The sequence below is a fragment of the Triticum urartu genome, chromosome 4A, assembly GCF_056163025.1.
Source record: "Triticum urartu cultivar PI428250 chromosome 4A, HENAU_Tu73, whole genome shotgun sequence".
NCBI lineage: Eukaryota > Viridiplantae > Streptophyta > Magnoliopsida > Poales > Poaceae > Triticum > Triticum urartu.
This window is the reverse complement of record NC_141876.1, coordinates 568,317,403-568,461,581: the sequence shown is the minus strand read 5'-3', so window position 1 is coordinate 568,461,581 and position 144,179 is coordinate 568,317,403. Positions and strand designations below refer to the sequence as shown.

The 144,179-nt window shown below is 46.5% G+C and overlaps 1 protein-coding gene across 2 annotated transcripts; it reads right to left on the bottom strand.

The window, feature by feature from the left end:
• Positions 1–80,582: 80,582 nt before the first annotated feature.
• LOC125531499 (putative flavin-containing monooxygenase 1) lies at positions 80,583–84,326 on the bottom strand. Of its 2 annotated transcripts, XM_087518974.1 has the most exons (5): positions 83,664–84,324; positions 83,307–83,547; positions 81,690–81,868; positions 81,210–81,562; positions 80,583–81,128 (listed from the first exon to the last, which is right to left on the bottom strand). In XM_087518974.1, the coding sequence occupies exons 1-5, from the start codon at positions 84,309–84,311 to the stop codon at positions 80,798–80,800; spliced, it is 1,752 nt and encodes a 583-aa protein (XP_087375100.1). In that variant the 5' UTR covers positions 84,312–84,324; the 3' UTR covers positions 80,583–80,797. The 2 variants fall into 2 exon arrangements, with proteins under 2 accessions (XP_087375100.1, XP_087375101.1); XM_087518975.1 differs by lacking the exon at positions 81,690–81,868 and having other exon boundaries at positions 83,664–84,326.
• Positions 84,327–144,179: the final 59,853 nt, after the last annotated feature.

Sequence of the window (144,179 nt, the reverse complement as noted above, 5' to 3'; positions counted from 1 at the left end):
AAGTTATTCCACATGAGTCCACTATACCTTCCTATATGCGGTATCTACCTGCCGTTTCAAGTAAATTTGTATGTGCCAAACTCTAAACCTTCAAATAATCATCCTGTTTTGTATGCTCGAATAGCTCATGTATCAACTAGGGTTGTATGTATCTTCCATGTTAGGCGGGTTATTCTCAAGAGGAGTGGACTCCGCTCCTCACTCACGAGATAAATGGCTGGTCACCGGGATGCCCAGTCCCATGCTTTATGCAAACTAAATCAAAATAATTGCAAACAGAACTCCCCCTGCGACTTGATGTATGTTGGAGGCACTTGTTGTTTCGAGCAAGTGAAAGTGCGTTATATCGACTAGAGGGGGGTGAATAGGCAATTTTTATGAAATTCTTCACTGAGGAATTAGTCGGTGAGGAAATTCCTTAGTGAAGAACTACTAGCAGCGGAATAAGTACTCAAAAGTAAACATAACAGAATACAAGCATAGTCATCATGATGAAATGAAGACAGGCACAGAGTACAGGAAGCGCAATCACAGGATAACACAGGATGAAGACAAATAGACTCAAGAAATTGAACTGAGGAAATTGAGAAGGTCTTCAGTCAAAGTCTTCAAACACAGATATGAACAAACACACAACACAGTTATGAGGAAATGAAAGAGTTGAGGGAATAGAACCAGTAAGCTTGGTGAAGACAATGATTTGGTAGACCTGTTCCAACTGATGTCTCAGTTGTACGTCTGGTTGGAGCGGCTGAGTATTTAAACTCGAGGACACACAGTCCCGGACACCCAGTCCTGAACACGCAGCTCAGGACACCCAGTCCTCACCGTATTCTCCTTGAACTAAGGTCACACAGACCTCGTCCAATCACTCATGGTAAGTCTTCAGGCGACTTCCAAACCTTCACAAACTTGGTCACCCGATGATCCACAATTCCTCTTGGATGTTCTAGACCATGACGCCTAACCGTCCGGAAGAAGCACAATCTTCAAAGGTAACAAGCGTCGGATCCACTCAGGATCAATCTCTTCAGTGATGCTCAATCACTTGGGGTTTGTAGGTGTTTGGGTTTTGGGTTTTTGGTTTTTCCTCACTTGATGATTTTCGCTCAAAGTCCTCAGAGGATGGGTTGCTCTCAAATGACAAGTGTCAGTTTCTCTCGGAGCAGCCAACCAGCTAGTGGCTGTAGGGGGCGGCTATTTATAGCCTAGGGAGCAGCCCGACATGATAAGACATAAATGCCCTTCAATGATATGACCGTTAGGTGGATAGATATTTTGGGATAGCTGGCGCATAGCACAACAATGGTCGGAATTTTGAGTAGCAAAATCCTCAGGGCTATCATGTTCCTCACTGTGTAGGCAATCCGCACTGGCGAATTCCTAACTCCTCAGTCAGGAAAAATTCCTCAGAGACCAGAAGAACTTCGTCTCTGTCACTGAAGAAATTGACTGAATTGTGTGAGATTTCCAATGGCTTCACTCGAAGGGATTGGTAGGTGTAGGATTTTGAGTTGAGCATCACATGGAAAATTTTCCTTAGTATTTCCTCGACCCCCTTTAATAGTACGGTGTTTCCTATGACTCAAGAAAGAGAAAATGAAACTATGAAAACAAAAGTCTTCACGCTTCATGTTCCTCGCAAGAATATCAAGTCTTCACGGACACACCAATTTCTTCACTTTCAAAGTCTTCATGAAAGTCTTCAGAAATACCAAAATCTTCAGTCGAAGATATTTATTTTTAGGGGTCGACTTTTCCTGTGAATATCAAACTCCTCATAGACTTATAGACCTGTGTACACTTACAAACGCATTGGTCCCTTAACCTATAAGTCTTCAATACACCAAAATCACTAAGGGGCACTAGATGCACTTACAATCTCCCCCTTGTTGGTGATTGATGACAATATAGGTTAAGTTTTCAATGGGGATAAACATATGAAGTGTAACTACTGATATTGAGGAATTTGATTGCAAGATATAGAAGAACCCCCCCTGAAGATGTGCATAGTGAGGAATTTGCTTTTGAAGCAATGCACACTTGAAGAGTTGAATCATGGAGATCTCCCCCTATATCTTGTAATTCATACACGCATTTAACATATAATATGAAGAATTTGAAATGCATGATGAAATATGGTGCCTGATGAAATTCAGCATGCGTGCAATAATATTAACGAGGAATAAGCATGCAAAATAGTGCATCAAAAGTATCAGAGCACAGTGCATCAGAAGTATCAGAGCACCATCGGGTTTAAGATTACAACTCGATCCAATAAAGTTTCAGAAGAACGAGAGTTGTAACTTAGCAAAAAAACGCCCATATAGTAGACCCGCTTGAATACTAACTGATATTTATCCCCCTTTGTCATCGAATGACCAAAAGGATCGAAAATGAGGACTAACGCCCCTGAAGATAATCAAGTTGATGAAGGAGCACCAACGTTGTTGGGGTCGTTTGTTGATGTAGGGCCTTCCGCAGTGTCGTCCAAATCTTCATGTTCATCAGTGTCGCGCGATGAAGAATATGAGCTGGACACCAGAGAAGGAACCTGGACCTTCTTGAATTTCTTCGGTGGAGGTGCAGGCCAGTCAAAATCTTCTTTGAGACCCATGTTCTTCAGATCTTCTTCACCATACAGATGTGACAGGATTGCCCAGGTGCGACCGAAGACTTGATGGAGGTAGTAGTGGTTTTTCTTCACTGCATTGTGTGTGGCAATCATGTTGTGAAGAAGTGAACCAAACTGACGCTTAACCCATTTGTGATTTCGATCCACCTTCTGGCGAAGACTAAGCAGAAGTTCACGGTCAGTCATCACGCGCAGAGCAGTGGCTTGAGGAGTGGACTTGGGTGCACTGGCAGAGTCATGTGTGGCAGAGTCATCATTGGTGGAATAAGATGCAGCTTTGCGAAACTGACCATCCAATGAACGAATGCCTTCATCTATTACAGCTGGTGCCTTGCCCTTTCCATCAACTGAGGAATATGTCTGCTTGAGGACTTCAATTGGGGGCAAGTAGCTGAGGTGATTCTGGAAATCAGCTTTGTAGTTGAGTGAAGACCTTGTCCCGAGGAATCTCATAATCCAAGGTGCATAAGGCTTCAGCTCAAACGGAGACAGTGCAACATTGGCCATAGTCCTCATGAAGAAATCGTGATAATTGACAGGAATGCCATGAACGATGTTGAATACCAGATTCTTCATGATGCCGACAATTTCCTCATCAGATGAGTCGTGGCCTTTGATAGGACTGATTGTCCTCGTAAGAATACGATAGACAGTTCTGGGCACGTACAACAATTCCTTCACGAGGAATTTGGTTCTTGGTTCCTGACCTGGCTTCAAAGGTTACATCAGCACCTGCATGTAATGATGTGTGAGCTCAGGTTCACTGTAGATGCAACGAGCTTCTTCAAGGGGAGGACTGAGTGGTAGAGCATGAAGCAATTTAGAGGCTGGTGCAGTGTAGTGAGTGTTTTCAGACATCCAGTCCAGCACCCATGAATTCACATCTTCAGCATCTCCGGTGATGTGCAGCGTTGCATAGAATTGAAGAATCAGTTCTTCATTCCAATCGCAGATGTCAGAGCAAAAGTTGAGCAGCCCAGCGTCATGAAGAACACTGAGGACTGGTGCGAAGCACGACAGAGATTCCATATCCACGTGAGGAATATGCTCATGGTAGAAGATATTCTCCTTGTTGAACAGCACTGAGGAATAGAAATTGGCTTGACTAGCAGTCCAGAAATGCCTCTTCCTAATGCGAGCAGAGTCATATGGGTTGTAATCTTCGAAGAATACGTGCTCGCCGAAGAAATCATCAGCCTTGAACTTTTGCTTGCGTGAGAATGGATCCTTTGGCTTCGGCAGAGGAGTGTCAGTGAGTTGCATCACGACCTCAGGAATCTCAATCGCAGGTTCTTCAGGCTGAGGAATTTCTGGTTCCTCCTCAGTGGCAGTCTGTGTCGTTGGTTGTTCAGCAGCAGTAGTTTCTTCAGCGCTATTGGCTGAAATTTCCTCATGAACAGATGCAGTGGGATGAGTTTCTTCAGAGCCCATGTGAACAGTTTGTGTGGGGGACTGAGGAATTTGCTGTAGAGGGGTGAACATTGGTGAGTTTGGATGCTGACTTTCCCAGAATTCATCACTGATTACGGGTGTGGAGCAGCCAATGTCCACATCTTCATCTTCCATTTCTTCAATGCCAGCCTCTTCAGCTGTGAACTGAGGCATAGGCGAGGAGATGATAGGTGTTGAAGGGATCGCATCCAATTCAATTTCTTCATCCAACGATTCAGACGAAGTAGCAGAATGTGTTTCTTCATCAGATCCACTGGGGATCACATATTCTTCATCAAAAGGAACAAGGTCCTTTGATGGCCTGGTTGAGATGGGAACAACATCAATCGGGTTTGCAAATGAACTTGTCATAGGCTTCATTTTCTTTGGAGCTAAAGAATCTGAAGCAGCTGATGCTTTCCTTTTCTTCACTGCAGCATGCTCTACAGCCTTGGTCTTCTTCACATCTGATGCAGATGGAAGGATTGGAGTTGAAGTTGGTGCAGGAGCAGCTGAGGAATCTGTTTGATTTTCTTCAGGCACAACTGATGCAGTTGCCCTGAGTTCTTCAGTTTCTTCAGGCACACCACTAGTGGGTGCCCTAGCAATTTCTTCAGCGGCTGGAATGCAGTCATCAGCCCTGGAACTCACATTATCTTCAGCAGTCTGATTGTCATGAGCAGTGCTGGCATTTTCTTCAGTAGGCTGAGCAGATGCTTCAGCCCGAGGAATTTCCTATTGCGTTGGGGGTGCAACGTTGGAAGTGAAGTTACCCGCAAGTTTGACAAAACGAACTTTGGCTCCAAGCCAATCAACGCAATATGCGTCAAATTCATCACTGAGTTTCTTAATCTCAGTCTGAATAGTGACAAGTTCTTCAGTTGTCATAGAGACAACATTTTTCTTCAGATAGCGCTCTTTCTTGTACTGCACTTTCTTGATCTGCCTGGCCTTCTCAAATTTCCACTTTTCTTCTTGAATGAAGTGGGTCAGCATGTGACTTTGGCCATGAGTCAGCTTGAAGTCAGGCAAGGGAGTGTTGGGGTCCTTGTGCCAATCATCAATGTAGTCGAGGATCAGCTTTGGATCCAAAAGCAGTGGCACCTCTGATCCTTTGGCTCTAGCGGCCCTGACTTGCCTGTCTCTGATGATTTCTACAAGTTCATCATCATCAGCTTCGTCTTCATCAGACGACACTTGGAAAGCGACTTGCTTCTTTCGAGGACTTGGGCGAGGACCTCGTCCAGTAGTGGCCTTTGTCTTCAGCAGTGAGGGGACAGCTGAGGAACTTGGTGCAGCTGAGGAACTAGCTGAGACACCTGAGGCAATGGAGATGCCGGCAGTCCTTTGGCATGAGGCAAGATGCACAGGTGCTGAGGATTTAGTCGGAACAGCTGAAGGCTTTGGCGGAGGAGCTGAGGACTTTGGAGGAATAGGAGCAGCATGAGGAATTGGCCGTGAGGGCTTTGATGATTCTGGCCCTGAGGGCATTGCTGAGGAACTTGGCCTGCGCGCAGGCTCTTAGACATAGCCTTCTTTGGCTTGACAGCAGAGGCCTCAGCAGAGGCAGCAGCAGCAGCAGAGTCTTCATTGAATTTCCTCACTGCTTCTCTGGCTTGCTTAGCCAGCTTGGCTTGGTGCTTGGCCCATTCATCAGGATAGTCCTCACCGCGCTTGAGGCTGGTGGGATCTGCTATTTGGCCAGGTGCCAATGGAGCTCTTGGGCATGGAGGATTGAGTGCGAATTTCTTCATGTACTTAGGAGTGACATATCTGTACTCCCTCCATTCTCTTGCCCATCTCCTCTCTATCCTCTGTTTGCGCACTTTGCGCTCATTCTTGGTTTCCTCAGTAGGTGTGCAGTACCCAGCATATATGTCATCAGGGATCTCAAACGCTGTATTTACCTCAGGCCTCTTTCCTCCTTTCTGTGGCTTCTTACCATCAGCCATTTTCTTCAGTTGAGGAATTTGAACAATTGAATTCTCTGAAGAAGTATGCAACTTTTATTCGAGGAACGCTGCAAATGAGTTAAGTTGATGAGAACCTAGTGATTCAGCAGCTGACATGTGTACCTGTGAACAGAGTATAGTTGCAAGGAATTTGGAGAGGTCATATGCATTCTCAGAAGGTTTTTCAAAAAGAACAAGCTTGAGGAATTTGACCAGATGAGTCTTGAAGATTTTCACTAAGCGTTCTTCGTCTTAGGTTCCAGAGTTGTATAGATCGAATATCCACACAATTGAGGAATCTTGAAGAAAAATGATGCTTAGAGAAACGAATCAAGAACAGATGACTTGTGAGGTGTTCAGTGTGTGAAGATATGAAGAAAAACACTTTTGAAGATTTTTTAGATAATCATTCAAATCAAACGAGGGCAGTAAAATTAACTTTTAATTACCCTGGACGAAGAACACGACGAACAGTGAAGTGGAGAGGTGAAGTTCGTCTGTGTAGATCTTCCACGCCCTAACTCGACGAAGGAAGACGGCTACAGCAACGCCGGAGTGAAGATTTCCGCGGTCGGCGCGAGTACGTCGGCGACGAGGTCGAGGCAGTGAAGCTCTTCCTCACCGGCGGCGATGAAGTAGCGGCGGAGCTAGGGTTTGAGAAGCTCGAGCTGGAGAGAGAGGTCGAGTGGAGTAAAAGAAGTGAGGAAGGGAAGGAGGGGTATTTATAGCCACGGTGAAAACTGCTCGCCCGAAGAAATTGGACGAACGTGCCCCTGACCCTTCTCATTCGCATGACATGTGTCACCCACGTAGTGAGAGGTGGAGATCGTGTTAGATCGTGGGTGAGTGGATAAGTGTATCGTGGGATGCGGAACGGTTTGAGCGGCAAAGCCGAAAATTTTGATAAGATAGGTTTTAAAGTTCCGTTCGCAATTTCTTCCGCTGACAAGGACACAGTGAAGATTTTGAACGAGTTTCAAATAGAACGCACATGAAGAATTTGTGAACAGATTGGGTTGAGTATAGCATAGAGGGGAAGGGTCCGATCACATTCACTTAGCAGAAAACCAACTTGAAGAAATAGCAATAAGTGAATGCTGTAGAGGACATAAACTCATATATATATATATATATAGCCAATGAAGAAAAACTACGGGACAAGTGAAGACAATGCAAAGTTGAAGAATATGAATAATTGAGGAATTTCAACTTTTGGTGGTGGCGTGATCCACCGTATAAGAATGATGATTTCAGAAACCGCGTACAATTATCGTAGGGTTCTGAGAATCAAATTCTTCGTTAATTTCTTCACACTAAGAGTGTTATTCTTCATTGATTGAAGAAAAACGTTTCTTCATGTGTTGCACATCTAAGTTATCAATTTTGCATAAGTGTTAGGATGAGTGTCCTTTTCAAAGAACATTCGAAGATTCTAGGATATTTAGCTCACACCACAACTTGCTAAATCTCTTCTCATCCAAGGGCTTTGTGAAGATATCGGCTAGCTGTTCTTCAGTCTTCACATGCTCAATAGAAATGTCGCCCTTCAACACATGATCACGAAGAAAATGATGACGAATCTGAATGTGCTTTGTCTTCGAGTGCTGAACTGGATTGTGAGCAATCTTGATGGCACTCTCATTGTCACAGAAGAGAGGCACATTCTTCATGTTGACGCCGTAGTCCTTGAGAGTTTGCTTCATCCATAGCAATTGAGCACAACAAGAACCAGCGGCAATGTACTCAGCTTCAGCAGTAGATAGTGATACGCAGTTCTGTTTCTTCGAGGACCAACAGACCAAAGATCGTCCGAGGAAATGACATGTACCAGATGTTGACTTGTGGTCCACACGATCACCAACATAGTCAGAGTCAGAATATCCAACAAGATCAAAAGCCGAGCCCTTGGGGTACCATAATCCAAGTGTTGGTGTGTGAGCTAGATATCGAAGAATATGCTTCACAGCCTTATGGTGTGATTCCTTCGGTGTAGCTTGAAGTCGGGCACACATGCAAACACTAAGCATTATATCTGGCCTAGATGCACATAATTACAATAAGGAACCTATCATGGAGCGGTATACCTTATGATCGAAGTCAATACCATTTTCATCAGTGCATAGATGACCATTTGTGGGCATAGGAATTTTGACGCCTTTACAATCTTGCATGCCGAATTTCCTCAGTACATCCTTGAGGTATTTCTCCTGAGATATGAATATGCCATTGTGTTGTTGACGAATTTGAAGACCTAAGAAGAATTTCAACTCTCCCCTCCTAGACATTTGATATTCTTCACTCATCATATATGCAAATCCATCACTATAACGTTGGTCAGTACAGCCAAAGATAATATCATCAACATATATTTGGCACACAAACAATTCACCACCATAAGATTTAGTGAAAAGAGTAGGGTCGAGTGAACCGGGTTTGAAGCCTTTCTTCATTAAGAGTTCCTTCAAGGTATCATACCAAGCCCATGGGGCCTGCTTGAGGCCATAGAGGGCCTTGTTGAGTCTGAAGACTTTGTCAGGATTCTTTGGATCTTCAAAACCTGGGGGTTGAGCAACATATACTTCTTCCTCAAGCTTATCATTGAGGAATGCACTTTTCACATCCATTTGATATAAAGTGATATCATGATGGTTAGCATAAGTAAGTAATATGCGAATAGCCTCAAGTCTAGCAACAGGTGCAAAAGTTTCATCGAAATCAATTCCTTCAACCTGTGCGTGGCCTTGAGCTACAAGCCGTGCCTTATTCCTCACAACAAGGCCATTTTCATCTTGCTTGTTGCGGTAGATCCACTTTGTGCTGATGATATTGTGCTTGCGAGGATCTGGACGTTTGACCAGTTCCCAGACATTGTTGAGCTCGAACTGATGTAATTCCTCTTGCATGGCCTGAATCCACTCAGGCTCCAGAAATGCTTCATCTACCTTAGTGGGCTCTGCAATAGAGACAAAAGCATACTGCCCACAAAAGTTAGAAAAATGTGAAGCTTTTGAGCGTGTGAGAGGACCTGGCACTTTGATGTCATTGATGATCTTTTCAACTTGCACTTCTTTTGCAATGCGAGGATGAGCTGATTGTCGTTGAAGACTTTGATCAGTGTTTTCTTCAGCACCATTTTCTTCAGGTGCATTAGCTCGACGTTCTTCATGTTCTGGAATGAATTCTTCAGCAGATTCTTCAGTAGGAATGACATCCTCAGGAGCCTTGAACTTGATAGTTTCCCCAGGTGTTGGTTCATCTATCACAGTAGGTAGGTGCTCTCTTTGCGAGCCATTAGTTTCATCGAACCGCACATCTACAGTTTCAACAACTTTGTGAAGAACATTGTTGAAGACTCTGTAGGTGTGCGAGTCCTTTCCGTAACCAAGCATAAAACCTTCATGTGCTTTCGGTGCAAATTTTGAGTTGTGATGAGGACCTCTAATCTAACATTTAGCACCGAAGACTTTGAAATAACTTACATTGGGTTTCTTATCAGTGAAGAGTTCATAGGCAGTCTTTTTGAAGAATTTGTGAAGATATACTCTGTTGATGATGTGGCACGTGAAGGAAATATGCCCTAGAGGCAATAATAAAGGTATTATTTATTTCCTTATATCATGATAAATGTTTATTATTCATGCTAGAATTGTATTAACCGGAAACATAGTGCATGTGTGAATACATAGACAAACATAGTGTCACTAGTATGCCTCTACTTGACTAGCTCGTTGATCGAAGATGGTTATGTTTCCTAACCATAGACATGAGTTGTCATTTGATTAACGAGATCACATCATTAGGAGAATGATGTGATTGACTTGACCCATTTCGTTAGCTTAGCACTTGATGGTTTAGTTTGTTGCTATTGCTTTCTTCATGACTTATACATGTTCCTATGACTATGAGATTATGCAACTCCCGTTTACCGGAGGAACACTTTGTGTGCTACCAAACGTCACAACGTAACTGGGTGATTATAAAGGTGCTCTACAGGTGTCTCCGAAGGTACTTGTTGGGTTGGCGTATTTCGAGATTAGGATTTGTCACTTCGATTGTCGGAGAGGTATCTCTGGGCCCTCTCGGTAATGCACATCACATAAGCCTTGCAAGCATTGCAACTAATAAGTTAGTTGCGGGATGATGTATTACGGAACGAGTAAAGAGACTTGCCGGTAACGAGATTGAACTAGGTATTGAGATACCGACGATCAAATCTCGGGCAAGTAACATACCGATGACAAAGGGAACAACGTATGTTGTTATGCGGTCTGACCGATAAAAGATCTTCGTAGAATATGTAGGAGCTAATATGAGCATCCAGGTTCCGCTATTGGTTATTGACCGGACACGTGTCTCGGTCATGTCTACATTGTTCTCGAACCCGTAGGGTCCGCATGCTTAACATTACGATGACAGTTTCATTATGAGTTTATATATTTTGATGTACCAAAGGTTGTTCGGAGTCCTGGATGTGATCACGGACATAACGAGGAGTCTTGAAATAGTTGAGACATAAATATTGATATATTGGACGACTATATTCAGACACACGAATGGTTCCGGGAGTTATCGGATATAAAACGGAGTACCGGGGGTTAAGGGGCGGCCAGGGCAGGCTGCGCACCCCCTTCCCCTCTAGTCCGAATTGGACAAGGAGGGAGGGGCGGCGCCCCCCCTTTCCTTTCTCTTCTCTCTCCCTTCCTTCCCTCTCTCCTAGTTGGACAAGGAAAGGAGGGAGTCCTACTCCCGGTAGGAGTAGGACTCCTCCCTGGCGCGCCTCCTCCTGGCCGGCCACCCCTCCCCCTTGCTCCTTTATATATGGGGGCAGGAGGGAACCTCTAGACACAACAATTGATACTTGAGATCTATTAGTCGTGTGCGGTGCCCTCCTCCACCATAATCCTCGATAATATTGTAGCGGTGCTTAGGCGAAGCCCTGCGACGGTAGAACATCAAGATCGTCACCACGCCGTCGTGCTAACGGAACTCTTCCCCGACATTCTGCTGGATCGGAGTCCGGGGATCATCATCGAGCTGAACGTGTGCTAGAACTCGGAGGTGCCGTAGTTTCGGTGCTTGATCGGTCGGGCCGTGAAGACGTACGACTACATCAACCGCGTTGTGCTAATGCTTCCGCTTCCGGTCTACGAGGGTACATAGACAACACTCTCCCTCTCATTGTTATGCATCACCATGATCTTGCGTGTGCGTAGGAATTTTTTTGAAATTACTATGTTCCCCAACAGTGGCATCCGAGCCTAGGTTTTATGCGTTGATGTTGTGCACGAGTAGAACACAAGTGAGTTGTGGGCGATATAAGTCATACTGCTTACCAGCATGTCATACTTTGTTTCGGCGGTATTGTTGGATGAAGCGGCCCGGACCGACATTACGCGTACGCTTACGCGAGACTGGTTCTACCGACGTGCTTTGCACACAGGTGGCTGGCGGGTGTCAGTTTCTCCAACTTTAGTTGAACCAAGTGTGGCTACGCCCGGTCCTTGCGAAGGTTAAAACAACACCAACTTGACAAACTATCGTTGTGGTTTTGATGCGTAGGTAAGAACGGTTCTTGCTAAGCCCGTAGCAGCCACGTAAAACTTGCAACAACAAAGTAGAGGACGTCTAACTTGTTTTTGCAGGGCATGTTGTGATGTGATATGGTCAATACATGATGCTAAATTTTATTGTATGAGATGATCATGTTTTGTAACCGAGTTATCGGCAACTGGCAGGAGCCATATGGTTGTCGCTTTATTGTATGCAATGCAATTGTGCTGTAATGCTTTACTTTATCACTAAGCGGTAGCGATAGTCGTGGAAGCATAAGATTGGCGAGACGACAACGATGCTACGATGGTGATCAAGGTGTCGCGCCGGTGACGATGGTGATCATGACGGTGCTTCGATGATGGAGATCACAAGCACAAGATGATGATGGCCATATCATATCACTTATATTGATTGCATGCGATGTTTATCTTTTTTGCATCTTATCTTGCTTTGATTGACGGTAGCATTATAAGATGATCCCTCACTAAATTATCAATGTATAAGTGTTCTCCCTGAGTATGCATCGTTGCGAAAGTTCTTCGTGCTGAGACACCACGTGATGATCGGGTGTGATAGGCTCTACGTTCAAATACAACGGGTGCAAAATAGTTGCACACTCGGAATACTCAGGTTTAACTTGATGAGCCTAGCATATAAGAGATATGGCCTCGGAACACGGAGACCGAAAGGTCGAGCGTGAATCATATAGTAGATATGATCAACATATTGATGTTCACCATTGATACTACTCCATCTCACGTGATGATCGGACATGGTTTAGTTGATTTGGATCACGTGATCACTTAGAGGATTAGAGGGATATCTTTCTAAGTGGGAGTTCTTAAGTAATATGATTAATTGAACTTAAATTTATCATGAACTTAGTACCTGATAGTATCTTGCTTGTCTATGTTTGATTGTAGATAGATGGCTCGTGCTGTTGTTCCGTTGAATTTTAATGCGTTCCTTGAGAAAGCAAAGTTGAAAGATGATGGTAGCAATTACACAAACTGGGTCCGTAACTTGAGGATTATCCTCATTGCTGCACAGAAGAATTACATCCTAGAAGCACCGCTAAGTGCCAAGCCTGCTGCAGGAGCAACACCACATGTTATGAACGTCTGGCAGAGCAGAGCCGATGACTACTCGATAGTTCAGTGTGCCATGGTTTACGGCTTAGAACCGGGTCTTCAACGACGTTTTGAACGTCATGGAGCATATGAGATGTTCCAGGAGTTGAAGTTAATATTTCAAGCAAATGCCCGGATTGAGAGATATGAAGTCTCCAATAAGTTCTATAGCTGCAAGATGGAGGAGAATAGTTCTGTCAGTGAACATATACTCAAAATGTCTGGGTATCATAATCACTTGACTCAACTGGGGGTTAATCTTCCTGTTGATAGTGTCATTGATAGAGTTCTTCAATCACTGCCACCAAGCTACAAAAGCTTTGTGATGAACTATAATATGCAAGGGATGAGTAAGACTATTCCTGAGCTCTTTGCAATGCAAAAAGCCGCGGAGGTAGAAATCAAGAAGGAGCATCAAGTGTTGATGGTCAATAAGACCACCAGTTTCAAGAAAAAGGGCAAAGGGAAGAACAAAGGGAACTTCAAGAAGAACAACAAACAAGTTGCTGCTCAGGAGAAGAAACCCAAGTCTGGACCTAAGCCTGAGACTGAGTGCTTCTACTACAAGCAGACTGGTCACTGGAAGCGGAACTGCCCCAAGTATTTGGCGGATAAGAAGGATGGCAAAGTGAACAAAGGTATATGTGATATAGATGTTATTGATGTGTACCTTACTAATGCTCGCAATAGCACCTGGGTATTTGATACTGGTTCTGTTGCTAACATTTGCAACTCGAAACAGGGGCTACGGATTAAGCGAAGATTGGCTAAGGACGAGGTGACAATGCGCGTGGGAAATGGTTCCAAAGTCGATGTGATTGCGGTCGGCATGCTACCTCTACATCTACCTTCGGGATTAGTATTAGACCTAAATAATTGTTATTTGGTGCCAGCGTTGAGCATGAACATTATATCTGGATCTTGTTTGATGCGAGACGGTTATTCATTTAAATCAGAGAATAATGGTTGTTCTATTTATATGAGTAATATCTTTTATGGTCATGCGCCCTTGAAGAGGGGTCTATTTTTGATGAATCTCGATAGTAGTGATACACATATTCATAATATTGAAATCAAAAGATGCAGAGTTGATAATGATAGTGCAACTTATTTGTGGCACCACCGTTTAGGTCATATCGGTGTAAAGCGCATGAAGAAACTCCATACTGATGGACTTTTGGAACCACTTGATTATGAATCACTTGGTACTTGCGAACCGTGCCTCATGGGTAAGATGACTAAAACGCCGTTCTCCGGTACTATGGAGAGAGCAACGGATTTGTTGGAAATCATACATACAGATGTATGTGGTCCAATGAATGTTGAGGCTCGTGGCGGATATCGTTATTTTCTCACCTTCACAGATGATTTAAGCAGATATGGGTATATCTACTTAATGAAACATAAGTCTGAAACATTTGAAAAGTTCAAAGAATTTCAGAGTGAAGTTGAAAATCATCGTAACAAGAAAATAAAGTTTCTACGATCTGATCGTGGAGGAGAATATTTGAGTTACGAGTTTGGTCTACATTTGAAACAATGCGGAATAGTTTCGCAACTCATGCCACCCGGAACACCACAGCATAATGGTGTGTCCGAACGTCGTAATCGTACTTTATTAGATATGGTGCGATCTATGATGTATCTTACTGATTTACCGTTATCGTTTTGGGGTTATGCTTTAGAGACGGCTGCATTCGCGTTAAATAGGACACCATCGAAATCCGTTGAGACGATGCCTTATGAACTGTGGTTTGGCAAGAAACCAAAGTTGTCGTTTCTGAAAGTTTGGGGCTGCGATGCTTATGTGAAAAAGCTTCAACCTGATAAGCTCGAACCCAAATCGGAGAAATGTGTCTTCATAGGATACCCAAAGGAGACTGTTGGGTACACCTTCTATCACAGATCCGAAGGCAAGACTTTTGTTGCTAAATTCGAAGTTTTTCTAGAGAAGGAGTTTCTCTCGAAAGAAGTGAGTGGGAGAAAAGTAGAACTTGATGAGGTAACTATACCTACTCCCTTATTGGAAAGTAGTACATCACAGAAACCGGTTTATGTGACACCTACACCAATTAGTTAGGAAGCTAATGATAATGATCATGAAACTTCAGATCAAGTTACTACCGAACCTCGTAGATCAACCAGAGTAAGATCCACACCAGAGTGGTATGGTAATCCTGTTCTGGAAGTCATGCTACTAGATCATGATGAACCTACGAACTATGAAGAAGCGATGGTGAGCCCAGATTCCGCAAAATGGCTAGAAGCCATGAAATCTGAGATAGGATCCATGTATGAGAACAAAGTGTGGACTTTGGTTGACTTGCCCGTTGATGGGCAAGCAACTGAGAATAAATGGATCTTCAAGAAGAAGACTGACGCTGACAGTAATGTTACTGTCTATAAAGCTCGACTTGTTGCAAAAGGTTTTCGACAAGTTCAAGGGATTGACTACGATGAGACCTTCTCACCCGTAGCGATGCTTAAGTCTGTCCGAATCATGTTAGCAATTGCCGCATTTCATGATTATGAAATTTGGCAAATGGATGTCAAAACTGCATTCCTGAATGGATTTCTGGAAGAAGAGTTGTATATGATGCAACCAGAAGGTTTTGTCGATCCAAAGGGAGCTAACAAAGTGTGCAAGCTCCAGCGATCCATTTATGGACTGGTGCAAGCCTCTCGGAGTTGGAATAAACGCTTTGATAGTGTGATCAAAGCATTTGGTTTTGTACAGACTTTTGGAGAAGCCTGTATTTACAAGAAAGTGAGTGGGAGCTCTGAAGCATTTCTGATATTATATGTGGATGACATATTATTGATTGGAAATGATATAGAATTTCTGGATAGCATAAAGGGATACTTGAATAAGAGTTTTTCAATGAAAGACCTCGGTGAAGCTGCTTACATATTGGGCATTAAGATCTATAGAGATAGATTAAGACGCTTAATTGGACTTTCACAAAGCACATACCTTGACAAGGTTTTGAAGAAGTTCAAAATGGATCAAGCAAAGAAAGGGTTCTTGCCTGTGTTACAAGGTGTGAAGTTGAGTAAGACTCAATGTCCGACCACCGTAGAAGATAGAGAGAAAATGAAAGATGTTCCCTATGCTTCAGCCATAGGCTCTATCATGTATGCAATGCTGTGTACCAGACCTGATGTGTGCCTTGCTATAAGTCTAGCAGGGAGGTACCAAAGTAATCCAGGAGTGGATCACTAGACAGCGGTCAAGAACATCCTGAAATACCTGAAAAGGACTAAGGATATGTTTCTTGTATATGGAGGTGACAAAGAGCTCATCGTAAATGGTTACGTTGATGCAAGCTTTGACACTGATCCGGACGATTCTAAATCGCAAACCGGACACGTATTATTACTGAACGGTGGAGCTGTCAGTTGGTGCAGTTCTAAACAAAGCGTCGTGGTGGGATCTACATGTGAAGTAGAGTACATAGCTGCTTCGGAAGCAGCAAATGAAGGAGTCTGGATGAAGGAGTTCATATCCGATCTAGGTGTCATACCTAGTGCATCGGGTCCAATGAAAATCTTTTGTGACAATATTGGTGCAATTGCCTTGGCAAAGGAATCCAGATTTCACAAGAGAACCAAGCACATCAAGAGACGCTTCAATTCCATTCGGGATTTAGTCCAAGTGGGAGACATAGAAATTTGCAAGATACATACGGATCTGAATGTTGCAGACCCGCTGACTAAGCCTCTTCCACGAGCAAAACATGATCAGCACCAAGGCTCCATGGGTGTTAGAATCATTACTGTGTAATCTAGATTATTGACTCTAGTGCAAGTGGGAGACTGAAGGAAATATGCCCTAGAGGCAATAATAAAGATATTATTTATTTCCTTATATCATGATAAATGTGTATTATTCATGCTAGAATTGTATTAACCAGAAACATAATACATGTGTGAATACATAGACAAACATAGTGTCACTAGTATGCCTCTACTTGACTAGCTCGTTGATCGAAGATGGTTATGTTTCCTAACCATAGACATGAGTTGTCATTTGATTAACGGGATCACATAATTAGGAGAATGATGTGATTGACTTGACCCATTTCGTTAGCTTAGCACTTGATCGTTTAGTTTGTTGCTATTGCTTTCTTCATGACTTATACATGTTCCTATGACTATGAGATTATGCAACTCCCATTTACCGGAGGAACACTTTGTGTGCTACCAAACATCACAACATAACTGGGTGATTATAAAGGTGCTCTACAGGTGTCTCCGAAGGTACTTGTTGGGTTGGCGTATTTTGAGATTAGGATTTGTCACTCCAATTGTCGGAGAGGTATCTCTGGGCCCTCTCGGTAATGCACACCACATAAGCCTTGCAAGCATTGCAACTAATAAGTTAGTTGCGAGATGATGTATTACGGAATGAGTAAAGAGACTTGCCGGTAACAAGATTGAACTAGGTATTGAGATACCGACGATCAAATCTCGGGCAAGTAACATACCGATGACAAAGGGAACAACGTATGTTGTTATGCGATCTGACCGATAAAAGATCTTCGTAGAATATGTAGGAGCCAATATGAGCATCCAGGTTCCGCTATTGGTTATTGACCGGAGACGTGTCTCGGTCATGTCTACATTGTTCTCGAACCCGTAGGGTCCGCACGCTTAACATTATGATGACAGTTTCATTATGAGTTTATATATTTTGATGTATCGAAGGTTGTTCGGAGTCCCGGATGTGATCACGGACATAACGAGGAGTCTCGAAATAGTCGAGACATAAAGATTGATATATTGGACGACTATATTCGGACACAGGAATGGTTCCGGGAGTTATCGGATATAAAACGGAGTACCGGGGGTTACCGGACCCCCCCCCCCCCCCCGCCCCCCGGGGTTAATGGGCCTCATGGGCCCAAAGTGGAGCAGAGGAGGGGCGGCCAGGGCAGGCTGCGCGCCCCCTCCCCCTCTAGTCCGAATTGGACAAGGAGGGAGGGGCGGCGCCCCCCCTTTCCTTTCTCTTCTCTCTCCCTTCCTTCCCCCTCTCCTAGTTGGACAAGGAAAGGAGGGAGTCCTACTCCCGGTAGGAGTAGGACTCCTCCCTGGCGCACCTCCTCCTGGCCGGCCGCCCCTCCCCCTTGCTCCTTTATATATGGGGGCAGGGGGGCACCTCTAGACACAACAATTGATCCTTGAGATCTATTAGCCGTGTGCGGTGCCCTCCTCCACCATAATCCTCGATAATATTGTAGCGGTGCTTAGGCGAAGCCCTGCGACGGTAGAACATCAAGATTGTCACCACGCCGTCATGCTAATGGAACTCTTCCCCGACATTCTGCTGGATCGGAGTCCGGGGATCGTCATCGAGCTGAACGTGTGCTAGAACTCGGAGGTGCCGTAGTTTCGGTGCTTGATCGGTCGGGACGTGAAGACGTACGACTACATCAACCGCGTTGTGCTAACGCTTCCGCTTCTGGTCTACGGGGGTACATAGACAACACTCTCCCTCTCGTTGCTATGCATCACCATGATCTTGCGTGTGCATAGGATTTTTTTTGAAATTACTACGTTCCCCAACAGCACGCAGTATCAATTGCCTCAGTCCAGAAATGACGAGGTGTTTTGTATTCATCAAGCATAGTGCGAGCCATCTCAGCAAGAGTCTTGTTCTTGCGCTCCACGATGCCATTTTGCTGAGGAGTGTAAGGAGCAGATAACTCATGAGTAATACCAAGTTCATCAAGATAGTCATCGAGACCAGAATTCTTGAACTCAGTGCCATTGTCACTTCTGATGTGCTTGATCTTCACACCAAAGTTGGTTGAAGCCCTCGAGGAAAATCGTTTGAAGACTTCCTACACTTCATGTTTGTAAGTAACAAGGTGTACCCATGTGTAGCGAGAATAATCATCAACAATAACAAAGCCATATTGAGATGCTTCATTTGAAATAGCAGAATAATGATTAGGACCAAAGAGATCCATGTGAAGCAATTCAAATGGGTGAGTGGTGGTCATGATAGTCTTCGCTGGATGCTTGGCCTTCGTCATCTTCCCAGCTTCACAGGCTCCGCATAGGTGATCTTTGAGGAATTTGACATTCTCGATGCCAATGACATGCTTCTTCTTCGCAAGTGTGTGCAAATTCCTCATGCCTGCATGACCAAGTCGTCGATGCCAGAGCTAGCCTTCTGAAGCTTTTGCAAGTAAGCACACGGCTGATTGTGGTCCTATAGAGAAATCAACAATATACAGGTCTCCTCTCCTAAAGCCTTCGAAGACTTTGGAATTGTCAGCTTCCATAACCACAACACAACGGTACTTGCCAAAGACAACAACCATATCAAGATCACAAAGCATTGAGACAGACATAAGGTTGTATCCTAAGGACTCAACAAGCATGACTTTGTCCATGTGTCGATCCTTTGTGATCGCAACCTTACCTAGACCCAATACCTGACTTTTGCCTTTGTCAGCAAAGATGATATGCTTCAGATGCGACGGAGATAATGGAGCATCCATCAATAGATTCTTGTCACCAGTCATGTGGTTTGTACATCCACTATCGAGGACCCACTCAGTGGATTTGGGTTGATCATCCTGCAGATGAATTAGTGCAGCTTACAAACTCATATACTTCATCAGTGAAGAATATGAAATCAATTCATCAGATCAGTTTCATCAAGCAAAAGAACAGATAAAGCAATATGAGGACGTGAGAAATGAAAGTTCATTTCTTCATGATTAGCCTGCGTCCTATCAGGCAATGCTCAGGTCTCTAGAAAATTCTTTAGACGATTATGTGCGTCTGGAGACCTGACCCTGCAGAAGAGATTAGTTCTTTTTCTTCACCACCCACATATGAAGGGGTGGCAAGGAGTTCATTATTCTGCGAGCTCCATACGAGAAGGATGGCATAGAAGCCAGTCCATTTCGTTTCACATAAGAGGGGTTAGAGTAAGCATAAGAGTATGCAGAGAAATTCTTCGAGGACTTATGGACATAATGATTTGAAGAATAATGCACATATCCATAATCCTTAGATCTTCCCTGCGAAACAGACGGGTTAGCACGATGATGTTCATATGAGGACTTGGATCCATATGAGGAATTTGATCTGGGGTTCCTATTCTTCACAGGTGGCGTCATGATGACATTCACCTGAAGATTTTCAAGGCATCTTTTGGGAACCCAGATTTTCTTCATCGAGGAGCCGTTCCTGCAGTTAGTGCCAACATATCTAGCAAATACTTCACCATTCTGATTTTTGAACAGCTTATAGTTGGAGTCAATTGACTCATCTTCAGAATGAGGAGATTCACATGCAAATACAGATAAGTTAGATGGATCAACTGGAGGTCCCTTTGCAGCAACCCATGTAGTTTTGGGGTACTGCTCAGGCTTCCAATATGTACCATCAGCATTGAGTTTCCTCTCAAAGGCGATACCCTCTTTCCTAGGGTTCCTGTTGAGGATCTGCTTTTTAAGCACATCACAAAGAGCTTGATGCCCTTTGAGGCTTTTGTACATGCCTGTCGTGTACAATTCCTTCAGCCCTGCATCGTCAGTGATACTAGCAATGTCCTCAGATGAGGAATTAGTGATAGCAGAGGCATGTGAGGAATTTGAAACATTAACAGCATTTGAACATTCAGGTGAAGAATTAGCAGATTCACGTTCAATGCACTTCAAGCATGGAGGAACAAATTCTTCCTGAGATGCGTTGATTTGTTGAGCAAGTAATGAATCGCGCTCCTTCTGAAGATCTTCATAACTCACTCTTAGCTTCTCAAGGTCTTGCTTTCTTTGAATAAATTCATAAGAAAGCTTCTCATGATCCGATAAGAGAGTGTTATTATGACTTTGAAGTTTGTCAAGCTTGGACTGAAGTCTCTGAAGATTTTCAGTCAAAGTTTCAGTGCGATCCATTTCTTCACCCAACATATCATCACTTTTATTTAGCATGTTTTGAACATTTTGTAAAGCCCTTTGTTGTTTTATAGCAATCTTAGCAAGTTTAGAATAGCTGGGCTTAAGGTTTTCATCAGATTCATTCTCACTTGATTCAGAGGAGGTATATTTGAGTACCTTGGCACCCTTTGCCATGAAGCAATAGGTGGGAGCATAGTCATCATCGCCTTCATCAGCCTTGTTGATGAGGTCATTTTCTTCAGTGTTGAAGATAGACTTGCTGACGAATGCAGTAGCGAGAGCAAGGCTCGCCACTCCGGATTCGGACTCCTCAGATGACTCCTCTTCCTCATTTTCTTCAGATTCAGCCTCAGAGTCCATTTCCTTGCCAATGAATGCCCTGGCCTTCTTGGAGATGCTCTTCTTGTGATATGAAGGCTTTGAGGATTTTGATGAGGAGGATTTTGTGGATTTCTTTTTTTTCTTCGCATCATCAGAACTGTAATCCTTGTATTTCTTATTCTTTGATTCCTTTTCCCACTAAGGACAATCTTGAATAAAATGTCCAGGTTTCTTGCATTTGTGATAGAGCCTCTTCTTGTAGTCACTGGATGAGGAATCATTGCTCCTTGAGGATCTTCCAAGGCGACCACGTCTTGAGAACTTTTGGAACTTCTTCACGAGCAGAGCCAGATCATGGCTCAGTTCTTCAGGATCACCAAGGCTGCTACCAGAGTCTTCATCTTCGGACTCAGATACTGCCTTGGACTTCAGTGCACGTGTTCTACCATAGCTTGAACCATAGAGATCTCTCTTTTCAGCAAGTTGGAACTCATGAGTATTTAGCCTCTCGAGAATATCAGCGGGATCAAGTGACTTGTAATCAGCACGTTCTTGTATCATCAATGCCAGAGTGTCAAATGAGGAATCAAGCGATCTCAGCAATTTCTTCACCACCTCATGGTCGGTGATTTCGGTGGCACCAAGTGCTTGAAGCTCATTTGAGATGTCAGTGAGGCAATCGAAGGTTTGTTGAACATTTTCATTGTCGAGTCTTTTGAAGCGGTTGAAGAGATTGCGAAGAACATCAACTCGAGAGTCACGCTGAGTTGAGACTCCTTCATTCACTTTGGACAACCTGTCCCAGATAAGCTTCGATGTCTCCAAAGCACTCACTCTGCCATACTGTCCTTTGCTCAGATGGCCACATATGATATTCTTCGCTTGAGAGTCGAGTTGCTTGAATCTCTTCACATCAGCAGCATTCAGAGAAGGTGTGACTGAGGGAACACCATTTTCCACAACATACCAGAGATCGTTATCAATTGCTTCAAGATGCATTCGCATCTTATTCTTCCAGTAGGGGTAGTCCGTCCCATCGAAGGTAGGACACCCAGCAGAGACCTTGATCATACCTGCGGTCGACATAACTAAAACTCCAGGCGGTTAAACCAAAATCACACAGAACAAGGGAGTACCTTGCTCTGATACCAATTGAAAGTGCGTTATATCGACTAGAGGGGGGTGAATAGGCAATCTTTATGAAATTCTTCACTGAGGAATTAGTCGATGAGGAAATTCCTTAGCGAAGAACTACTAGCAGCGAAATAAGTACTCAAAAGTAAACATAACAGAATACAAGCATAGTCATCATGATGAAATGAAGACAGGCACAGAGTACAGGAAGCGCAATCACAGGATAACACAGGATGAAGACAAACAGACTGAAGAAATTGAACTGAGGAAATTGAGAAGGTCTTCAGTCAAAGTCTTCAAACACAGATATGAACAAACACACGACACAGTTATGAGGAAATGAAAGAGTTGAGGGAATAGAACCAGTAAGCTTGGTGAAGACAATGATTTGGTAGACCAGTTCCAACTGCTGTCTCAGTTGTACGTCTGGTTGGAGCGGCTGAGTATTTAAACTCGAGGACACATAGTCCCGGACACCCAGTCCTGAACACGCAGCTCAGGACACCCAGTCCTCACCGTATTCTCCTTGAACTAAGGTCACACATACCTCATCCAATCACTCGTGGTAAGTCTTCAGGCGACTTCCAAACCTTCACAAACTTGGTCACCTGACGATCCACAATTCCTCTTGGATGCTCTAGACCATGACGCCTAACTGTCTGGAAGAAGCACAGTCTTCAAAGGTAACAAGCGTCGGATCCACTCAGGATCAATCTCTTCAGTGATGCTCAATCACTTGGGGTTTGTAGGTGTTTGGGTTTTTGGTTTTTCCTCACTTGATGATTTTCGCTCAAAGTCCTCAGAGGATGGGTTGCTCTCAAATGACAAGTGTCAGATTCTCTCGGAGCAGCCAACCAGCTAGTGGTTGTAGGGGGCGGCTATTTATAGCCTAGGGAGCAGCCCGACATGATAAGACATAAATGCCCTTCAATGATATGACCGTTAGGTGGATAGATATTTTGGGACAGCTTGCGCATAGCACAGCAACGGTCGGAATTTTGAGTAGAAAAATCCTCAGGGCTATCATGTTCCTCACTGTGTCGGCAATCTGCACTGGCGAATTCCTAACTCCTCAGTCAGGAAAAATTCCTCAGAGACCAGAAGAACTTCGTCTCTGTCACTGAAGAAATTGACTGAACTGTGTGAGATTTCCAATGGCTTCACTCGAAGGGATTGGTAGGTGTAGGATTTTGAGTTGAGCATCACATGGAAAATTTTTCCTTAGTATTTCCTCGACCCCCTTTAACAGTACGGTGTTTCCTATGACTCAAGAAAGAGAAAATGAAACTATGAAAACAAAAGTCTTCACGCTTCATGTTCCTCGCAAGAATATCAAGTCTTCACGGACACACCAATTTCTTCACTTTCAAAGTCTTCATGAAAGTCTTCAGAAATACCAAAATCTTCAGTCGAAGATATTTATTTTTAGGGGTCGACTTTTCCTATGAATATCAAACTCCTCATAGACTTATAGACCTGTGTACACTTACAAACGCATTAGTCCCTTAACCTATAAGTCTTCAATACACCAAAATCACTAAGGGGCACTAGATGCACTTACAGCAAGCCATGGATTGGTGTTTGTTAGTGGAGGGGGAGTATAAACTTTACCATTCTGTTTGGGAACCGCCTATAATGCGTGTAGCATGGAAGATATCGCCATCTCTTGGTTGTTATGTTGACAATGAAAGTATACCGCTCAAAATGTTATTCACCTCTATTTCAAAACCGAGCTCTGGCACCTCTACAAATCCCTGCTTCCCTCTGCGAAGGGCCTATCTATTTACTTTTATGTTGAGTCATCGCCCTCTTATTAAAAAGCACAAGTTGGAGAGCACTGCTGTCATTTGCATTCATTATTGTTAGTTTACATTGGGTGTGACTATGATTGGATCTCTTTTACCATGAATTACAATGTCTAGTCAGGCCTTGATCTTTAAAGGTGCTTTGCATTTATGTTTTGCGGTCTCAGAAAGGGCTAGCGAGATACCATCTTGTTATATCATATTATGATTGTTTTGAGAAAGTGTTGTCATCCGAGATTTATTATTATGGCTTGCTAGTTGATTATGTTATTGATATGGGTAATCATGAGACCTGAGAATTATTGCAAATGTGGTTAGTTATAACCTTTGCTAAAAACTTGAATGCTAGCTTGACATATTTACAACAACAAGAGCAAACAGAGTTTGTAAAAGTTTTTCTTTATTTCTTTCAGTTTGTCAACTGAATTGCTTGAGGACAAGCAAGGGTTTAAGCTTGGGGGAGTTGATATGTCTCCGTCGTATCTACTTTTCCAAACACTTTTGCCCTTGTTTTGGACTCTAACTTGTATGATTTGAATGGAACTAACCCGGACGCTGTTTTCAGCAGAATTGCCATGATATTGTTTTATGTGCAGAAAACAAAAGTTCTCGGAATGACCTGAAACTCCACGGAATACCTTACAATAAAGAATAAAAAAACCTCGCCAAAGATGAAGACCAGGGGGCCCACACCCTTGCCACGAGGGTGGGGGGCGCGCCCCCTCCCCCCTAGGGCACGCCCCCTACCTCGTGGGCCCCCTGGAGACCCCCGACTCCAACTCCAACTCTATATAACTGCTTTCGGGGAGAAAAAAAATAGGGAAGAAATCATCGCGTTTTACAATACGGAGCCGCCGCCAAGCCCTAAAACCTCTCGGGAGGGCTGATCTGGAGTCCGTTCGGAGCTCCAGAGAGGCGGATTCGTCGCCGTCGTCATCATCAACCATCCTCCATCACCAATTTCATGATGCTCACCGCCGTGCGTGAGTAATTCCATCGTAGGCTTGCTAGACGGTGATGGGTTGGATTAGATTTACCATGTAATCGAGTTAGTTTTGTTAGTGTTTGATCCCTAGTATCCACTATGTTCTGAGATTGATGTTGCTATGACTTTGCTATGCTTAATGCTTGTCACTAGTGCCCGAGTGCCATGATTTCAGATCTGAACCTATTATGTTTTCATCAATATATGAGAGTTCTTGATCCTATCTTGCAAGTCTATAGTCACCTATTATGTGTTATGATCCGTTAACCCCGAAGTGACAATAATCGGGATACTTACCGGTGATGACCGTAGTTTGAGGAGTTCATGTATGCACTATGTGCTAATGCTTTGTTCCGGTTCTCTATTAAAAGGAGGCCTTAATATCCCTTAGTTTCCATTAGGACCCCGCTGCCACGGGAGGGTAGGACAAAAGATGTCATTCAAGTTCTTTTCCATAAGCACGTATGACTATATTCGGAATACATGCCTACATTACATTGACGAATTAGAGCTAGTTCTGTGTCACCCTATATTATGACTGTTAGATGATGAACCGCAACCGGCATAATTATCCATCATTGATCCAATGTGTTAGGGAACGTAGTAATTTCAAAAAAAAAATCCTACGCACACGCAAGATCATGGTGATGCATAGCAACGAGGGGGTAGGGTGTTGTCTACGTACCCTCGTAGACCGACAGCGGAAGCGTTATGACAACGCGGTTGATGTAGTCGTACGTCTTCACGGTCCGACCGATCAAGCACCGAAACTACGGCACCTCCGAGTTTTAGCACACGTTCAGCTCGATGACGATCCCCGGACTCCGATCCAGCAAAGTGTCGGGGAAGAGTTCTGTCAGAACGACGGCATGGTGACGATCTTGATGTTCTACCGTCGCAGGGCTTCGCCTAAGCACCGCTACAATATTATCGAGGAGTATGGTGGAAGGGGGCACCGTGCACGGCTAAGAAAATGATCACGAGGATCAACTTGTGTGTCTAGAGGTGCCCCCCTGCCCCCGTATATAAAGGAGCAAGGGGGAGGCCAGTCGGCCCTTGGGCGCGCCAAGGAGGAGGAGTCCTCCTCCTAGTAGGAGTAGGACTCCCCTCTTTCCTACTCCTACTAGGAGGGGGAAAGGAAGGGGGAGAGGGAGAAGGAAAGGGGGGCGCCGCCCCCCTCTCCTAGTCCAATTCGGACCAGAGGGGGATAGGGCGCGTGGCCCACCCAGGCCGCCCCTCTCTCTCTCTCTCCACTAGGGCCCATAAGGCCCATTACTTCTCCCCGGGGGGTTCCGGTAACCCTCCGGCACTCCGGTTTTCTCCGAAATCACCCAGAACACTTCCGGTGTCCGAATATAGCCGTCCAATATATCAATCTTTATGTCTCGACCATTTCGAGACTCCTTGTCATGTCCGTGATCATATTCGGGACTCCGAACAAACTTCGGTACATCAAAATATATAAACTCATAATGAAACTATCATCATAACGTTAAGCGTGCGGACCCTACGGGTTCGAGAACAATGTAGACATGACCGAGACATGTCTCCGGTCAATAACCAATAGCGGAACCTGGATGCTCATATTGGCTCCCACATATTCTACGAAGATCTTTATCGGTCAGACCGCATAACAACATGCTTTGTTCCCTTTGTCATCGGTATGTTACTTGCCCGAGATTCGATCGTCGGTATCTCAATACCTAGTTCAATCTCGTTATCGGCAAGTCTCTTTACTCATTTCGTAATACATCATCTCACAACTAACTCATTAGTTGCAATGCTTGCAAGGCTTATGTGATGTGCATTAGAGAGAGGGCCCAGAGATACCTCTCCGACAATTGGAGTGACAAATCCTAATCTCGAAATACGCCAACCCAACATGTACCTTTGGAGACACCTGTAGAGCTCCTTTATAATCACCCAGTTACGTTGTGACGTTTGGTAGCACACAAAGTGTTCCTCCGATAAACGGGAGTTGCATAATCTCATATTCATAGGAACATGTATAAGTCATGAAGAAAGCTATAGCAACATACTAAACGATCGGGTGCTAAGCTAATGGAATGGGTCATGTCAATCACATCATTCTCCTAATGATGTGATCCCGTTAATCAAATGACAACTCATGTCTATGGTTAGGAAACATAACCATCTTTGATCAACGAGCTAGTCAAGTAGAGGCATACTAGTGACACTCTGTTTGTCTATGTATTCACACATGTATTATGTTTCCGGTTAATACAATTCTAGCATGAATAATAAACATTTATCATGATATAAGGAAATAAATAATAACTTTATTATTGCCTCTAGGGCATATTTCCTTCACAATGCCTACGAGCTTTCCATATACTGCTTTACGCTTATTTACTTTCCTGTTGCTATTGTTACAATCACTACAAAATACCAAAAACACTACTTTGCTTTTGTTACCGTTACCATCACTATCATATTACTTTGCTACTAAACACTTTGTTGCAGATACTAAGTTTCCAGGTGTGGTTGAATTGACAACTCAGCTGCTAATACTTGAGAATATTCTTTGGCTCCCCTTGTGTCGAATCAATAAATTTGGGTTGAATACTTTACCCTCGAAAGCTGTTGCGATCCCTTATACTTGTGGGTTATCAATCTCCATCTTCAGGCGCCATGATCATCATCGTCACCGGCATGACACCATGATCATCATTGTCACTGACATGACACCATGATCTCCATCATCGTGTCTTCATGAAGTTGCCTCGCCAACTATTACTTCTACTACTATGGCCAACAGTTAGAAATAAAGTAAAGTAATTACAGGGCGTTTTCATTGACACGCAGGTCATATAATAAATAAGACAACTCCTATGGCTCCTGCCGGTTGTCATACTCATCGACATGCAAGTCGTGATTCCTATTACAAGAACATGATCAATCTCATACATCACATATATCATTCATCACATCCTTTTGGCCATATCACATCACACGACATATGCTGCAAGAACAAGTTAGACGTCCTCTAATTGTTGTTGCAAGTTTTTACGTGGCTGCTATAGGTTTCTAGCAAGAACGTTTCTTACCTATGTCAAAACCACAATGTGATATGCCAATTTATATTTACCCTTCATAAGGACCCTTTTCATCGAATCCGATCCGACTAAAGTGGGAGAGACAGACACCCGCTAGCCACCTTATGCAACCAGTGCATGTTAGTCAGTGGAACCAGTCTCACGTAAGCGTACGTGTAAGGTCGGTCCAGGCCGCTTCATCCCACGATGCCGCGGAATCAAGATAAGACTAGTAACGGCAAGTAAATTGACAAAATCGACGCCCACAACATCTTGTGTTCTACTCGTGCATAGAAACTACGCATAGACCTAGCTCATGATGCCACTGTTGGGGATCGTTGCAGAAATTAAAAAAATTCTACGCATCACCAAGATCAATCTATGGAGAGACAAGCAACGAGAGAGAGGGAGTGTATCTTCGTACCCTTGAAGATCGCGAAACGGAAGCGTTACAAGAACGCGGATGAAGGAGTCATACTCGCATCGATTTAGATCGCGGTTGATTCCGATCAAAGCGCCGAACAACGGCGCCTCCGTGTTCAACACACGTACAGCCCGGAGACGTCTCCTCCTTCTTGATCCAGCAAGGGGGAAGGAGAAGTTGCCAAAGAACTCTGGCAGAACGACGGCGTGGTGGTGGACTTTGCAGTTCTCCGGCAGGGCTTCGCCAAGCTCAACTACGGAGGAGAAGGTGTTGGGGAGGGAGGGGGCCGCGCCAGGGGAAGGGTGCGGCAGCCCTCCCACCTCCCCTCTATTTATAGGGGCAAGGGAGAGGGGGCCGGCCCCCTCCAGATGGATCTAGAGGGGGCGGCGGCCAAGGGGAGGTGGCTTGCCCCCCAAGCCAAGGGGGCGCCCCCCCTTTAGGGTTTCCCCTTAAACCCTAGGCGCATGGGCCCTAGGGGATGGCTCCCAGCCCACCTAGGGGCTGGTTCCCCTCCATATTCAGCCCATAAGACCCTCCGGGGCAGGTGGACCCTCCCGGTGGACCCCCGGAACCCTTTCGGTGGTCCCGGTACAATACCGATAAACCCCTGAACACTTCCGGCGACCGAATAAGGACTTCCCATATATAAACCTTTATCTCCAGACCATTCCAGAACTCCTCGTGATGTCCGGGATCTCATCCGGGACTCCGAACAACATTCGGTAACCGCATACTAATTCCCATAACAACTCTAGCGTCACCTAACCTTAAGTGTGTAGACCCTACGGGTTCGGGAACCATGCAGACATGACCGAGACATCTCTCCGGCCAATAACCAATAGCGGATTTGGATACCCATGTTGGCTCCCACATGTTCCACGATGATCTCATCGGATGAACCATGATGTCGAGGATTCAATCAATCCCGTATACAATTCCCTTTGTCAATCGGTATGTTACTTGCTCGAGATTCGATCGTCGGTATCCCAGTACCTCGTTAAATCTCGTTACCGGCAAGTCACTTTACTCGTTCCGCAATGCATGATCCCGTGACTAACTTCTTAGACACAGTGAGCTCATTATGATGATGCATTACCGAGTGGGCCCAGAGATACCTCTCCATCATATGGAGTGACAAATCCCGGTCTCGATTCGTACCAACCCAACAGACACTTTCGGAGATACCCGTAGTGCACCTTTATAGCCACCCAGTTACGTTGTGACGTTTGGCACACCCAAAGCATCCCTACGGTATCCGGGAGTTACACAATATCATGGTCTAAGGAAATGATACTTGACATTAGAAAAGGTTTAGTAGAAGAACTACACGATCTTGTGCTACGCTTAGGATTGGGTCTTGTCCGTCACATCATTCTCCTAATGATTTGATCCCGTTATCAATGACATCCAATGTCCATGGCCAGGAAACCGTAACCATCTATTGATCAACGAGCTAGTCAACTGGAGGCTCACTAGTGACATGTTGTGGTCTATGTATTCACACATGTATTATGATTTCCGGATAACACAATTATAGCATGAACAATAGACAATTGTCATGAACAAGGAAATATAATAATAACCATTTTATTATTGCCTCTAGGGCATATTTCCAACATGTCAACCCTCTGTCTCAACAGTTTTAAAAAAAGAAGGATGACCCCCGGCCTCTGCATCTGGGAGATGCATGCGGCCATTTTATTGATTATTCTTGAGGACCTTACAAAGTAGAACAACAAAATGCCCGAATCCATCATCTTGGCAACATCTACCGCTACTCCTATCCAAATGATGAAGGGGTTCAAGCTAGGCCACATACCAAGACCTCTCACCTAAGCCTAACATCTAAAGCCAAAGGCCCTGACCGAGCCATCTGCCGGGTCCGGGGCTCAATCCAGTCTGACGCACTCACATGTGTCGTCGCCGCCATCTTCCACTGGTCCATCTTCAGAGCAGATTGAGGTAACAACCTTGGCAGGTCCTCCGTCATCGACGCCACTGATGTCTACTACGCAACTTTATTCTTGTAGACTCGTGTTGGGCCTCCAAGCGCAGAGTTTTGTAGGATAGTAGCAATTTTCCCTCAAGTAGATAACCTAAGGTTTATCAATCCATGGGAGGCGTAGGATGAAGATGGTCTCTCTCCAACAACTCTGCAACCAAATATAAGAAATCTCTTGTGTCCCCAACACACCCAATACAATGACAAATTGTATAGGTGAACTAGTTCGGCGAAGAGATGGTGATAAAAGTGTAATATTGATGGTAGAAATATATTTTTATAATCTGAATAAATAAAAACAGCAAGGTAGCAAATAGTAAACGGGCACAAAAACGGTATTGCAATACTTAAAAACAAGGCATAGGGTTCGTACTTTTGCTAGTGCAATCTCTCAACAATGCTAATATAATTGGATCATATAACCACCCCCTCAACGTGCTATGAATAATCACTCCAAAGTTCCTATCTAGCGGAGAACATAAGACGGAATTGTTTGTAGGGTACGAAACCACCTCAAAGCTATTCTTTCCGATCAATCTATCCTAGAGTTCGTACTAAAATAACACAAAGCTATTCTTTCCGATCGATCTAACCAAGAGTTTGTACTAAAATAACACCAAAGAAAATTCAGATTCATAATATTCAATCCAACACAAAGAACTTCAAAGAGTGCCCAAGATTTCTACCGGAGAAACAAAGACAAGAACGTGTATCAACCCCTATGCATAGATTACCCCAATGTCACCTCGGGAATCCGCGAGTTGAGTGCCAAAACATATATCAAGTGAAACAATACGATGACAATGATCAACAAGAGAAAAATCTTCGTCCTGTACATCCTCGTGTTGCAAATGAAGTACAGATTGAGAGAATAATTGATAGCATCAATGCACCAGGTCCACTCACTCGTTCAAGGGCAACACAGCTAGCAAATTTCGGTGGGCACTTCGCATTCGTCTCAATATCTGAACCCAAGAAAGTTGAAGAAGCCTTCATGGAACCTGAATGGATTCAAGCTATGCAAGAAGAGCTTCAACAGTTTGAGCTGAATAATGTATGGGAACTGGTTAAGCGTCCTGATCCTCGCAAGCACAATATAATAGGCACCAAATGGATATATCGCAATAAGCAAGATGAGCATGGTCAAGTTGTCAGAAACAAAGCTCGTCTCGTTGCTCAAGGATACACTGAAGTTGAAGGGATTGACTTCGATGAAACATTTGCTCCTGTGGCTAGACTTGAAGCCATACGCATACTGCTGGCCTATGCAAATCATCATAACATACTTCTATATCAAATGGATGTGAAGAGCGCTTTTCTCAATGGCATGATTGAAGAAGAAGTGTATGTTGCACAACCGCCTGGCTTTGAAGATCCAAAACATCCTGACATGGTGTACAAGCTCAACAAGGCACTGTATGGCCTCAAACAAGCCCCTCGGGCTTGGTATGACACACTCAAAGACTTCTTGAAGAGCAAAGGCTTCAAATCTGGTTCCCTCGACCCCACTCTCTTCACGAAGACATATGATGGTGAACTGTTTGTGTGCCAAATATATATGGATGACATTATCTTCGGCTGCACCAATCAGAAATACAGTGAAGAGTTTGGATATATGATGCAAGAGCAATATCAGATGTCCATGATGGGTGAGCTGAAGTTCTTCCTTGGTCTTCAAATACGTCAGCAACGCAACGGCATCTTCATATCTCAAGAGAAGTACCTCAAAGATTGCCTGAAGAAATTTGGGATGCAAGACTGCAAAGGCTTCACGACGCCAATGCCAGCCAAACATCATCTGGGTCCTGACGACAATGGTAAAGAGTTCGATCAAAAGGTATACCGCTCCATGATTGGTTCTTTACTGTATCTATGTGCATCTAGGCCGGATATTATGCTTAGTGTTTGCATGTGTGCTTGATTCCAAGCGGCACCAAAGGAATCGCATCACTTAGCCGTGAAGCGAATTCTTCGATATTTGGCTTACACCCCAACACTAGGATTATGGTATCCAAAGGGCTCAGAGTTTGATCTGGTTAGATTCTCGGATGCTGATTATGCTGGTGACAAGGTGGATCGCAAGTCTACATCAGGCACATGTCATTTTCTGGGACGATCACTTGTATGTTGGTCTTCAAAGAAGAAGAACTGTGTATCTCTCTCCACTGCTGAATCTGAATACATTGCTGCTGGATCTTGCTGCGCTCAGCTTCTGTGGATGAAGCAAACACTCAAAGACTATGGCATTCATCTGAAGCAAGTGCCACTCTACTGCGACAACGAAAGCGCCATCAAGATTGCCAACAACCCAGTTCAGCACTCGAAGACAAAGCACATTGAAATTCGTCATCACTTTCTCAGAGATCATGTTGTGAAGGAAGATATTGATATCATACACGTCAACACTGAAGAGCAATTGGCAGATATCTTCACCAAGCCCTTGGATGAGAAGAGATTTTGCAAGTTACGGTGTGAGCTAAATATCTTGGAATCCTCAAATGTCCTGTGATCAGGCACTCATCCTAATACTTATGCATATTGATGATTTAGATGTGCAACACACGAAGTAAAGTATATCTTCAATCAATGAAGACATACATTCTAAGGGTGAATACATTAATGTGGAATTTGACTTCAGAGCACCACAATAATTGTGCGCTGTATCTGGGTCTAATACTTCCTATACGGTGGGTAACGCCACCACCAAATTCTTCTGTTTGAAGTGTTTCACCCATGCGTTACATTTTCTATGTCTTCACATTTTGTTTGTCTTCATTCTCAACTTGTCTTCATGATTATCTTCACTATGTTGGTTTGATTGTCTTCTTCACATATATATATACTAGTGTTCTGTCCTCTACAGCATTCACTTATAGCTATGTCTTCTTGTTGAATCTTTTGAACTAAGTGAATGTGATCGGACCCTAACCTCTCTATGCTTTCTATCTCAAACTCTATCTCTCCAAATCATATGCATTCTCTTGAAACTGTCGAATGTCTTCTCTACGTCCTTGTCAGCAGAAGATACAGAGACAAACATTAAGTCCGCTTTCAATGCTAACTCCTTCACCTGAAACCCGGAGAAGTGGGAACGACCACCCGACAATCCAGGCGTGCGTGGGAACGTGGAACAACCTCCGATATGTTGCATGATGGCCACGTGTCCTTCAGATGTGAATCGCCAGGGGCACCTGTGTAATAACACTGTGCCGTCCCTGTCCCTATAAATACACGCCTCACCACAGTCATTATCCTTTCTTCCACTCTCGCACAAACCCTAGCGCCACTGCTAGCCCTCGACGACGCCGGCGACGAAAGCGCTTAGCTGCCACGACCTCTCCGACGCCGTCTTCACGCCGGCCGCGGACATCGTCTTCTCCGCCGTTGCCGTAGGTGTCCTCCGTCGCCAAGTTAGGGCACGGACAATCGAACTGCTCGGCCTCATCTCCCTCTCCGTCTAGCAGTTCTTCGTGTGGTAAATAAAACTTCCTTTTTACGGCCCCCTTGATCCTATAGATTCATCACTTTCTACCACAAGCAGTTTCTGTTCACACAAGTTGGATCTATTTCATACTGCATCTCATAATATGCCTAGTATGTTCACTTATTCTTCACAAAGTAGTTAGATTCCTCACTTGTACTTATTCATGGATTCGTACAAATATGGAACCAACTCTCTATCTATGAGTGAATGTCTTCGCACTATGAGGTCAATGTCCTCTAAACTGATTTATCTTCAAAATCTTCTGAGAATGCATATGACCTCTTCCCCTTCCCTCGCACCTTAATGCTGTCACAGGTACATGTCCGTGGGAGAATCCCTTGGTTCTCATAGTCTGCATTCATTTGCAGAATTCTTACAGCATCATATAAATTCTCCCGAAGCCAGTTCCTGTTTGTCCAGCAAGCGAAAGCCTTTGAAGCCTTTGAACGTGTTGAAGCCATTCAGTTTGAAGTTCATGGCTGCAGATAAATCAGTAAGGAAGGGTGGCAGACAGCATCGTGGGGGAACGTCAAGAGATTTGCCTGATGACCTCTCAGAGCTTTACAAGACAGATCCTGAAGAGGATTACAATCAGCGCAAGACCCGAATCCAATGGATTCGAAGATATTGGGCAGAACAATGGTTCAAGTACAGGTTTGTGACCCAGGAATATGCTGAGAAAAATGCCATCAAACGACCATGGGGAGACATCCTATACAGAAATCTTCAACCCAGGTCCAGAGATGAAGCCATTGAACAAGGCTTCTATCCCTGCATGGTCCGTGGACCACAGCTTGCGGATGCACAACCATCGTCATTGCTGTGGTGTCATGACGACAATCTATTCAAGCGCAACTTCCAGTTTGCCAAGAATTCGGCCAAGCTAAACAAGAAGTCATGGGGACTTGACTTCAACCCTGGCCCTTCTGCTCCCCGTGCCGATGGCACCCGCGAAGCTGAACCCAATCTTGTTGGGCCCTTCTACAACCTGGAAGGTCTCATCACTCATATCATGGTTCAAGGGACAACCGTGGATGAGCCTGCAGATGACACTGAATCTGATGAAGCGCCTGCATCGCCGAAGACAAAGAAACTGAAGAAGTCTAAAGCTTCAAAGCCTACCTCAGCACGAAAAATCTCACGGGCGAAGCCACTGGCTACTGCACCTCCTGAAGACAGTGTGCAGTCTGAAGATTTGTCACGCATCTCCAAGCCCTCGAGAGTAAAGATGCCTTTGCAACACACCAGCCAAGAACTGACTGCTGCTGCTATTCTGCGCAACGACGCCATTGATCTGTCCAGCGATGAAGATCTTGTAGATGACGCTCTTGATCAACTGATCAAGAGCAAAGAAGAAGCAGAAATCTTCAATGATTTGCCTCTCTTTGACGTGGCAATCATCCACAACTTCATTGATGAGTGGTTTGACACGCCCAACCTCAGCTTTGAAGATCTGCAACTTCAATTGGCCTCAGTGTCGCCTTCCATGGCGCCATTGCTTTAGAGCTAGCTCTAGCTCAGCGCATCGTTGAACTGAAGCAAAATACCAACTTTGAGAAAGCTCAGTTCAAGAAGCACATGGCCAAGCTCAGCGTGCAAGAGGTGAAAAACTTCAAGATTATGCTGCACGAGCTCAAGGAAGCCTTTCTCAAGAAGCGTGAAGAAGCTCAAGGTTCTCGCGAGCGCATGAAAAGCCTGGCTGACAAGTGTGTGCAAGCCTACAATGAGGCTGAGAAGCGCAAGGCTCTTGGTCATCCTGGCATCGATCCCAGGATGGCTGCAAAGAAGAAGAAGAAGCCAGCTGTGGCCGAACCCGAAGCACCAAGGCAGGAAGCACATCCCATTGTCTTCCCAGCCAGCATGACTGGCTCGAAGCCAAAGGTCAGGTCAACCGCTTCAGAACTGAAGAAGATGAGGAATGCTGAGGCTGAAGCGAGAAAGAGGAAACATCCTGAAGCCTCAGATGCTGCTCCCTCCAAGAAGAAGCGCAAGACCAAGAAGGATCGGGCTGCTCCCACAGAGCCCTTAGTTGTTGAACCTATCTCAATGGTTCGCCCTGCATCTGAACATCAAGAGCGCCAACTGATTGTCCATGAGCCTGCTTCCACAGAGGCTCATGAAGCTGAAGACGTTCCAACAGTTGATCCCACTGCTGCTGAAGACATTGGTCACCATGACAATGTTGAAGATGATGTAGTTCTTCCTCAGATCGAGCACCAACTGGTATCATCGCCTGTGCTTACGCACATCGAACTCATCAGCATTGGTCGTCCTCTGACGCCAATTGCTCAGGATGCACCATAGGATGATCACCCACAACAACAAGTCACACCACCCCGGCAAGAAGAAGAAGATGACTTTGAGGCCCAGCCAACTCCATATCCAGAGGCGTCGCTAGCGTTACGCAGGCTTCGCAAAGGACCAAGGTCTCAAGTCCCTCTTTCGAGCGTTCCAGAAGGAGAAGTGCCCCACCAATCTGTTGCACGTCAAGTGTTTCCAGATGCCACTCCTACTGTGGATGTCTCCGAGTCTGAGGCTAAAGCTGCTGAAGACATTCCGGCTGCATCAGCCGACAACACACAAGAAGAAGAATGTGTCCCTACTCCCCCCATTACTGAAGAAGCTGTTCTCGAGGAGAACGTGTCTGTGCCCGACCCTCCAGCTCATCAAGTGGAGGTTGAGAATCTTGAGGCTGCCACCACCAACACAAATGAAGCCAATGACTTAGTCATGGCTGAAGCAAATGTGGAGCTTGCACCAACCAATGTGCCAGAAGTCAATGAAGCCAATGATGCAACTGCTCCTGTTCCTGCGCCTGCTGCTGGTCCTCAGTTTGACTATCACGTTAAGCACAGGCCTCAGGTACAGAAGCCAATGCCAAGGTTGCCCAGGTTTCCAGGTCCTGCATCGGCACCCGGATCTTTTAATGTCAACGGTTCAAAGCAGACAACACCTTCTTCAATAGCGCCAAGAACCCCTACTCCAGGGAAAGAATATCTTCTGATCGGTTCTGGAGCTATCCGCAGCGAAGTTATTACTCATGCATTCTGTACAATCAAGGTCGCATTTTCCCTCATATGCGTCTTGACACTGAAGCCATAACTGGTTTGCCTTGCTTGGAAGAAGCTCTGGATTGCTTCAAAGAGTCTGGATTGTTGCCGTTCGTCACCGACAAAGAGCACTGGAATGAGGAATTGCTGCTCCAATTCTATGCCACTCTTCATATTCGTGGCTACAACAGAGATCCGAAGATTTGGGTCCTTGAGTGGATGACCGGCAATGTTCATCATGAAGCCAAAGCCTTTGATATCATTGAGCTCACTGGTCTGCCCACTCCTGGAGATCTTTATGAACCTGGTTGTTAGCTTCACAGTGCAGCTATGGAGAGCATCTTTCAGAAGCCTGAACCAAACATGAGTCAGATGCTTAGCATGATGAAGCCTTTGCCTCCAGATGCTGCATATCCTAAGGAGTTCTTTGTTGAAGACCTTGAGTATCTGCCACGCACTATCTATCACATTATAAGGCGAACTCTCTGGCCCATCAAAGGACATTCTCCACATGCAAAGCTGGAAGGTGCAATGAAGACTTTGGTCTTTTATATTCTTCACGGCAAATGCTTCAATGCACAAGACTTCTTCATTCGCCAACTTGTTGCATCAGGATCTGATCTTTTTGGCTTTAAGTTTTATGCTCCATGGATAATGCGGCTGATCAAACTACACTCAGTTGTCTCATATCAGCCCTCTGCTCGCAATCATCGGATCTTTCTGCCTGACGTTGATATGTCCGTTGAAGCCATCTATCCAGAGCCTGCCAAGGAGCCTCTTAGCCTTCAGAATGCTGAGCATCAAAGCTTCTCTCAAAACATTGAAGGTGTTGAAGCAGTCACTCGTGTTTATCCTCTGGCTGGTACTACACGTGCACCTCATCATGCCCTCACTGAAGCCACTGAAAGCACCATTGCCCAACGGCCCAAGAAGCGATCTCGTGTTCTCAATGACCGAGAGCTTCTGGTTGCCCTTCATCATAAACATGATAGGCATCATGACTGGCTGAAGCGCCAAATGCAAAGCCTCTTGGTGGACGTAAACAGGATTCGCAATCTTGCCACCAAGAATGCCTTTGTTGCCCATGAAACCTGTCGGCGTACATGGAAAGGACTGACGCTTATGTGCTCTGAGGATGATCTTCAAGAGGATGGCTTCTCTGAACGCTTCAAGTTTGACTCCACACCTCCAAGAAGGACTGTGCTGCGACAAACTCTGTCTCTTGAAGACTCTGAGTTCTCTTCCTCCGCGGCAACTGTGAATGCCAGAGTGATCGATGACGAAGACGATGCCACTTCACCGCCCCCTACTTCTGCATGCATCGACACTGCCCCGAGTTCGTCTGCACCGCCGAACAACACGGACGACCTTGTTGCTTCACCTACTCCTCATGGGAACGAGTAGATGCTCTATGTCTTCAAACCTTTTTGGTCCTTACTGACAAAAGGGGGAGAAGCATATGAGTTTGATAGTCTTCAAGCGGGTCCATATGGGCGGTTGCTTTATATTTTGCCTAGTGTTTACAACTCTCGTTTTGATACATTTGGTTCTTTGAGTTGTAACACTTAAACTCGATGGTCGTCTGCTACTTATTTGCTATTATGTGATGCGATGATAAATTCCGCATGTGCGACGATAAATTCGGCACATAGATCATTTTGCAGACGTCCATATTTCATTATGCATGTCATTATCTTCACATACTTTTCATGCATGATGAATTGTCATCATAAGTTGAAGAGGATCTCCACAAGTACAACCTGCCATGTGCATTTGCATTCCAAAAGCAAATTACTTATATGCACATCTTCAGGGGGAGCCCTTACAACTTATGAAGACAATCCCCTATCCTTTACAATTTCACATATTATATTCCTCGTTGAATACTTCAACTAGTTTGTCATCAATCACCAAAAAGGGGGATATTGTAAGTGCATCTAGTGCCACCCCTAGTTGGTTTTGGAGTATTAACGACAGACCTAGTTGAGGGACTAATGTGTTTGTGAGAATTGCAGGATAACACAGGTAGAAGTCCCTCATTGATTCGGTTTTCCTACCAGAGATGACCCCTAAAAATGTATGAAGACATTGAAGTCAAAGGTGGTATGTGAAGACATTCACATTGAAGACTATGACAAGAGAAGACATCGCATGAAGACTATGGAGCGCGAAGACTTAGCGGTTTCGTCGTTCTGTGTTTTTCTTTGTTGAGTCATAGGAACCACCGTACTGTTAAGTGGGGTCCAAGAGAACTAGTCAGAATGACTGAAGTGATGCTTAACCAAAATCCAATGTCTTCGAGTGAAGACTATGAGAGCAAATCTTGTCCAGAGTTGGATAAGTCAGCCTTGCTTGTAGCCCAAGTAAAGTTTTTGTGTGTGTTTGAAATCTGACCGTTGGAACACGTGTCAGTTCCTTAGTGACCCAGGGTCATTTCGGACAAATCAGGTCGGGTTGCCTAGTGGCTATAAATAGCCCACCCCCTACAACCATAAACGGTTGGCTGCTCAGAGTTAAAGCACGGCTTTTGTCGTTTGAGAGCAACCCACCTCGAAGCCTTTGAGAGAGAATTCCTTGCGAGGATAAAGCCCTAACCACCCAGAGCCAAAGAGTGTTAGGCATCACTTAAGTCTTCCTGTTTGTGTGATCTGAAGACTTATTACACTTGAGGACTATGAATCCTCCAGCCGGTTAGGCATCACGTTCTGAGCATCCAAGAGTCATTGTGGATCGCCGGTGAACGAAGTCTGTGAAGGTTTGGAAGTCTACCTTGAAGACTTACCAGAGTGATTGGGCGAGGATTGGGTGTCCTTAGCTCAAGGGGAATAAGGTGAAGACGAGGTCTTCTGAGTTGAATCTCTGCCTCCCTAACCAGACGTACAGTTGTCACAGCAACTGGAACTGGTCCAACAAATCATTGTCTTCAACGAGTCACTGGTTTCATCCTTCCCTTCCCTTTACTTACTGTTGGTCCTTGTGAAGTCATTGTACGATTGCATCACCATTTAGCTTCACTGAGTGATTACTTGTTCTGATTGGCTTCACAATATCTTCCTACCTAATCCTTACTGCCTAGCTGCTATTAGTCATTGTGCTTTCACTTCATTGAATACTTGACTATGGTTTGCCTAGTGTAGTCTACCTTCCGCTGCATGGTAATAGGTTTATTTCTATCGTTTGTCTTTGAAACTCACATGTTTTGAAGACTTTCATAAAAATCGCCTATTCACCCCCCTCTAGTCGATCACTAGCACTTTCAATTGGTATCAGAGCAAGGTACTCCCTTGTTCTGTGTGATTCGGTTTAACCACCTGGAGTTTTAGCTATGTCGACCGCAGGGATAATTAAAGTCTCCGCTGCGTGCCCCGTCTTTGATGGAACTGAATATCCCTACTGGAAGAATAATATGCGCATGCATCTTGAAGCCATTGATGTCGACCTATGCTATGTCGTCAAGAACAGCGTTCCCAAGGCTGGAGAAGATGTCACTGCTGCTGATGTCAAGAAGTTCGTTCAACTGGACTCTACTGCCAAGAATATCATCTGTGGTCATCTGACCAAAGGACATTATGGCCGCGTGAGTGCTTTGGAAACATCTAAGCTAGTCTGGGACTGGCTCTCCAAGGTCAACGAAGGCGTCTCAACCCAGAGAGATCAGAGAATCAGTGTCCTTAGCAACCTCTTCAACCGCTTCAAGAGAAATGACAATGAGAATGTCCAGCTCATGTTTGATCGACTCACTGACATCACAAATGAGCTTCAAGCCCTTGGCGCTACTGAGATCACCAAGCATGAAGTCGTCAAGACACTCCTGAGATCACTTGACAGTTCGTTTGACACCCTAGCCCTGATGATTCAAGAACGTCCTGATTTCAAGACACTCGATCCGTCTGACATACTTGAGAGGCTCAACACACACGAGTTTCAGCTTTCTGAGAAAAGAGACATCTGCGGTCCCAACTATGGGCGAACTCGTGCCTTGAAGGCAAAAGCTGTCTCCTCATCTGAAGAAGAATCTGACAGCAGTTTTGATGATCCTGAACACATTGGAAAGGAGCTTGCTATGCTTGTGAAGAAGTTCCAAAAAATCACCAAGAAGAAAGGCTTCAGAAAGTCTTCATGATCAAGCTCAAGGAATGATGAAGCTTCTGCTCATGACTACAAGAAGAGAACATGTCACAAGTGCAAGAAACCTGGCCACTACATCTCTGAGTGTCCACAGTGGGACAATGAGAACAAGAAGAAGAAGAAGAAGAAGAAGAAGAAGAAGAAGAAGAAGAAGAGCAAGGAGTATGACTCTGACGACAAGAAGAAGAAGAGCGAGGAGTATGACTCTGACGACAAGAAGAAGAAATACTCAAAGTCTTCTTCCAAGTCTTCCTCAAAGTCTTCATCACACAAGAAGAGCTCATCTGGCAAGGCACGTGCATTTGTTGGCAAGGAAATGGATTCTGAGGAGGAGTCCGCTTCTGAGGAGGCGGAGGTGGAGTCTGAGGAGGAGTCCGATTCTGGCGTTGCGAGTCTGGCTACAGCATACGTTGCCAAGTCCATCTTCAACACTGAAGACAATGACTTCATCACCGACACCGATGCAAATGACAAGGACTACTCCGCTCCTTCCTACTGCTTCATGGCACGTGGTGCCAAGGTAAACACACGCACTACTCACTATCAAACATCTAGTGACGATGACTCTAATTGTGGTTCCAAACCCAGCTACAAAACACTTGCTAAAATTGCAACTGAACAACAAAAAGCTATGGAACACATTTAAAAACTGTTAGACAAAAGCGATGATCTGTTAGACGCTGAAATGACTCGATCTCAGTCCTTAATTGAAGACATAAAAAATCTTCATGTTAAGTATGAGGAACTTGAAAGTCGTCATGAAATGCTCTCAACAACTCATGAAAGGCTTTCCTATGATTATCTTCAAAGGAAGCAAGATCTTGAGAAATTGAGAGCGGCTCTTGAAGATCTTCAAAAGGAAAACGAGTTACTTCGCGCCGAACAGATCAGTTCAGCTCAGGAAGGATTTGAACCACCATGTCTTAAATGCATTGAGCGTGATAACGCTACTTCTGTTGCTGAATGTTCTACTGCTGCTACTATTGCAATATCTTCAACTGTTGATGTGGTAACTAACCCCTCTGCTGAGGATACCACTGCTATTGCTGATGAGAATGCTAGGTTGAAGACACTGCTTGAAACAGGGATGTACAAAAGTCTCAAAGGGCATCAGACACTATGTGATGTCTACAAAAGGCAGATCCTGAACCGAAACCCTAGGAAAGAGGGTGTTGGGTTCGAAAGGAAAATGAATGCTGATGGCTCTTACTGGAAACCTGAGCAGTACCCCAAAACCACATGGGTTGCTGCAAAGGAACCTTCAGCGGATCCATCCACCCTATCTGGCTTCACTTGTGCTAATCCCATTGTTATTGATGAATCCTTTGATGCAAACTATAAACTGTTTAAGAATCAGAATGGTGAAGTGTTTGCCAGGTATATTGTTACTAACTGTAGGAATGGGCTGCCTATGAAGAAGGTTTGGGTGCCGAAAAGGTGTTTGAAGAATCTTCCTATGAATGTCGTCATGACACCACAAGTGAAGAAGACAAATCCCAGACCACAGGCTTCATACGGCCCAAAGGCTTCATATAGACAAAGGACTCACCTAAGTCGCACTAATGCAAATGTTTTGTAGGGAAGCCATACTCAGGCCTATGAATATGAGTGCGGTTCATCAAACCGCCATGTTCATAAGACCAAGAACTATTCTGCTTATTCTTATGAGTACTATTGTCCACCTGCAAGACTTTTTGCTAGGGCTCCAAAGCCAAAGTTCTCAGATGCTGCACTTAGACTCATTGCTTTGAAGCCACCCTTGAAGATGTGGGTGGCTAAGAAAGCTTAACTCTCTTTTGCAGGGAAAGGTCTCCAGACGAAAACCAAAATCGTCTGACGCTATAGCTGGGGACCTTACACATCTTGTAGGGCGCAAGATCAAATGCCCAAATGGTCTTATTATGTACTTTGTTCCTGAGTCGCTTGCTACTTGCCTTATCAGTCCTAATATCGATCTAAGCTTTAATAATCCACTGGTTCGTCAAATGTTTTTGCTTCACAATTCTCTTCGTGAAGCCTATCCCCCTAACTGCACTGTAGGGTACGACACCAGCAGCTTCAGAATGGATTATTGATAGTGGGTGTACCAATCACATGACTGGCAAGCGAAGCCTTCTCATGGACTCAACCTTACGTCCATCTGACAAAAGTCACATCACATTTGCTGACACTGGTAAAAGCAAGGTATTGGGTCTAGGTAGAGTTGCAATCTCAAAGGATCAACACATGGATAAAGTCATGCTTGTTGAATCCCTTGGTTTCAACTTAATGTCTGTCTCAATGCTTTGCGATTTAAACATGATTGTGATATTTGGAAAATATCGTTGCCTTGTTCTAATGGAATCTGACAAGTCTCTAGTGTTTGAAGGGTATCGGAAAGATGATTTGTACGTGGTAGATTTCTCAGCAGGACCACAACTTGCCGTATGTCTTCTAGCAAAAGCTTCTGAATGCTGGCTCTGGCATCGGAGGCTAGGGCATGCTGGCATGAGGAACCTCCACACCCTTGCAAGGAAGAAGCATGTCATAGGCATTGAGGGCGTCAAGTTCAAGAAGGATCACTTATGCGGTGCCTGTGAAGCAGGAAAGATGACGAGGGCCAAGCATCCCTCGAAGACAATCATGACAACGACTCAACCCTTCGAACTGCTTCACATGGATCTTTTCAGTCCCACTCATTACTCAACTCTTACTACTACTGCTTGTCTCTATGGCTTTGTCATTGTTGATGATTATTCAAGATATACTTGGGTGCATATAATCCTCTACAAGACTGAAGTGCAGGATGTCTTCAGACACTTCGCCAATCGAGCAATGAACAACTATGGCGCCAAGATAAAGCGCATCAGAAGTGACAATGGCACTGAATTCAAGAACACTGGCGTAGATACATATCTTGATACCTTAGGCATCACACATGAATTCTCAGCTCCGTACACGCCACAGCAGAATGGCGTCGTCGAACGCAAGAACAGAACACTTATTGAGATGGCCCGGACGATGCTTGATGAATACAAGACTCCAAGAAAATTCTGGCCGGAAGCCATTGATACTGCATGCCATATCATCAACCGTGTTTATCTTCACAAGCTTCTGAACAAGACATCCTATGAGCTCCTTACTGGAAAGAAGCCAAATGTCAGTTACTTCAGAGTATTTGGCGCCAGGTGCTGGATCAAGGGTCCACATCACACTTCAAAATTTGCACCAAAAGCACATGAGGGTTTTATGCTTGGATATGGAAAGGATTCGCACTCCTACAGAGTCTTCAACCTTTTTCATTATAAAGTGGTTGAAACAGTGGATGTGCGGTTCGATGAGACTAACGGCTCACAAAGAGAGCACCTGCCAAATGTGCTAGATGAAGTTCCATCTAGTGAATCAATCAAACTTATGGGAACTGGAGAAATCATACCATCTGAAGCTCATCCTGAAGAGGAACTTATCATCTCTGCACCTGATCAACCTGAAGACAATGCTCATCCTGAAGACAATCCCTCTAACGATGACAATGATCAGCAAGAGCAAAACCTTCATCCTGTACATCCTCGTGTTGCAAATGAAGTACAGATTGAGAGAATAATTGATAGCATCAATGCACCAGGTCCACTCACTCGTTCAAGGGCAACACAGCTAGCAAATTTCGGTGGGCACTTCACATTCGTCTCAATATCTGAACCCAAGAAAGTTGAAGAAGCCTTCATGGAACCTGAATGGATTCAAGCTATGCAAGAAGAGCTTCAACAGTTTGAGCTGAATAATGTATGGGAACTGGTTAAGCGTCCTGATCCTCGCAAGCACAATATAATAGGCACCAAATGGATATATCGCAACAAGCAAGATGAGCATGGTCAAGTTGTCAGAAACAAAGCTCGTCTCATTGCTCAAGGATACACTGAAGTTGAAGGGATTGACTTCGATGAAACATTTGCTCCTGTGGCTAGACTTGAAGCCATACGCATACTGCTGGCCTATGCAAATCATCATAACATACTTCTATATCAAATGGATGTGAAGAGCGCTTTTCTCAATGGCATGATTGAAGAAGAAGTGTATGTTGCACAACCGCCTGGCTTTGAAGATCCAAAACATCCTGACATGGTGTACAAGCTCAACAAGGCACTGTATGGCCTCAAACAAGCCCCTCGGGCTTGGTATGACACACTCAAAGACTTCCTGAAGAGCAAAGGCTTCAAATCTGGTTCCCTCGACCCCACTCTCTTCACGAAGACATATGATGGTGAACTGTTTGTGTGCCAAATATATATGGATGACATTATCTTCGGCTGCACCAATCAGAAATACAGTGAAGAGTTTGGATATATGATGCAAGAGCAATATCAGATGTCCATGATGGGTGAGCTGAAGTTCTTCCTTGGTCTTCAAATACGTCAGCAACGCAACGGCATCTTCATATCTCAAGAGAAGTACCTCAAAGATTGCCTGAAGAAATTTGGGATGCAAGACTGCAAAGGCTTCACGACGCCAATGCCAGCCAAACATCATCTGGGTCCTGACGACAATGGTAAAGAGTTCGATCAAAAGGTATACCGCTCCATGATTGGTTCTTTACTGTATCTATGTGCATCTAGGCCGGATATTATGCTTAGTGTTTGCATGTGTGCTTGATTCCAAGCGGCACCAAAGGAATCGCATCACTTAGCCGTGAAGCGAATTCTTCGATATTTGGCTTACACCCCAACACTAGGATTATGGTATCCAAAGGGCTCAGAGTTTGATCTGGTTAGATTCTCGGATGCTGATTATGCTGGTGACAAGGTGGATCGCAAGTCTACATCAGGCACATGTCATTTTCTGGGACGATCACTTGTATGTTGGTCTTCAAAGAAGAAGAACTGTGTATCTCTCTCCACTGCTGAATCTGAATACATTGCTGCTGGATCTTGCTGCGCTCAGCTTCTGTGGATGAAGCAAACACTCAAAGACTATGGCATTCATCTGAAGCAAGTGCCACTCTACTGCGACAACGAAAGCGCCATCAAGATTGCCAACAACCCAGTTCAGCACTCGAAGACAAAGCACATTGAAATTCGTCATCACTTTCTCAGAGATCATGTTGTGAAGGAAGATATTGATATCATACACGTCAACACTGAAGAGCAATTGGCAGATATCTTCACCAAGCCCTTGGATGAGAAGAGATTTTGCAAGTTACGGTGTGAGCTAAATATCTTGGAATCCTCAAATGTCCTGTGATCAGGCACTCATCCTAACACTTATGCATATTGATGATTTAGATGTGCAACACACGAAGTAAAGTATATCTTCAATGAATGAAGACATGCATTCTAAGGGTGAATACATTAATGTGGAATTTGACTTCAGAGCACCACAATAATTGTGCGCCGTATCTGGGTCTAATACTTCCTATACGGTGGGTAACGCCACCACCAAATTCTTCTGTTTGAAGTGTTTCACCCATGCGTTACATTTTCTATGTCTTCACATTTTGTTTGTCTTCATTCTCAACTTGTCTTCATGATTATCTTCACTATGTTGGTTTGATTGTCTTTCTCACATATATATACTAGTGTTCTGTCCTCTACAGCAATCACTTATAGCTATGTCTTCTTGTTGAATCTTTTGAACTAAGTGAATGTGATCGGACCCTAACCTCTTTATGCTTTCTATCTCAAACTCTATCTCTCCAAATCATATGCATTCTCTTGAAACTGTCGAATGTCTTCTCTACGTCCTTGTCAGCAGAAGATACAGAGACAAACATTAAGTCCGCTTTCAATGCTAACTCCTTCACCTGAAACCCGGAGAAGTGGGAACGACCACCCGACAATCCAGGCATGCGTGGGAACGTGGAACAACCTCCGATATGTTGCATGATGGCCACGTGTCCTTCAGATGTGAATCGCCAGGGGCACCTGTGTAATAACACTGTGCCGTCCCTGTCCCTATAAATACACGCCTCACCACAGTCATTATCCTTTCTTCCACTCTCACACAAACCCTAGCGCCACCGCTAGCCCTCGACGACGCCGGCAACGAAGCGCTTAGCTGCCGCGACCTCTCCGACGTCGTCTTCACGCCGGCCGCGGACATCGTCTTCTCCGCCGTCGCCGTAGGTGTCCTCCGTCGCCAAGTTAGGGCACGAACGATCGAACTGCTCGGCCTCATCTCCCTCTCCGTCTAGCAGTTCTTTGTGTGGTAAATAAAACTTCCTTTTTACGGCCCCCTTGATCCTATAGATTCATCACTTTCTACCACAAGCAGTTTCTGTTCACACAAGTTGGATCTATTTCATACTGCATCTCATAATATGCCTAGTATGTTCACTTATGCTTCACAGAGTAGTTAGATTCCTCACTTGTACTTATTCGTGGATTCGTACAAATATGGAACCAACTCTCTATCTATGAGTGAATGTCTTCGCACTATGAGGTCAATGTCCTCTAAACTGATTTATCTTCAAAATCTTCTGAGAATGCATATGACCTCTTCCCCTTCCCTCGCACCTTAATGCTGTCACAGGTACATGTCCATGGGAGAATCCCTTGGTTCTCATAGTCTGCATTCATTTGCAGAATTCTTACAGCATCATATAAATTCTCCCGAAGCCAGTTCCTGTTTGTCCAGCAAGCGAAAGCCTTTGAAGCCTTTGAACGTGTTGAAGCCATTCAGTTTGAAGTTCATGGCTGCAGAGAAATCAGTAGGGAAGGGTGGCAGACAGCGTCGTGGGGGAACGTCAAGAGATTTTCCTGATGACCTCTCACAGCTTTACAAGACAGATCCTGAAGAGGATTACAATCAGCGCAAGACCCGAATCCAATGGATTTGAAGATATTGGGCAGAACAATGGTTCAAGTACAGGTTTGTGACCCAGGAATATGCTGAGAAAAATGCCATCAAACGACCATGGGGAGACATCCTATACAGAAATCTTCAACCCAGGTCCAGAGATGAAGCCATTGAACAAGGCTTGTATCCCTGCATGGTCTGTGGACCACAGCCTGCGGATGCACACCCATCGTCATTGCTATGGTGTCATGACGACAATCTGTTCAAGCGCAACTTCCAGTTTGCCAAGAATTCGGCCAAGCTAAACAAGAAGTCATGGGGACTTGACTTCAACCCTGGTCGTTCTGCTCCCCGTGCCGATGGCACCCACGAAGCTGAACCCAATCTTGTTGGGCCCTTCTACAACCTGGAAGGTCTCATCACTCATATCATGGTTCAAGGGACAGCCGTGGATGAGCCTGCAGATGACGCTGAATCTGATGAAGCGCCTGCATCGCCGAAGACAAAGAAACTGAAGAAGTCTAAAGCTTCAAAGCCTACCTCAGCACCAAAAATCTCACGGGCGAAGCCACTGGCTACTGCACCTCCTGAAGACAGTGTGCAGTCTGAAGATTTGTCATGCATCTCCAAGCCCTCGAGAGTAAAGATGCCTTTGCAACACACCAGCCAAGAACTGACTGCTGCTGCTATTCTGCGCAACGACGCCATTGATCTGTCCAGCGATGAAGATCTTGTAGATGACGCTCTTGATCAACTGATCAAGAGCAAAGAAGAAGCAGAAATCTTCAATGATTTGCCTCTCTTTGACGTGGCAATCATCCACAACTTCATTGATGAGTGGTTTGACACGCCCAACCTCAGCTTTGAAGATCTGCAACTTCCAATTGGCCTCAGTGTCGCCTTCCATGGCGCCATTGCTTTAGAGCTAGCTCTAGCTCAGCGCATCATTGAACTGAAGCAAAAGATCGACTTTGAGAAAGCTCAGTTCAAGAAGCACATGGCTAAGCTCAGCGTGCAAGAGGTGAAAAACTTCAAGATTATGCTGCACGAGCTCAAGGAAGCCTTTCTCAAGAAGCGTGAAGAAGCTCAAGGTTCTCGTGAGTGCATGAAAAGCCTGGCTGACAAGTGTGTGCAAGCCTACAATGAGGCTGAGAAGCGCAAGGCTCTTGGTCGTCCTGGCATCAATCCCAGGATGGCTGCAAAGAAGTAGAAGAAGCCAGCTGTGGCCGAACCCGAAGCACCAAGGCAGGAAGCACATCCCATTGTCTTCCCAGCCAGCATGACTGGCTCAAAGCCAAAGGTTAGGTCAACCGCTTCAGAACTGAAGAAGACGAGGAATGCTGAGGCTGAAGCGAGAAAGAGGAAACATCCTGAAGCCTCTGATGCTGCTCCCTCCAAGAAGAAGCGCAAGACCAAGAAGGATCGGGCTGCTCCCACAGAGCCCTTAGTTGTTGAACCTATCTCAATGGTTCGCCCTGCATCTGAACATCAAGAGCGCCAACTGATTGTCCATGAGCCTGCTTCCACAGAGGCTCATGAAGCTGAAGACGTTCCAGCAGTTGATCCCACCGCTGCTGAAGACATTGGTCACCATGACAATGTTGAAGATGATGTAGTTCTTCCTCAGATCGAGCACCAACTGGTATCATCGCCTGTGCTTACGCACATCGAACTCATCAGCATTGGTCGTCCTCTGACGCCAATTGCTCAGGATGCACCATAGGATGATCACCCACAACAACAAGTCACACCACCCCGGCAAGAAGAAGAAGATGACTTTGAGGCCCAGCCAACTCCATATCCAGAGGCGTCGCTAGCGTTACGCAGGCTTCGCAAAGGACCAAGGTCTCAAGTCCCTCTTTCGAGCGTTCCAGAAGGAGAAGTGCCCCACCAATCTGTTGCACGTCAAGTGTTTCCAGATGCCACTCCTACTGTGGATGTCTCCGAGTCTGAGGCTAAAGCTGCTGAAGACATTCCGGCTGCATCAGCCGACAACACACAAGAAGAAGAATGTGTCCCTACTCCCCCCATTACTGAAGAAGCTGTTCTCGAGGAGAACGTGTCTGTGCCCGACCCTCCAGCTCATCAAGTGGAGGTTGAGAATCTTGAGGCTGCCACCACCAACACAAATGAAGCCAATGACTTAGTCATGGCTGAAGCAAATGTGGAGCTTGCACCAACCAATGTGCCAGAAGTCAATGAAGCCAATGATGCAACTGCTCCTGTTCCTGCGCCTGCTGCTGGTCCTCAGTTTGACTATCACGTTAAGCACAGGCCTCAGGTACAGAAGCCAATGCCAAGGTTGCCCAGGTTTCCAGGTCCTGCATCGGCACCCGGATCTTTTAATGTCAACGGTTCAAAGCAGACAACACCTTCTTCAATAGCGCCAAGAACCCCTACTCCAGGGAAAGAATATCTTCTGATCGGTTCTGGAGCTATCCGCAGCGAAGTTATTACTCATGCATTCTGTACAATCAAGGTCGCATTTTCCCTCATATGCGTCTTGACACTGAAGCCATAACTGGTCTGCCTTGATTGGAAGAAGCTCTGGATTGCTTCAAAGAGTCTGGATTGTTGCCGTTCGTCACCGACAAAGAGCACTGGAATGAGGAATTGCTGCTCCAATTCTATGCCACTCTTCATATTCGTGGCTACAACAGAGATCCGAAGACTTGGGTCCTTGAGTGGATGACCGGCAATGTTCATCATGAAGCCAAAGCCTTTGATATCATTGAGCTCACTGGTCTGCCCACTCCTGGAGATCTTTATGAACCTGGTTGTCAGTTTCACAGTGCAGCTATGGAGAGCATCTTTCAGAAGCCTGAACCAAACATGAGTCAGATGCTTAGCATGATGAAGCCTTTGCCTCCAGATGCTGCATATCCTAAGGAGTTCTTTGTTGAAGACCTTGAGTATCTGCCACGCACTATCTATCACATTATAAGGCGAACTCTCTGGCCCATCAAAGGACATTCTCCACATGCAAAGCTGGAAGGTGCAATGAAGACTTTGGTCTTTTATATTCTTCATGGCAAATGCTTCAATGCACAAGACTTCTTCATTCGCCAACTTGCTGCATCAGGATCTGATCTTTTTGGCTTGAAGTTTTATGCTCCATGGATAATGCGGCTGATCAAACTACACTCAGCTGTCTCATATCAGCCCTCTGCTCGCAATCATTGGATCTTTCTGCCTGATGTTGATATGTCCGTTGAAGCCATCTATCCAGAGCCTGCCAAGGAGCCTCTTAGCCTTCAGAATGCTGAGCATCAAAGCTTCTCTTAAAACATTGAGGAGTTGAAGCAGTCACTCGTGTTTATCCTTTGGCTGGTACTACATGTGCACCTCATCGTGCCCTCACTTTAGCCACTGAAAGCACCATTGCCCAATGGCCCAAGAAGCTATCTCGTGTTCTCAATGACCAAGAGCTTCTGGTTGCCCTTCATCAGAAACATGATAGGCATCATGACTGGCTGAAGCGCCAAATGCAAAGCCTCTTGGTGGACGTAAACAAGATTCGCAATCTTGCCACCAAGAATGCCTTTGTTGCCCATGAAACCTGTCGGCGTACATGGAAAGGACTGACGCTTATGTGCTCTGAGGATGATCCTCAAGAGGATGGCTTCTCTGAACGCTTCAAGTTTGACTCCACACCTCCAAGAAGGACTGTGCTGCGACAAACTCCGTCTCTTGAAGACTCTGAGTTCTCTTCCTCCGCGGCAACTGTGAATGCCAGAGTGATCGATGACGAAGACGATGCCACTTCACCGCCCCCTACTTCTGCACGCATCGACACTGCCCCGAGTTCGTCTGCACCGCCGAACAACATCGACGACCTTGCTGCTTCACCTACTCCTCATGGGAACGAGTAGATGCTCTATGCCTTCAAACCTTTTTGGTCCTTACTGACAAAAGGGGGAGAAGCATATGAGTTTGATAGTCTTCAAGCGGGTCCATATGGGCGGTTGCTTTATATTTTGCCCAGTGTTTACAACTCTTGTTTTGATACATTTGGTTCGTTGAGTTGTAACACTTAAACTCGATGGTCGTCTGCTACTTATTTGTTATTATGTGATGCGATGATAAATTCCACATGTGCGACGATAAATTCCGCACTTAGATCATTTTGCGGACGTCCATCTTTCATTATGCATGTCATTATCTTCACATACTTTTCATGCATGATGAATTGTCATCATAAGTTGAAGAGGATCTCCACAAGTACAACCTGCCATGTGCATTTGCATTCCAAAAGCAAATTACTTATATGCACATCTTCAGGGGGAGCCCTTACAACTTATGAAGACAATCCCCTATCCTTTACAATTTCACATATTATATTCCCCGTTGAAAACTTCAACTAGTTTGTCATCAATCACCAAAAAGGGGGAGATTGTAAGTGCATCTAGTGCCACCCCTAGTTGGTTTTGCAGTATTGATGACAGACCTAGTTGAGGGACTAATGTGTTTGTGAGAATTGCAGGATAACACAGGTAGAAGTCCCTCATTGATTCGGTTTTTCTACCAGAGATGACCCCTAAAAATGTATGAAGACATTGAAGTCAAAGGTGGTATGTGAAGACATTCACATTGAAGACTATGACAAGAGAAGACATCGCATGAAGACTATGGAGCGCGAAGACTTAGCAGTTTCGTCGTTCTGTGTTTTTCTTTGTTGAGTCATAGGAACCACCGTACTGTTAAGTGGGGTCCAAGAGAACCAGTCAGAATGACTGAAGTGATGCTTAACCAAAATCCAATGTCTTCGAGTGAAGACTATGAGAGCAAATCTTGTCCAGAGTTGGATAAGTCAGCCTTGCTTGTAGCCCAAGTAAAGTTTTTGTGTGTGTTTGAAATCTGACCGTTGGAACATGTGTCAGTTCCTTAGTGACCCAGGGTCATTTCGGACAAATCAGGTCGGGTTGCCTAGTGGCTATAAATAGCCCACCCCCTACAACCATAAATGGTTGGCTGCTCAGAGTTGAAGCACGGCTTTTGTCGTTTGAGAGCAACCCACCTCGAAGCCTTTGAGAGAGAATTCCTTGCGAGGATAAAGCCCTAACCACCCAGAGCCAAAGAGTGTTAGGCATCACTTAAGTCTTCCTGTTTGTGTGATCTGAAGACTTATTACACTTGAGGACTGTGAATCCTCCAGCCAGTTAGGCGTCACGTTCTGAGCATCCAAGAGTCATTGTGGATCGCCGGTGAACGAAGTCTGTGAAGGTTTGGAAGTCTACCTTGAAGACTTACCAGAGTGATTGGGCGAGGACTGGGTGTCCTTAGCTCAAGGGGAATAAGGTGAAGACGAGGTCTTCTCAGTTGAATCTTAGCCACCCTAACCAGACGTACAATTGTCACAGCAACTGGAACTGGTCCAACAAATCATTGTCTTCAACGAGTCACTGGTTTCATCCTTCCCTTCCCTTTACTTACTGTTGGTCCTTGTGAAGTCATTGTACGATTGCATCACCATTTGGCTTCACTGAGTGATTACTTGTTCTGATTGGCTTCACAATATCTTCCTACCTGATCCTTACTGCCTAGCTGCTATTAGTCATTGTGCTTTCACTTCATTGAATACTTGACTATGGTTTGCCTAGTGTAGTCTACCTTCCGCTGCATGGTAATAGGTTTATTTCTATCGTTTTTCTTTGAAACTCACATGTTTTGAAGACTTTCATAAAAATCGCCTATTCACCCCCCCTCTAGTCGATCACTAGCACTTTCAGGAGTAGTTTCAATGGTGAACATCACTATGTTGATCATATCTACTATATGATTCACGCTCGACCTTTCGGTCTCCGTGTTCTGAGGCCATATCTGTATATGCTTGGCTCGTCAAGTATAACCTGAGTATTCCGCGTGTGCAACTATTTTGTACCCGTTGTATTTGAACGTAGAGCCTATCACACCCGATCATCATGTGGTGTCTCAGAACGAAGAACTTTCGCAACGGTGCATACTCAGGGAGAACACTTCTTGATAATTAGCGAGAGATCATCTTAAAATGCTACCGTCAATCAAAGCAAGATAAGATGCATAAAAGATAAACATCACATGCAATCAATATAAGTGATATGATATGGCCATCATCATCTTGTGCCTGTGATCTCCATCTCCGAAGCACCGTCATGATCACCATTGTCACCGGCGCGACACCTTGATCTCCATCGTAGCATCGTTGTCGTCTCGCCAATCTTATGCTTCTACGACTATCACTACCGCTTAGTAATAAATTAAAGCATTACATCGCGATTGCATTGCATACAATAAAGCGACAACCATATGGCTCCTGCCAGTTGCCGATAACTTGGTTACAAAACATGATCATCTCATACAATAAAATTTAGCATCATGTATTGACCATATCACATCACAACATGCCCTGCAAAAACAAGTTAGACGTCCTCTACTTTGTTGTTGCAAGTTTTACGTGGCTGCTACGAGCTTTAAGCAAGAACCAATCTTACCTACGTATCAAAAACCACAACGATAGTTTGTCAAGTTGGTGTTGTTTTAACCTTCACAAGGACCGGGCGTAGCCACACTCGGTTCAACTAAAGTTGGAGAAACTGACACCCGCCAGCCACCTGTGTGCAAAGCACGTCGGTAGAACCAGTCTCGCGTAAGCGTACGCGTAATGTCGGTCTGGGCCGCTTCATCCAACAATACCGCCGAACCAAAGTATGACATGCTGGTAAGCAGTATGACTTATATCGCCCACAACTCACTTGTGTTCTACTCGTGCACAACATCAACGCATAAAACCTAGGCTCGGATGCCACTGTGGGGAATATAGTAATTTCAAAAAAATTCCTACGCACACGCAAGATCATGGTGATGCATAGCAACGAGAGGGTAGAGTGTTGTCTACGTACCCTCTTAGACCGACAGCGGAAGCGTTATGACAACGCGGTTGATGTAGTCGTACGTCTTCACGGTCCGACCGATCAAGCACCGAAACTACGGCACCTCCGAGTTTTAGCACACGTTCAGCTCGATGACGATCCCCGGACTCCGATCCAGCAAAGTGTCGGGGAAGAGTTCTGTCAGAACGACGGCATGGTGACGATCTTGATGTTCTACCGTCGCAGGGCTTCGCCTAAGCACCGCTACAATATTATCGAGGAGTATGGTGGAAGGGGGCACCGTGCACGGCTAAGAAAATGATCACGAGGATCAACTTGTGTGTCTAGAGGTGCCCCCCTGCCCCCGTATATAAAGGAGCAAGGGGGAGGCCGGTCGGCCCTTGGGCGCGCCAAGGAGGAGGAGTCCTCCTCCTAGTAGGAGTAGGACTCCCCTCTTTCCTACTCGTACTAGGAGGGGGAAAGGAAGGGGGAGAGGCAGAAGGAAAGGGGGCGCTCCCCCCCCTCTCCTAGTCCAATTCGGACCAGAGGGGGATGGGGCGTGCGGCCCACCCTGGCCGCCCCTCTCTCTCTCTCTCCACTAGGGCCCATAAGGCCCATTACTTCTCCCGGGGGGGTTCCGGTAACCCTCCGGCACTCCGGTTTTCTCCGAAATCACCCGGAACACTTCCGGTGTCCGAATATAGCCGTCCAATATATCAATCTTTTTGTCTCGACCATTTCGAGACTCCTCGTCATGTCCGTGATCATATCCGGGACTCCGAACAAACTTCGGTACATCAAAATATATAAACTCATAATGAAACTGTCATCGTAACGTTAAGCGTGCGGACCCTACGGGTTCGAGAACAATGTAGACATGACCGAGACATGTCTCCGGTCAATAACCAATAGCGGAACCTGGATGCTCATATTGGCTCCCACATATTCTACGAAGATCTTTATCGGTCAGACCGCATAACAACATACTTTGTTCCCTTTGTCATCGGTATGTTACTTGCCCGAGATTCGATCGTCGGTATCTCAATACCTAGTTCAATCTCGTTACCGGCAAGTCTCTTTACTCGTTTCGTAATACATCATCTCGCAACTAACTCATTAGTTGCAATGCTTGCAAGGCTTATGTGATGTGCATTACCGAGAGGGCCCAGAGATACCTCTCCGACAATCGGAGTGACAAATCCTAATCTCGAAATACGCCAACCCAACATGTACCTTTGGAGACACCTGTAGAGCTCCTTTATAATCACCCAGTTACGTTGTGATGTTTGGTAGCACACAAAGTGTTCCTCCGGCAAACGGGAGTTGCATAATCTCATAGTCATAGGAACATGTATAAGTCATGAAGAAAGCAATAGCAACATACTAAACGATCGGGTGCTAAGCTAATGGAATGGGTCATGTCAATCACATCATTCTCCTAATAATGTGATCCCGTTAATCAAATGACAACTCATGTTTATGGTTAGGAAACATAACCATCTTTGATCAACGAGCTAGTCTTATAGAGGCATACTAGTGACACTCTGTTTGTCTATGTATTCACACATGTATTATGTTTCCGGTTAATACAATTCTAACATGAATAATAAACATTTATCATGATATAAGGAAATAAATAATAACTTTATTATTGCCTCTAGGGCATATTTCCTTCACAATGCCTACGAGCTTTCCATATACTGCTTTACGCTTATTTACTTTCCTGTTGCTATTGTTACAATCACTACAAAATACCAAAAACACTACTTTGCTTTCGTTACTCTTTTGGTACCGTTACCATCACTATCATATTACTTTGCTACTAAACACTTTGTTACAGATACTAAGTTTCCAGGTGTGGTTGAATTGACAACTCAGCTGCTAATACTTGAGAATATTCTTTGGCTCCCCTTGTGTCGAATCAATAAATTTGGGTTGAATACTTTACCCTCAAAAGCTGTTGCGATCCCTTATACTTGTGGGTTATCAATCTCCATCTTCGGGCGCCATGATCATCATCGTCACTGGCATGACACCATGATCATCATCATCACTGACATGACACCATGATCATCATCATCACTGACATGACACCATGATCTCCATCATCGTGTCTTCATGAAGTTGCCTCGCCAACTATTACTTCTACTACTATGGCCAACAGTTAGAAATAAAGTAAAGTAATTACATGGCGTTTTCATTGACACGCAGGTCATATAATAAATTAAGACAACTCCTATGGCTCCTGCCGGTTGTCATACTCATCAACATGCAAGTCGTGATTCCTATTACAAGAACATGATCAATCTCATACATCACATATATCATTCATCACATCCTTTTGGCCATATCACATCACACGACATATGATGCAAGAACAAGTTAGACGTCCTCTAATTGTTGTTGCAAGTTTTTACGTGGCTGCTATAGGTTTCTAGCAAGAACGTTTCTTACCTATGCCAAAACCACAACGTGATATGCCAATTTATATTTACCCTTCATAAGGACCCTTTTCATCGAATCTGATCCGACTAAAGTGGGAGAGACAGACACCCGCTAGCCACCTTATGCAACTAGTGCATGTCAGTCGGTGGAACCAGTCTCACGTAAGCATACGTGTAAGGTCGGTCCAGGCCGCTTCATCCCACGATGCCGCAGAATCAAGATAAGACTAGTAACGGCAAGTAAATTGACAAAATCGACGCCCACAACATCTTGTGTTCTACTCGTGCATAGAAACTACGCATAGACCTAGCTCATGATGCCATTGTTGGGGATCGTTGTAGAAATTAAAAAAATTCTACGCATCACCAAGATCAATCTATGGAGAGACAAGCAACGAGAGAGAGGGAGTGTATCTTCGTACCCTTGAAGATCGCGAAACGGAAGCGTTACAAGAATGCGGATGAAGGAGTCGTACTCGCATCGATTCAGATCGCGGTTGATTCCGATCAAAGCGCCGAACAACGGCGCCTCTGTGTTCAACACACGTACAGCCCGGGGACGTCTCCTCCTTCTTGATCCAGCAAGGGGGGAGGAGAAGTTGCGGAAGAACTCCGGCAGAACGACGGCGTGGTGGTGGAGTTTGCAGTTCTCCGGCAGGGCTTTGCCAAGCTCAACTACGGAGGAGAAGGTGTTGGGGAGGGAGAGGGCCGCGCCAGGGGAAGGGTGCGGCAGCCCTCCCACCTCCCCTCTATTTATAGGGGCAAGGGAGAGGGGTCCGGCCCCCTCCAGATGGATCTAGAGGGGGGGCGGCGGCCAAGGGGAGGTGGCTTGCCCCCTAAGCCAAGGGGGCGCCCCCCTTTAGGGTTTCCCCTTAAACCCTAGGCGCATGGGCCCTAGGGGATGGCGCCCAGCCCACCTAGGGGCTGGTTCCCCTCCATATTCAGCCCATAAGACCCTCCGGGGCAGGTGGACCCCCGGAACCCTTTCGGTGGTCCCGGTACAATACCGATAAACCCCTGAACACTTCCAGCGACCGAATAAGGACTTCCCATATATAAACCTTTATCTCCAGACCATTCCGGAACTCCTCGTGATGTCCGGGATCTCATCCGGGACTCCGAACAACATTCGGTAACCGCATACTAATTCTCATAACAACTCTAGCGTCACCTAACCTTAAGTGTGTAGACCCTACGGGTTCGGGAACCATGCAGACATGACCGAGACATCTCTCCGGCCAATAACCAACAGCAGGATCTGGATACCCATGTTGGCTCCCACATGTTCCATGATGATCTCATCAGATGAACCATGATGTCGAGGATTCAATCAATCTCGTATACAATTCCCTTTGTCAATCGGTACGTTACTTGCCCGAGATTCGATCGTCGGTATCCCAATACCTCGTTAAATCTCGTTACCGGCAAGTCACTTTACTCGTTCCGCAATGCATGATCCCGTGACTAACTTCTTAGACACAGTGAGCTCATTATGATGATGCATTACCGAGTGGGCCCAGAGATACCTCTCCATCATATGGAGTGACAAATCCCGGTCTCGATTCGTACCAACCCAACAGACACTTTCGGAGATACCCGTAGTGCACCTTTATAGCCACCCAGTTACGTTGTGACGTTTGGCACACCCAAAGCATCCCTATGGTATCCGGGAGTTACACAATCTCATGGTCTAAGGAAATGATACTTGACATTAGAAAAGGTTTAGCAGACGAACTACACGATCTTGTGCTACGCTTAGGATTGGGTCTTGTCCGTCACATCATTCTCCTAATGATTTGATCCCATTATCAATGACATCCAATGTCCATGGCCAGGAAACCGTAACCATCTATTGATCAATGAGCTAGTCAACTGGAGGCTCACTAGTGATATGTTGTGGTCTATGTATTCACACATGTACTACGATTTCTGGATAACACAATTATAGCATGAACAATAGACAATTATAATGAACAAGGAAATATAATAATAACAATTTTATTATTGCCTCTAGGGCATATTTCCAACATGTCAACCCTCTGTCTCAACAGTTTAAAAAAAAGAAGGATGACCCCCGGCCTCTGCATCTGGGAGATGCATGCGACCATTTTATTGATTATTCTCGAGGACCTTACAAAGTAGAACAACAAAATGCCTGAATCCATCATCTTGGCAACATCTACCGCTACTCCTATCCAAATGATGAAGGGGTGCAAGCTGGGCCACATACCAAGACCTCTCACCTAAGCCTAACATCTAAAGCCAAAGGCCCTGACCGAGCCATCTGCCGGGTCCGGGGCTCAATCCGGTCTGACGCACTCACATGTGTCGTCGCCGCCATCTTCCACTGGTCCATCTTCAGAGCAGATTGAGGTAACAACCTTGGCAGGTCCTCCGCCATCGACGCCACTGATGTCTACTACGCAACTTTATTCTTGTAGACTTGTGTTGGGCCTCCAAGCGCAGAGTTTTGTAGGATATTAGCAATTTTCCCTCAAGTAGATAACCTAAGGTTTATCAATCCATGGGAGGCGTAGGATGAAGATGGTCTCTCTCCAACAACTCTGCAACCAAATATAAGAAATCTCTTGTGTCCCCAACACACCCAATACAATGACAAATTGTATAGGTGCACTAGTTCCGAAGAGATGGTGTTAAAAGTGTAATATTGATGGTAGAAATATATTTTTATAATCTGAATAAATAAAAACAACAAGGTAGCAAATAGTAAACGGGCACAAAAACGGTATTGCAATACTTAAAAACAAGGCATAGGGTTCGTACTTTCGCTAGTGCAATCTCTCAACAATGCTAATATAATTGGATCATATAACCACCCCTCAACATGCTATGAATAATCACTCCAAAGTTCCTATCTAGCGGAGAACATAAGATGGAATTGTTTGTAGGGTACGAAACCACCTCAAAGCTATTCTTTCCGATCAATCTATCCTAGAGTTCGTACTAAAATAACACAAAGCTATTCTTTCTGATCGATCTAACCAAGAGTTTGTACTAAAATAACACCAAAGCAAATTCAGATTCATAATATTCAATCCAACACAAAGAACTTCAAAGAGTGCCCAAGATTTCTACCGGAGAAACAAAGACAAGAACGTGTATCAACCCCTATGCATAGATTACCCCAATGTCACCTCGGGAATCTGCGAGTTGAGTGCCAAAACATATATCAAGTGAAACAATACGATACCCCATTGTTACCACGAGTATACAATTACAAGACATATATCAAGTGTTCTCAAATCCATAAAAGTATTCGATCCGATAATAACGAAATCTCAAAGGGAAAAACTCAATTCATCATAACAAGATAGAAAGGGGAAACACCATATGATCCGACTGTATTAACAAAGCCTGCGACACATCAAGATCGTGACATCTCAAGAACACGAGAGAGAGAGAGAGAGAGAGATTAAACACATAGCTACTGGTACAAACCCTCAGCCCCGAGGGTTGACTACTCCCTCCTCATCGTGGTGGCCGTCGGGATGATGGAGATAGCCACCGAAGATGATTCCCCCCTCCGGCAGGGTGCCGGAAAGGATCTAGATTGGTTTTCGGTGGCTACAGAGGCCTGCGGCGACGGAACTTATGATCTAAGGTAACCCCCGAGGGTTTTTGGAATATTTGGGAATTTATAGGGTAAAGAGGGGGTGCGGGAGGCCACCGAGGTGGGCACAACCCACCTGGGCGCGCCTGGGCCCCCAGGCACGCCCTGGTGGCTTGTGCCCCCCTCGGGACACCCCCGGGTGCTTCTCTGGCCCACTGGTGGTCTTCTGGTCCATCAAAAAATCACAAAAAGTTTCGCGGTGTTTGGACTCCGTTTGATATTGATTTCCTGTGATGTAAAAAACAGCAACTGGCACTTGGCACTATGTCAATAGGTTAACCCCCAAAAATGATATTAAATGATTATAAAACATCCAAGAATGATAATATAACAACATGGAACAATAAAAAATTATAGATACGTTGGAGACGTATCAGCCACCACGACACCAAACGACGACCTCCACCTACGCGAGCCTTGGCAGGTCCTCCGCCATTGACGCCACCTCGATGTCAGGCGACGACCTCCACCTACGCGAATCCATCTCCAAGCAACATACGTAAATCCATGCTAGGATAGGGCCGCACCACCGCCGTCTCCCACCACCCACAAGCGCCACCCAACCCCAAGGTTCCCAAAGCGGCGCCTTCAAGAAGGGAACAGCGCCATGAGCGCCGCCGCCGCCCAACAAAGTTATGACTTTCACCCGGGAGACCTAGACGAAGGTGAAGTGAGGAGATCGGTCCATACTGACGCCTCCAATGAGGGGAACCGTGCCCTCAGGCATCGCCGTCGGCGCGGCCGGTCATGGCCGGCCAGGGATTTCGCCCGAACTAGATCCCCGCCACCAGCAACACCTCCTGTACAGAACCGGCGACCAAGAGGAAGCGCGGCCCGACCAGGCTGGCCCGCACGCCGAACAGGAGAGAAGGGGAGGAGCCAAATCGCGCGCACCGACCGCCGCAGAAGCCGCTGCCAGTCGCCAACGACCACCGGATCCCGCCGGCTGCGCGGCCGGGACACCAGATCCACAGCCCGCACGGCTGCTAGCCGGTCGTGCCTTGCCAATGAAGCCGCCGCTCTAGATCCGGGGTTCCCCACGCAGGAGCAGGGCAACTGAGACCCCGCCGTCACCATGCTTGGCGCCTCGGGCTTGCCCGGCGGCTGCCTCAGGCGGCGGCGAGGAAGGAAAGAGGGGGTGTGAGGAGGAGGGGCAGGTAGGGTTGGGAGGGGAGGGGAGGGGGGGGGGGTTGGGGAGGTAAGAGGAGGTCAAACGTGCAGTACTTTGGGCGCCGGCTAGTCTCAGAAACCACGTGAGAATTAGGCGTGGTACAGATCTATCCTGAGATTTATTCTCTACCTAGCTATGTTTGCCAAGGAAGATTTAGTTTGATCAAGTCACATGCATTCGGGAATATCCCACTGAAGCAACGCACATCCAGCGCGCTGGCCACGGCCAGCCGAGCTGGCACGACGACGACCGGCCGATGCGATTGCCCGTTCCGTCGGGCCGTCGCCTCGCCGAACCCGTGGGGAGATCCACACGGCTCCGGCGACCAATACCCCACCAAAATTCCACGTCGGAGCTAACCGTTTCCTGGACGCAACCCGCGTGGCACTGGCAGTGCGTCGCTCCGTCATCAGCGTCAGCTTCCCCGGGCCGCCGGGGATTAGGCCTGATCGCCACCGGTTTAACGCTTAACCTAATCGGCCCCGCGTTTGTCCCGTCCGATGATGGGTGAGTCAGCCAGTCACATAGAATAATGGCGCGCGGCCAGTTAGAGGACGCGACGACGACGCGCACCGGCCGGTTCCTTCCTTCTCCGGTCCAGCACTCCAACCGGCGGAGGGGACGACGGGTTCTGAGGGGTGGAATGCTGACTTGGCGTGGGGCGGGCGGGCCAACGGGGAGGCGCCAGAGGGGCCGCGCTTGATCGCGGCGATCAAGTTGACGGCGAGTACGTGCCCACATGTGCTTGATTGATTACGTAATACGATTAGATGTTTACATTAGACTATATATCGACGATCGTTTCCCATGGGCGCGATTGCGATGCTCTCCCGGGATTGTTTTTGTACGTACGGAACTTATCTCCAAGATCGTGTTGCTTACAGTTGTCATTAGCTGCCGCCTGCCAGCGAGCTAAGTAATCATATTCTACTAGCATGGGTTATGCATGTGTTCTAGAACAAAAGAAGAAGCGGGCATCTGCCCGCTGCAAAAAGAACAGTAGTGGAGTGCGTACGGAAGCATGTGTCCCAAATGCATGTCTGTCAGTGTACGATTGGGAATGGTTAATGGTTAATAAGAATGGTTAATGTGTTCAAAATTGATCAGTTGACATGCATGATATTGCTTCATATGATACTCCTACTACTGCCATCCTAACTCGATCGTTGCACCACCTCAAATTTATTTACTCCAGCAGGTACTCCCTTCTTTTCTTTTTAGTCTACGTATAAAATTCGTCTTAAATCAAACGTAGTAAACTTTGACTAAGATTGTAGGGGAAAAAAATCACATTCACAATATAAAATTGATATCATTAGATGCATCATTGAATAAACTTCCATATTGTAAATCTCTAGTATTGTAGATATTGATAATTTTGTATATAAATTTAGTCAAACTTTATGAAGTTTGATTTAAGACAAATCTTATATGCGAAGTAAAAAGAAAGAGGGAGTACATGGGACCGTGTTGAAATGTAGACTAGAGGATCTAGTAATTTCTAACAATGACGTGCTGTACTCACTCGAAAAGAAAAAAAAGGTTACATTCGCCGGAATGCGTACAGCATCGTGAAATCTAGAGATATATCTACGAGAGGGACGCACGCCGGGTCTGCAATAAATGATCCGATAAGCAACGTCATTACTGCCTCCCATGCAGCTCAAAATCTCGAGCAGATCTAAGGATATGCTCCACATGCTGCGTGGAATTTACGTATAGTTGGATCGATCGATCGATCGGGATTTTGACTGTTCACGTGGACGAGCGAGGCGACCAGGTGCACCCACGCTGATGGATGCGTCTTATCTTACTCCTACGTCGCATAAAACATTTGGACGTACGTATAGACGTGATCATATCAAGAGCGGGCGGCCTCAGTCACCGACGTGAGTCGCGCGCGGCGGCCTGTCCGGTTGTGCCCGGCGCCGGTCACGTCCGGGTTTCGCTTACCTCAAGATCGGACCTCACCTCAGGACGAGTCAGCACGCCTGGTTATTATCCATCCGGTGTGACAGCTTTGGGGAGATCGATCGAAAAGGAGGATAACGATGAACAAAGGGAGCTGTCCCTTTTCGCTGCGGTTGCAGTCGCCCGGACGGCCGGACCAGTCGTTTTGGGGTGAGGCGCGAGAGCTCGCACGTAGGGGTGGATTAAGAAGTTACTCGGCTCGTTAAACTTGTGCTTGTTAAGGTTCAACTCATTAAGCTTAACGAGTAAATAGAAATGACTGACTCCGTTCGTTTATACTTGTTAACCTCGTGAGCGCTTGTAAGTAGTACCCCCTTCGTTTTTTTTACTTCGCATATTAACATTGATTAAAGTCAAACTTTATAAAGTTTGACAAAGTTTATAGACAGAAATATTAACATGTATAATAACAAATCAATACCATTAGGTTCATTATTGAATGCACTTTCACATCATATAGATCTGTTATTGTAAATGTTTATATTTTTTTTCTATAAACTTGGTCAAACTTTATAACGTTTGACTTCAGTCAAATCTAATATACAATATGCATAGTAAATAAAAACAGAGTGAGTATTGAATTACATGCATTATACCTTTTGATTCAGCTATGAAGTGTTTTTCCTCAAGGAAGACTACGCTAATTGTTGTCTTCTATGGAATAAGTTGAGTCGATTAGATGGAATACAATGATTGACGTGCCACAAATATTCTTATTTCACATAATAATAAGTGTTGTGTTATGTTAGCAGGTTGCTAGTTAAGTTTAACAAGTTGAAACCAATGATTGACTTTTTCATTAAGAAGCAAGTTACAAGCTTAACGAGCTGAGCTACCAAGCATCCATGAAGCCGGCGATCTATGAGCTTTTGGTGCTCCCCTACTCACACGGCCCTTGCGAAACCACTGAGACAAAAGGGATATGCCTCAGCTTGGCCCAAGTCGAGGTGTGTCGTGGATATGGGAAAGGGCCCAATAAAAGCCTGTTTCATCCCCATGGAAGGGCGGTCTGACCTAGGGGCACTGCTATATATCACTTCTAGCGAGCAACTCATATTCTCTTATGGTGATAAGTGATGCATTATATATGTCATTTGTTACAATCTTGGAGTTTTTGAAGGGTATCACTTTCAGTGCGCAGGGATGAACGAGTTTTTTTTAGGTCCTTAGAAAAAATTAAAATATCTCTTGAGTCATGTGTTCATATTATGAATTATTTGGACCGTTGCATTTCTCACGTCAATATTTTTGGAACGAAAACCCATTTTGATAAATTTTGAAAAAAAAACTATTTTAGGCATATATGTGCTCCCGACTGGTACTAACTTGTGTTTTCGGTATGAACTAACCTGTGCTCCTAACTAGCAGTAACACACATACGCACCCAAGCGTACTAGCTTGTGCTCCCGCAGGATGAAGCACATGAAGTGTACTTGTGCCCCATATGGGACCACACATGTGTTTTGCTCAATGCGGGAACACACCTGTCACCGACGGATGAAAAACGAAAAAAAAACCAAAGGAAATCGAAAAAATAAGAAACCCTGGAAAACTGAAAAAAGAAGAACAACAAACCCCGAGGAAAACAAAACCAAAAAATCAGAGAAATGAAAACATCGAGGAAAACAAAAGGAGAAGGGGATAAAAACTGATAGTATATGACATTTGGCTTACTCTGTTGGCACGCTAGTGAGCTCCACGTGGCAGACGTCTAGGCATCAAGGCCCTTCCACCGTGCCCCCGCAGGAGGGATCCGGCTTGCCTGCTCCCTTCTCATGCTCCCATCCGTGCTCCCACTTCATCCTACGGCTGTCTTTTTTCCCTTTTTCTTTCTAATATAATCATCTCCGCCCTGATTTTAAGGGGGTGGGACCGGGCCTTATTTTGTTTCAATCAAATTAAGCCATGTATGCGGGAGCACGGATGAGAGCCTGGGAAGGGAGCAGGCAAGTCTCGTCCCCGCGGGAGTACCACCCATGGACTAGTCACTTCCATGTATAGATTCTAGCGAGCACTACCTTTGGGTTTTTCCTATTTGCGCTCGAGGCGGTGATTTGTCGACCAATCCCACATGACAGAAGTGACCGAGCAGGAGATGGGCTAGCCAAATTAGATATATTAAGGTTTTCGGAACATTCAAACACCGATTTTCCCGGTTTTAGTAACCTTCTAGAAGGTTTTGGACTTATTTATTTTCGTTTTTACTTTTGTTTCTTTATCATGTTTCTGCCCTTTTTTATTTTCATTTTCATGTTTATTTTTCTAAATTTCTTTGAAATTAAAAAATCAAGATCCTGGATTTTCTTCGCAAATTCAAACAATGTAAGTGTTTTCAAAAAATGACAGGCAATTGTAAAAATGTTCACGTTTTTAAAATGTACTATCTCTGCTCATTTTTGTCAGACGTTTTAGGCATTCAGACACTATTCAAAACAGTGCAAAGCAAGCTGTTTGAAACGTCTTATCAAAACAAAATGGAGGGAGTAGTTCATAATTTGACAAAACTGTTCCCATTTTCAAAAACTTATTCAAAAAATCAATAAATGTTCATATTTTGAAATAAAATTTTCAAAATAAATTTCCTCAAATATAAAAATTGATCGAGTTCTTAAAGAAATGTCCGAATTTTCACAATACGAAAACATGTTTACGTTTTCCAAAAAAATAGGGAAATTTCAAACTTGGTAGCGTTTTAAAGAAAAACATGTTATTAAAAAATGTTTCGAAATTTTTAAGAATAGATACTTTGATTTTTTGTTTGAAAATTAGAAACTGTTCAGAGTTTTACAAATTGTTGGGCATTTCAAAAACAATAAAAAATATAAAAATTTGATCAATTTCAAAAACTTATTAATAAAAGTCTGCAAAAAATAAAATTTATCGCCACAGTATTTTTTGAGGCATTGAACGCTACAGTGAAACAGTAACAGCCAGCAACAGTGAATCTCTGATGGGGGCGCGCCTATGAGGTCACAGTCCAATTCCTCTTTTTTTCTCTGTTTCTTCCACATTTGTTATTTTTATTTTATCCTTTTAAATTAATAGTCTATATATATATATAACACTTTACATAGAATATTTTTGAAAAACGTTAATCAAGCGTATGGGAAATGTTAAATTTATATAGTGAAAATGTTTCTCTACGAAAAATGCATACAAAAAAAATATACAATGTGTTTAATATTTTTGATTATGTCCCCTGCCAAAAAAATTATTTTTCATTATGTATTAAAAATGTTAATCAAGCAATTGAGAAATGCCAAATGTGTATAGAAAAAATATTGTCATGTAAACAAAAACTACAATGTGCATGAAAAATGTTGATCATGTATTTAAAAAATGTTCCTAGTGTATGCAAAAAATGTAAAATCTACAATAATTAACGGGACATCAAAACATATATTTTTTGAAAAGTTGATCATCTATTTGATTTTTTAAACATGTATATTAACATGTTCCTGATGAATTGGGAAAATGTTCGTTGTGTGTGAAAGAAATCTTTATTGCCATTAAAAAATGCTCACCACAGTGTATTGAAAAGTATTGAACATATGTTAAAAGAAAATTAAACTTCCATTATAAAATCTAGTAGATATATGCAAAAAATGTTCAATGTGTATGAAAAAGTAGGCAGAAATTTATGATTTCAAAAAATCTTTATCATTTATTTAAAAACGGTAAACATGTATACAAAAAATGTTTCTGTTGTAACAGAAAAGGTTGACATGTTCAAGAAGAAACAAACCAATTAAAATTGACAAAGAAACAAAAAATCCAAAATTAAAAGGAAAAAATTAAAAAAAATCGAACATAAGAGAACCAATGCAAAGAACGGAAACCGACAAAACCGAGAAAGACACAAAGATAAAAGGAAAACAAATGAAAACCTACAAAGAAACAAAAATAAATGAAGGAAATTAAAAAAGAAATGGAAGCAAAAAAGACCAGTGCAAATCGAGAAAGAAACAAAGAAAAAAGAAGGAAAAAAGAAACTAGTGAAAACCATGAAAGAAAAGAAGAAAACCGATGAAAAACAAAGAAAAACAGAAAACCGACGAAAACAGGTGAAGAACTAGAGAAAACCAAAAGGAAAAAAAATAAAACGACCAAGCAAAGCCAACCCAGGCAGCTACCTCGAGCAATCGAAAACCACACAAAAATTGGCCGGGCTGTTAATGTTGCATGCAGAGCAAAGCTTTAGGCGAGAGGGCATATTTTTTTTTGAGGGGTAGGCAAGACGGGAGAGCAACTAGTTAACGATCGCCCTTCGGGAGCCTCCCAATGATCACTTGGGGGTTGGCTGAATGCGCGCCACATGCTGTATTCTCGGCCGCTGCCACATGTCGCGCTCCAGGCGTTTTCTTTGGATTATTATTTTCTGCTTGCTTTTTCGGCTTTTCTTGACGGTTTTTTTTCTTTTTGGTTTTTTCACCGGTCTTTCTTAGCTCTTGGATGACATGCGTTTTTTTACGAGAAAAAAAAATCATTTTTTGGCTTCCGTGAGAGGCACAATTTTGCCTCCGCGAGAGGCACGGCCGTGCCTCTCGAATACTAAAAATATGTGTTTTCTTTTTTGCTTTTGCGAGAGTCATGACCGTACCTCTCGAAAACGGAAAAAACTTGTTTTCTTTTCTTTTCATGAGAGACACGATTTTGGTTTCCCGAGTGCCTCTTGGAAACGACAAAAATGTTTATTTTGCTTTCCGCGAAAGACACGGTTTTGCTTCCGCGAGAAGCCCGATTTTGCTTTTGCGAGCGTGCCTCTCGGGAAGAAAAAAAATGTAAATTTTTTCTTTTGCGAGAGGCTTGGTTTTGCTTTAGCAAGAGGTACGATATTGCTTTCGTGAGAGGCACGATCGTGGCTCTTTCGAAAAAAAAGTGCTCCTGGTTCAGTTTTTTCGTCCGTTTTTTTGTGAAAAAAGGTTCGCCAAAACCTATCAACATAGCATCTAATTTTGAATATCTCGACACGAGGAATCCAATGATGAAAACGGTTTGAGTTTGAACGCATGATTTAAGAGATAAAACGTTTTGAATAAACAGATCTACGGAAAAAGAGGGGATTGACAGTGATCTTTGGAAGGACTACTCAATTAGTGGTTCCGGCGAGATAGTAGGATAGTATAGTTCGTGTGCCATGTCGTTGCTCACAAACCAGGGCACTAGTCTAATTGGGCCGACAACCTAGTAGCCGTCTGTCTTGTTTGTAGAGATTTTTTTTTGGTTATTTCCGTTTTTAAACCGGTTCATGAGAAAAATCACAGACTTTTAAAAGTTGAAAAATATTTAAAAATGTTGATGAATTTTTGAAAAATATTTGTTACTATTCTAAAAATTGCAGGTATTCATAAAATGTTTGCAAATTTTTGGAAACTCAAGTTTTATAAAACTGATCATGTGTTTTTTATTTATTTTAGGATATCAAATTTTGTTTTCCTGAATTTCAAAAAATGTTCGTGAATCAAAGAAATGTTCACAAATTTCAACAAATGTTCATGAATCTCAAAAATTGTTTGCAAAATTTAAAAATATTAAAGAACTTGAAAGAAGACCTGACTCTATTTTTTTCATGGAAACCAAAACCGTTCATTTTTAGAAAATCAAAAAAGGAAAAAGTGTGTGAATTTGGATAAAGTTCATTTTCTAAAATTATTCATGATTTTTTTAAATAGTGGATTTGAAAAGGGGCTCGTGAAATGAAAAAATGTTCCAAATTTAGAAATTTTTCATTAATTGGAATAAATATTTATGAATTCTAAAACTGATTATGAATAAAAAATGCTCACAAATTTTATGCAGTGTTCACGATTGGAAATCATTTATAAATTTGAAAATACCCTAGATTTGAATAGTGCTCATGAATTTGGAAAGGTGTTCAAGAATTTGAAAACTGTTCATGAAACTATCAAAATGTTATAATGTGCATGAATGTACAGAAGTGTTCAAGATTTGAAAAGATCATGAATTGAAAAAAAAATCATGAAATTCAAAAAATATACTCCCTCCCTTCATTACAAAATATTGTTGTGGTTTTAGTTCAACCATTCCAAAATACTTGTCGTAAAACCATGCAAATATTTTGTAATGGTTGAACTAAAACCACAACTCAAATTTTGGAAAATGTTCATGTATTGAATTATATTCACTAAACAAAATAGTCATGAATTTTATAAAGAAAAAGGTAGAAAAACATAAATGAAAACTAATATGGAAAAGAAAAGAAAATGAAGGAAAATGAAAATGGAAAAGAAGATACAATACCGAAAAACAAAAAATGAGATTGCTTACAACAAAAATCCAAGAGAGAAATAGAATGAGAAGATGCCAAAATCTTAATCCTCCGCTAGAACCAATGGTTCCCAATAGCCAATGGTTCCAAAGCTGTCAGGTTCGAAAGCCTTGACCAGATGATTGACGAAGATCGCAGGACTTGATCATCCTGATAGACAACTGCAACGCTCCCCTGTGGGCCATAGCGTGCTGGTCTGACATCGCGACGGTGTTCGGGCGCGTCCGGACCTCCCCATATTCGTCTCACATATGGACATGGATATGATGGTTGGCAGACAGTCCAAGGATAGGCTAGGTGTGGGGAGCCCGGTTGGGTGGCCATTTCTCGTTTGGACACATACCGGGCAGCCAGCTCGGACGGCTGGGGCAAAAATGGGAGGTCCAGTTGTAGATGCTTTTACTTACTTGGTATTGCCTCTATATCAAAATATAAGATATTTTTTATACAACCTTTATATAAACGGAATTGCTAAGTAGCATCTAGATGTTTTTTAAAAATGTCACATTTAAGTTGATAACCATTGGATCTATTTCACTTTGTAAATCTAAATCTAGTGCAGAATTGATTCCCACCGTCCTTCGTCGCTAAGTCGTGCACGTTGCTGTCGCTCGGCGTTGCTTCTTTTTTTCCTTTGTTGGTGCAGCCTCTCGTTGCATGGGCTGGCTGTTTATTTATTTTTTTGTCTTTTATAGGCTGTGTTGTAAGAATTGAAGACGCTATCTGTTTTAGGGCTCATAGGATTAAACTTGTTACAAGATTGAAGCAACTGTAGCATTTTTTCTTTTTTGAGAAGAGGTGCAATTGTAGCTCTCTTTTTTCGAACTGGTGCAATTGTAGCTCGTACACATACGCGCCGCTGAGCTGCGTTTTTGTTCGTCTCAAAAACAAAAAAAGCTGCATTTTTGTTCCCCGACTGTCTGCGTTACCTCGTCTTACCTTAGTCAGGCTGGCCCAACAGTGATGTCTTTGCGCTTGTATCCACTGTTTTTTTAGTTGTTGTATTTTCAAAGCAATGCACGAGAATGGCAAGATGCAAGTTACATGTCTGTGCAACACTAGGCTTGTATGTGTATTTTAAAAAAACTATTGAATGGCTGCATGTCATTTTTTTTCCGTGATTTCCCCTTGGGTTTTCTTTGTTTTCGTTTTCTCTGTTTCCTTTTTCCTTTTTTTAATTCATTTTTTTAAAATGTATGTTATATATTTTTATTTTCTCCTATTCCATTTTCCTTTTTCTATTTCTCTTTATTTCTTAACAAATATATAGCAATGTCTTATCTACGTTTCTGACTGTTTAACTTGTTCACTTTAAATATTTGTGCAAATCTTGATTGTGGGTTATTTTGTCACACGTGTCCCATGTCTTGTCATATGTTCAGTGTCCACTTGTCAGTCGTCGTTTTCGTCTGAGTTGCAACCCCAACCCCAACATGCAACTGGGCCCATTTTTTTCCTAGTTGCAGGTCCATCCTTGATATGCAACCGAGGGCTGACCCATTTTTTTCACCGGTGTAACTCCACCTCCGACATGCAATTTCGGGGTCCCAATTGCAAGTCCACCGTCGATATGCAAGTGGGGCTCGGCCCATGTTTGTCCTAGTTGCAAGCACACTCTAGACATGCAACTGGGGTCCCGGACCCTTTTTTCCCCAGTTGCAAGTCCACAAATGATACGTAAGTAAGGGTCGGCCCATTTTTCTCACCGGTTGCAACTCCACCTCCGACATGCAATTTGGGGGTCCTAATTGCAAGTCCACCCTCGATATGCAAGTGGGGCTCGGCCCATGTTTGTCCTAGTTGCAAGCACACTCTAGACATGCAACTGGGGTCCCGGGCCCTTTTTTCCCTAGTTGCAAGTCCACAAATGATATGTAAGTAAGGGTCGGCCCATTTTTGTCACAGGTTGCAACTCCACCTCCAACATGCAATTTGGGGGTCCCAGTTGCAAGTCCACCCTCGATATGCAAGTGGGGCTCGGCCCATGTTTGTCCTAGTTGCAAGCACACTCTTGAGATGCAACTGGGGCCCCGAACCTTTTTTTTCCTAGTTGCAAGTCCATCCATGATATGCAAGTAAGGGCCGACCCATTTTTGTCACCTGTTGCAACTCCACCTCCGACATGCAATTTGGGGGTCCCAATTGCAAGTCCACCCTCGATATGCAAGTGGGGCTCGGCCCATGTTTGTCCTAGTTGCAAGCACACTCTAGACATGCAACCGGGGTCCCGGACCCTCTTTTCCCTAGTTGCAAGTCCACAAATGATATGTAAGTAAGGGTCGGCCCATTTTTGTCACAGGTTGCAACTCCACCTCCAACATGCAATTTGGGGGTCCCAGTTGCAAGTCCACCCTCGATATGCAAATGGGGCTCGACCCATGTTTGTCCTAGTTGCAAGCACACTCTTGACATGCAACTGAGGCCCCAAACCCTTTTCTTCCTAGTTGCAACTCCACCCATGATATGCAAGTAAGGGCCGACCCATTTTTGTCACCGGTTGCAACTCCACCTCCGACATGCAATTTGGGGGTCCCAGTTGCAAGTCCACCCTCGATATGCAAGTGGGGCTCGACCCATTTTTGTCCTAGTTGCAAGCACGCCCTAGACATGCAACTTGGGGGGAGTGGGGCTTTTGTCCTAGTTGCATGTCCACCCTTGATGTGCAACTCAGGGCTGACCCAGTTTTGTCACCGATTGCAACTCCACCACCGACATGCAATTTGGGGGTCTTAATTGCAAGTCCAACCTCAATATGAAAGTGGGGCTCGATCCATTTTTTTTCCTAGTTGCAAGCACAACCTTGGCATGCAACGGGGGGGGGGGGGGCTTTTTTCCTAGTTGCAAATCCACCCTTGATATGCAACTGAGGGCCGACCCATTTTTTGTCACCGGTTGCAACTCCACCTCCGACATGCAAGTTGGGGATCCCAGTTGCAGGTCCACCCTCGATATGCAAGTGGGGCTCCACCCATTTTTGTCCTAGTTGCAAGCAGACCCATGAAATGCAACTGGGAGGGCCCACCCTCGACTTGGAGCATGGCACATAGCCTTAGTTGTTCTAGTTTGCAAGTCAGTCATTGACTCGCACCCGGGCCCATGGTATGGAGGTGTCCCAATTACAAGTTAACCCTCGATTCACAACTGGGCCAGTAGTTGAAGTTATCTCAGTTGCTAGTCCAAGTTCGACTCGCAACTTGCTAATAGTTGTTTTGTTGTCTGAGGTGCCACTCAACCCCCGACTCACAAACGGGCATGTAGTTGTTTGCCTTCTTAGTTGCAAGTCCATCCTATACTAGCAACTACGACCATAGTTTGTTATGCTCCCAATTGCGAGCCCACCCTCGACTCACAACTCGGGTCCAGTAGTTTTGTTTACTTGTCCCGGTTGTAAGTCCACCATCGACTCGCAACTGGAATTGTAGTTGTAGATGCCCCAATTGCAAGTCCATCCCCCGAGTCATAACCGAGATTGTGTTGTAGGTCTCCCAGTCGCAAGTACACCCTCTACTAGCAACTACGTCATGGAGTTATAGTTGCCCAAGTTGCAAGTCCACCCTTTGACTCACAAATCTGCAATTTGTTCTCATCTTAGTTGCAAGCACACTCTTGACATGCAACTCAGGGCTCCGACCCTGGTTTTTCCTAGTTGCAAGTCCACCGATGATATGCAACTTAGAGCCGACCCATTTTTGTAACTGGTTGCAACTCCACCTCCGACATGCAATTTGGGGGTCCTAGTTGCAAGTCCACCCTCGATATGCAAGTGGGGCTCAACCCATTTTTGTCCTATTGCAAGCACACCCTTGACATGCAACTTGGGGGGGGGGCTTTTTTCCTAGTTGCAAGTCCACCCTTGATGTGCAACTGAGGGCCGACCCATTTTTGTCATCGACTGCAACTCCACCACCGACATGCAATTTGGGGGTCCCAATTGCAAGTCCATCCTTGATATGAATGTGTGACTCAACCCATTTTTTGTCCTAGTTGCAAGCACACCCTTGGCACACAACTGAGGGGGAGGGGCTTTTTTTCCTAGTTGCAAGTCCACCCTTGATATGCATCTGAGGGACGGCCCATTTTTTATCACTGGTTGCAACTACAACTCCGAAATGCATGTTGGGGATCCCAGTTGCAAGTGCACCCTCGATATGCAAATGGGGCTCCACCCATTTTTGTCCTAGTTGCAAGCACACCCATGAAATGCAACTAGGAGGGTCCACCTTCGACTTGCAACATGGCCCGTAGTTGTAGTTGTTCGTGTTTGCAATTTTGTCACCGACTCGGACCCGGGCCCGTGGTTTGTAGTTGTCCCAATTACAAGTTCACCCTCGATTCACAACCGGGCCCGTAGTTGAAGTTGTCTCAGTTGCTAGTATATGTTTGACTCGCAACTCGCCCATAGTTTTTTTGTCAAAGGTGCCACTCAACCTCTGACTCACTATGGGCTCGTAGTTGTTTGACTTGTTAGTTACAAGTCCATTCTCTACTAGCAACTACGATCGTAGTTTGTTATCCCCCCAACTGCGAATCCACCCTCGACTCGCAAGTAGGGTCCCGTAGTTTTGTTTACTTGTCCCGGTTGTAAGCCCACCCTCGACTCGCAACTGGGATTGTAGTTGTAGATACCCCAACTGCAAGTCCACCCTTGAGTCATAACTGGGATTGTGTTGTTGGTGTCCCAGTCGTAAGTATGCCCTCTACTCGCAACTAGGTCATGTAGTTGTAGTTACCCATGTTGCAAGTCCACCCTTTGACTCGCAAATCTGTAATTTATCCTCATCCTAGTTGCAAGCCCACCATCGACTCGCAATTGGGCACATATTTGTTGTTTCCACGGTTGCAAGTCCACCTCCCACTCACAACTTGCCCCATAGTTTATAGGTGTCCCAGTTGCAAGTCCAAGTTCGACTCGCAACTAGCACCATAGTTTTCTTGTCGTCCAATTTACAATTCAACCCCCGACTCGCAACTAGGCCATGTGTTTTTTTGTCGTCATAGTTGCAAGTCCACCATCGGCTTGTAACTGGAACCTGTTTGTTCTCCTCCTAGTTGCAAGTCCAACCTTGACTTGCAACTAGGGTCTCATAGTATTTGTCCCAGTTGCAAGTCCACTCCCAACTCACAACTAGGATTGTAGTTATTGGTGCTCTAGTTGCAAGTCCACCCTCGACTCACAACTAGGCTTGTACTTGCAGGTTCCCAGTTGCAAGTCCAGACTTGACTCGCAACTGAGGCTTGTACTTGTAGTTGCCCGAGCTCCAAGTCCATCCTTGACTTGGAATCGATCCCGTAATTATTCTCATACTAGCTGCAAGCACACCTTCAACTCATAATCGACCATGTAGATGTAGGTGTACCAGTTGCAAGTCCACGTTCGATGCGCAATTGTCACCTTAGTTTTTTTGTCATCTCATCTGCAACTCATTCCCCGAATCTCAACTGGCCCCCATAGTTGTTTGTTGTCATAGTTGCAATTCCACCGTCGACTCGCAACTGGAACCGTAGTTTGTTCTTCTCCCAGTTGCGAGTCGACTCACAACTGGGTCTCGTAGTATTTGTCCCAGTTATAAGTTCACCCTCGACTCGCAGTTAAGATTGTAGTTGTAAGTGCCTCAGTTGCAAGTCCACCATCGATATGCAACTAAGCCTGTAGTTTGTTTTCATCCTAGTTGCAAGCACACCATCGACTCGTAACTAGGCCTATAGTGCATTTGTCACCCCGGTTGCAACTCCACCTGCGACTTGGAACCAGGCCCGTAGTTTGTTCCCAATAGCAAGCCCACGATCAGATCACAACTGGCCTTGTAGTTGTTCTTTCCTTAGTTGTAAGCCTACCCTCGACTCGCAATTTGTGGCTGACCTTTGTTTGTTTCCCTTCTTTGCCCAAATGGGGGACATTTTTATTCGAGTTGCAACTTCAGTTCCGACATGAAATTGGGGGGCTCCCATTTTTTCTTTTCCCAGGTGCAAGTCCGCAATCGACATAACTAGCGCCCGACCCATTTTTTTGTCCTAGTTGTAAGTCCAACTACACCATTTAAGTGCAACTGGGGCCACTTTTTTGTCCCAGTTGTATATCCATCCTTAGTATGCAATGGGGGGCCAACCCATTTTTGTCCTAGTCGCAACCCCATCCATGATGCGCAACTAGGGGCTCAACCCATTTTTGTTCCAGTTGCAAGTCCACTTAGTTCTAGCCCAGTTGTCGGCCCGCTCGATTCAGGTTTGCTTTTGTAAAACCCATGTATTTTATCTCGGCCTTCATTTGTGTTTTGCTGGTCATTTTTCATGGGCTTTTCTTTCTGTGTTTCTTGTTACATGCTCTTTTGTAAAGGAGGAAGGGGCAAGCGTTGTGTTTTTTTGTTTGTTAGTAGTAGTACTCTTATGTCTTAAACCGTTAGGCAAGATCAACAAGTACACATGGAGGAACCTGGGCCAGGCCAGCCCAATGCAAGTATTTTTTTTCTTTGTACCATCGGGGAATCCTATTCCTTGCGTACCATAAGGAATTGCAAGCACTCACGCATCTTGGACACGAGCGGTCGAGCACCTGCGATAACGAGTCGATCCATTATAGGTTACTTCCCCACCGGTTTTGGGATGTTCCTAGAACCTTCCGTGAAATGTTTTTCTGAGTTATTTTCTTTTTCCTATTTTTCTGTTTGCCTTTATTTTTCTATTTTTATTACCATATTCCTTTTTCAAATCCGTGAATTCTTTAGATCCGTGGGCATTATAGAAAATCATAAACATTGTTTTGAAATTTGTGAACTATTTTCATGACTTTATTTGAAATACGGGACAATTTACAAATTCGAGAACAATTTTTGCAGATACATGAACAATCTTTGAAATACGGGAACAATTTTGAAATTCAAGAACAATTTTTAAACTATAGGAAAAAAATCCAAAACCTTGAACAATTTTTTAAAACTTTTGGAGAACTTATAGAAATACTATAACACTTTTAGAAATATGGGAACAATTTACAAATCCATGAACATGTTTTGAAATAAAGAGAAGATTTTTTGAATTCATTCACATTCTTTAAATCTTTGAACATTTTACAAAATCATGAATATTTTTTAAATTTTGACATTTTTTAGAATCATGCACACTTTTTGAATTTATGTATTTTTTCAAAAAAAATTATAAACAATTTATCAACTTGTGAACATTTTTCAAATTTGCGAACATTTCTTGAATTCACAAATAATTTTGTAAATTCATGAACATTTTTTGAATAACATTTACTCATAATCACGAACAATTCTTGAAATCTTAGACGTTTTTTAATTCATGAACATTTTTCAAATTAAGTTAGTTCTTGCGTTGTTTAATCGTAACCTGCTAATTGGAAGGCACGTAACTAGCTTCTTTTCCCGAGGCAAGGGAACGTAACTAGTTTTTCAAGGTGGGAAATAACTAGCTAATCAGAGCTGTTATAGTTTGGTGCTTTTTTGCTAGGAGCCACGGAATGCTTAAGTAGTTTGTACGCACGTCCCGCGATAGCAGGATAGCTTTCTGTCGGGCTGGAGCGACTAATCAACACAACAAAAAAAATACAGGCTAGGGACAAACAAACAAACAAGAGGGCCACAAACAATGATGATGTCATACTTAGATGTGACATAGTTATGTCACATCTAGATAAGGCCTAGACACACCATTATATAAAACCGTCTTGTATTTTGATAAGGAGGAAGTACCAAATATCGACTATTCTTTTCAAGTTTAACTTGATCTGGTTCAACATTTAGGCTTCCATTTTGAAACCTCCGACTTGTCTTTCGAACGATGAATGTTTTTAACACGTAAAAGCTCTTTTCAGTGAAGTAGCCAATTTTCAATATGTTGAACTTAACGACGCATGCAGGAAGCAAACAACCGTCAACCGGAGTGTAAGTTGCTGCCCAACATTAAACGATATGATGAATTCCATTGCATGCTCATAAAACCACTACAGTTACACTGATCAAAGAAACACTACAGGGGACGTACAGGATAACGCAACGACCTACAATAGCCTACGTGCTCCGGCATCCACATCGTCCCGATCCAGCTGAAATATTCCTCTGAGATCGATCGACCATAACGGAACGCTTCCTTGGTTCACACACGACACTTGACTCGAAATAATGAAATATTCCTCTGAGATCGATCGACCATAACGGAACGCTTCCTTGGTTCACACACGACACTTGACTCGAAATAATGGTTGTGCATGACCTGGTACTTGATTATTATTCACCATCTTGCCTATTTTTCTTGACAAAGCGTGGATTTTATTGGTTTAAAATGAAATATCAAGATGATACATAATACGATAAGCACACATCGTGCCTCAGCATAGGTAGGATACACACAGCCAACACGCACTCACAAATGCGAAAATGTATACGACAACTCGCAAAGTCATATAAGACCAATGCTATGCGTAGGCGAGATATTTTTTCCCAAAACTATCAGATCTGCGATCGGCAAACTATAATAATAATCATATTCGCACCAACTATCTCATGACACCACATGAACGATGAGATTTTTCAACAACAACACTTTTAGGAACGAAGCGACACTCAAGTGCCGCCGTCACCGGATCCAACCACAAGGCCATAATCTAAGTCTTCACCCTCAATAATCTGTCCGAGCAATGCCTTCAACAAGATAACGACTAATGAAGTAAGACAACCATCGCCAGTGTCAGGTGTAACCACTCGGGTCTGACCTAGGCTTTTATCCTGGAACTCGAGACCGGGTGCTTGATAGCATCACCATCGAGGTCAGTCGTGTGTTGTCGTTTTTTTGCAATCCCAGCAGCTACTTGCGATGCGACACCACCCCTCTCTGTCAAACCGCCGTCCATAAGTTGTATCTTACCCCTGAAGTCAACCACCGGATCAGGAGAGATGAACCCTGCCGAAAACCTCTTGATGACCAATGTCGTCGTGGGGCCGTAGGAAATCACCACAATACAGTTTGTAGTCACCACCATCTGCCCGACCGAATCTGAATAATCACCGCCAAGACGTGGACCGTAGCACCACCAGCCGGCCACCGCACGTGTAGAAGGTAGCACCTCGTTGCGCAACAACTTGCTAGTAGCTTTATTTATAAAGCAGAACAAAAGCTTTTCTCATAATATGACGACTTACACAAAGGTACAATACCGATGAAGCATGTTACATACGTTTTTTAGAGATGGGGCTCGAGCCTAGTCCGACTTTAAATTAAAATAGCCATCAACCGGCCATGATTACATATCACACGGAACTTAAGGAAGGAAATACAAAAAAAAGGTAAGATATGTATGCGCTAAAAAGCAAGCAGCTAACAGAGCCTCAAACGCTACAGACTAGAAGGATAAATAAAAGAAGCACGTAGCTGAAGGCATCGAGGCCCTCCTCCGAGAACGAAGCACCAAGGAACTAGGACCATGCCGACATGGAGGAGAAGGGACGACCGACATCAACAGGGAATGTGATCACCAAACAACTATGGGTCCCGGCACGACACAACCATCCAATTCCATCTCTGAAGGAGGACACACAACCATCCAATTCCATCTCCGAAGGAGGACACAACCTCTTCGCCTGGATCGATAAGCGCCGCACCGTCGGAAGATGAAGACGTTCCACCTAGAACAACAATGTTGTTGCGGCCGGAGGATGGACACATAGAGAGGATCCACGTACACCCGATGAGTCGCCAAAGCTTCTCTCAAGCAGAATTTCCCATGGCCCGGCCGCACAGGAGGGATATCATCAAACTTGGATGAAGAGGACACACCAAGGCTGCCACCAAACACACGCCAACATCGTTCACCAAGCAAATAGTTCCCAAAGGCGGCGCCTTCAAGGAGAAGGGCACCGAGAGCGTCGTCGCCGCCCACCAAGGTTAGGTCTTTCACCCGGGAGGCTAGATGATGGTCGGTGGAGGAAGGCTGACCTGAAAAACGCCTCCAAGGAGGAAGAATGGCGCCCTTGGGTGCCGCGGCGGCCAGCCATGGATTTCTCCTGGTCAGGCTCCACAACCCCCATCCCACCCGCAACACGGAGGTCAAAATAAGTGCAGTTGTTCAGGGACGCGGACGTTTGATCTATGGGAACATCTACACCCTATATGGATTTTTTTTAGTAATTCAACAAAAAGTAAAAAATTTCTAAAAATATTTTTGAAATAAACTTGACCTTTCATTGTACTTGTGAGAAAACTTTCATAAAAAGAAAGTTCCCCTTTGACTTCTTTTCAAAGAAGACAAATTTTTGGTTAAAATAATGTGAATAGTGACATATAATAGCAAACAAATTGTCTTTTTCGCTCCGAAGTCAACATTGGTTTTTTGTTCGTCAAAATTTATATACTCATGCAAAAGTAAGTCAAGTTTATTCTAAAAATACTTATGAACGATTTTGCCTTTTTGTTTAATTATTTAAAAAAATCCCACGTAAATACAACCAGGAACCAAAATGTATTTCCCAGTAGTTCAGCATATTACATACGTCTATAGAAATTCTTATTAGCGATATTATTGTTTAGCTAGCTGCGGTCGAGTGAATGTACTAGTACATTAACACTGTAGAGTACAAGAATATAACCCAGAATCACGTACGTACTCGACCGCTCGTCTGTTGACGCGGTCGAGTAAATGTAGTTACTGTTCCTAGTAGTCCTGCTTGTTGTTTGGCGCCAAGAGCTCGGCGATCCAGTTGGCCTTGCGGAGCGTGGCCGAGCTTAGGTCGGCGCTCATGCCGTCCTTGTCGTGGATGCTGTAGGTGGAGATGCAGTGGCGGCGATAGAACCGCGTGGTGCGACGCATGGCGTCGGCCTCGCTGGCGACGTGCCCCATCATGGCCTTCACCGTCGGCAGCTCGAACCGCCCCTCCAGCAGCCCCGCCAGCCATCGGCATCGCAGCTCGGATGTGCGCAGGTTCGACGCGCTCTCCACGAACCCCACGAACGCCATGTTCGGGATCAGCGGGTGGATCGTGCCGCTGCACAGACACATCAGTCATCAGCCACTGGGTACATGCATGCACGTGGAGCCGACGATAAACATACTACTGTACACGTACTGGTAGAGCGGTATCATGGAGGACTTGTTGACGAGGACGCCGCGGAAGGGCTTGGGGAGGACCTCGCGGAGCTTGTCCGTGCCCTCGAAGCCGGTGGCGAGGAAGACGAGGTCGGCCTCCACCTCCGTGCCGTCTTTGAGGACGACGCCGTTCTCCGAGAGCCACCAGCCGTCGGGGGCCCTCTTGAAGCGCAGCAGGCCGCGGTCCGCCATGTCGAAGAAGCCCTCCGGGAGGAAGGCCAGTTGGCAGCTGGCATAGTCCTCGACGAAGCGGTGGTCCGGCGTTAGACCATACTTGGCCAGCGGCAGCTTCCACGACAGGTACGACTCGATGAACTTCGACACACCTGCCCTCTGCACCACCAAAATTCATGCATGCATGCATGCATGGTTGCTGCTGTCATGACAAAGTTGTGCATGCATGGTTTTTGCAATAAGTAATGTTCTTCACGGCTGCGAATTATGACGTACACATACTTACCAGTGGGCTCGTGAGGCGGCACAGGAGGGATCTGAAGAAGCCCTGGTTGGGCCGCTCGTAGAAGAACTGAGAGAAACGTGTCGAGTAAAACAGGAAGAATGGCAAGCCCCAGATGGAGTATGACGGCACCATCCAATGCAGGGTCCGCACCAGCATCGTGCACGCCTGCCCGCCCTCGCCTTTCAAACAAACAAAACACGGTTTTGCTATTTATCAGATACCTGAAATTTTATCTCGCATGCAGACGTGGCCATAGAACTCGCCGGAAAAGACAACCCCACTATCTATCGTTAGGGGTGGGGGGAAGCCATGACACGTTATCTATCGTTAGGGGGGGGGGGGGGGGTGCAAGGGATCGCCGGGGTTCTTGTTGCGGCGGGGCATAGAGGGATGGCCGGGGCGGCAGCCAACAACGGCGGTGGGGGGAGGTCGAGGGGAGGGTGGGGCGGAGAGGCTGTGCACGGTAGCGCTGGCCGGCCGCGGGTGATGGAGGCCGACGGTTAGGGCGAGGCAGGTGAACAGCGTCGCGAGGAAGAAGAGAGTGAGTTAGAAGATGAACAATGTGCGATCTGTTTTTTATTATTGGATGAAGACCTAACGGCTCTGGTTGAAAGTGACCGATGGACTTTTATTTTCAGGTACCTAACTTATAAGTTGGTCCTAAACCTGATAATTCCTCGGGCCGGGCTTGGCAAAGCCCGACAAAAAAATCCCAAGCCCGAGCCCGGCCCGGCCTGAAGCACATGAACAGTGGTATTTTTTAATTAAACTAGTCATTGTGTATGTGCAATGCACGTTAATTTAAAAGTATATTAAATGCATGTGGATATTAAGTAGGATATTATTTGCGTGTTATTATGTGATTAGCATTATTTTGGCATGAAATTAACTGCACGCTAAACGTGTTGAGCACTCGACATTGAAGCAGTCTAGGTCGTTGGATTGACATGATTTGATGGCCGAGATTAATTGAATCTACCCCTGTGGGTCTTTTTATATTAGTATAGATAAATCATATTTGGGATACTTTATTAATTTATTATACCTATATTTCAAATAAAAAAAAATATAGTCATTTCAGGCATTTTTCGGGCTAGGCTTCGAGCGAGAAACTGGAGCCTAAGCCCGGCCCGAATGTCGGGCTTCAGGTTCGGCCCGGGTTGTCCATGAACAGGTATAGTTGGTCTTGGTCCCAACCAAAAAAAAAGCAAAGCAAACACAATCAGTTAATCGACCGATCCATGTTTTAGGAGATGAGTAAAGTGCATTTTCATCCCTCAACTTATCAAAAAATGTGGTTTTTGTCCCTGAATTTTTTTAGTGCAACCTCCCAACTCTCAAGTCTTTGACAGTGACCTTCCTTGGTCAAACGTGATTTTAACTTGATGTGGCACAGTTTTGTCCACATCTTAGTGCAGCCTTCCTGCCCCAACACTTAATATCGAATAGTAGATTCCTCGGCCAAGACCTGGTTTACTCTTAATTAGGAGAATTGGGACAAAATTTACTCTTAAGAGAATTTTCATAAGTTGAGGGATAACAAAATGCACTTCTCTTAGGAGAATTTGGACACACAGTAGAAGCTATAGCTAACTATGGGAGTGTGCTTTTACGCACCTTGGTTTGCCTGAACACATTCGTTGGCTAGATCGATAGCGCTCTTCTTGTACCCAACCACCACAACCTTCTTGCCTCGCATCAGTTCAACGGTCTCCTCCTTGCTCAGCTTGCAGTAGTCCAGCGAGTGCATCACCGTCCCCTTGAACACCTCCGGCCCCTTTCCCGGCGGGAACACCGGCATCCGCGGCACGTCGCCGTACTTCCCCGTGCACATCACCACGAACTCGAACTTGTAATACTGCACATTCCCGTCATAAAATATGCGCGTGAGGTCGATTGAATTTATGACAACACGGTGCACAGTATGTAAAAGCAATCTTGCAAAGCAAGCACACAAAGTATATATGGTAGTACCTGAACAGTGTCGGAGCCGCCGGTGGCGACGCCGACCTCCCACGTGGGCTTGCCCCGGAGCGGAGCCTTGCTGGTGCCGCTCCACTGCTCGGTGAACCCGGCCTCGACGCCGCCGAGGAACTTGATGTCCACCACCTTGGACCCGAACGAGATGTAGCGCCAGAGATCGAACTCGTCGGCGTAGCCCTCGAGGTAGTCGACGACCTCGGTGTGGGTCGGGAACGCGGGGTCGTCTCGGTTGCGCCATGAGTAGTCGGAAAACTCGTAGTTCGCGCGTGGCGTCTGGAGCCGCGTGGTGCGGTACACGCAGTGCTTCCACACCCCGCCCACGGACGGCGTCGCCTCGAACACCACGGGGTCGTAGGCCGCCAACTGTTTGGCGGCCGCGAGCCCGCTCATCCCGCTGCCGATGATAGCCACACGGGACACCGTGGGCACGGCCTCCCTCGTGGCCCGTGCTGCTTGCCCTTGTGCCATGGCCCTTGACGACTCGAGGTGATGGATGGAGCTCTGGCTGTGTGTGTGATGAACTTGTGATCGATTGATGTGTGTGCAAGAGAGAACTGCTTGTTGGTGTCGATAAGAAGAAGGCTTGAGGGTATTTATAGGGATCTTGCTTTGCATAAAGGAAGCACTAGGCCCCTGCATGTCAGAGGAGCCGGCTCCCTGCATAGCATGCATGCGGACGGCACAAGGAAAGTGCTGCTACACCGTGACAGAAATTAGAGTCCCAACGCAAAGTCATGATCACACCTTCCCTAGACCAGGGGCGTACAGACTCATGGATACCATGCAGCGGCGTCTACTGGTTGAACGATGCGGCGCCTTGCTCTCTGCCCACGCCATAGGACTCTGCATGAAACGAGGCATTCACGTGACTAAGAGCCTGTTTGGTTCATGGCTAACTTTGCCACAACTAAGCTTAGGCAAAATGTGGCTGCCACAAAAAATGTGGCTTATAAAATGAACACCATAAGTGTGACAAGATTTGACAAAAAGTTAAGCCTATGACATGTGGACCAAGTGGCTAGAAAAATGTGGCAAGCCACAAATGTGACAATAAACCAAACACATGTCTAAGCTATTGTGGCACGATTAAGATTAGGCGTGGCAAGCTTAGGCTACAAACCAAATGACCCTCAAGTCTTACTATTTCTCTCCATTGCATGCTTGGGAAAAATTAACCGCCTATCAGAAAAAAAAATGGCCTGGGGTACAGCCCACTCCTAACCCTCTACCGTAGCGGTCGAGCAGAGGTGAAGAACGTCGACGAGGAAAGCGAGAGCTATTTTTTGTTTCACGCGAGTCGGCAGCTTCTCTTGCCCGAAGGAATAGCTTTTTCACATAGCAACAAGGCCTTCCCATTTCTGCCTTTTTTATTGCTCGCTTGCTCATGATCACTTTGCTGGTTCGAATGTGGGTTTATTTGTTTTTTTTCCTCTTTTCGGTTTCTTTCTTTCTTTGTCGGTTTTCTTTGTTTTTTCTTGTTTTTCACCAGTTTTCTTAGTTTCTTTATCATTTTTCATTTGTTTTTCATTTGATTTATTTATGCTTCTTTCTTGGTTTTCATTGGTGCTTTGTTTTTTTATCTTTCTTGTATTCATCGGTTTTCTTTGTTTCTTTTCGGTTTTCGCTGCTTTCCATGCTTTTTGCAATGGTTTCCTCTAGCATTTTTATTTTAATTCTTTAGTTTATTTCCTTTGTTTCTTTTTTGGTTTTCGTTGTTTTCTTTGTTTTTCTTTTGTTCATATGAAAAATGTTGATCTTGTTAAACCTGTACATAAAAATGTACACCGTAAATCAAATAAAAGTAGACACAACAAGAATTAAAAGTTAATTACGTATTTAAAAAACATTAAACATGTATATTGTGTTTGAAAAAAAGTTTAGTGCCATAAAAAATGTCAACATATGATCAACGTTTGATTATAAACATTAAGAAAATTTAAATACAAGATCAAAATTTAAATACACATTTAAAAACATATATTATCAACATTTGTTTCATACACATTGTATAATTTCTCTATGCCTTTTTCATATACATGGAAAACATTTTTATTTACTCATTTAAAATTTTAAAGTGCTTGATTAACATTTTCAAATACTCAATTAACATTTTAAATGTTTTATGTACCCATTAAAATTTTAAATGCTTGATTAAAAAATTTCAAATTTTTTATGTACATTTTTTGATATATATACTTATTATTGTAAATTATAAAAAAATAAAAAATGAAGCAGAAAACAAAAATAAAAAAATGTGGGAAAGCAGAAAAATGAAGTTGTGGCCTCCCACGTGCGTGGGCCAGCCCAGTCTGGGGATCGCCTTCCGGCGAGGCTGCGCTCTGTCCCGCGTGAATCGAGACTATAAACGCCTGACGGGGAGGGAACTCCTATGTGACGCATTCTGCGTCAACTAGGTGCGGCTTCGCACAGGAGCAGCTGACTGGCGGGCTTTGTGGGCCGCGAGGCGCGCGTTTCCCTGGTTTTGAACTGTTTCTACCGCTTCGTTGATTCTGCTTCGCGAAGCTGTTCCACTGATTGTTGTCCCTGCTGTTTTTCACTGTTTCTTCTGTTTCTACTGTTTCTTCTGTTTTCCTTGTATAAACTAAACAATGGTACAGTTTCAACTGTTTCCCAAAGAAACATGAAAGACAAAAACCTTGAATTTACTAAACAATGGTTGTAGGTTCCATTTTTATGAAACCAGGTGCTGTTCCTATTGATTCAACTAGTTTTTAATTATTAAAAAACATGAAATTTCATTTTACATTTATTACAAAGTGGTACTTCTAAAACTGTCATAAAAGTGGTAAGCTTACATCTTGATGAAATTGAGTGATGATAGTATCACCAAGGCGTCATGAAAGACAAAAAAAAGTACATGTCTTACTGCTCGTTTTCATAACTGTTTCAGCTGTTTTCAGACATTGTTTACAGTTGAAGTTGTTGGAAGAAACTATCACTAGATCAGCAAGAGAAAAAAAAAAGATAGCTCTATCGGTAAGGAAACATTTTTCCCATGAAAGTATTCCTTTGAGTTGAATCTTGCAGTGCACTTCCCTTGAAGGTGACAGTATTAATGAGACCCTTGAGAATAGAAAGAAGAATTAGAAGAAACATATACGCGATTAGAAGAAATTAATTTCACTGTTCGGTATGAAAGAACAGAACAGGCTCTAAGAAAATAACATCTCTTTTGTTTCCATAGAAGAGAAAAGAATAGAGAACTTACATGTCTCTGCAGGAAAGAAGTTACTAACGGCAGCTGAATTTCATTGTCCTTGCATGTTACAATCTCAAAAAGAAATTTCTGACGTAGAGCTTGTAAATCATCCTACAGTATTTTAACATGTGAACAAATTTTTGGAATATTTTTTGACATAGAGCTTGTAAATTTCATTGTTCACATATTTTTTGGAATATGTGATCAAATTTCGGAAACAGGAACAATTTTTTGAATTAGTAAAAAAAATAAACTTGTGGACAATTTTTTGAATTTGTAAACAAATTTGGAAACATGAACATTTTTTGGACATGTGAATTTTTTTTATGAAAACCGAAAAGTTTGAATTTCCCAAACATTTTTCGGAAATTGAACATTTTTGGAGTTTGTGAACATTTTTATGAAGCATGAACGATTTTTGAATCTTGAGAACAAATTTGGAAGCGCGGATTATTTTTTGAAGCACGAACATTTTTTGAACCTTGAGAACAAATTTTGAAACGAAGAACAATTTTGAAAAATCCTGAACAAATTTGGAAGCATGAACAATTTTGTAAAGCACGAACATTTTTTGTTTCTTGGGAACATATTTTAAAATAGAGAACAATTTTGAAAAATTCCAAACAAATTTGGAAGTGCGAACATTTTTGAGAAACGCTATTTTTGAGAAAAAAAACATGAAGGTTGTATGAAACAGCGAACACTTTTAGAAATTGAGAACAAAATTTGTAAAAACTCAACAATTCGAAAAATGCAAACAATTTTTGGAAATGGGAACATTTTTGTAAAGTCTCCCAAAACCCGAACATTTTTCAAATTCGAAAACAAATTTTGGATACTTGAACATTTTTTAAAACTTGGAACATTTTTTGAAACTCCCGAACAAAACTTGAACACATGAACAGTTTTTAAAACTTGCGTACATTTTTTCGAAACTCCCGGACAAAAATTGAAGCATGAACATTTTTTGCAATTTGCGAACAATTTTTTAAATGGAAACATTTATGAAAACTCGCAGCAAAATTTGAAAACATGAACATTTTTTGGATTTGGTGAACAAATTTTGAAATTGGATTATTTTTTGAAACTCCCAAACATAACTTGAAACATGAACAAAAAGAAAATAAAAAGAAAAGAAAAAGGAATTGAAAGATGAAATAAAGAAACAGAAAAACGAAGAAAGAAAAAGAGAAAGAAAAAACTATAAAGAAAAAGCAAACAGAAAAAACCAGTGAAAACCCGGTTCAAGAACCTTCCAGAAGGTTCCCAAAACCGTTCAGGAACCCTCCAGAAGGTTCCCAAAACCGGGACGCTGTAGCGCTTGTGCTATCTCGTGACTGGGCCGGCCCATCTTGATCGCTAGTCGCTCGCTTCTCTGTGCGAAGCCTCGACAACTGGACGCAGCGAGCGTCCAATAGGGTTTTCCTGACGGGGACTCTCTTTATTCTTGGAGAAGTGCGCATGGCAACGTCGACGGCCGTAGCCAAACCTTGGCCCAATAACCACTAGGCCGAGCTCACTTCGTTGCCTATTACGAGGAAACAGTGCCATTTGATCCTTCTTTTAGTACACCATCAACATATACTCTCTCTTTTCCTAAATATAAGTCTTTTTAGAGATTTCAATATGGACTACATACGGATGTATATAAATGTATTTTAGAGTGTAGATTCACCATTTTACTTTGTATGTAGTCTATATTGGAATCTTTAAAAGGACTTATATTTAGGAATAGAGGGAGTATTTATACCTAGTATATATTATTTAATTGTAAAATGCCAGACAATGAACCGATGAACCGACAGTCCGATCGGTGGAAACTTGAACCGATAGGCTCATCGGGTCGGTCATCGGTCCAGTTGTTTAAACTATGCCCACTAGATGACTGGTTGATGAGTTGACCATTGACTTTGAAAAAAACTTTACAACTTTTATAAAAAGATCATAGTTTTGAAAAGGAATAAAAAAACAATTCGAAATCATCGTGAACTTGAAAAAAGTTTGTACAAATTTAAAAAAGTCGCAAAAATGAAAAACATTCACGAATTTGAGAAAAGTTCATGAATTTGAAAAAGAGATAACGAATTTTGAAAAAATAGCAAAACTTAAAAGTTCATCAAATTTGAAAAAAAGATTGTGAATTTTAAAAAATGTTCACGGGCTAAAAAATTACGAATTTGAAAAAAGTTCAGGAATTTGGATAAAATTCCAGGAATCCAAAAATTGTTCACAAAAAAGGGCGAAAAAGGAAAAAAATAGAAAGAGGAAAACCAAAAAAGAAGAAACTGAATAAAAAACCGATAGAACAAATCAATAAGGAAAAAGTAGGACAATAATAAACCGGGGTATATGAGCCGGCAACTACTAACCTAGCATACGTGGGGAGTTTGCACCCTATAAGAAAAAGCTGTTAACCAGTGCTTAAGGCACCAAATTGGGATTAACCAAAAGGGACTGACATCGCTTACGATAAAGAGACGCAAAGGAAAACCCTACCCTATCGTGTGCCAGGCAGTCACAGTCCACCGCCGTGCCCCGTCCGACCATCCTTCTCGATTTTCGGCCTGCCCAGCCGGGCGCCGGTCACCTCTGTGTGGCATTGGCCAGCGAATAATGCTCCTATAGTCCCCTCTATCTCCTCGGTTCCTTGCTTCCCCAGAACCCAGGTGCCCCTGCAGGATACAGCTTGCTACTCTCGTAGGAGCCGTTGAGTTTCCCCATAGAGGTAGGGTGAAGTAGATAGCAAAGTTTTCCTCAATTAAGAACCAAGGTTTATCGAATCAGTAGGAGCGTATAAACTAACAAGTTAAGCAGCACCTGCACACAAACAAAATAAACTTGCACCCAACGTGGCAAGGGGGTTGTCAAGCCCCTTGTCTTGCTAGTTACAAGATTAAAACTAATAGAGATACATAGTAGTGGTAAAGTGATATGGTAAATAAAAAGAGGCAAATAAAAAAACTATTTTGTAGAAGTTTGTATTGATGGAGAATAAACCCGGGGGCCAAAGGTTCACTAGTGGCATTTCTCTCTCAAAAATAGGCGAATGACATGGTAAATAAATTACAGTTGGGCAATTTAAAAGATTGCAATATTTATGACTATGATCATTTATTGCATAATCTCATATAGGCATTACATCTGTGATATGTAGACTGTAAATCCAACTGCAACTATTACTAATACTCCACCCGAAAACCGCTATTCATCATGCATCTCAAGGTATTAAGTTCGCAAGAAATAGAGTATCACAATAAGCAAGATGACATAATGTTGACAAGAAGAAGTCAATCAATATGACAAAACCCCGTCGTTTTATCCTTAGTGGCAACAATACAAAACATGTCTTGGCCCTTATTGTCACTGGGTTAGAGCACCACAAGATTGAACCCACTACAAAGCACTACTCCTGCCGAAGATAAATCAATTGAACTTGGCCAAATAAAATATATAGATCATGGAGCATTATAAATCTATTTAATTATGCAACAAGAAAAGTCAAATAGATTCAACTGAAATCAATAAACAATCTAATCATAAAGTGACAATTCATCATGTCCCAACAAGCATGGTACTGAAGATCCAAAAGTGAGAGATAGAGAGAGAACCATCTAGCTACTACCATGGACCCGTAGGTCCTAAAGGAACTACTCACACATGGTCATAGAGGCAACCATGCTGATGAAGAGGCCTCCAGCAATGGCTTCCCCAATTCGGCAGGGCTCTGAAACAGGGCTCTAGATAGGTTCTCTTCGGAACAGAGGCTTGCGATGGCAATAAAGTTCTTCTGGAGGCGCAACAGATGGTTTCAATATTTATAGGGAATTTTAGTGATGGAATCAAGTCAAGGCGGAATCTATGGGCCCCACATGGACGAGGTGTGTGACCATCCAGTGGTCGCACCACCTGTTTGTGTGGGCCCCTCGTGGCTTGTCTTGACTCCTCTCGAAGCTTCCTGTGTTTCTTGTTGCCCAAAAAAATCGTGTTAAATCGGCAATGTATTTTGACCTCCGTAGATATTGATTTCCTATGAAACAAAAAAAGTAGAATGCAGGAACTTGCACCGGGCACTAAATTAATAGGTTAGTCCATAAAAGTAGTATAAATTTCTATAAAAGTATATAAAATGATAATATAATAGCATGAACCAATCAGAAATTATACATATGCTTGAGACATATCAACATCCCCAAGCTTAATTCATGCTAGTCCTCGAGTAGATAAATGGTCAAAAATATAATTTTTGAAGTTGAATGCTATCTAACATGATCTTGATCAAATGATGTAACAATGATGTGAACTCATGAAAAAAGTGATTCAAGGTAATAACCTTATAATTGATAACAGGCCAGTAACATCAAAATGTGTAAAAAAATACTATTGCTTTTCATGGATTAATGCTTTCATGTAATACCAATTAATACTGATGATGTCATATAGATGTCCCCAATCACTCAAGGCTTTATCATATCCAAACATCTTCCCATAACACAACCAAGTGCTTCAGTCAAATAACCGAATCCGTGACGAGCTCTGTTCAACTACTTAGCACTTCTCTTAATGCTTAATTCACAAGCCTTGGTTTTATTACTTAGGATGGCAAAGAGAATGTTGATGATTTTTTAATGGGAGGACAAAAAGGTATAAGAAATTCTCACATCAATGCAACTTGATCGATAGGCAATGGAGAGGCCTTACAATCGATATCAATGTGAGGAGTAGGGATTGCCATGCAACATATGCACTAGAGCTATAAGTATATGAAAGCTCTTTAATGCAATTAAGTGGGTGTGCATCCAACTTTCTTGCTTATGAAAAACTCTAGCATTTGAGGAAGCTCGTCATTGGATTATACAAACAAAGTTTTATAATGGAAAAACCACACTACCATATAGAAATGAAAATCATGAAAACTCTCTACATGAAGTACATGGTGCTACTTTAAAGCACAAGTGTGGTAAAAGGATAGTAGTGTGGCCCCCTCTCATTTTCTCTCATGTTTTGATGAGCTCTTTTTGGCCACTTTTTTATAGCTCACTAGTAGGGGCACACTCTAGAATGCATCACACTTTTATTTACTTACAACTCTGAAAATGATGACTACATATGAATTCCTCTGGCAGTATACTAGGATGTGCAATGATCTAGCATAACATGTATAATAACGATGAATAGTAGCTTTGCCACAAATATCATGTCAGCTCTATATGATCATGCAAAGCAAAATGACAATGAATGATCAAGTCATGAATAGTAACAATGCAAGTTGCATAGCAATATATCTCGGAATGACTATGAAAATGTCATAATAGGTAGGTATGATGGTTGTATTGAGGAAGATATAATATGGTTATGTGTGAGAGAGTGAATCATCTCATGGGGATTGGATGCACCGGGGATGTATGAGCCATGTCTCGAGGTGAGAATGGGCAATGCACGGTACCGAAGAGCCTAACAAAATATGGATAGGTGGAAGTGCTTGAAAGACCACAACTCATAAACCAAACTCAGTAAGACTTGATAGTTTACGCCATGTGAACCACAAGACCGATTACTCCATGGGTGAGTTTGATGAACCAAAGTCCGCTACGCTTCCTGGCCCATTCTACAAGGCGTTTACTTACAATGTTCTTTAACTTACACCCTTCATAATTAGGTTCACTTAAAAGACCACAAGTATTAACATGTATGATCTTATGACACCTTTTCACTACTTCGCGCAAGTCCTTAAGGCTACACATAAATAAATTACACACACCTTATCTCAAAATTATTGCAAAGAACCTAATTATCAATTTCAATTGATCTACAAGTTCATGCAAGTTTTTATTATACCACTTCTACATACATATTATTTTTAGGACCAATATAACATTCATGAAAATTACCCATTACTATTCAACTCTCTAAAAAGATGTAAGTGAGGCAAGAGAGTCCTAATATTTTGTACAAGTGAAGTGTAAGAGAAAATTCTATAAAAGCGTCAACTCAAATAGATATAAGTGAAGATCAATGAGCATTCTATAAATAATAGACCAATGTGTGTCTTTCTAGAAGTGTGACCAGAACCAGAACATGATGATTGTAATGACCAGCAAACAAACCTAAAAGAAAACAAAAAATACGCTTCAAACAAAGCACATATCATGTGAACAAATAAAAACTTAGGTCCAACTGAGACATACCAATAATTGTTGATGACTACAGATGAGGTGCTTTCCAGGGCATCCTTAAGATTAGACGCTTGAGTCTTATTGGGTATCACCCTGTGGTGCCTTGGACATCCCCAATCTTAGGCCCTTCCTGCTCTTTTTTCATCTCATATCGATGTCTCTCCTCGATCTTAAAAATACTTCATCCACACAAAAGTTAACAAAACTCGTGAGATAGGTTAGTACATATAAAATACAACCATTTTATTAAGCAAGTAGTCAACATGTCTTAGATTGAGTACAAGCTCGCAAGTAGAGTCAAGATGAAGGAAAAAAAAGTGCCACAACAGGCCACGTGAAGGAGCCGCTCGATCAAGGAGGAGCTGCCGACCGTGACCGCCAAGGCGCGTGACCGTATCCTTCAATACCTCGGAGGTGGCGGTTATGGCGGTGCCTCCGGCTCTTGAGCCGTGGTGTCTGAGGCGGAGCGCACGACGCGACAGAAGGCGAGGTACGACAGGCGCAATGTCAGTCGCCGCTCCCTGTTAGCCAATACGGACGTGGCACCAGTATAGGTCCGGAATGACCCGGAGCTCGCTGCAGCATGGCCACTCGACCGCTTCGTCAGCACCGCGGAGACGGGTGCCAGGCGCCGCCGTCGCCTTGCCGGCGAGAAATGGTCGCTTAGCGACTGCTTCGCCGACGCCGGCAAGGGCAAGGCCGCTCCCAGGGCGTCGTCGGCAGTGGTCAAGCCGGCCCTCCGCACCACGCAACAGGAGGCAGAGCGGCTCCTTCACGAGCGCCAAGCAGCCACCGGACAAGGCTGTCGCGGCCCTCCGGCATCCTTGCACTGTTGGAGGGACAACGACAACGATGATGACGACGATGGCGGCAGGACAAGGTGGTTGTCCGATATAGGGTCTAAAAATCATTTGTTTATGTCCAAACTTCAATGTAATCTGTCGTGTTTGCATGACTTCGTTTGGTTTTTCAAAAAAATGTTTAAAATATATGCGGGTAATGTTGGATGGCCGTTTCACACATCCATATTCGCGGACTGGTCCCTTATACAAGGATGAATGCGGGAGGAAATTTATGGAACGCCCTTAAAGATGCCCTCGTAATGCATCCGGGTTGTAACATGTATATGCCTATTCTTCGCCGGTCTTCAATCGTCAGAATTCAACAGAGGTAGGCCCCTCGAAAAAGATTCAAGCTAAGAGATCCAGAAAATCTGCAGAACGCCACGAGCATGCATTAATTCACATAAAACTTTGAATTTCTTCTGCAGGACCAACCAACTAGACCGTGGAATATAGAGGGAACGCGAACGACGTACATATCGTGAGCGCGACCAGATCAGTGACAGGTCATCTATGAGCACTAGCTTCCAGCTGACTATATATATTGGACTAAAATCACTAAACTAGTACGCTTTGTTCATATCTCAGCAACTCTTTCTTGGCTACTTTAATCTAGTCAACTAGTAGCCCACTACTGAGTAATTAACACAGTACAAATTACTGGATATGCAAATAAGCAAGTAGTTATGTATACGTTTATCTAACAGGAAACAAGTTAGCTGTTGCAGTCTTGCATACATGGGTTTTGACGAGGTCAAGCGATCCGCGTATGATCGGAAGTTAGCATTGATCAAAGATTGTATATTCTCTAGCTGTGGTACAGGTCCAGTGTTCAATTCGCAGCTATTTCCATAAACGCTACAGTTTTGGTGGTTGCTGCTTGCTGCTTGCAGAAATTAAACGATCGTGATGGGTGGTTGTACGAGACGATAATGGAGGAGAATATACATCGTGCAAGTTGTGTATGATGGGTGGTATGTATGTCACATCTTTTTTTTTTCGTCAATCGGAACCAACCATGGGGCTTTGCGGGAGTCTCGACAGCAACTACGTAGGACTCCGACACCTCCAGTCCACCCCAAACCTCTACACCCCGCCTTCATCCTTTCATCTGTCTATGCATTCGTTTGCTGTCTTGTCGACGCTGCCGCTCCACCATCCCGGCCGCCCCGACATACCCTTTTCGAAACTCCACGACTCCGTCACCTCCACCACTACACCCGGGCTCCATAGCGGTTGTCCTCCGCCGCCGGTCCACACCTCTCCGCCGTCCGCTTCACATGTACCATCCGTCCCCACGGTAGTCATCATGCCCCAGAAGTGTTCGGTGAAATTTACGTGCTATTTTTTGCCCCTTCTTATTTGAAGCAATGGATTCGGATATGGAGTACATATACAAGCACTATATTGAGTCATCCGACAAGGATGACTACACAGATGAGACGGTGATGATGCAAACGGTCCTTGCAGACGCGGAGTGTGCGGAATAGCATGTTCTCAATTTCAAAGGATGTTGAGAGGACATTTGAAGTTCTTCAGGCCCGTTTTGTAGTTGTTTGTGGACCTGCTACACAATGGGATCCGGAAATCTTATGGGAGGTGATAACATATTGTGTGATCATGCACAACATAATCGTGAAGGATGAGGGTGAGGATGCTGCCGTAGCTCTGGAATTCGAGAACATGTGTGAGCCTATCAAACTTCCAAAGCAGAATCCGGCCACGTTAGATGAGTCTATTCAAACACATCAACCAATTCGGCATCGAGCAATTCATGAGCAACTGAAGAAAGATTTGATTGAGGATTTGTGGGCGGTTAAAGGGGGCATCTAGTACATATGTGCTAGTTGAGTTCAAGTTTAAACTACTATAATTTGAATACTTTGTTGGATTGTAGTACTGAAATTAGAAGTATTGCTGCATTTGAACATCGTTTAGCTAAACTGAAACTTCATATCCAGTTACTTTGAGCATGCAGACTTAAATAAATGGGGCGTATATATGCGGCTATAGTTGGATGACCGGCTCACACATCAGTTTCCACGGACTGGTCTCCCCAATCCGCGGATGGGCGGTGTTCGATTTAGGGGTCGGCGTTCTGAGAACCAGGGTACCCAGACTTGCCTGCCTGCGGCCCACGGCATGGCTCCATCGACGGCCTGGTACAACCCATCTTTAGCTTCGGCAAGACAAGACCCTCGCGAGACGAACGACACCAAGACCTCCGGAGGGAGCAACCTCCCCAGGTGGCCTCCCGAGGAGCGGAGATTCCTATGCAAGCACCCACCTCATGAGGTTTGGGTGACGCAAGCCATGACGACCAAGGCCAGACGGGCGCCAACGGGGGAAGAGAGGCAGGTTTCCTCTTTGGTGCTAAGGAGGTAAGCGCAGACGCGGGGTTCCGAGGACTCAGCCAAAGGTTTCCATTGCAGTGCAACGAGACCAAGACCGCCAGGATGGATATCATCACTGAGCCCACTACGGCGTCACGAGCGGGCGCTTTGCAGGCGAAGTCCACCTTCCGTCGTGATAGGATGTACTACTCGTCCTCCTTCAAAATTGGCCACTGTGGGATCCCTTCTCGCCTTCATTTTGGAGGAAGAGGACCAAGGCCCCTATAAATATAGCTTAGCCACCACCGTAGAGAGGAGAGACCTCCACGAGACTTCTCTAGCTCACACCAACACAAGAACAGACCTCCTGAGGTTGTTCTTCCCCTGTACTAGTTCATCCTCAGCCCCTCGCGAGGCTAATCCACCCCAAAGCAGGAGTAGGGTTTTACACATCAAGGTGCCCCGAACCTGGGTAAACTGTTGTGTCCCTTTCCTTTCCTGTTCATCGAGCTAGGCCATGAGAGCGACGAGTTGGCTGGCTGGAGAGGTTGAGTTCTTCGCATACACTCCAGAGTTCGAACATTTCTCGGCTCCGTGGAGCCCTGAATCCGACATTTGGCGTGCCAGGTACGGGGCGTGCCGAAGCTCTCCTTCTGTGCGCGCGTCCGTTGTCTCTATGGCAGAAGTCCCTCGAGCTTGCGCTGAGCGTTGGGTCGCTCACGCCACCCAGGTGGCCCCTCTCGGCCACAGAGTTCGTCATCGCCCCTTGCTCCCCACGGCTGGTGCGGATGCCGGTGCCAACCACCACCGACGGCGTGGGCTGCTCCCGCCTCCTCCTGCCCGGCGTCGCAATCGAGCCACCACGCGATCCTCCAGCTACGCCGTGGCGTCGTCTGAAGGAAATATGCCCTAGATGCAATAATAAAGTTATTATTTATTTCCTTATTTCATGATAAATGTTTATTATTCATGCTAGAATTGTATTAACCGGAAACATAATACATGTGTGAATACATAGACAAACAGAGTGTCACTAGTATGCCTCTACTTGACTAGCTCGTTGATCAAAGATGTTATGTTTCCTAACCATATACATGAGTTGTCATTTGATTAACGGGGTCACATCATTAGGAGAATGATGTGATCGACTTGACCCATTCTGTTAGCTTAGCACTTGATCGTTTAGTTTGTTGCTATTGCTTTCTTCATGACTTATACATGTTCCTATGACTGAGATTATGCAACTCCCGTTTACCGGAGGAACACTTTGTGTGTCACCAAACGTCACAACGTAACTGGGTGATTATAAAGGTGCTCTACAGGTGTCTCCAAAGGTACTTGTTGGGTTGGTGTATTTCGAGATTAGGATTTGTCACTCCGATTGTCGGAGAGGTATCTCTGGGCCCACTCGGTAATGCACATCACTATAAGCCTTGCAAGCATTGCAACTAATGAGTTAGTTGCGGGATGATGTATTATGGAACGAGTAAAGAGACTTGACGGTAACGAGATTGAACTAGGTATTGAGATACCGATGATCGAATCTCGGGCAAGTAACATACCGATGACAAAGGGAACAACGTATGTTGTTATGCGGTCTAACCGATAAAGATCTTCGTAGAATATGTAGGAGCCAATATGGGCATCCAGGTCCCGCTATTGGTTATTGACCAGAGAGGTGTCTCAGTCATGTCTACATAGTTCTCGAACCCGTAGGGTCTGCACGCTTAACGTTCGTTGACGATATAGTACTATATGAGTTATGTATGTTGATGACCGAATGTTTTTCGGAGTCCGAGATGAGATCACGGACATGACGAGGAACTCCGGAATGGTCCGTAGATAAAGTTTAATATATGGGATAGTAGTGTTTGATCTCCGGAAGGGTTCCGGAATTCACCGGAAGGGGTTCCGGATGTTTCCCGAAATGTTTGGGCACGAGAACACTTTATCTGGGCCAAAGGGGAAAGCCCACGAGGCTTTTGGAAAGTGCAAAAGGAAGTTTTGCAGAGACCAGAGGCTAGACGCCAGGAACCCTGGCATCTAGGGGGTAGACGTCGGGAACCCTGGCATCTAGCCCTGGAGTCCGAGAAGGACTCTTGCCTTTCGGGTGAAACCGACTTTGAGGAGGCTTTTACTCCAAGTTTCGACCCCAGGGCTCAACATATAAATAGAGGGGCAGGGATAGCACCAGATACACATCAAGAAACACCAAGCCATGTGCCGGCAACCCCGTCCCCTCTAGTTTATCCTCCGTCATAGTTTTCGTAGTGCTTAGGCGAAGCCCTGCGGAGATTGTTCTTCACCAACACCGTCACCACGCCGTCGTGCTGCCGGAACTCATCTACTACTTCCCCCCTCTTGCTGGATCGAGAAGGCGAGGACGTCACCGAGCCGAACGTGTGCAGAACTTGGAGGTGCCATGCTTTCGGTACTTGGATCGGTCGGACGTGAAGACGTACGACTACATCAACCGCGTTGATATAACGCTTCCGCGAACGGTCTACGAGGGTACGTAGACAACACTCTCCCCTCTCGTTACTATGCATCACCATGATCTTGCGTGTGCGTAGGAATATTTTTGAAATTACTACGTCCCCCAACAGTGGCATCCGAGCCTAGGTTTTATGCGTTGATGTTGTGCACGAGTAGAACACAAGTGAGTTGTGGGCGATATAAGTCATACTGCTTACCAGCATGTCATACTTTGGTTCGGCGGTATTGTTGGATTAAGCGGCCCAGACCGACATTACGCGTACGCTTACGCGAGACTGGTTCTACCGACGTGCTTTGCACACAGGTGGCTGGCGGGTGTCAGTTTCTCCAACTTTAGTTGAACCAAGTGTGGCTATGCCCGGTCCTTGCGAAGGTTAAAACATCACCAACTTGACAAACTATTGTTGTGGTTTTGATGCGTAGGTAAGAACGGTTCTTGCTTAAGCCCGTAGCAGCCACGTAAAACTTGCAACAACAAAGTAGAGGATGTCTAACTTGTTTTTGCAGGGCATGTTGTGATGTGATATGGTCAAGACATGATGCTAAATTTTATTGTATGAGATGATCATGTTTTGTAACCGAGTTATCGGCAACTGGCAGGAGCCATATGGTTGTTGCTTTATTGTATGCAATGCAATTGCGCTGTAATGCTTTACTTTATCACTAAGCGGTAGCGATAGTCGTGGAAGCATAAGATTGGCGAGACAACAACGATGCTACGATGGAGATCAATGTGTCGCGCCGGTGACGATGGTGATCATGACGGTGCTTCGGAGATGGAGATCACAAACACAAGATGATGATGGCCATATCATATCACTTATATTGATTGCATGTGATGTTTATCTTTTATGCATCTTATCTTGCTTTGATTGGCGGTAGCATTATAAGATGATCTCTCACTAAATTTCAAGATAAAAGTGTTCTCCCTGAGTATGCACCGTTGCCAAAGTTCGTCGTGCCCAGACACCACGTGATGATCGGGTGTGATAAGCTCTACGTCCATCTACAACGGGTGCAAGCCAGTTTTGCACACGCAGAATACTCAGGTTAAACTTGACGAGCCTAGCATATGCAGATATGGCCTCGGAACACTGAGACCGAAAGGTCGAGCGTGAATCATATAGTAGATATGATCAACATATTGATGTTCACCATTGAAGGCTACTCCATTTCACGTGATGATCGGTTATGGTTTAGTTGATTTAGATCACGTGATCACTTAAAAGATTAGAGGGATGTCTTTCTAAGTGGGAGTTCTTAAGTAATATGATTAATTGAACTTTAATTTATCATGAACTTAGTCCTGGTAGTATTAGCATATCTATGTTGTAGATCAATAACTCGCGTTATAACTTCCCTATGTTTTATATGTGTTCCTAGAGAAAACTAAGTTGAAAGATGATAGTAGCAATGATGCGGACTGGGTCCGTGATCTGAGGTTTATCCTCATTGCTGCATAGAAGAATTATGTCCTTGATGCACCGCTCGGTGATAGACCTATTGTAGGAGCAGATGCAGACGTTATGAACGTTTGGTTAGCTCAATATGATGACTACTTGATAGTTTAGTGCACCATGCTTAACGTCTTAGAATCGGGACTTCAAAGACGTTTTGAACGTCATGGACCATATGAGATGTTCTAGGAGTTGAAGTTAAATATTTTAAGCAAATACCCGAGTTGAGAGATATGAAGTCTCCAACAAGTTCTATAGCTAAAAGATGGAGGAGAATAGCTCAAGCAGTGAGCATATGATCAGATTGTCTGGGTACTACAATCGCTTGAATCAAGTGGGAGTTAATCTTACAGATAAGATAGTGATTGACAGAGTTCTCTAGTCACCATCACCAAGTTAGTAGAACTTCGTGATGAACTATAGTATGCAAGGGATGATGAAAACGATTCCCGAGCTTTTCATGATGATGAAATCGATGAAGGTAGAAATCAATAAAGAGCATCAAGTGTTGATGATTAACAAGACCACTAGTTTCAAGAAAAGGGCAAAGGGAAAGAAAAGGGAACTTCAAGAAGAATGGCAAGCAAGTTGCTGCTCAAGTGAAGAAGCCCAAGTCTGGTCCTAAGCCTGAGACTAAGTGCTTCTACTGCAAAGGGACTGGTCACTAGAAGCGGAACTGCCCCAAGTATTTGGCGGATAAGAAGGATGGAAAAGTGAACAAAGGTATATTTGATATACAGATTATTGATGTGTATTTTACTAGTGTTCGTAGCAACCCCTCGGTATTTGATACTGGTTTAGTTGCTAAGAGTAGTAACTCGAAACGGGAGTTGCAGAATGAACAGAGAGTAGTTAAGGGTGAAGTGACGATGTGTGTTGGAAGTGGTTCCAAGATTGATATGATCATCATCGCACACTCCCTATACTTTCGGGATTAGTGTTGAACCTAAATAAGTGTTATTTGGTGTTTGCGTTGAGCATGAATATGATTTGATCATGTTTATTGCAATATGGTTATTCATTTAAGTAAGAGAATAAATTGTTGTTCTGTTTACATGAATAAAACCTTCTATGGTCATACACCCAATGAAAATGGTTTGTTGGATCTCGATTGTGGTGATACACATTCTCATAATATTGAAGCCAAAAGATGCAAAGTTAATAATGATAGTGCAACTTATTTGTGGCACTGCCGTTTAGGTCATATTGGTGTAAAGCGCATGAAGAAAATCCATGCTGATGGGCTTTTGGAATCACTTGATTATGAATCATTTTGATGCTTGCGAACCATGCCTCATGGGCAAGATGACTAAGACTCCGTTCTCCGGAACAATGGAGCGAACAACTGACATATTGGAAATAATACATACTGATGTATGCAGTCCGATGAGTGTTGAGGCTCGCAGCGGGTATCGTTATTTTCTGACCTTCACAGATGATTTGAGCAGATATGGGTATATCTACTTGATGAAACATAAGTCTGAAACAATTGAAAAGTTCAAAGAATTTCAAAGTGAAGTGGAGAATCATCGTAACAAAAATAAAAGTTTCTACGATATGATCGCAGAAGTAAAATATTTGAGTTACGAGTTTGGCCTTCAGTTAAAACAATGTGAAATAGTTTCACTACTCACGCTACCTGGAACACCACATTGTAATGGTGTGTCCGAACATCGTAACCGTACTTTATTAGATATGGTGCGATCTATGATGTCTCTTACCGATTTACGACTATCGTTTTGGGGTTATGCATTAGAGACAGCTACATTCATGTTAAATAGGGCACCATCTAAATCCGTTGAGACGACACCGTATGAAATATGGTTTGGCAAGAAACCTAAGCTGTCATTTCTTAAAGTTTGAGGTTGCAATGCTTATGTGAAAAAGTTTCAACATGATAAACTCAAACCCAAATCGGAGAAGTGCATCTTCATAGGATACCCAAAAGAAAATTTTGGGTACACCTTCTATCACAGATCCGAAGGCAAGATAATCATTGCTGAGAATGGATCCTTTCTAGAGAAGGAGTTTCTCTCGAAAGAAGTGAGTGGGAGGAAAGTAGAACTTGATGAGGTAACTGTACCTGCTCCCTTATTGGAAAGTAGTTCATCACAGAAATATGTTCCTGTGACTACTACACCAATTAGTGAGGAAGCTCATGATGATGATCATGTAACTTCAGATCAAGTTGCTACCGAGGACCTCGTAGGTAAACCAGAGTGAGATCCGCACCAGAGTGGTACGGTAATCCTGTTCTGGAGGTCATGTTACTTGACCATGACGAGCCTACGAACTATGAGGAAGCGATGATGAGCCCAAATTCCGCGAAATGGCTTGAGGCCATGAAATCTGAGATGAGATCCATGTATGAGAACAAAGTATGGATTTTGATTGACTTGCCCATTGATCGGCGAGCCATTGAGATTAAATGGATCTTCAAGAGGAAGACAGACGCTGATAGTAGTGTTACTATCTACAAAGCTAGAATTGTCGCAAAAAGGTTTTCGACAAGTTCAAGGTGTTGACTATGATGAGAGTTTCTCACTCGTATCTATGCTTAAGTCTGTCCGAATGGATAAACAAAACTACATTCTTTAATGGATTTATTAAATAAGAGTTGTATATGATGCAACCAGAAGGTTTTGTCAATCCTAAAGGTACTAACAAAATATGTAAGCTCCAGCGATCCATCTATAGACTGGTGCAAGCATCTCGGAGTTGGAATATATGCTTTGATAACTTGATCAAAGCATATAGTTTTATACAGACTTGCGGTGAAGCCTGTATTTACAAGAAAGTGAGTGGGAGCACTACAGCATTTCTGATAAGTATATGTGAATGACATATTGTTGATCGGAAATAATGTAGAATTATTCTGCAAAGCATAAAGGAGTGTTTGAAAGGAGTTTTTCAAAGAAAAACCTCGGTGAAGCTGCTTACATATTAAGCATCAAGATCTATAGAGATAGATCAAAACGCTTGATAAGTTTTTTTTCATGAGTACATACCTTGACAAGATTTTGAAGTAGCTCAAAATGGAACAGTCAAAGAAAGAGTTCTTGCCTGTGTTACAAGGTGTGAAATTAAGTAAGACTCAAAGCCCCACCACGGCAGAAGATAGAAAGAGAATGAAAGTCATTCCCTATGCCTCAGCCACAGGTACTATAAAGTATGCCATGCTGTGTACTAGATCTATTGTATACCCTACTGTTTTTGGCAAGGGAGTACAATAGTGATCTAGGAGTAGATCACTGGACAACGGTCAAAATTATCCTTAGTGGAATAAGGACATGTTTCTCGATTATGGAGGTGACAAAAGGTTCATCGTAAAGAGTTACGTCAATACAAGTTTTGACACTGATCCAGATGACTCTAAGTCTCAATCTGGATACATATTGAAAGTGGGAGCAATTAGCTAGAGTAGCTCCGTGCAGAGCATTGTTGACATAGAAATTTGCAAAATACGTACGGATCTGAATGTGGCAAACCCGTTGAATAAACTTCTCTCACAAGCAAAACATGATCACACCTTAGTACTCTTTGGGTGTTAATCACATAGATATGTGAACTAGATTATTGACTCTAGTAAACCCTTTGGGTGTTAGTCACATGACGATGTGAACTATGGGTGTTAATCACATGGTGATCTGAACTATTGATGTTAAATCACATGGCGATGTGATCTAGATTATTGACTCTAGTGCAAGTGGGAGACTGAAGGAAATATGCCCTAGAGGCAATAATAAAGTTATTATTTATTTCCTTATTTCATGATAAATGTTTATTATTCATGCTAGAATTGTATTAACCGGAAACATAATACATGTGTGAATACATAGACAAACAGAGTGTCACTAGTATGCCTCTACTTGACTAGCTCGTTGATCAAAGATGGTTATGTTTCCTAACCATAGACATGAGTTGTCATTTGATTAACGGGGTCACATCATTAGGAGAATGATGTGATTGACTTGACCCATTCCGTTAGCTTAGCACTTGATCGTTTAGTTTGTTGCTATTGCTTTCTTCATGACTTATACATGTTCCTATGACTATGAGATTATGCAACTCCCGTTTACCGGAGGAACACTTTGTGTGTCACCAAACGTCACAACGTAACTGGGTGATTATAAAGGTGCTCTACAGGTGTCTCCAAAGGTACTTGTTGGGTTGGCGTATTTCGAGATTAGGATTTGTCACTCCGATTGTTGGAGAGGTATCTCTGGGCCTACTCAGTAATGCACATCATTATAAGCCTTGCAAGCATTGCAACTAATGAGTTAGTTGCGGGATGATGTATTACGGAACGAGTAAAGAGACTTGCCGGTAATGAGATTGAACTAGGTATTGAGATACCGATGATCGAATCTCGGGCAAGTAACATACCGATGACAAAGGGAACAACGTATGTTGTTATGCGGTCTGACCGATAAAGATCTTCGTAGAATATGTAGGAGCCAATATGGGCATCCAGGTCCCGCTATTGGTTATTGACCAGAGAGGTGTCTCGGTCATGTCTACATAGTTCTCGAACCCGTAGGGTCCGCACACTTAACGTTCGTTGACGATATAGTACTATATGAGTTATGTATGTTGATGACCGAATGTTGTTCGGAGTCCGAGATGAGATCACGGACATGACGAGGAACTCCGGAATGGTCCGGAGATAAAGTTTGATATATGGGATAGTAGTGTTTGATCTCCGGAAGGGTTCCGGAATTCACCGGAAGGGGTTCCGGATGTTTCCCGAAATGTTTGGGCACGAGAACACTTTATCTGGGCCAAAGGGGAAAGTCCACGAGGCTTTTGGAAAGTGCAAAAGGAAGTTTTGTGGAGACCAGAGGCTAGACGCCAGGAACCCTGGCATCTAGGGGGTAGACACCGGGAACCCTGGCATCTAGCCCTGGAGTCCGAGAAGGACTCTTGCCTTTCGGGTGAAACCGACTTTGAGGAGGCTTTTACTCCAAGTTTCGACCCCAGGGCTCAACATATAAATAGAGGGGTAGGGCTAGCACCAAAGACACATCAAGAAACACCAAGCCGTGTGTCGGCAACCCCGCCCCCTCTAGTTTATCCTCCGTCATAGTTTTCGTAGTGCTTAGGCGAAGCCCTGCAGAGATTGTTCTTCACCAACACCGTCACCACGCCGTCGTGCTGCCGGAACTCATCTACTACTTCGCCCCTCTTGCTGGATCGAGAAGGCGAGGACGTCACCGAGCCGAACGTGTGCAGAACTCGGAGGTGCCGTGCTTTCTGTACTTGGATCGGTCGGACGTGAAGACGTATGACTACATCAACCACGTTGATATAACGCTTCCGTGAACGGTCTATGAGGGTACATAGACAACACTCTCCCCTCTCGTTACTATGCATCACCATGATCTTGCGTGTGCGTAGGATTTTTTTTGAAATTACTACGTTCCCCAACATCGTCCCCGCACGCTCGCCGGGAGCAGGCGAACACGCGAGCCGCGCTCGTCGTAGCACGTGAGCTGCTGTGATGTGGGTTAGCCGAAGGCGGCCATGATGCCTTGCTCTCCCGCGTCGCTGAGCTGCTTGACGCTGCTTGTGAGGGCGCGGCGCCTTTCCGCATCATGGCGACTTTGAAGGAAATATTCCCTAGAGGCAATAATAAAGTTGTTATTTTATATTTCCTTATCCATGATAAAGGTTTATTATTCATGCTAGAATTGTATTGATCGAAAACCTAAATACATGTGTGAATACATAAACAAACACCGTGTCCCTAGTGAGCCTCTACTTTACTAGCTCCTTGATCAAAGATGGTTAAGGTTTCCTAACCATGCACATGAGTTGTCATTTGATAACGAGATCACATCATTAAGATAATGATGTGATGGACAAGACCCATCCATTAGCTTAGCATAATGATTGTTCAGTTTTATTGCTATTGCATTCTTCATGTCAAAAACATATTCCTTCGACTATGAGATTATGCAACTCCCGAATACCATAGGAATACCTTGTGTGCTATGAAACGTCACAACGTAACTCGGTTATTATAAAGATGGTCTACAGGTATCTCCAAAGGTGTTTGTTGGGTTGGCATAGATCGAGATTAGGATTTGTCACTCTGAGTATCGGAGAGGTATCTCTAGGCCCTCTCGGTAATGCACATCATAAGAAGCCTTGCAAGCAAAGTGACTAATGCATGAGTTAGTTGCAGGATGATGTATTATGGAACAAGTAAAGAGACTTGTCGGTAACGAGATTGAACTAGGTATGTGGATACCCACGATCGAATCTTGGGCAAGTAACATACCGATGACAAAGAGAATAACGTATGTTGTCATAACGGTTCGACCGATAAAGATTTTCGTAGAATATGTAGGAGCCAATATGAGCATCCAGGTTCCACTATTAGTTATTGACCGGAGAGGTGTCTCGGTCATGTCTACATAGTTCTCGAACACATAGGGTCCGCACACTTAATGTTCGATGACGATTTAATATTATATGAGTTATGTGATTTGGTGACCGAATGTTGTTCGGAGTTCTGGATGAGATCACAGACATGACGAGGAGTCTCGAAATGGTCGAGAGGTAAATATTGATATATAGGATGATAGTACTCGGACACCGGAAGTGTTCCGGAGTGTATCGGGTATTTATCAGAGTGACGGGGGGGTTACCGGAACCCCTGGGGGGAATAATGGGCCTTATGGGCCATGAGAGGGGAGCACACCAGCCCACAAGGGGTGGCACGCCCCCTCCTATGGTAGGAGGCCGATTGGGAGAAGGAAGAGGGGGTTCGCCCCCTTTTCCTTCCTCCTATCCCTCTTCCCTTCTCCTCTCCGGTAAAATAAGGAAAGAGGGGCACCACTTGGGAAACCCCAAGTAGGATTCGGATCCTACTTGGGGTGCCCCATGGATGCCTCTCCTCCCCTCCCACCTATATATATATATAGTGTTACTATTCATCAACCAGGGTGCAGAATAAGTTATTCTTCACCCGAGGTAATCTTACAATCATTTCATAATTAAATTACATTTCAAATTCAAATAGTTACATTCCTATTGATTCACTACGTAAAATTTGACATAAGAAAATAAAAATATAGGTCATAAGACAAGAAAATTTGCAGTTTATGTGTATTTTAGACTATGTTTTTATGTTTGTAATTTTACATAACATAAAATATTTTTTACGGCGATTATATATTTTCTTACGGTCCCTTTTTGCGTCGGAAATAAGACAAAACTTACGGAACGTAAATTTACGGTGCATTGATGGTAAAATAGAAGGGGGTGAAGAATAACTATGCCTCACCCAGGGTGATGAATAGCGCAACCCTATATATATATATATATATATATATATATGTATATATATATATATGGGGATGGGGCGCCTAGAACACACAACAACAATCCTTAGCCGTGTGCGGCGCCCCCCTCCACGGTTTACACCCCGGTCATAGTTTTGCGGTGCTTAGGCGAAGCCCTGCAAGAATCACTTCACCATCACCGTCACCATGCTGTTGTCCTAACGGAACTCATCTACTTCCTCGACACCTTGCTGGATCAAGAAGGCGAGGGACGTCATCACGTTGAACATGTGCAGAACTCGGAGGTGCCGTACGTTCGGTGCTTGATCGGTCGGAGCTATAAGAAGTTCGACTACATCAACCACGTTGTCAAACGCTTCCGCTTTCGGTCTAAGAGGGCACATGGACACACTCCCCCTCTCATTGCTATGCATCTCCTAGATAGATCTTGCGTGAGCATAGGAATTATTTTGAAATTGCATGCTACATTCCTCAACAAACTTCACAGACGCCCCCGGGGACCTGCGCACGCCCCTGTTGCATCTGCTCGTCCCCTTGGGAGGAGACCGGAGGACCCCGCGGAGGCAGCCCGGCGTACGGCGCCACCCGCATGAACCAGGAGGCACGCCCCTAGGATGCAGGCAGGGAAAGCGGCCTCCACCGCGACAACGGCGAGGAGCCGCTCCCAGGCTGGCGAGGCAGGACATCGGAGGTGGCGGACAATGAAGCAGAGGGGCTGGGGCTTGATCTCAGGGTAATGCCCCCTGGTGCCTCTGTACTACAGTTGGCAGGCACATTGTACGAGCGAAGGAGAAGCTCGTACGCGTTCCCCCCGCCAGCCCGGACATTGAGATCGCCAAGGTCACGTGTGAAGGAAATATGCCCTAGAGGCAATAATAAAGTTGTTATTTATATTTCCTTATATCATGATAAATGTTTATTATTCATGCTAGAATTGTATTAACCAGAAACTTAGTACATGTGCGAATACATAGACAAACAAAGTGTCACTAGTATGCCTCTATTTGACTAGCTCGTTAATCAAAGATGGTTAAGTTTCCTAACCATAGACATGAGTTGTCATTTGATAAACATGATCACATTATTAGAGAATGATGTGATTGACATGACCCATATGTTAGCTTAGCACTTTGATCGTTTAGTTTATTGCTATTGCTTTCTTGATAACTTATACATGTTCCTATGACTATGAGATTATGCAACTCCCGAATACCGGAGGAACACTTAGTGTGCTATCAAACATCACAACGTAACTGGGTGATTATAAAGATGCTCTACAGGTCTCTTCGATGGTGTTTGTTGAGTTGGCATAGATCGAGATTAGGATTTGTCACTCCGATTGTCGGAGGGGTATCTTTGGGTCCTCTCGGTAATGCACATCACTATAAGCCTTGCAAGCAATGTGACTAATGAGTTAGTTGCGGTATGTTGCATTATGGAACGAGTAAAGAGACTTGCCGGTAACGAGATTGAACTAGGTATGATGATACCAACGATCGAATCTCGGGCAAGTAACATACCGATGACAAAGGGAACAACGTATGCTGTTATGTGGTTTGACCGATAAAGATCTTCGTAGAATATGTAGGAACCAATATGAGCATCCAGGTTCGGCTATTGGTCATTCACCGGAGATGAGTCTCGGTCATGTCTACATAGTTCTCAAACCCGTAGGGTCCGCACGCTTAACGTTCAATGACGATATGTATTGTGAGTTATGTGATTTGATGTACCGAAGGTTGTTCGGAGTCCCGGATGTGATCACGGGAATGACGAGGAGTCTAGAAATGGTCGAGACATGAAGATTGATATATTGGAAGGTTATGTTTGGACACCGGAAAGGTTTCAGATAGGTTCGGGCATTTTCCGGAGTATCGGGGGGTTACCGGAACCCCCGGGGGGTTAATGGGCCTTCATGGGCTTTAGTGGAAGAGAGGAGGAGGCGGCCAAGTGGAGGGGCGCCCCCCAAGCCCAATCCGAATTGGGGAGGGGGCCCGTCCCCCCTTTCCTTCTCTCCCTCTTCCCTTTCCTTCCCCTCCTAGTTGGACTAGGAAAGGGGGGAACCTACTCCTAGTAGGAGTAGGATTCCCCCCTTGGGGCACCCCTTGAGGCCGGCCGGCCCCCTCCTCCACTCCTTTATATACGGGGGAGGGGGCACCCCATAGACACACAAGTTGATTTCTTAGCCGTGTGCGGTGCCCTCCTCCACAGATTTCCACCTCGGTCATATTGTCGTAGTGCTTAGGCGAAGCCCTGCGTCGGTAACTTCATCATCACCATCAACACGCCGTCGTGCTGACGAAACTCTCCCTCTGCCTCAGCTGTATCTAGAATTCTAAGGACGTCACCGATCTGAACGTGTGCAGATCACGGAGGTGCCGTGCGTTCAGTACTTGATCGGTTGGATCGCGAAGATGTTCGACTATATCAACCGCGTTACTTAACGCTTCCTGTCAGTGTCAAAACCGGCGGATCTCGGGTAGGGGGTCCCGAACTGTGCGTCTAGGCCGGATGGTAACATGAGGCAAGGGACATGAAGTTTTACCCAGGTTCGGGCCCTCTTGATGGAGGTAAAACCCTACGTCCTGCTTGATTGATATTGATGATATGGGTGTTACAAGAGTAGATCTACCACGAGATCAGAGAGGCTAAACCCTAGAAGCTAGCCTACGGTATGATTATATGTTGTGATTGTTGTCATACGGACTAAAACCCTTCGGTTTATATAGACACCTGAGAGGGTTAGGGTTACACAAGGTCGGTTACAAAGGAGGAGATATCCATATACATATCGCCTAGCTTGCCTTCCACGCCAAGTAGAGTCCCATCCGGACACGAGACGAAGTTTTCAATCTTGTATCTTCATAGTCTATCAGTCCGGCCAATGGAGATAGTCCGGCTGTCCGGAGACCTCCTAATCCAGGACTCCTTCAGTAGCCCCCGAACCAGGCTTCAATGACGATGAGTCCGGCACGCAGTTGTCTTCGGCATTACAAGGTGGGTTCCTTCTCCAAATTCTGTGTACCTGTCGAAATAATGTCCGGTTCCTTGTGATGATTCATACTTCTTGGCTTCTACGCCCAATAATGGCCTCTTTCCACGTGTCGAGCGAATGCGAAGAGCCAGGGTGTTTTCACATTTACCCCCCAGCTATGTAAATGAGCCGCCTATTTAAAAAAGACGAGGATTCAGATCCAAATCACATCATCCTCCCTTGCCGAGTCTTCATCGGAGCATGCCCGACAGAGATCCATTCCACCATGGCCGGTCGACGCAGCTCCTCCTCTCGCACCCTTAGTTCCAAGCCTGGAGATTGGGAGAGATGTTCCATCCCGCATAGCAAATTGGTGATGCTTCAGTCCAAGGGATTTCTTCCCCCAGCGTACCTGGTCCCGGTTCGAGCCGGGCTTGCCACCTATAATGGCGGAGAGCAAGCGGAGAGCCGTCCCAATCCCTCCAAGGGAGAGCGGGTGTGCCTTGTCCCTTATCTGGTAAGATGTCTCGGGTTCCCAATCCATCCGTTTCTCCGAGGGTTTCTGGAGTTCTATGGCCTCCAGCTGCACAACCTTACGCCTGCCTCCCTGCTGCACATCGCGGGATTCGTAGCCCTTTGCGAGTTATTTTTGGGCTGTGAGGCTCATTTCGCTCTGTGGAAGAAGCTGTTCTGCCTTGTGCCCCGTTCTAAGAAGGGATCAATATATCAAGTGGGCGGAGCCGAAGTGTGGCGTATCACCGAGACGGGATACCTATCCGGGACCCCGAAGAAGACGTCCGAAGACTGGCCTTCAGAATGGTTTTATATAGAAGATGTCCCTCTTCCGGACCCTATTCGGATCGGCCTTCCTGAGTTTGACAACGCCCCTTTGAAGAAGCGCCAGAGCTGGCGTCCATGGATCCCCCTAGAGGAAGACGACCGGGACATTCTTTATCTGATGAGCCAGATAAGCTCTTTAGCTCGATCCGGATTGACCATGATCGAGGTCATGGCTATATGCATTATGCGGGGGGTGCAGCCGCTCTAGTACAGAGGCCACCCCATGTGGGACTTCAACGGGGAGGATGACGCCACCCGCCACGGCCGCAAAGGGCCGGGATCGGTGCTGATCTAATAAAGAACTTGTCCACTTTGTACAAGGGAGAAGAGGAGGAATTCCTCCGTATCAACCCGCGGGGCGGATTTTCCATGTACAATCCTCCGAGCTGGGTAAGCGGAGATTTTTCTCGCCCGTCCGTTTCGTATTCCCGTAGTTTAAGTATTCATGCTAGCGACTTTATCACAGGAGCTGCGCCAGGAAGTAAAGGAGATAAACATCCCTCCTCCACAGCCCGAGGACCCTGGATAGTCCCTTGACCCGGCCTCCCAGGAGGATCCGGACATATCTGTGGAGCTGGTCGACGGGGTTTTTTTACCAAGGGAGTAATGACAATACCTTGGTGGCCATTACGGCTGATTACCCTGGGCTAGTTCCAACCTCACAGGTGACTGAGACCGAAATCCCAGCACTTAAAAAGGGATCCGTCCTTGTGCTCTTTTTTTTCATTGCCGTATAACAGCCGTGTCTTGCAGGGGAGGTCCACGGGGCAAAAGGCCGAGCCTATGGCAACTAGCCAACAAGGGGCCGCTAGGCCAGGCAGGCTGAAAAGATCCGCAATCCGGATTGAGGCACCGGCGCAGCGGTATAGCGCGTCATCTTTATTGCAAGACATTATTTACAGAGGCGTATTAACGCCCATGCCTTCTTTTCAGGAGAAAGAGCGCTCGCCAGACTATACCCGGAGAGGCTACCAACCATGCCTCCACAAGCCAGGCTCCAAGGCCGGACTCAGGGGTGGGAACGAGTACAAGGCGTGCATCGGGTGCTCCTCCGACAGAGGATACAGATAGACTGTCCGCCACCCCATCCGAGGTGGAAAGTGCCATGAACCATAGGCGTCGCCGGACTGTTCTTCGTGACACTTGTTTCTCCCAAGAGGCTTTAGATGCCTTCAACTCAGGAGATGCGCACCTCCATGCCGCTCAAATGGTCTAGCCAAAGCCACGGAGCAGTATGTAAAAGACATACGAGTGAGAAAATTTGATGATTATATATATCAGTAGCCCCTGAGACTTGAAACAGTTAGGATAACTGATTTAAGGATTTGTTATGTAGGTTCTTACAGAAAAGAATACTCAACTGTCCCAGGAGCTGGAAGAGTGCAAAGCCCTACTTTAGGCCGCACTGTCCGCCGCAGGGGAGCCCAAGGAGACCCCCACTGGTAACATATCCGTCAAATGATAAGTATCATATTAGAGTGAGGCTTTATATGCAAATCTGACGATAAAATTGCAGATGACGCTGGAGTGAATCCAGATAAGCATCAGCTCATACGCCAGCTGAAGGCTGGTGAGAGCGTGCTAACGAGGGTGAGGCAGGAGAAGAATGATCTCCAAGATGCCAACACCAAGCTGGGCATGGAACTGAAAGATGTTCGTGCCCAACTGTCGGATTCTGTTAAGGAGAATCAGCGGCTTCGACGCGGCATATTTAGTAAGTGCTTGAACGAACTTTGAAAAAGAGTTCGGCGAGGAAGCTGGCTGACAGGGTTATGTCTGTAGGTATGCTTACAGGACGTCCCGCCGAGGAGATGCCTAGTTCAATGGGTGATCTTCTTCCCGAGCTCGCATAGTTGCACGAATGAGTTCGGCAGGTGATGCAAGGCGTTGCCCAGGCCTTGTGGCCGTCCGTCTCCATACCCGAAGGCCTTGGAGAGCTTGCAGAAAAGCTGAAGGGAGCACGGCGGCGTTTCCGATTATGGAAGATATTGGCCTGCCGTCAGGGTGCCAGGGAGGCTTGGGCAATGGTGAAGACACGGTACACGAAGGCTAACCCGAACCACATGGCCGAAGTCAGACCTGTGGGGCCTGACGGCAAGGAGATCCCTGTGAATTTATTGTACGGCCAAGTAGAGTTGGCCGCAAAGTATTCCCAATAGGACTGTAGACTAGACAGCCTATTGGAGGGCATTGAAGAGGAATTCAACCAGTCAAATTGACTATGTAATTGTAAAGTGACATATATGATGTCTTCTAGCCGGATTGTAGATCGTTTTTCGTGGCGGACCTTTTCGCTTCAACCTCGGGACCCGACAGTCCGGAGTGTATCCGAAATACCCCCTCGGTTATATAAGAACCGGGGCATGCGTGGAGACCAGGCGTAGGGGTCATTAGTGCTTTATCAGGCAAGTGCCTTACTAGTTATGTTATATTACATGGGTAGTAAGAAACATCTTCCAGAGAGAATAGTTCCGTTAAGGGTTCCTTTCCCTGGGTAGGCATGCCCTAAAGTGCATGTCCGGACTGCAACAAGAAGCGCAGTAAAAGCTTCTAGGGGCAGATATGGTTAATAAATAAAAAGTCATCTTTTGTTCACCGACCGAATATTCTCTTAAGAACGCTAGCTTTCGGCTTCACCCAGTCTGAGGTACACATCCGGCTGACCCGACGGTAACAATCGCAGAGGTGCTCCCCTTATGCCCTAGCCGAATTAACGGGAACGTAGGGCATAAATACAAGAGCCAGGCAACTCAGCTTGGCCAAAACTTAAGTCATATCGATGCATATAATGGTGAAAAAAGGTACATGCGGAAGTATAACGCATGTGTTGGGCGTGATGCCTAGGTAAATAATTTAAGCTTCTGTGAAAGAAGCCCCCAGGTGTAGATAGTGCGGCTAGCACCTCTGTAATGTACAAGTGAGGCACAAGGTGACCCGTGAAGGTCTAGAGGAATGAAAGAAAGAAAGGGAAACAAGACGGACGATGCATATGCAGAAAATGGACAAAGGGAGGGGACTAACATAAAGTCCGGTGCTAGGCGTAGAATCTTCGGAGCCTGGCTGCGTTCCATGGGTTCAGCTCGAGCCGACTAGTCGATGCATCCCGCAGTCGGTACGCTCCGCCGGTCAGAACTTGGTTGATGATGAAGGGACCTACCCATTTGGGCTCTAGCTTGTTCTTTTTCTTATCCGGCAGCCGGAGAACTAGTTCGCCAACATTATAAGTTTTGGCTCGTACTTCTCTGCTTTGGTATCTGTGAGCCTGTTGCTGGTAAAATGCGGAACGAGCTTTGGCTATGTCGCGCTCTTCCTCCAAGGTGTCCAGACTGTCCTGCCGATCGAGCTCGGCTTCTCTTTCTTCGTACATGCGCACTCGAGGTGAGTCATGAATTATGTCGCAGGGCAGGACTGCCTCTGTGCCATACACCATAAAAAATGGCGTGTATCCGGTACTACGATTCGGCGTGGTCCGCAGCCCCCAGAGTACGGAGTCGAGCTCCTCTACCCAGTGCGTGTCAGACTCTGTTAAGGAGCGCACTAGTCTGGGTTTAATGCCGCTCATTATAAGACCATTTGCTCGTTCGACTTGACCGTTGGTTTATGGGTGGTAGACTGAAGCATAATCGAGCTTGATGCCCATTTTGCTGCACTAGAGTTTTACCTCGTCGGCCGTGAAGTTCGTGCCATTATAAGTGATGATGCTGTGGGGGACGCCGTAGCGATGTACAAACCCGGATATGAAGTCTATCACTGGTCCGGATTCGGCTGTTTTAACGGGTTTGGCCTCTATCCATTTGGTGAATTTATCCACCATGACCAATAAGTATTTTTTCTTGTGGGTTCCACCTTTAAGGGGTCCAACCATGTCAAGCCCCCAGACCGCAAAGGGCCATGTAATGGGGATTGTTCGGAGGGCGGTGGGTGGCATATGGCTTTGATTTGCAAAGAGCTGGCAACCGGCGCAACGCTGGACTAAGTCATGTGCGTCTGCCCGGGCCGTTGGCCAATAGAATCCTGTACGGAAGGCCTTGCTCACAAGAGCCCGGGCTGCGGCGTGGTGACCGCCGAGTCCGGCATGAATTTCTGCCAAAAGGTTCCGTCCCTCCTCTTCGGAGATGCACCGTTGAAGGACTCCGGTAGCGCTTTTTTTGTATAATTCTCCCTCGTGGACCCTGTAGGCCTTCGATCGCCGCACTATGCAGCGTGCCTCATTTTGGTCCTCCAGGAGTTCCTGTCTAGTTAACTAGGCCAGGAATGGTTCTGTCCACGGGGCAATGATGGCCATTATTTCGTGGGCTGATTGTGTTATTTCGGTGGCGGAGCCTCCGATTGTGTCAGGAAGTTCGGTATCGGGTATTTTGGCCGGGTCCGGACTGTTGTTACTGGTGTCCCCTTCCCATGTTATGGATGGCTTGAAAATCCTCTCCATAAAAATGTTGGGAGGGACTGCGTCGCGTTTGGCGCCAATGCGGGCGAGGATATCCGCCGCCTGATTGTTTTCCCGAGCCACATGGTCAAATTCGAGCCCTTCGAACCGAGCTGACATTTTTAGGACGGCATTGCGATAAGCGGCCATTTTTGGATCCTTGGCATCAAAGTCTCCATTTATTTGGGATATCGCGAGGTTTGAATCCCCGCGCACCTCTAGGCGTTGAATGCCCATGGATACTGCCATCCGGAGACCATGGAGGAGGGCCTCATATTCGGCTGCGTTGTTGGAGTCTGTATACATTATCTGCAGTACATATTGGATGGTGTCTCCTGTTGGGGATGTCAAAACGACACCAGCCCCCAGAACAACCAACATTTTGGAGCCGTCGAAGTGCATGATCCAGTTTGAATATGTGCCGTACTCTTTAGGGAGTTCGACTTCCGTCCATTCAGTGATGAAGTCAGCCAAAACTTGCGATTTAATAGCCCGCCGAGGTTTGTAAGTTATGTCGAACGGGAGGAGCTCAATGGCCCATTTGGCAATCCAGCCCATCGCGTCGCGGTTGTTTATAATATCGTTGAGTGGTACTTCCGAGGCTACCGTTATCGAACACTCTTGAAAGTAGTGTCGCAGCTTCCGGGATGCCATAAATACCGCGTACGCTATCTTTTGATAATGCGGGTACCGTGATTTGCATGGGGTAAGGACTGTGGACACGTAGTAAACCGGCTTTTGAAGGGGGAATTTGTGTCCGTCTGCTGCTCGCTCGACGACAAGCACTGCGCTTACTACTTGATGAGTTGCCGCAATGTATAATAACATTGGTTCGCCAGTGTTTGGCGCGGCCAGGACTGGGTTTGTTGCCAATATGGCTTTTATTTCGTTCAGTCCGGCCGTGGTGGCGTCCGTCCACTCGAAGTGTTCGGTGCACCGTAGGAGGTGATAAAGGGGTAATGCCTTTTCTCCCAAGCGGGAGATAGAGCGGCTTAGAGCCGCCATGCATCCAGTTAATTTTTGTATTTGTTTGAGGTCAGTTGGGGTAGCCAACTGTGACAACGCTCGGATTTTGGCTGGATTAGCTTCAATACCTCTACTGGAGACGATGAATCCTAGGAGCTTTCCTGCTGGTATGCTGAAAACGCATTTTTCCGGATTGAGCTTGATGTCATATGTTCGGAGGTTAACGAATGTGACCCTCAAGTCGTCTACTAGGGTGTCGACATGCTTAGTTTTGACGACCACGTCATCCACGTATGCCTCCACTGTTTTGCCGATCTGGTTTGCCAGGCATGTCTGAATCATGCGCTGATATGTTGCACCGGCGTTTTTTAGCCCGAAGGGCATTGTGTTGAAGCAGAATGGGCCGTATGGTGTGATGAATGTCGTTGCGGCTTGGTCTGGCTCTGCCATTTTGATTTGATGGTAGCCGGAGTATGCGTTGAGGAAACACAATGAATCGTGTCCTGCGGTAGCATCGATGATTTGATCGATGCGGGGGAGGGGGAAGGGATCCTTTGGGCAGGCCTTATTAAGGTCCTTAAAGTCGATGCACAAGCGCCAGGATTTGTCCTTCTTTGGCACCATCACCAGGTTTGCTAGCCAATCCGGATGTTTTATGTCTCAGATAAATCCGGCTTCCAATAGCTTGGCTAGTTCCTCTCCCATGGCTTGTCTTTTAGGCTCGGAGAAACGTCGAAGAGCCTGCTTGACTGGCTTGAATCCTTTTAGGATATTTAGGCTGTGTTCAGCCAACCTGCGTGGGATTCCTGGCATGTCTAAAGGGTGCCAGGCAAAAATGTCCCAGTTCTCGCGTAGGAACTCTCGCAGTGCGGCGTCAACATCAGGGTTTAATTGTGTCCCGATGGAAGCTGTTTTTGTAGGGTCCGTTGGATGGACTTGGAATTTGACTATTTCGTCCGCTGGCTTAAAGGAGGTGGACTTGGATCCTTTATCGAGTATCACGTCGTCCCTGTTCATCATGGAGCGTAGCGCGGTTAGTTCTTCGGCCGCTAGGGCTTCGGATAGTGCCTCGAGGGCCAGTGCAGCTGTCTTGTTTTCGGCGCGGAGTGCTATGTCCGGATCACTAACAAGAGTGATGATTCTGTTGGGCCTGGGCATTTTGAGCTTCATGTACCTGTAATGGGGAATGGCTTGGAAGATTGTAAACACCTCCCGCCCTAATAGAGCGTGGTATCCGCTACTGAACGGGGCCACTTGGAATGTAATTTCTTCGGACCTGTAATTATCTAGCGTGCCAAATACCACATCTAGTGTGATTTTTCTAGCGCAGCGTGCTTCCTGACTGGGGATGATTCCTCTAAAGGTTGTGCTGCTTTGCTTAATGCGGCTCCAGTCTATTTCCATCTTTTGCAGAGTTTCCTCGTAGATGAGGTTTAATCCATTGCCGCCGTCCATGAGTACCTTGGTGAGTCAAAAGCCGTCCACGATTGGACTGAGGACCAGTGCGGCTGGTACTCGGGCTGTTCAGAATTTAGGTTCATCACTCGCATTGAAGGTAATAGCCGTGTCGCTCCAAGGATTTGTTTCTGCTATGTGGCAGATTTCGGACGTGCTGCGGAGTGTTCGCTTCCGTATTTTATTTGACGTGAAGGTCTCGAAGACCGTCAAGACCATACTGTTGTCCTCGGGGTGTTGCTCTGTGGTTTTTGGGAGGAGTAGATCCTCACCACTTTTGGCCACCTGCCGGAGTATCCATCATGCTCTAAGGCTGTGCGTTGGTATCGCATCCGCTGTACTATGAATTTTGCAGGGTCCGTTGAGCCATCCCTCCAGTACGGTTCCTTGCCCTGTAGAGGGCTTTTGCTTTTTGGTAGTTAACCCAGGTGTATTGTGATAATGCATCCTTTTATTTCAGACTGGGTTTGTATTCAGGGCCGGATTATCCCAAAATTTTATTTCGGTTTTCCAGACGCTTTCCATAGCACAGTGCTTTCGTACTATGGACACCAAGTCGGCAAAGCGTGTAATTTCGCGACAACTTATGGCGTCGAGGATTCCCTTGTTCATGCAATTATTGCAGAAGAGTGAAATTGCGTCTTCCTCTCGGCTGTCCTTTATCCTATTCTTGACCAGGAGGAATCTGGCCCAGTAATGGTGTACTGTTTCTGCTGGCTCTTGCCTAATTTGGGATAGATCGCATACATTTGGGTGGGTGGGTAGAATTAAATCCGAATCCTCACCCAATCTGAGGCTCAGTGGCCAAGGAGTTTCCGAACTCGAAAGTTTGGATTCTTGGATGTTCTCCGGTAAATCTGGCCCGCTGCCTGATTCTAGGTTCAGGCTTTGAGTGACATCCTCCCCTCCGTGGGTATCCGGCTTGGAGGGATCGGGAACCCGGACGTAGCTAGTACTTAAGATAGATGAAGTTTTTCCGCATTGTTCTTCCACCACTGCAACGTGATGGGTGACCTAGGGAGAGTTAATTTCTCTTAGATCAGGTTTAGGCCCAATCTGATCGTAGTCTGTAGCGACTCCCAGGGCGGCGATGCGATCCAGGAGCTCGTTCAGGGAAGAGAGCTCCATTGGATCTAACTGCTCGGCGAGTTCCAAGTTGATGTGAAAATTGCTTTCGATGACCCGAGAAGTCATCGTCGGCGCAGCGGCCGAACAGGTGGTCATTAGAAAACCACCTAGCCGGAGATTTTGGCCGATAGCCAGAGCTCCCTCAGCGATAGTGCCGTCTTTAAAGACGGGACGAGACATCCTTCCTTGTGGCGACGGCACAGCGGAACTCTCAATGAAAGCACCAATGTCGGTGTCAAAACCGGCGGATCTCGGGTAGGGGGTCCCGAACTGTGCGTCTAGGCCGGATGGTAATAGGAGGCAAGGGACACGAAGTTTTACCCAGGTTCGGGCCCTCTTGATGGAGGTAAAACCCTACGTCCTGCTTGATTGATATTGATGATATGGGTGTTACAAGAGTAGATCTACCACGAGATCAGAGAGGCTAAACCCTGGAAGCTAGCCTATGGTATGATTGTATGTTGTGATTGTTGCCCTACAGACTAAAACCCTTCGGTTTATATAGACACCAGAGAGGGTTAGGGTTACACAAGGTCGGTTACAAAGGAGGAGATATCCATATACGTATCGCCTAGCTTGCCTTCCACGCCAAGTAGGGTCCCATCCGGACACGAGACGAAGTCTTCAATCTTGTATCTTCATAGTCTATCAGTCCAGCCAATGGAGATAGTCCGGCTGTCCGGAGACCCCCTAATCCAGGACTCCCTCACTTACGCTTTCGGTCTACGAGGGTACATAGACACACTCTCCCCTCTCGTTGCTATGCATCTCCTAGATAGATCTTGCGTGATCGTAGGATTTTTTTTGAAATACTGCGTTCCCCAACAACGTGGAGCAAGGACCCCTTACGAGCCAACTCAGTGCCCCGCCAGCACCTTCGACGACAACGGTCAACGGTTACAACCAATATCCTCGGGACACAATTGCACTAACCTTGAATCACAGGTGAACCACGCCACGACCACACACCTCAGGATGTTGGCCCTGCCCCAGGCAAGCGAAACGCACTAGGGCTGCACGGGGGGAAGGGGGCAGAGCTTCCCCTGCGCTGCATAGCGCAGAGCACCATGATGACGGTCGCGCGCGCCGTCCAGAGGTAGGTCCTCCGCCTAGGAAGGCGCCAGCAAGCCCTTCCCCTGGTAGAGGGCCTGCGATTGCCTGACCACCGCCAGTGTAGCCCCTTGCCCCTTGGTCTCGTCCTTGGTTTTTGAACGCCCCTGGTTTTCGAACGCCCCAACGGTGGTTGGGAGATGCGCAGGGCGGGGTCCTTGCCAGGAGCAAGGAGTGCCCCTCAAATCGCCACTCGTGACACTCACGTAATAATGAGTGGGGCTGTACACGCCCCGGAGGCCCTTGAGCACCGCCCTTGGGCCTCATGAGGGCTCCCACCCATGTCCAAGTGGAAGCACCATGCTCCGCGCTGGCAGTAGACACTGTCCCCCAATGATTATGCCCATGCCCAGTGGAAGTACTGAGCTCCATGCTGGTGAGAAGACTAGCATAGGCGCCGGACGCAATTGTTTCCTTGCCCTTCTTTTGTAACCCAATTTGCTGTCTTTAGAATGAAATTTGGAGTTTTGTGTGCTTATTAAAAGAAAAAAAGGGAATTTTTTCGATTCGCGGTGTTCTCTGCTCTTTGATTTATGTTTGGAAGGCATGTCTCCTGCCTGCCGCTCCATCCGCGAGCGCCCCGTGAGCGGGGGTTGGGTGTGGTGTGTGCATCTAGGCTAGCCTTAGCACCGCTAAGGCCCCATCGGGGCCCAGGGTATAACTGCCGCAGGCCCGCCTGCGCGCACACCTGGCCAAAGCTTTAACGTTTGGCTCCTCGCGCGGCGCCCTCGAGCAAACCAGGAGGCCTTAAGATCTTGCGAGCCCCCGGAGGGCTTGCCTCAGGAGGAATGCGTCTCTGCGGTACAAGAACCCTCCCAAGGCCGCGAACACAAAAGATAAGTCACGCAAACTACTCTAGTCGGGAGCCCTCCCGCTCACGACGACATGTTTCGAAATTAACATAGAGGACCTATCATTGGTCCATACATTATAGGGGAGCCCCCTTCAAAAAATGCGTTCACGCCCCGTAGGGTCGTGCCCGAAATCTTTGCAGGAAAAGTAGGGAAGTACAAACCTAGCGGGATGTGCCGTCACCGGCATCGCCGTCATTGTCATCGTCATCAGCTCCGTCCTCTTTGGTTGCGAGTGCAGTCACGTCATCGGCAAGGGTGAATTCCTTGCTCAGGTCATCCACATGGTCGTCCACCCAGCTCGCCAAGTCGCCCTGGGTTACCCTGGGCACGGGGGCTATTGCGGCGTTGAAATCGAAATCCGGATTGAGGCTAAGAAGATAGCTGAAGAGGCACGAGAACATGCGCCCAAGGAGATCCCAGCTCTTCTCTTAGACGAGCTGGCGTGCCCTCGCGGCCCTGCCTTCGAGGCAAGCCATGACTTGGGTGAAGAAGCGGAGGTAGCCGACATCATCGGCTTTGGATGGGCGGGCGATGTTCCCCTCTCGGATGGTGTCCAAGGCCTGGTTGGCCCTGACCCTGAGGTCTTCGAGCATCAAGGAGCGCTTGTGCTGCAGTGTTCGACGTCAGCTTGCGTTGTCCGTAGCCCTTTCCACAAGGGACGTAACACCCATGACCTGCCGCTGAAGAGAGGACAGCTCGGCCTCGGCGGCTACCCGGGCTTCTTCAGCGGCCTTCCTGCGCCGCTCTGCCGCGACCAGCTCCACCTTGAGAGCATCGGCCTTGCACTGCAGCTCGACCTGCCACTGTTTGAAGCGAGTCTCCTTGAGCCCCAGATTCCGGTGGTATTCTTTGACGAGGGCCTTATCGATCCCCGCCACCTTTTGGTCGACCTCCAGCTGAATTCTCGCCTCCCGAGAGGCAAGGGCGTCCTCGGCCGAGGCTACTTGGCGCTCCATCACCTCCAGTTGCTCGCGCTCCAAGTTGTGCTCCAACACCTCGAGCGCCAGCGCCTCCTCATGAGCCCGAATCCCGGCCGCGTCTGTGGGGGTCCGATACGTCTCCAACGTATCTATAATTTTTGATTGCTCCATGATATTGTATTATCTATTTTGGATGTTATTTGGCTTATTTATACACTTTTATATTATTTTTGGGACTAACCTATTAACCGGAGGCCCAGCCCAAATTGTTGTTTTCTTGCCTATTTCAGTGTTTCGCAGAAAAGGAATATCAAACGGAGTCCAAACGGAATGAAACCTTCGGGAGCGTGATTTTTGGAACGAACGTGATCCAGGAGACTTGGAGTTGAAGTCAAGGAAGCTTCGAGGTGGCCACGAGGCAGGGAGGCGCGCCTGCCCCCCTGGGCGCGCCCCACCCTCGTGGGCCCCTCGTGGCTCCCCTGACCGACTTCTTTCGCCTATATATATCAATATACCCTAGAAACATCAGGGAACAGAATAGATCGGGAGTTCCGCCGCCAGAAGCCTCCGTAGCCACCGAAAACCAATCTAGACCCGTTCAGGCACCCTGCCGGAGGTGGGGAATCCCTCTCCGGTGGCCATCTTCATCATCCTGTCGCTCTCCATGATGAGGAGGGAGTAGTTCTCCCTCGGGGCTGAGGGTATGTACCAGTAGCTATGTGTTTGATCTCTCTCTCTCTCTCTCTCTCGTGTTCTTGAGGTGATACGATCTTCATGTATCGCGAGCTTTGCTATTATAGTTGGATCTTATGATGTTTCTCCCCCTCTACTATCTTGTGATGAATTGAGTTTTCCCTTTGAAGTTATCTTATCGGATTGAGTCTTTAAGAATTTGAGAATAGTTGATGTATGTCTTGCATGTGCTTATCTGTGGTGACAATGGGATATCACGTGATTCACTTGATGTATGTTTTGGTGATCAACTTGCGAGTTCCGTGACCTCGTGAACTTATGCATAGGGGTTGGCACACGTTTTCAACTTGACTCTCCGGTAGAAACTTTGGGGCACTCTTTGAAGTACTTTGTGTTGGTTGAATAGATGAATCTGAGATTATGTGATGCATATCGTATAATCATACCCACGGATACTTGAGGTGACATTGGAGTATCTAGGTGACATTAGGGTTTTGGTTGATTTGTGTCTTAAGGTGTTATTCTAGTACGAACTCTATGATAGATCGAACGGAAAGAATAGCTTCATGTTATTTTACTACGGACTCTTGAATAGATCGATCAGAAAGGATAACTTTGAGGTGGTTTCGTACCCTACAATAATCTCTTCGTTTGTTCTCCGCTATTAGTGACTTTGGAGTGACTCTTTGTTGCATGTTGAGGGATAGTTATATGATCCAATTATGTTATTATTGTTGAGAGAACTTGCACTAGTTAAAGTATGAACCCTAGACCTTGTTTCAACGCATTGCAATACCATTTATGCTCACTTTTACCACTTGCTACCTTGCTGTTTTTATATTTTCAGATTACAAAAACCATTATCTACTATCCATATTGCACTTGTATCACCATCTCTTCGCCGAACTAGTGCACCTATACAATTTACCATTGTATTGGGTGTGTTGGGGACACAAGAGACTCTTCGTTATTTGGTTGCAGGGTTGCTTGAGAGAGACCATCTTCATCCTACACCTCCCACGGATTTATAAACCTTAGGTCATCCACTTGAGGGAAATTTGCTACTGTCCTACAAATCTCTGCACTTGGAGGCCCAACAACGTCTACAAGAAGAAGGTTGTGTAGTAGACATCAAGCTCTTTTCTGGCGCCGCCGCAAGGGCGGATCTGCGCGCTTGGACCTGCCGTTCAAGGGCGGCATTCAAGGCTTGAAGTTCCCTCTCGCGCTCCTCGGTCGCCTAATGACGCTGGTTCGCGGCCTGCGCCTCCTCCAGGGCACGGGTGCAAGCCTCCCGAGAAGCATGCTCATGCTGCAAGTGCCCAAGGGTGATGGCGACCTTCAGTTGATGCCACTCGCGTGCCAGGCGGAGGCTTTCTGCCTCGAGGCATGAGTCGATGTCGGCAAGCTCTTCCCCGAGCCGGCCTAGCGCGCTCGTCGCTTCCTGGAAAAGGCTGTGGCGGACAGTGTTGCGCCCGCGCACGAGCTCCATTGCTCGGCCAGGCCTTTCATCCACGTCCTGGTCCGCCGAAGGGGCGCAGGATGACTCACACGTCTCCGGCAGGGGGCTGGTGGCCGGAGCCCCTTCGGTCGCTCCCCGGACCTCGGGTAGGGCGTGGTGTGGCACGGTTCCGCCGCTCGAAGATGAAGCCGCCGCGTGGGGCACCCAACCACCGGTAAGAACCAATGGGGGGCTCGGCACGACCTTCGGGCCCTAGGGGTTGCTCCAGAGGAAGGACGCCGGGAGAATAGGCTCATGAATCTTCATCGACAGTCTCGACTCATGGGCCAACACCACCTCCTGTGCGGCTGTCCGTTTAGGGGGGCTCAGGACTGCGGCTGAACCGAAACCTCCGGAGGTCGCGCTCTGGACGGGTTGACCGTTGCGACAGAAGGGAGCTTGAAGGGAAAATGTCAGAGGGGGGACACATCATGCAAGAATCCAGGAGGGCAAGGTACTTACTCATCTACAGCTATCCATATCCTATGTTTTAGGGCTCGTGGGGCGTCGCCATGACCGCTCCCGAACCCCTTCCTATTGTGAGATACCCCGATGTTCGGAAGGGGAGCGCTGAAGGATGGGACGCTACCCCTGGTGGCGGGGGCGGCAGTTGCAGCCACGGATGGGGCTCCCCCGTGCTGTCTGCAGGGTCACGGGCTGGCACTTCAGCATCATTTGGTGGCGCCTGCCCTCCGGCGGCCACCTCAGGAGCATTTGGTGGCGCCTGCCCTCCGCCGGCCACCTCAGGAGCGCTCCCCCCCGCGACCACCTTACGGGGGCGTGCCACCAAATCAACAAGCACGGTGGCTACCAAGATGGGGTTCTCGCGAGGCCCCTCGTGGCCCTCGGGGAGGAGCCCCCACTCATCGAAGCCTGACATCTTCTCGATGAAGGCCTCTCTGTTCGAATAGTTGTACAAGAGGAACCCCTTGGCAGGGAGCGCAGCAGGCGCTGGGTCACCCATTAGGAGCTCAAGCACTGTGCACAACGTGTTGGAGGGGAGCGAAGGCACCTGGAGCATCATGGGATCATTGGGACCGGTGAAGGCCCACATTGGGCGAGAATGGCACTGGAGCGGGGCGATGCGCCGCTGGACGAACTCCCTCACCACCATCGACACCGTCACCCTGCCTCCTTCACCTTGGCCAGCCCGGACAAGACACATGCAAGCCACCGGTTAACGAGCTCCACAGGTCCCCGGCCGGAGCTTGGCACTGCCGGCGCCTGCGGGAGGAGGAGCAGGGGGCTGAGCACGGTGGCGTCCACAAACACCCACTGCTTCTGGAATCCTCTTACATCTGGGTGAAGCATGAAGTCAGTGCCGGAGCCAGCTGTGCCGCCACTGCCTGGAACGACATGCACCCCGAGCATTGTCTGCTATCGACCAGGCAGAGTGAGAAGAAATGGTGGAACAAGGCCACGGATGGGGCAATGCCCACGAGAGCCTCACACAGGAAGGCAAAGGCGGAGAGGAGGATGATGGATCCGGGATCCAGATGCAACGCCTGGGTTTGGTAATGCAAAAGCACAACATTGAAGAAATTGGAGAAAGGAGGGGCCAGGCCGGCCTGGAGGGCATGGAGATGAAGGGGGATTTTGGTAGCCTCCATGTCGATCAAGGCCCGGGAGGCAGGCCAGACCGTCGTCACCTTCCAGTCATTGGAATGGCGGTGAGGGCCTGTCGGACCTTGTCCAACCCCTCCTGGTTGACCATCGTCGACCGGCCCAGCGCGGGCTTCAACCTTGGAGCCTTGGCGGCGGAAGTGGACTGTTGCTGGCGCGGAATCTGGAGAAGGAGGTACGAGCTCACAGGAAAGGGGGAGCAGAGGACGAGCGCGGCGGGCAATGATGGTTGGGACATGTTTGCAACACGCAGTTGCCAAGTCGAACGGTTGCCGAGGCAACATGGGGAAGTGGATACTGTTGGGGAACGTATTAATTTCAAAAATTTCCTACACACACGCAAGATCATGGTGATGCATAGCAACGAGAGAGGAGAGTGTTGTCTACGTACCCTTGTAGACCTGCAACGGAAGCGTTGACACAACGTAGAGGAAGTAGTCGTACGTCTTCCCGATCCGACCGATCCAAGTACCGAACGTACGGCACCTCCGAGTTCTGCACACGTTCAACTCGGTGACGTCCCTCGAGCTCCGATCCAGCAAAGTGTTGAGGGAGAGTTTCACCAGCACGACGGCGTGATGACGGTGATGATGTTCTACCGACGCAGGGCTTTGCCTAAGCACCGCTACGATATGACCGAGGTGGAATATGGTGGAAGGGGGCACCGCACACGGCTAAGGAACGATCACGAAGATCAACTTCTGTCTATGGGGTCATTGGGGTGCCCCCCACCCCCGTATATAAAGGAGTGGAGGAGGGGGAGAGGGCCGGCCTCTATGGCGCACCCTGGAGGAGTCCTACTCCCACCGGGAGTAGGATTCCTCCCTTCCCTAGTTGGAGTAGGAGAGGAAGGGAAGGAGGAGTAGGAGAGAAGGAAAGGGGGGGGGGCGCACCCCCCAAACCTTCTCCAATTTGGCCTCCTGCCCAAAGGGGGCGCACCAGCCCCTTGTGGGCTGGTGTGCTTCCTTCTTATGGCCCATAAGGCCCATAACTTCTCCCGGGGGGTTCCGGTAACCTCCCGGTACTCCGGAAAAATGCCTGAACCACTCGGAACCCTTCCGTTGTCCAAACATAGTCATCCAATATATCAATCTTTACGTCTCGACCATTTCGAGACTCCTCGCCATGTCCCCGATCTCATCCGGTACTCCGAACAACCTTCGGTACATCAAAACACAAAAACTCTTATTACGATCGCCACCGAACTTTAAGCGTGCGGACCCTACGGGTTCGAGAACTATGTAGACATGACCGAGACACGTCTCTGGTCAATAACCAATAGCGGAACCTGGATGCTCATATTGGCTCCCACATATTCTACGAAGATCTTTATCGGTCAAACCGCAAAACAACATACGTTGTTCCCTTTGTCATCGGTATGTTACTTGCCCGATGTCGGTGGGAACGACACCTATGGGATCACAAGAATCCCTACTATGGTTAGCGGGGCGCGGGGTCGTGAGAAGAGTGGATCTAACAGGTAGCACACGGTTCGTTTATCTAGGTTCAGGCCGCGAGGATGTGTAAACCCCTACTCCTGCTTTGGTGGATTGTATATCTGTGTTCTTGAGCTAGCTATGGGGCGTGAGGAGCTCCAAAAAGCCAAATCCTTCCCCTGGTCGCCTCGGGCCTCCTTTTATAGAAAAAGGGGTTGCCACAGTGGCACACAGGAGGTGGAAAGGGTATTTTGATGCGAGGTTATCCCTCGCATTACATGACAAGGCGCATTTAATGCGTCTTGCTTAGGTGTCCTTGCTTTATCGGGGACGGGGGAAAGATCTGTCTCGTCCATCGCCGCTCCTTCTTGTGTCGACACGCGCCCTGGCCAGCGATGCCTGAGATGCCACGTAGGTAGGCAGGCAGCTGAGGTGGCGCAGTGGTGGGTCTTCACAAAGATCTGCATGCCACCACGCAGGTGCTTGTCCAGCTGGTTGGGTCGGCAGCTGCATGCATGCGGTGGTGGAGGTTTAGTCAGCGTGGGGCTGATGGTGGCCCCGCGGGTGTCCTCGGGAAGGGCCTTGCCGGGGCCCCGGCAAGGGTCTTGCCGAGGCGCCTGCTGTCATCCCCGGCAAGGCGCTTGCCGGGGGCCTTGTGGTCTTCCTCGGCTGGGATCCCGCCAAGGGTTGTCATCTCCTTAGTGCGTATCTGATCTTGAATGTCTTTACAAAGATCTGCATGCCGCCATGGGGATGTCTCCCGAATCCTTGCCCTTTGGGGGCAGTGGACTCAAGGGTGATTTGCTCTGTAGGCGCGGGCCGAGTCGCCACGGCAAGGGTCTTGCCGGGGCTGCTAGAACTGTCTCCCGGCAAGGATCTTGCCGGGGGAGTCCGCTTCGTCCCTTTTTCTCTTCGTGGTATTGGCCTTGGCGTCATTCTAGTTCTCTTGAGCTTCGGTCTTACCCTGGCTCACCTCCCTTGCCTTGCTTGGTGTGGTGGTGTCCGCGGCTCAGATTGCCCGTGCACAGTTATAGGGGTACAAAAAGTGTACACCGACAGGAGCCCCCGGGCCTGGGCCACACATAAGCGCAACGCGTTGTTGGGCTAGGCCTAAAAATGGTGCGCGGGCAGGCGGGGCGGTTTTTACCGCGGTAAGATTCTTCGCGCACTGCGCTTCCCACGACTCCCGCGCGTGGCGCGGCGTGGGGAGGTGCGTGTGATGTGGGCAGCATACGTGGGTTGGTTCCTGCAGGCATGCGTCACATCATAGTAAAGGGGCGGTTCGCGCCTTCCCCATAAACGGAGGGAGGCGTGGAGGCGCGGCCCATTTACTGAATGGGGCTGAGGCGCGGTCTTCAAGGCGTCCACTCCCCACGATCATGGGGTGGGGAGTGGTCGTCTCACCCATCCCCTAGGTTCTGCACGTCCGCCACGTGTCTCCCATGCGCCTGGGGTGGCAAACGGTGGAGGCGGGAAACCGGGCCGTCGCTGGTTGGGGCGGCGGGTCGGTCCTGGCTCCCTGCGCCTTCCGTATCTTGATTGGCCGAGCGGGGCGGCCGATCCCCAACCTCGATCCTTTATAAAGAGCGGGAGGGGGGGGGATGGCGTCCCGCATTCTTTCATCTTCTTCTTCCTTCAGCTTCTGCTCCTCCCTTCCATCCGTCATGGAGAGAGGAAATCCCGGTCCTTCAATAGTGGCGGCGAGGGTCGCCGCTCGACAATGCGTCCCTCCTTCCCCTGCGCCTGCGGTGGCAGAGCCAGCTACGAGGGGAAGGGGGAGGGGGTGAGGCCGTGGGCGAGGCCGGGGTGCTCGGGGAAGAGGAGGACGGGGGGGTGCCGGCCTCGCCTCCGCCAGTAGCTCCTCCTCCAATGGAGGGCCATGTTGGGGATGACCCTTGTGAGTTCTTCGTCAGGCTGCACCGGCCGCCGCACCGTCACCTTCGTCTCCCGACTCCATTTGCGCGGGATGGAGCTGGATCCGCCGGAATCGTTGCGGCTGCACATGAGGGGCTGCAGGATCAGCGGCACGCGGGTCCGCGTCGACTTCCCCGCTCCTCACGTGATGTATCTTCATCGGGGATGGAAAACGTTTGCTCATATCCACCGCTTGACGGAGGGGCTCGCTCTCCATTTCAAGCTGATGGAGGGTGGCCTTCTCTCCGTCAAGGTCTTCGGGTGCTTTGGGACCCATGCAAGGTGTTGCGTGGAGAGCTCTTCTGATAGTGAAGACTCCTCCTCGGGCGGGAGTGACGAGGAGGACAGCGGCAGCGACGACGAGGGTAGTAGGCGGCAGGATGACGGGTCCGATTAGGTGTCGGGTGCCGCTCCATGCGGCACCGGCGACCCCATCATCCACGTCGCCGGCTCCCTGAACTTCTCGGGGTCATCTCCTTGGGCGGCTGGCGTTGGGAGGCTGCGGAAGAGGAAGAGGGCGGGCGGCAAGGCCGTCAAGTTAGAGTACGCGGGCACCGATGCCTTCGACGCGTGCTGACGTCCTGCCGCCTTGTCTTCGAGCTCTGCTTCCGGCGCCGCCATCACCATCCAGCCTTTGGACGGCCACCAAGATGTTCTCTTGGTGTCTTCTGCCACCCGTAGCTCGCCTAGGCGCTCCTTTTGTCCTTTTCGCCTCCTTGACCTGCCTCCTGAGGAGAGGGACAAGAAAGGGATTACAGGCACCTTATCTCTTTTTAGTTTGTAAGCCTTCGGGCCTTTGCCGAATTTAAAACTTGTAATCCCATCATTCATGTTTTTCATTCCCTATGGACTGTACCTGAGTGGAATGTTTTTTTAATGAAAAAGGGATGCTTGCCGGGTCATTTGTTTGCGGATGGAACCCACGACAAGGAGTAAATCCTTGATATCTTCAAGATAAACATTTCCTTGCCCGACAACAGGCCTTGCCGTCTCCCCACTTCGCTCGACCTTCCTCACGCCTTTGGCGGAGGCAGGGATGAGGCGGGTTTAGGCGCCTTGTTTCATCCTTTCGCTGCCGCGACTACGACCCAACTTGGCCCCAGGAACGAGCCCTAGGGCCTAGAGTTAGGGGAGCACGATAGCTTAGGGGAAAACAAGGTTTCACATACCTCAGTCCATAATGGAATGCATGATAAGGGATGAAGAACTTATCTGAAGCTGCAGTCCCCGGCAACCCTGGTTCGCCGTGGGTGAATCTTTGCTCTTGCAGCCCCCGGCAATACTGGCTTGCCGGGGGCTAGATGCTGGTCTGTTCCTCTTTTTTTCTCCCCAAGTGGTTCGGCACGGATATCTGTGTGTCCTGTGAACCAAAGAAGACAAAAGAAAGACAAAGAGACGCACACTCGACCTCTAAGCTAGGGGTTAGTCGCCGCTAAGCACTATCAACCCTAACCAAGGACGAGACTCGACCTAGCATGCATGCTATAACTTAGGGCGCCAGCGCTTCATTTACTTATGCTTAGGGTCTACGCCTGGCTTTGTACAAAGGGTTACATGCATCATCGACAAGGCTCGTACAAAAGGTGGCTTGCCGGGGGGCCCGGCAAGCCGCGCCTCACGGGTAAAACTTGCGAAGATGCTCAATGTTCCAGGAGTTACTCACCGGAACAGCATCTTCGGTCTCCAGGCGGACCGCGCCGGGCCTGGTGACTCATATTACCAGATAAGGGCCTTCCCACTTTTGCGTCAACTTGTTGGAATTCTTGGCCGATTGAACGCACCGAAGAACAAGGTCGCCTTCCTCAAAGCTTTGGGCATGAACCTTGCGGCTATGGTAGCGGCGCAAGGCTTGCTGGTAGCGCGCTGCTCTCACAGCCGCCCGAAGATGATCTTCCTCAAGGAGTGTTGCGTCATCTTGCCGCAATTGCTCTTGCTCAAGCTCGTCATAAGCGAGTACTCGAGGTGACCCGTATATGAGTTCCGTGGGGAGAACTGCTTCTGCCCCGTATACCAGGGCAAATGGTGTCTGGCCGGTGGCTCGATTTGGTGTCGTTCTGATTGACCAAAGAACCACCGGCAATTCATCAATCCAGTGCCTTCCACTCTTGCGCAGTCTGTCAAAGGTCTTTGTCCTTAGGCCTCGTAGTACTTCAACATTTGTCCTCTCAGCTTGACCATTGCTTCGTGAGTGAGCAACGGAAGCGAAACAGACCTTGCTGCCGAGGTCTTGAATATATTGCATGAAGGTGTGGCTTGTGAAATGCGTGCCGTTGTCGGTGATAACCCTATTGGGTACACCAAAACGGCACACCAGTCCTTTGAAGAACTGGACGGCTGACTGTGCTGTGACCTTCCTCACTGCTTCCACTTCTGTCCACTTTGTGAACTTGTCGATTGCAACGTACAAGTACTCAAAGCCCCCGACAACGCGGGGGAAAGGGCCCAATATGTCGAGCCCCCAGACCGAGAAAGGCCAGGAGAGAGGAATGGTTTGAAGGGCTTGAGCTGGCTGATGAAGCTTCTTTGAGTGGAACTGACACGCTTCACACCTGGTGACTAGTGTCGTCGCATCCTGGAGGGCGGTGGGCCAGAAGAAACCTTGCCGAAACGCTTTGCCGGCAAGGGCCCTTGACCCGATGTGGGATCCACATATGCCTCCATGTATCTCCACCAACAGCCCCAGTCCTTCCTCTCATGGGATACACTTCAATTTCATGTCGTTCAGCCTCTTTCTGTACAGGACATCATCGACGAACTGGTACATAGTAGAGCGACGAGCTACTTTTTCTGCTTCTTCCTGCTCCTCGGGAAGTTCCCTTGTTTGGAGGAATCAGACGGTATGCTGTGCCCACGCTGGAGCGGCTGTCTTGACGGCAAGAGCTTGGTGCTCTGTCGGAGCTAGCCGTCCTGTGGCGGGCTCAGTGTCTCCGGCAACATCCTTGCCGGCGGCTTCGGGGAGCTCAGCGGGAAAGTACTTGCCAGGCCTTGATTTTTTCCTCTTGTTCTGCTCTGTTGATGGATCAACAGATGGCTGAGTTAGCCGAAGCACAAAGGTACCTGGTTCCACAGGTAGCTTGAGGGCAGCGCGTTTCGACAGGTAATCGGCGATATCATTCTCCGCTCGGGGAACGTATTCTTCCTATATACCATCAAAACGCTCTTCCAGCTTTCTCACTTCATCGACGTAGGCCTTCATCAACGGGCTCTGGTAATCCTTGTTGACTTGCTTGGCGACAAGTTGCGAGTCGCCTCTGACGATGAGTTTCTTGATTCCGAGGTCCGCCGCGATCCTAAGACCGGCAAGCAGCCCTTCGTACTCAGCCGTATTGTTTGTTGACACCTCCCTGGGGAAGTGCATCTGGATCACGTACTTGAGGTGCTCTCCGGTGGGTGCGATAAGCAGTACGCCAGCCCCGGCGCCCTGTAAGGAGAAAGCTCCATCAAAGTACATGATCCAGTCGCAACTTGCCTCCTTGCCGGGGAGAGTAGTCTCTTGGGTTTCTTCGTCAGGCGTCGCGGTCCATTCTGCAACGAACTCCGCCAGGACTCGGCTTTGAATCGTCGAGGTACTCTCAAACTTGAGGCCAAAGCTGGATAGTTCCAGTGCCCACTCTACGATCCTTCCCGTTGCATCTGGATTGTGCAATATCCGTTGCAGAGGGAGGCGAGTGACGATAGTGATTTTGTGTGCCTGGAAGTAGTGACACAGCTTCCTCAAGGCCATAAGAAGGCCGAAGAGCAGTTTCTGCACACCGGAGTACCTCGATCTAGCCCCCTGCAGGAGGGAACTAACAAAGTAGACCGGGTGCTGCATCATTTTCTTCTTCGGCGGCACTTCAATTGGATGCGTCGTCTCGACATCGGTGGCATCGGGCTCCGTTGCTGCTATTACCTCATCATCAATTTCTCTCTGCGCCACTAGTGCGGCGCTGACCACCTGGTTCGTTGCCACCATGTACAGTAGCAACGGTTCCTGTGGCCTAGGCGCAACTAGTATTGGCGCGGAGGAGAGGTACCTCTTCAAATCTTGCAACGCTGCTTCGGCTTCTGGCGTCCACTCCATCGGGCCTGCCTTTTTCAAAATCTTGAAAAAGGGAAGGGCGCGCTCGGCGGACTTGGAAATGAACCTCCTCATGGCGGCAACGCAACCAGCAAGCCGACGCACATCCTTGACTCGCTTGGGCGCTTCAATCTGCTCTATAGCTTTGATCTTGTCCGGATTGGCCTCTGTCCCACGCTATGACACAGAACCCGAGAAGCTTGCCAGACGGGACGCCGAAGACGCACTTCTCAGGGTTCAGCTTGAGATTGATCTTGCGTAGGTTTGCAAATGTTTCTTGTAAATCTGATATGAGGGTTGCCCTGTTCTTGGTTTTAACCACTATATCATCCATCTAAGCTTCCATATTTCTATGGATCTGGGGTTCAAAACCAATCTGGACCGCCCTTGCAAACATTGAACCAGCACTCTTCAACCCGAAAGGCATCCGTATAAAGCAATACGTACCATATGGGGTGATGAATGCCGTTTTCTCTTCATCTTCCCTTGTCATGAAGATCTGGTGGTAGCCGGAGTAGGCATCAAGGAATGACAACAGATCACACCCAGCCATGGAGTCAACAATCTGGTCGATGCGCGGCAACGGGAAGGGGTCTTTGGGACAAGCCTTATTAATATCTGTGCAATCAATACACAACCTCCACTTCCCGTTTGCCTTGCGCACTACCACTGGATTGGCCAACCACGGTGGATGGAGCACTCCTCTTACCAAACCCGCTGCTTCGAGTTTTCGGATCTCCTCTGTGATGAACTCTTGTCGTTCCAAAGCTTGCTTTCTGACCTTCTGCTTGATGGGCCGCGCATGAGGACAGACAGCAAGGTGGTGCTCAATCACCTCCCTGGGAACGCCGGGGATGTCGGATGCTTGCCATGCAAACACGTCGACATTCGCCCGCAGGAAGGTGACGAGCGCGTCTTCCTATTTGTCGTCAAGGGTGGATCTTATGGTAAAAGCTCCTCCCGTGCCGTCCTCCTTGACAGAAACCTTCTTGGTTCCCGGCAGTGTGGCCCTGGACTTCTTGTTTCTGTTGGTGGAGCTCTCTGACACGTCCTCGACGGGAGCGCTACACTCCGAACAGGTGCGTTGCCGGAGTGGGTGCCTGAGGTCTCACCGGTCTTCTTCTTTCTCCTTCCCGGGGCTCCAGCGGCAGGAGCAAGCGCCTTAGCAGTGGCGGCTGCTGCAACTGCTTGTTGGTAGAGTTGGTCAGCGCAAATTAGCGCATCCTTCTTGTCTGACGGGACGGTGATGATCGTCACAGGCCCCGGCATCTTCAGGGTGTTGTAGGCGTAATGTGATGCCTCCATGAACTTGGCCAGCGCTAGGCGGCCAAGGATCCCGTTGTAAGGCAAGGGGATCTCGGCAACGTCGAACACAATACTTTCTGTCCTGTAGTTCAGATCACTCCCAAAAGTCACGGGCAACGTGACCTTTCCCTTTGGTTGACTTCTTCCCGGGTTGACCCCCTGAAACGTGCCCGTCTCTTCGAGGTCTTCATCAGGAATCTGCAATTTCTTGATCACGGCAGGCGAGATTAAGTTCAGACTGGCCCCGCCATCGACTAGCATCTTTGTCACCTTGAGGTTGCATATTGTTGGTGAAACCAACAATGGCAAGCACCCGACTGCAGTAGTGCGATCAGGGTGATCCTCAGTGTCAAAAATGATAGGTGTGCTGGACCACTTCAGCGGCCTTCGGGCATCACACGACGGTTCCGCCGCTGTAATCTCACGCGCCCACTGTTTAAGCTGGCAGTGAGAGGTATGCAGCGAGGCGCCGCCGTCGACGCACATGGCCTGTGTAGCTTTCTGAAATTCTTGGTCACCAGACTCATCGTCCTCTTCATGATCATCGTCTTCTGGCTTTTTATCACGGCCCTAGGCGGGCCTCTCCTGCTATTTATCTTTGACGCGACGGCCCGCCTAGCCGTCACGCTTCTTGCCGGACCTCTCAGCACCGTCCTGGCCTTTCTCCTTGTCCCGCCTCTCATATTCAGCCCTCTGCTTCTCAACAAGGAGCTCAACCTGTCGGCAGTTCTGGAGATCATGGCCTTTGGTGCGATGGATCTTGCAGTATGGCTTGTCGGAGTTTCCTGGCTTCTCGGCAGCCGCCAAGGCCCGGCAGGCGACACATCCGGCAATTTCCTTGCCGGGGTCATCTACCTTGGTTTTCTTGGCAGAGTCGGCGTCGTCAGATCCCTCGACAGCAAGCACAGCTTTACCTTTGCGCTTCCTGTTGCGGCGCCGGTCTTTCTTCGCCGGGGCGGCAGTATCCTCATCTGAGGAGTCGGTTTCCACGCCGGCATCTTCGCCGGGGTACTTCCTTCCCTCTTCAGCTAGGGCACATCTGTCAGCAAGAACATAGAGTTCTGCCACATCTTTCACCTTGTTCATTGCCAGTTCTTCGCGCATCTTGCGGTTACGCACGTTCTGATGGAACGCGCTGATGATGGCGGCAGGGTGAACATCAGGGATATTGTACTGTACCCGGCTGAACCTTTGTATATACTTGCGCAGACTCTTGCCTCCCTTCTGGGGAATGACATGCATGTCGCTTGCTTGGCCATGGGCTTGGTGACCTCCAGTAAAGGCGCCCACAAACTCTTGGCACAAATCCGACCAGGAGGAAATAGAGTCTACCGGCAAGTGCATCAACCACGACATGGCGTTGGGCTTAAGAGCCAATGGAAAGTAATTCGCAAGCATCTTATCGTCGCGGGCTCCGGCGGCTTGCATCGCGATGGTGTAGATGCAGAGGAGAGCAGTCTCTTGGGTTTCTTCGTCAGGCGTCGCGGTCCATTCTGCAACGAACTCCGCCAGGACTCGGCTTTGAATCGTCGAGGTACTCTCAAACTTGAGGCCAAAGCTGGATAGTTCCAGTGCCCACTCTACGATCCTTCCCGTTGCATCTGGATTGTGCAATATCCGTTGCAGAGGAAGGCGAGTGACGACAGTGATTTCGTGCGCCTGGAAGTAGTGATGCAGCTTCCTCGAGGCCATAAGAAGGCCGAAGAGCAGTTTCTGCACACCGGAGTACCTCGATCTAGCCCCCTGCAAGAGGTAACTAACAAAGTAGACCGGGTGCTGCATCATTTTCTTCTTCGGCGGCACTTCAATTGGATGCGTCGTCTCGGCATCGGTGGCATCGGGCTCCATCGCTGCTATTACCTCATCATCAATTTCTCTCTGCACCACTAGTGCGGCGCTGACCACCTGGTTCGTTGCCGCCATGTACAGCAGCAACGGTTCCTGTGGCCTAGGCGCAACTAGTATTGGCGCGGAGGAGAGGTACCTCTTCAAATCTTGCAATGCTGCTTCGGCTTCTGGCGTCCACTCCATCGGGCCCGCCTTTTTCAAAATCTTGAAAAAGGGAAGGGCGCGCTCGGCGGACTTGGAAATGAACCTGCTCATGGCGGCAACGCAACCAGCAAGCCGACACACATCCTTGACTCGCTTGGGCGCTTCAATCTGCTCTATAGCTTTGATCTTGTCTGGATTGGCCTCTATCCCATGCTGTGACACATAGAACCCGAGAAGCTTGCCAGACGGGACGCCGAAGACGCACTTCTCAGGGTTCAGCTTGAGATTGATCTTGCGTAGGTTTGCAAATGTTTCTTGTAAATATGATATGAGGGTTGCCCTGTTCTTGGTTTTGACCACTATATCATCCATATAAGCTTCCATATTTCTATGGAGCTGGGGTTCAAAACCAATCTGGACCGCCCTTGCAAACGTTGAACCAGTACTCTTCAACCCGAAGGGCATCCGTATAAAGCAATACGTACCACATGGGGTGATGAATGCCGTTTTCTCTTCATCTTCCCTTGTCATGAAGATCTGGTGGTAGCCGGAGTAGGCATCGAGGAATGACAACATATCACACCCAGCCGTGGAGTCAACAATCTGGTCGATGCGCAGCAACGGGAAGGGGTCTTTGGGACAAGCCTTATTAATATCTGTGTAATCAATACACAACCTCCACTTCCCGTTTGCCTTGCGCACTACCACTGGATTGGCCAACCATGTTGGATGGAGCACTCCTCTTACCAAACCCGCTGCTTCGAGTTTCCGGATCTCCTCTGTGATGAACTCTTGTCGTTCCAAAGCTTGCTTTCTGACCTTCTGCTTGATGGGCCGCGCATGAGGACAGACACCAAGGTGGTGCTCAATCACCTCCCTGGGAACGCCGGGGATGTCGGATGCTTGCCATGCAAACACGTCGACATTCGCCCGCAGGAAGGTGACGAGCGTGTCTTCCTATTTGTCGTCAAGGGTGGATCTTATGGTAAAAGCTCCTCCCGTGCCGTCCTCCTTGACAGAAACCTTCTTGGTTCCCGGCAGTGTGGCCCTGGACTTCTTGTTTCTGTCGGTGGAGCTCTCTGGCACGTCCTCGACAGGAGCGCTACACTCCAAAGAGGTGCGCTTGCCGGAGTGGGTGCCTGAGGTCTCACCGGTCTTCTTCTTTCTCCTTCCCGGGGCTCCAGCAGCAGGAGCAAGCGCCTTAGCAGTGGCGGCTGCTGCAACTGCTTGTTGGTAGAGTTGGTCAGCGCAAATTAGCGCATCCTTCTTGTCTGACGGGACGGTGATGATCGTCACAGGCCCCGGCATCTTCAGGGTGTTGTAGGCGTAATGTGACGCCTCCATGAACTTGGCCAGCGCTAGGCGGCCAAGGATCCCGTTGTAAGGCAAGGGGATCTCGGCAACGTCGAACACAATACTTTCTGTCCTGTAGTTCAGATCACTCCCAAAAGTCACGGGCAATGTGACCTTTCCCTTTGGTTGACTTCTTCCCGGGTTGACCCCCTGAAACGTGCCCGTCTCTTCGAGGTCTTCATCAGGAATCTGCAATTTCTTGATCACGGCAGGCGAGATTAAGTTCAGACTGGCCCCGCCATCGAGTAGCACCTTTGTCACCTTGAGGTTGCGTATTGTTGGTGAAACCAACAATGGCAAGCACCCGACTGTAGTAGTGCGATCAGGGTGATCCTCAGTGTCAAAAATGATAGGTGTGCTGGACCACTTCAGCGGCCTTCGGGCATCAAACGACGGTTCCGCCGCTGTAATCTCACGCGCCCACTGTTTAAGCTGGCGGTGAGAGGTATGCAGCGAGGCGCCGCCGTCGATGCACATGGCCTGTGTAGCTTTCTGAAATTCTTGGTCACCAGACTCATCGTCCTCTTCGTGATCATCGTCTTCTGGCTTTTTATTATGGCCCTAGGCGGGCCTCTCCTGCTATTTATCTTTGACGCGACGGCCCGCCTGGCCGTCACGCTTCTTGCTGGACCTCTCAGCACCGTCCTGGCCTTTCTCCTTGTCCCGCCTCTCATATTCAGCCCTCTGCTTCTCAGCAAGGAGCTCAACCTGTCGGCAGTTCTGGAGATCATGGCCTTTGGTGCGATGGATCTTGCAGTATGGCTTGTCGGAGTTTCCTGGCTTCTCGGCAGCCGCCAAGGCCTGGCAGGCGACACATCCGGCAATTTCCTTGCCGGGGTCATCTACCTTGGTTTTCTTGGCGGAGCCGGCGTCGTCAGATCCCTCGACGGCAAGCACAGCTTTACCTTTGCGCTTCCTGTTGCGGCGCCGACCTTTCTTCGCCGGGGCGGCAGTATCCTCATCTGAGGAGTCGGTTTCCACGCCGGCATCTTCGTCGGGGTACTTCCTTCCCTCTTCAGCTCGGGCACATCTGTCAGCAAGAACATAGAGTTCTGCCACATCTTTCACCTTGTTCATTGCCAGTTCTTTGCGCATCTTGCGGTTATGCACGTTCTGATGGAACGCGCTGATGATGGCGGCAGGGTGAACATCAGGGATATTGTACTGTACTCGGCTAAACCTCTGTATATACTTGCGCAGACTCTCGCCTCCCTTCTGGGGAATGACATGCATGTCGCTTGCTTGGCCATGGGCTTGGTGACCTCCAGTAAAGGCGCCCACAAACTCATGGCACAAATCCGACCAGGAGGAAATGGAGTCTACCAGCAAGTGCATCAACCACGACATGGCATTGGGTTTAAGAGCCAATGGAAAGTAATTCGCAAGTACCTTTTCGTCGCGGGCTCCGGCGGCTTGCATCGTGATGGTGTAGATCCTGAGGAGAGCAGTCCCTTGGGTTTCTTCGTCAGGCGTCGCGGTCCATTCTGCAACGAACTCCGCCAGGACTCGGCTTTGAATCGTCGAGGTACTCTCAAACTTGAGGCCAAAGCTGGATAGTTCCAGTGCCCACTCTACGATCCTTCCCGTTGCATCTGGATTGTGCAATATCCGTTGCAGGGGAGGCGAGTGACGACAGTGATTTCGTGCGCCTGGAAGTAGTGACGCAGCTTCCTCGAGGCCATAAGAAGGCCGAAGAGCAGTTTCTGCACACCGGAGTACCTCGATCTAGCCCCCTGCAGGAGGGAACTAACAAAGTAGACCGGGTGCTGCATCATTTTCTTCTTCGGCGGCACTTCAATTGGATGCGTCGTCTCGGCATCGGCGGCATCGGGCTCCGTCGCTGCTATTACCTCATCATCAATTTCTCTCTGCGCCACTAGTGCGGCGCTGACCACCTGGTTCGTTGTCACCATGTACAGCAGCAACGGTTCTTGTGGCCTAGGCGCAACTAGTATTGGCGCGGAGGAGAGGTACCTCTTCAAATCTTGCAATGTTGCTTCGGCTTCTGGCGTCCACTCCATTGGGCCCGCCTTTTTCAAATCTTGAAAAAGGGAAGCGCGCGCTCGGCGGACTTGGAAATGAACCTGCTCATGGCGGCAACGCAACCAGCAAGCCGACACACATCCTTGACTCGCTTGGGCGCTTCAATCTGCTCTATAGCTTTGATCTTGTCTGGATTGGCCTCTATCCCATGCTGTGACACATAGAACCCGAGAAGCTTGCCAGACGGGACGCCGAAGACGCACTTCTCAGGGTTCAGCTTGAGATTGATCTTGTGTAGGTTTGCAAATGTTTCTTGTAAATCTGATATGAGGGTTGCCCTGTTCTTGGTTTTGACCACTATATCATCCATATAAGCTTCCATATTTCTATGGAGCTGGGGTTCAAAACCAATCTGGACCGCCCTTGCAAACGTTGAACCAGCACTCTTCAACCCGAAAGGAATCCGTATAAAGCAATACGTACCACATGGGGTGATGAATGCCGTTTTCTCTTCATCTTCCCTTGTCATGAAGAACTAGTGGTAGCCGGAGTAGGCATCGAGGAATGACAGCAGATTACACCCAGCCGTGGAGTCAACAATCTGGTCGATGCGCGGCAACGGGAAGGGGTCTTTGGGACAAGCCTTATTAATATCTATGTAATCAATACACAGCCTCCACTCCCCGTTTGCCTTGCGCACTACCACTGGATTGGCCAACCATGTTGGATGGAGCACTCCTCTTACCAAACCCGCTGCTTCCAGTTTCCGGATCTCCTCTGTGATGAACTCTTGTCGTTCCAAAGTTTTCTTTCTGACCTTCTGCTTGACGGGACGCGCATGAGGACAGATAGCAAGGTGGTGCTCAATCACCTCCCTGGGAACGCCAGGGATGTCGGATGCTTGCCATGGAAACACATCGACATTCGCCCGCAGGAAGGTGACGAGCGCGTCTTCCTATTTGCGTCAAGGGTGGAGCTTATGGTAAAAGCTCCTCCCGTGCCGTCCTCCTTGACAGAAACCTTCTTGGTTCCCGGCGGTGTGGCCCTATACTTCTTGTTTCTGTCGGCGGAGCTCTCTGGCACGTCCTCGACGGGAGCGCTACACTCCGAAGAGGTGCGCTTGCCGGAGTGGGTGCCTGAGCTCTCACTGGTCTTCTTCTTTCTCCTTCCCGGGGCTCCAGCGGCAGGAGCAAGCGCCTTAGCAGTCGCGGCTGCTGCAACTGCTTGTTGGTAGAGTTGGTCAGTGCAAATTAGCGCATCCTTCTTGTCTGACGGGACGGTGATGATCGTCACAGGCCCCGACATCTTCAGGGTGTTGTAGGCGTAATGTGACGCCTCCATGAACTTGGACAGCGCTGGGCGGCCAAGGATCCCGTTGTAAGGCAAGGGGATCTCGGCAACGTCAAACACAATCCTTTCTGTCCTGTAGTTCAGATCACTCCCAAAAGTCACGGGCAACGTGACCTTTCCCTTTGGTTGACTTCTTCCCGGGTTGACCCCCTGAAACGTGCCCGTCTCTTCGAGGTCTTCATCAGGAATCTGCAATTTCTCGATCACGGCAGGCGAGATTAAGTTCAGACCGGCCCCGCCATCGACTAGCATCTTTATCACCTTGAGGTTGCGTATTGTTGGTGAAACCAACAATGGCAAGCACCCGACTGCAGTAGTGCGATCAGGGTGATCCTCAGTGTCAAAAATGATAGGTGTGCTGGACCACTTCAGTGGCCTTCGGGCATCAAACGACGGTTCCGCCGCTGTAATCTCACACGCCCACTGTTTAAGCTGGCGGTGAGAGGTATGCAGCGAGGCGCCGCCCTCGACGCACATGGCCTCTGTAGCTTTCTGAAATTCTTGGTCACCAGACTCATCGTCCTCTTCGTGATCATCGTCTTCTGGCTTTTTATCACGGCCCCGGGCGGGCCTCTCCTGTTGTTTATCTTTGCCGCGACGGCCCGCCTGGCCGTCACGCTTCTTGCCGGACCTCTCAGCACCGTCCTGGCCTTTCTCCTTTTCCGCCTCTCATACTCAGCCCTCTACTTCTCAGCAAGGAGCTCAACCTGTCGGCAGTTCTGGAGATCATGGCCTTTGGTGCGATGGATCTTGCAGTATGGCTTGTCGAAGTTTCCTGGCTTCTCGGCAGCCGCCAAGGCCCGGCAGGCGACACATTCGGCAATTTCCTTGCCGGGGTCATCTACCTTGGTTTTCTTGGCGGAGCCGGCATCGTCAGATCCCTCGACGGCAAGCACAGCTTTACCTTTGCGCTTCCTGTTGCGGCACCGACCTTTCTTCGTCGGGGCGGCAGTATCCTCATCTGAGGAGTCGGTTTCCACGCCGGCATCTTTGCCAGGGTACTTCCTTCCCTCTTCAGCTCGGGCACATCTGTCAGCAAGGACATAGAGTTCTGCCACATCTTTCACCTTGTTCATTGCCAGTTCTTCACGCATCTTGCGGTTACGCACGTTTTGATGGAACGCGCTGATGATGGCGGCAGGGTGAACATCAGGGATATTGTACTGTACCCGGCTGAACCTCTGTATATACTTGCGCAGACTCTCGCCTCCCTTCTGGGGAATGACATGCATGTCGCTTGCTTGGCCATGGGCTTGGTGACCTCCAGTAAAGGCGCCCACAAACTCATGGCACAAATCCGACCAGGAGGAAATAGAGTCTACCGGCAAGTGCATCAACCACGACATGGCGTTGGGTTTAAGAGCCAATGGAAAGTAATTCGCAAGCACCTTATCATCACGGGCTCCGGCGGCTTGCATCGCGATGGTGTAGATGCTGAGGAGAGCAGTCTCTTGGGTTTCTTCGTCAGGCATCGCGGTCCATTCTGCAACGAACTCCGCTAGGACTCGGCTTTGAATCGTCGAGGTACTCTCAAACTTGAGGCCAAAGCTGGATAGTTCCAGTGCCCACTCTACGATCCTTCCCGTTGCATCTGGATTGTGCAATATCTGTTGCAGGGGAGGCGAGTGACGACAGTGATTTCGTGCGCCTGGAAGTAGTGAAGCAGCTTCCTCGAGGCCATAAGAAGGCCGAAGAGCAGTTTCTGCACACCGGAGTACCTCAATCTAGCCCCCTGCAGGAGGGAACTAACAAAGTAGACCGGGTGCTGCATCATTTTCTTCTTCGGCGGCACTTCATTTGGATGCGTCGTCTCGGCATCGGTGGCATTGGGCTCCGTCGCTGCTATTACCTCATCATCAATTTCTCTGTGCGCCACTAGTGCGGCGCTGACCACCTGGTTCGTTGCCGCCATGTACAGCAGCAACAGTTCCTGTGGCCTAGGCGCAACTAGTATTGGCGCGGAGGAGAGGTACCTCTTCAAATCTTGCAATGCTGCTTCGGATTCTGGCATCCACTCTATCAGGCTTGGCTTTTTCAAAATCTTGAAAAAGGGAAGGTCGCGCTCGGCGGACTTGGAAATGAACCTGCTCATGGCGGCAACGCAACCAGCAAGCCGACGCACATCCTTTGACTTGCTTGGGCGCTTCAATCTGCTCTATAGCTTTGATCTTGTCCGGATTGGCCTCTATCCCACGTTGTGACACAAAGAACCCGAGAAGCTTGCCAGACGGGACGCCGAAGACGCACTTCTCAGGGTTTAGCTTGAGATTGATCTTGCGTAGGTTTGCAAATGTTTCTTGTAAATCTGATATGAGGGTTGCCATGTTCTTGGTTTTGACCACTATATCATCCATATAAGCTTCCATATTTCTATGGAGCTGGGGTTCAAAACCAATCTAGACCGCCCTTGCAAACGTTGAACTAGCACTCTTCAACCCGAAAGGCATCCGTATAAAGCAATACGTACCACATGGGGTGATGAATGCCGTTTTCTCTTCATCTTCCCTTGTCATGAAGATCTGGTGGTAGCCGGAGTAGGCATCGAGGAATGACAATAGATCACACCCAGCCGTGGAGTCAACAATCTGGTTGATGCGCGGCAACGGGAAGGGGTCTTTGGGACAAGCCTTATTTATATCTGTGTAATCAATACACAGCCTCCACTTCCCGTTTGCCTTGCGCACTACCACCGGATTGGCCAACCACGTTGGATGGAGCACTCCTCTTACCAAACCTGCTGCTTCCAGTTTCCGGATCTCCTCAGTGATGAACTCTTGTCGTTCCAAAGCTTGGTTT

Bases quoted from the DNA above. Each gene is read 5' to 3' on its own strand.
- LOC125531499 (XM_087518974.1), bottom strand. From the start codon at position 84,311: ATGCAGGGGCCTAGTGCTTCCTTTATGCAAAGCAAGATCCCTATAAAT. The intron at 81,869-83,306 runs GTGCGTAAAAGC...TTTGTTTGAAAG, and splicing joins ATGTGTTCAGGCAAACCAAG to GCGAGGGCGGGCAGGCGTGC. The intron at 81,563-81,689 runs GTAAGTATGTGT...TTGGTGGTGCAG, and splicing joins GCCGCCTCACGAGCCCACTG to AGGGCAGGTGTGTCGAAGTT.